This window comes from Anas acuta, chromosome Z, assembly GCF_963932015.1.
Source record: "Anas acuta chromosome Z, bAnaAcu1.1, whole genome shotgun sequence".
NCBI lineage: Eukaryota > Metazoa > Chordata > Aves > Anseriformes > Anatidae > Anas > Anas acuta.
This window is the reverse complement of record NC_089017.1, coordinates 3,969,173-4,109,155: the sequence shown is the minus strand read 5'-3', so window position 1 is coordinate 4,109,155 and position 139,983 is coordinate 3,969,173. Positions and strand designations below refer to the sequence as shown.

Below are 139,983 nucleotides of genomic sequence, written 5' to 3'. Positions count from 1 at the left end.
GAGCAGAGCTCAGGGCCTGCCCCTCTGCTCCCCTCGTGAAGGAGCCGCATGCCGGCATGAGGCCTGCTGTTGTTGGCTGAACAAAGTGAGGGACTTGATCCACTGCTCGCACGTCTTGCCCTCTGGACCTCTGCAGGTCTCCGTTTCCCTCCTTTGGAAGTTCTCCAATAGCTTTATGCCCTTGTTTTGTGGTACCCAGAAGTGCAGAGGGTGCTGGAGGTGAGGCTGCCCCAGAGCAGAGTGGGACAATCCCTTCCCTGGCTGGGCCTGGGGCCGCCTAGGAAATGGCTGGCCCTTTTGTCTGCCAGGGCATGCTGCTGGCTCCTCTTGCACTTGGTGTTGACCCAAAGGCTGAGATGTGTTTCTGTGGGGCCGCTGTCCGGCCTGTGTTCCCCCCCGTGTGTCCGTGAAGGCAGGGTTGCCCCGTCCCCGGTGCAGCCCAAGGCAGCGCTTGGTCTTGGTGCCCGTGAGGTGGTTGGCGAGTGCCCAGCCCTCTGGTTTGCCAAGAGGTGCGTGCGAGGGCTCTGTGTCCTTGCGGGAGTGCGTGCCTCCTGCGAGTGTAGTGTTGTTGGCTAAGTCACTCGTTCTGCCTTTGAGTCCTGCATCCAGGTTGTTCATGAAGGCACGTGAGAGAGCCGTCCCTGAAATGTCGGCCTAGGGCATCCCGTTAGTGACTGGCTGCCAGCCTGCTGTAAGGCCGTTTAGTGTAAGCCTCTGAGGCCGCCTTGTCTGGGGGTTGCTGTCCTCTCGTCCTGTGTACTCGTGGAGCAGTTTGCTGTCCATTTTGTCCGGAAGGCTACTGTGAGAGGAAGTATGGAAAGCTTTGCTGAAGTGAGTGACACAGTCACGGAATGTGAGGGATAGAAGGGACCTTGACCGATCATCTAGTCTGTTCCCGCTGCCGGAGCAGGAAGACTGAGATCACGTCGCACAGGAGCGCATCCAGGCAGGTTGTGAATGTCTCCAGAGAAGGGGACTCCACAACTCCCGTGGTCAGCCTGTTCCAGTGCTCCGCGAGCCTCACGGTGAAGAAGTTTTGTCTCATACTGACACGGAACGTGAGGTGTAACGTGAATATTCCAGCTTGCACCCATTGCTCCTTGTCCTATGTGTAGATAGAGCCTGGCTCCATCCTCCTGACACTCGTCCTTCCCGCATTGACAAAGATGAATAAGGTCACCCCCGAGTGTGCTCCTCTCCAAGCTGAAGAGAGCGAGCTGCCTCAGCCGTTTTTGGTAAGGGAGATGCTCCAGTCCCTTCATGGTCCTCGTGGCTCTGTGCTGGACTCTCTCAAGCAGTTGCGTGTCCTTAGTTGAAGTAAGGGTCTGAGAACCGCAGAGCATATTCCAGATGTGGTCTCAGCAGGGCAGAGTAGAGGGGGAGGAGAGCCTCTCTCAACCTGATAAGCACAGCCCTTGTAATACGCCCCAGGATGCCTTTGGCCTTGTTGGCCACAAGCACACAACCCCAAGCTGGCTGGTGGTCATCGTGCTGTCCAGCAGGACCCGCGGGTCCGTTTCCCCTTCGCTGCTCTCCAGCACGACAGTCCCCAAGTTGTGGTGGTGTGTGGAGCTGTGCTTGCCCAGCTGCAGGACTGTCCACCTGCCCGTGTTCTATTTCATTAAATTTCTCCCCAGCAAGGTGAAAAGATGAGGTTGGGTGGTGTGCCTTGGTGAGGGATGTGCGTAATGTTGTCCCGAGAGGAGAAGCTTGAGTGACAGAGGAGATTCCTGTCGTGCAGCCGTGTTGGCTGTGAGCAGTGAGTGTGTCGTGCCCGCGAGCGTGCCGTGCGCCTGGCCAGGCGCGAAGGCCACGCTGCTCCCTGGCCGTGTGGGTCGGGGTAGGAGAGCGGGCAGCAGGCTGTGGAGGGGCTTGTTGTCTGAGGAGCGGAGCGCTGGGTTTTGGGTGGTGTTGGTGAGGGCGTCAGTGGCGTGGCGGAGGGAGAGGTTTGCGGTGGCTGAAGCTGTGGAGGTTGTAGGAGAGGAGGAGAGCGAGAGCGAGCTGTGCCTGCTGTGCTGACGGAGGCTGGGAGAAGGAAAGGAGAGAGGTGCTGAGTGTGTGGGGGTGGTGGCTGCGAGGGCGTGGGGGGAGAGAGAGAGGGAGAGGGACTGTTGGCAGAGGTGTCCCGGGCTGGGCCAGGCCGGGAGAGGAGTGAGCGAGACGAGTGTGGTTGGTGGGGTTCTCCCGAGATGGTTGAGTGGAAGCGCCTGAGCACTTGAGGGCTAAGCAGAAGCGTAAGGCTGGAGCTGAGGGCATTGTCCAGATGCCCCCGGGCCAGAGAGAGGGCTGCCGTAGGACTGGGCAGGTTCTTAGAAAAGGTCTTTATTTGTTTTGCATAAATAGTTACTAATAAATAGATGAGAGGCATGGTTGAAATAAATAGTTAAATAAGGAGGGGGTGGGTGGTGTTGGCCACTGGGCTCCGGTCAGTTCTTGTCAGCGTCCCTGTGTGGTGGGCGAAGGGAGGCATGAGGGCAGAGGTGCGCGTGTGGGGCTCCTCTTAGCGCATGGTGCGGGTGAGGCGGTGGATGCGCTGGAAGCAGGCGTGAGCCTCGAGGCGGACGTGGTCCCATGCGCAGGGGCTGTAGGTGTGGTTCTGGAGGAAGTGTTGGATGCAGCCGAAGTACTTGTTGATGCTGAGGTGAAGGTTGCGGGGCCCTCGCCTGTGGAGGCGCGCGGCGTCGGCTGGGAAGCAGCGCTCGAGGTGGTGGATGTGGTGCTGAAGCTGGTTGAGGAGGTCGTGGCGTGCGGTGTGGAGCCAGTGCGCGGGGGTGCTGGGGCTGCTGAGGGTGTCGAAGAGGTGTTGGAGGAGGTGGAGGGCGGTGTGTGCGGCTTGCTGCGTGTCGTTGGTGTCCAGGAGGGTGTCCGGGAAGGAGCAAGGCGCGTGTTGCTGCGGGCAGGGCTGTGTGGGGCTGGGAGCCATGTCGCGGAGGAGCTGGAGGCTGTCCCAGGCGAAGGCGCTGTTGTGGAGGCGCAGGGGGCTGCAGGAGAAGGCGTTGGCGGGAGGCGTGAGGAGGAGCAGGAGGGCCAGGGCGCTGTAGATGGCTGGTGGTGGTGGAGCTGATGGCCCAGGCATGGTGGCTCTTGGGTTGTGCTGGGCAAGAGCCTGTTGGGGCTGGGTGGTGCTGGTGCTCGGGGTGCTGGCGTGTGTCGAGCTTTATGCAGTGCGGCATCTTCCTTTCCCTTCGTCGCTTTCGTGTCATCGAGGTGCTTTCGGCTGTGGTTTTCAGTTTGGGGTGGTTGTGGTTTGAGGGGAAGTGTGTTGTTGGGGTTGCCCCGAGCACGGTGCGCGAGCTGTAGGTCCTTGGCTCGTGTTGTGATGGATATTTTTTGGCATACTTGGAGGCGGGGGAGTGAAAGTGGTTTTGAGACAGTTTGGTGTGTAGGGAAGTGTGTTGGTGAGTTTCCCCCGAGCCTGGGACAGGTTTTGGAGGTCCTTGGCTTAGTTTTGGTGTTTTTTTTTTTTTTTTGATGAGGAGGTTGTGGTTAATCTGTCCTTAGTGTTCGTGTGGAGGATGTGAAAGTGGTGGGGAGAGGTTGATCAGGGAGCTTTGTCTGAGAACTTTTTATGGCTTCCTTTTTTTTTTTTTTTTCCTGTGTGTTATGTCTTTTTTCCGGTAAAGTTTCCCAACCATATCAAGTGTTTATTTTTTTCGTTTTTGAAATTGTGGTAGTTTTTGTGGTTTTTCTTTGAGTTTCATTTTTTGGCTCTTTTTTTGGTAGTAATTCATCATTGCGTTTTGCATTTTGCAATATTTTGAAAATGATACTGGCAGCTTGCATAGGCAGCCAGGAAGACCAATGGCATCATGGCTTGTGTCAGGAATAGGATGGCCAGCAGGACTAGGGAGGTGATCATCACCCTGTACTCGAGGTGCAGCCTCAACAGAACAGAGTACTTTGTTTAGCTTTGGGGCCCTCACTGTAAGAAAGATATCAAGGCCCTGGAGCATGCCCAGAGAAGGGCTGCGAAGCTGGTGAAGGGCCTGGACCACAAGTGTTAATGAGGAGTGACTGAGGGAACTGGGGGTGTTTCTTCTCGAGAAGAGGAGGCGCAGGGCAGAGCTTATGGCTCTCTATAGCTACCTGAAAGGAAGTTGTGGGGAGCTGCAGGTTTGCCTCGTCCCATAGACAACTAGTGTTGGAAGAGGGAATAGCCTCAAGTTGTGCCAGGAAAGGTTTAGGTTGGAAATTCTGAGACTTTTCCTCTCTGAAATAGTGGTCAGGTGTTGAACCGGGTTTCCCAGGGAGGTGGCGTCATCACTGTCCCTGGGGGTGTTTAAGGAAAGGTTGGATGTGATGCTTAGGGTCAGGGTGTAGTGGGTGACGTTGGGGACAGGGGGTTGGTTAGAGAGATGATCTTGGAGGTCTCTTCTAGCCTTAATGATTCTGTGATTCTGTGAATCTGTGGAGCTCTCGAACATGGCTTGTCCTGAAGGTAGTGGCTTTTGTTTGTAGGTTTGAATGAGTTTGACTGATGGAGTGCTTGCAGTGTTTTGTTTTGCCTTTCTTCTCTTTGAACGCTTTTAAACTTCCTGAGGAGTCTCTTTTGAGGTCTTTCATGTTCAGTGATGAAGTGTCAGACAAGAATATTTTAGTATAGTTTTGCTGCTTTTGTCAGTTGAGCAAATTTTCAGTAAAAGTGTCTCAGTGTGCTATGTGAAAGAAAGGTCTTATCATTAGCAACTGCATTTTTTCAATTTTAGGTTTTCTTGCCTGGTAAATACGTTTTCTTTGTAATCATCTTGTACTGTAGGAACTTCTCTGTTTCTTCGTTTCCGTGTTTTTTAATGACTCAGTGCATCATTTCATGTTTTGAAATTCTTGTATGATATATTTTGGAATAAGTCTTTTCAGATGCTGAGGGTAGTTTCCCTCAGTTTCCCGAGGGAGTTATTGAACGAAACTTTTGAGCATCTCTAGGGATGGACATTCTGTGACCTCTCTGATCACTTTTTTGGTGTTTTATCACATTAATGATAAAGATAATACTTACCTTTCAGTTTTGGAAGTTTGAAATTCATTTGGGAATTTCCTGCGTTTCTCTCATGTTTTGTTCTTAAGAGGAGGGTTGCTCTCTGCAGCTACCTCACAAGACAGAGTCAGTCAGGCCCCCCTTTGTGGGATCGCAGGATTAGGAGTAACATGAGGAGGATTATGGTATGACCAGGAGCTGGAGGCTGCTGTGGGAGGGCTTGTGTTGTGTGCCTGAGTACATTTGTTCCTTCACTTCTCAGTTGCAAGCGACATCTGTTTCCTTTTGCCCAGAGCAGTATCTTTGCAGTAGTGATACGTTGGAGGTGGTGTGACAGCATTGAGAACGGCCTCTTTCCCCTCTCCAGGAGGAGCTTGGAGGTACTGGGCATTGTTGTTTTCTTGCCCTAGCTTACTTGTTGGGGTAAAGCAGCTGGGGCAGTGTTTTTGGGGTGGTGGTCAAGGTAAAGGAGCAGCTGGTGGTGTGTGGGATGCTGTGCTGTTCTGTGCTGACTGGGTTGGACTGTCATGGGTGGTGGTGTTGGAGGATTCTGCTGTTTGCTTACTAAGGTTGTGTTGGGATGAAGAAGTGCAAGACCGTGGTGGCTGTAGGAGAACAATGAGTAGTTCCTGAGCATCTGGTGTTTTTTTTTGTGTGTGTCTTTTTGATATTCCTGTGTGTTGTTGGTTAGCGCTGAGGTGCAGCTTTTTGCCCAGACCTCCACAGGTCTTGCTTGGTCCCCCCTCTCCTCTGTGACGTACGCTTTGTCCCTGCCTCCCTCTTTAGCCCCAAGCAGCCCCGTGGCATCGCCAGAAGGTTGGTCATGATGGGGTGTTGGTCTTGGGGTGCACATGAAGGTGGCTTTCACACCGTGGCAGTGGCAGAGGACTGGGAAGGGAGCAGGTGGGCGGTGGCAGACAAGGAGTGTGTGATGCAGGCGCCATGTTTCCAGGGCAGGCATGCACCATTAGGTCTGGTGTTGGTGGGAGATTGCCCATGGGCTTGGTGGGTTTGGGAGAGGCACTGCTCCCCGACAGCCCTGTGGTAGCAGTTAGCAGCCCAGAGCCCTCAACCAGTGACAGAGGCTGTCAGTGGGACAGGCTGCAGGAAGCAAGGCTCTGCTGGCCTCAGGGAGCCCGACTCTGCCTGTGGCGCCTGTGAGAGATGACCACCACTTCTTGTCTTTTTTATAAAATATAAAATCTTTATTTCCAGAAAAAGAGTGAATAAATACTAAGTGCAAATAAATAAGGATGAATAAATAAAAAAGGGGGATAAATAAACAAAGGCATGATAAATAAAGTTCTGCAATAAATAGTCGTTGACATGTCCAAGTCCGCAAAAAGTGCCCATTGATGCCTTCCCCTTCCGTCAGGAGAGGCTGCAGTCCAGATAGGCAACACAGCCCCACAGGTAATAAATTCATGTATCCCCATTGCCTCACGGCCATCCCCTGGGTATGCAACATAGCTGTGTCTTCCCCCTCCCCTAGCAGTGAAGTGTCCATGGTGCACACCACATGGCTGGATACACTGTCCCGCAGCCAGGACCAGGCCTGGCATCAGCGCAGTCACGGCTGTTTCCCTCACACCGTGGGCTTGTGGCTGGAGGAGGGCTGAGCAGTGCTGAGCCGACTCCGTCTGTGCTGCAGCTGGTGCCTCTTGCTCGGCATCCACTGGCGTTGGCTGGGGGCAGTCATAAGGTGCAGATGGCTTCCGAAGTGGCTGGGAGATGCTTGGCTCTTCATCCGCCGTATCAGCGTGTCCAGACGCTGGAAGCAGGCATGAGCCTCGAGGCGGACGTGGTCCCACGCGCAGGGGCTGTAGTTGTGTTTCTGGAGGAAGTGTTGGATGCTCCTGAAGTACTTGTTGATGCTGAGGTGAAGGTTGCGGGGCCCTCGCCTGTGGAGGCGCGTGGCGTCGGCTGGGAAGCAGCGCTCGAGGTGGTAGATGTAGTGGTTGAGCTGGTTGAGGAGGTCGTGGCGTGCAGCGTCGAGCCAGTGCACAGGGATGCTTGGACTGCTGAGGATGTTGAAGAGGTGGTGGAGGAGGTGGAGAGCGGTGTGTGCGGCTTGCTCTGTGTTGTCGGTGTCCAAGAGGATGTCCGGGAAGGGAAAAAATGCGCGTTGATGCAGGCAAGGCTCTGTAGGGCTGGGAGCCATGTCGCGGAGGAGCTGGAGGCTGTCCCAGGCGAAGGCGTTGTCGTGGAGGCGCAGGGGGCTGCAGGAGAAGGCGTTGGCGGGAGGCGTGAGGAGGAGCAGGAGGGCCAGGAGGGCGCTGTAGATGGCTGGTGGTGGTGGAGCTGATGGCCCAGGCATGGTGGCTCTTGGGTTGTGCTGAGCAGGAGCCTGTAGGGGCTATGTGGTGGTGCAGGTGCTTGTAATGGTCAGGGTGCTGCCGTGCATCGAGCTTTATGCAGCACTGCATCTTTCCTTTCATCATCATCATCCAAAGAGAATTCCCCTGTTTCCGTTTTCAGTTTTGCTTTCTGTTTGCCCTTTTCCTTGTCTTCTGTGGAGCCAGGCGAGGTGTGCCCTCGTTCAGCAGGCAGGAGACAGCACACATCTTTCCCATCACTTCTCTAGGGGTGTTGGGGTGCCCTGGTTGCAGGTCAGCCTGGCTGTGGGCCAGTGTGGCTGTGTGGGAGATATGAAAGTGCTGTGGCAGAGGCCGTTGAGGCAGCCGTGCTGCAGAAGTGTTTTAGGGTTCCCTTTTGTTGTTTTCATGGACTGTTTTGCTTGGGTTTTATTTTCAGGTTTCCTTGCCTACCCAAATCAATTTTGCTTATATAATGCTCTGATACTCTTTGTATTTCTGTTTATGTACGTTTCCCTTTATTTGCATTGTGTTGTTTATGTGTTTTTTTTTTTTAAGGATTTCAAGCAGTCTTTTTTCCTGCTTTTTCTATAACATCTTTGTTGATACAGAAGCTTTGCTGGTTAAACAGGTTTTCCTTTTGCAAAAATCTTGTTGAATATCCATGCTTGTGACTACCCTATGCCCCCCAGTGTTTGTTCTCAGTGTGTCAAACTTTCTGGATAAATGCCTGAGTATCAGAAAGGTTTTGCTGTTGGTTGTTCATTTGTTCATTCCGGTTCTTCCATCTTTTTTGTATGTTGTGTTTTGAATTTGACACAGGATTTTGTACTAAGAATTTTATCAGAGTAGGTGGGAATGATGGTGTTTGAGGTGCCAGTCTGCCCACATCTAGAAAGTGAAAGTGGGCAGAAGTCCAGGAGCAGTTGTCGTCATGGTCTGGCAGCTTCTGGTAGCAAGAGGCACTGATCCTATGAGAATTGGGGTTTCCTTTTTTTTTTTTTTTTTTCTTTTTGGGCATACTTTTAAAAATTTAAGTCCATTTCTTCATGTGTATGTTGGTACTGTAAATTCTGACTTTGTGTTATTTGGGTACGTCACCTTGTCTGCTGCTGACTTGTAGCTTGCCTGTGTGGTAGCGGTCTTGAGTGGTGGTGGTGGTGGGACTTGATCCTCAGCTGCTGCCTGTGTTGCCTTGTGTGCTGCTTGGTGAAGCTTAAACCTGTAACGCCAGGTCACTTCTTATTCTTCAGTCCTTTCACACCATTTGAGTCTATTCCTGATATTTCCATTTTGATTTTGAGCGTGTTGTCCCATGCGCCTTCTGTAGGGCAGGAAATACTTATGTTTGAAGAACAGAGTATCTTTTCTGATTTTTTTTTTTGGGGGTAGGCATGAATTTCAAATGTAACCAGATTTTACTCCCATTTTTCTATGACTTCTGTGTATGTCTGCATGCATGGGTGGGATAGGCATTTGTGGCCCTGACAGGATGACTGCTGCGCTTCCCCCCATCAATGGGGCAGTGGGAATAAGTGCAACCCTTAGACGGTCGTCTTGTGTGAATTTGATTATACTTCGTGCAATTTATATAGGGAAAAATGCTAGCATGTCTGTTATTTGTGGCATTTTCCTTGGCAGGAGAAGGAAGTGCTATTGATCTGCTAAGATTTCCAACAGGGAAGTGATTGTGTTTTGTTAAGAGACTCCTGCTGGAGTTGATGAGACAAAATTAGTTGAGAAAGAAAGGGTCACACACAGAATTTCTAGGTTGGAAGAGACCTCAAGATCATCGAGTCCAACCTCTGACCTAGCACTAACAGTCCCCACTAAACCATATCCCTAAGCTCTACATCTAAACGTCTTTTAAAGACTTCCAGGGATGGTGACTCCACCACTTCCCTGGGCAGCCTGTTCCAATGCCTAACAACTCTTTCGGTAAAGAAGTTCTTCCTAAGATCCAACCTAAACCTCCCCTGGCGCAACTTTAGCCCGTTCCCCCTCGTCCTGTCACCAGGCACGTGGGAGAACAGACCAACCCCCACCTCTCTACAGCCTCCTTTAAGGTACCTGTAGAGAGCGATAAGGTCGCCCCTGAGCCTCCTCTTCTCCAGGCTGAACAAGCCCAGCTCCCTCAGCCGCTCCTCGTAGGACTTGTTCTCCAGGCCCCTCACCAGCTTCGTCGCCCTTCTCTGGACCCGCTCAAGCACCTCGATGTCCTTCTTGTAGCGAGGGGCTCAAAACTGAACACAGTACTCGAGGTGCGGCCTCACCAGAGCTGAGTACAGGGGGGTGATCACCTCCCTAGCCCTGCTGGCTACACTGCTTCTTATACAAGCCAGGATGCTGTTGGCCTTCTTGGCCACCTGAGCACACTGCTGGCTCATATTCAGCCAACTATCAACCATCACTCCCAGGTCCTTCTCTGCCTGGCAGCTCTCCATGATGAAATGATGGAGATGGATGATGAAATACGGCGCGGTTTCGAGTTACACAAAGTCCCCACAATCTTAAGTCTTTGCCAGGTTATTTCATGTTGGGTGACGGAGGATGATGTGTAAAAAAACAGGACAGTGAGATGCAGAATTGCAGCAGGGTGGAAGGTGCAATTAAATCAGAGAAAGCATTTGAGGTGTCAGGGAATTTGCAGAGATGAGTGTGGAGGAGGAGGATACTTTTCAAGTGTTGGAGCATGTATGGAAATGTAGAAAGGAGTGGTGAAGGCATTAACTAGCTCTGGATAGTGAGGAGTAAGTGAACATCAGGAGAAAAACTGCTTGGTGGAATACCAGCCCCACAGGTGGAGCTCACCCAGAGAGGGAAGGGCAACTTCTTCACCCCAACAGAAAATGAAATGTTGCTTTGTTTTTGCTGGTGTGTTCTGTTACCTCAGAGTGCAAGGCTGCCAGGGTAAGGACCATCTTTCTGTAGAAGACCTAGAAGAACATAGTCTAAGGCAGTGTTCTCCACCTCTTTTGATCATGTACCCCTATCACTTTGGGAAGGGGGTGAGGGGTTGATCACCCAGCCCCTTCATTTTTTTATTTCATGTTATTAATGGTACCAAAAAAAATCTTCATGCACCCCACTGGATTGTCTTGGGCACCACACTTTGCAGTCCACTGATCTATATGGTCTTCCGTGACATAGCTTAAATAATCTTCTCTGTCATCAGGTAGCAACTCTTTTGCCCCAGTTTTCTTTCAAGTTTGTTCCGTTTTTCTAGGTAATGTTTTTTATTTTAGAGAACAGGGCATGGTACAAGACCTTTAGACTACATCCACGTTATTTTCATGGCCCTGTCCTGACTCCAAGTCTCTGGCACCCTGCAGGGTCTGTTGTTCTTCCAGGTGCAGTCTTGCTGGAAGATGACAGCTCTAAGCTGAGGGTTGGGTGAGAAGAGCTTTTAGTCATATCCTTTGAGCAGAGGTGGATGCTCAGTGGGAACTGACCTCCTTCTACACCCTTAGATGTATCAGCAGGCGAGGCAGAAGCTGCCATTACAACATAAAGTGATTGCAGATGATATTAAGGGTCCATAAAGTAGGTTTATTTTGAAATTGAGGATCCTGGTAAATCTTGAGCTCTGTTGGAAGCTTGGGCAGAAGCTGACCTTACTAGCTTCCCTTGTTCCTTGCTTTTAAAATTCTTGTTTTTATAATTCAGGTATAAGAGCTGTTCAGCTCTGTTATGGTTACAACTGTTAATAAATGATGTCATCTCTGTTTAAGGATTACTACGGAATTACATTCCCTGCTCCTGCAACCTTGACAGGCAGAGATGGGAGCCTTGCTAACAACCCGTACTCAGGTGAGTTCTATTTAAAGACAAGGACAATAAGTGAGATGTGTTGGTTTCTAAAGGCAGGTCATCCTGCTGTTGCTGATAGAGAGAGCAGTCTTTTCTTGCCCTTCTGTAGGCAATTTAAATCCACCAATCTGAAAATAAGTAAATAAAAACAAGCTTCTCCCTATCAACTTTTACATGAATTTTTATTCATGGTTTTGATTGGGAATTTATATATGACCTCTTCTGGGATAAAGCTGGATAGTCTTTGAGAACAAGTGCAAAATTGTTCAAAATGTAAATCTTAGTGTCATCTAGTGCTTTTCCCAAGCACATACAGGTGCTTAGAAAATAGCTGATAGTTTAATCTGTCTTTTCCTTGAAATTCACCTGGCTGGCTTTCCTTTTTGGCACTGGAATAAACCTTTTTAAGATCCTTTTAGAGCCCCTTCAGCAGCAACCCATGCTTGGTTACTGCTATTTTAGCCACTTGTATGTTCCCACCAGGAGCTGCCTCTAGCAGGTTTTCCCCTGCCCTCCTCAGGTCTAATGGACTTCGCTCCCAAAAGCACGTGGTCTAAGAAACTCTTCCTCATTTTTGTTCTTCAGTTATCAATGTGCAAAGATGACAGTAATGCCATACAACATATTCAACAAAAGCTTTTCTTCCACTGCCATCTGATTACAGCTTAAAACTGTAGCCATAAATTATGATCCCTATAATGCAGTTACTGAATGTTGTCACTCCTCTTGGCAACCGACAAAGAGGAGAAGTACTGGTCAGGAATGAGATAGATGTGATGTGTTACCTCCTTTAAAATAACGAAAAAAAAATCACATATGAACAAGCTGCTCTGTAGGCTGTCAGAAAAATGCAAGTGTTTTGGAGTTTTCTGCTTCATAGTCACTTCTCTTGGGAGGCTGATTTTGGGTTAATAACCAATTTCCCTTCCTACTTCTTCAATAAGGTGGTCCACGATGCAAGCCTTGCTTTCCTGGCCTTCAGCTACTGTCTCCAGAACTTTGGTGGTGTGAGGAACCGGACATCTAACTAGTCATGCTTCACAAATAAACAGACATTGACAAAAATATGCCCATCACCGCCTGTAAATCTTAACTTGCTCTCAGCCCATGAAGCTTGGCTAATCAGTTTAACCTCCAGGAGAGTCACATTTTAACCCAACAACCATTTGCACTTTGGCTAATTACCATAGTTCTGCTTTTAGCATATTTTATTGCAATGGTTTGATAGTAATCAATCTGCTTGGTGTGCATGAGATGGGTAAGTATCGGCGTCTCCATTCTGTCAATGGATTAGCCGTGGCACAGAGCTCTGTGCCATGAGCAATATCCCTGTGGCCGTCAGGAATAGAGACCAGGAGAGTTGTCACGAAAACCCGCAGCCTTCCAAGTGTAGGGTGTGCTCTTTGTTAGTTTACGTGTACTCAGGATCTTTGTGGAGAAGCTTGGATCCCTTTCTGATCAGTCTTTTCCTTCCCAGGTGACGTCACAAAATTTGGCCGTGGGGATTCCGCCTCCCCTGCTCCTGCTACCACGCTCGCCCAACCGCAGCAGAACCAGACGCAGACTCACCACACGACTCAGCAGCCCTTCCTCAACCCGACCCTGCCGCCGGGATACAGCTACACCGGGCTCCCTTACTACGCCGGGGTGCCAGGCGTACCCAGCGCATTCCAGTACGGGCCAACCATGTTTGTAAGTGTGACAGCTTCAACTGTAACCCTTGCTTCATGCTCCTCTGATTTTGCTCTCTCCACAAAACCTGGCCTACGTCTTCCCCATCCTGCAGAGGATCTCATTGTGCAAGCCTGAGAAAATACCTCTGCTGTCCCTTCTGCAAGAGGGAAATGTGAAAGGCCAGAACTCATGGGCACAGGTTACTGTAAATGGACTGCAGCTCATGGATTTGTAGTGTTCCTGAAAGCCCTTAGGAGCTTCTGCAGAGTCAAAGGGAGACCCAAAGCTGAGTTGGCAAGGTGACCCCAAGAAGCTGTAGAGCAGCACTGGTAGTCTCAGGAGGAAGTTATTTGTGAACAGGTGATGCTCCGGGCCAGAAGGGTAGATAAGTCTGTTTTAGGGCGCTGTAGGGACTACGTTTTATGAAACAGCCTCAGGCAGGAGCTGATTTTGTTTGATTCTGGAGAGCACTGGGATTGCTTGGTTTTGGTTTAAGGCAAAGAACTTGCTTTCTGCAGTCAGTATGAAAGAAAAAGGCAGCCTGAGATGCGATTGCATTGCAGTGGAAAGAAAGGCCACATGAAAGGGCAGCTCGAGCAGGAAACCTGTGGCTTGCACAGAGCTGCTCCAGCAGTGAGTGCCACCTGCCCTGTGATCCCAGTGCTCCCAGCTCCCAGTTATTTCCCGTGTGAGCTGGAGGTGCCTTCCCCACTAGATGGCAGAGGGACCTTGCTTTTTGTGCGCTGCTCCCTGGCTAACAGTGGCTTTTGTTATCCATCCTCCTTTGTCCAGGTACCTCCGGCATCTGCTAAGCAGCACGGAGTCAATCTGAACACCGCGTCCACTCCTTTCCAGCAGGCGAGTGGCTACGGGCAGCACGGCTATGGAGCAGGTACGCTCGTCACTGTGCTTTTCACTGGAGTGCCTGCAGAGCTGCTTGCACACTGTAACACCTTGTCTTGTACACACCGGCAGGCTATGATGACTTAACGCAGGGAACGGCAGCTGGAGATTACAGCAAAGGAGGCTACAGTGGGTCATCTCAAGCACAAAACAAATCTGCTGGCACTGGACCTGGGAAAGGTAACACATGAGACTTGAGGTTTATTCCTGAGAGGGATTCAGCAGGGCAAACTCCCAGCATTGCCAGTGCTGTGCAGTCAGCACAGCAGCCAGCTGTAAACAGGGTCAAGATCCAAGCTGTTTCTCCATCTCCCGTATACAAAATGCTTTTTTTAATGGCCCAAGTGTTCCCTCTAAACCTAACAGCTGAACATCGTGTAAGGGTTTGTGTGGCTGATGTGCAGTTTTGTCCTCGATTACACGTGGGAGAAGTAGTGCGCTGTTTTCCCTGCCAGAGTTGGCTTGGGTGAAGAATAAGTGGGTCTTGAAGCAGTGGGATGCTACTGCCGAAATGGTCCTCTGCCAAACGCTGACTGGATTTTGAGTGGTAGGCCCCTGAGATAGCCGTGCATTCAGAGCGAGCAGGGCAGTTCGTGTGTCTCAGGGCTGTTGTTGCAGCTGCTGTCCCCACGCTCTGTAACTCGTGTTGGTTTGTGCCTGGAAATGTTTCCTCTGTGACTGTGAAGGCTAAGGAATGTACACGGCTCATGTGAAAGCTTTATTCTGCACATGCTGGTTAGACCTGAGAAATGTGTACCAAACTGCTTAGCACTAACTAGCTCATCCTTGGGCTTAAGCAAATACCAAGCATTTGTTGTGTGTTTGAAACGCCCCCTGGACAAGTCAGGATGTCAGTCTTCAACCAGGAGCTTATCATGCTCTCCTCTGTGGCCTGCAAAAAGGAGAGATCTCCTAGGAAGGATAAAATCGACTAGGAAGGGTACAGCCTTAGAGCAGTGCAAACCCAGTGAGTCCAGGCACCTGATTCAGTGGCCAAAGGAACCACTGCTTTTAACCTGATCCAAGTGTTCAGATCCAGTCCTTGTAAACCTACAAATGAGTGGCTAATTGAGAGTGCCTTTGCTGGTAAGTGGCTGTTCCTGGGCCTTTTGTGGCACCAGCTGATCCAGGTGGAAGCCAGCCTGAGCCAGTGATACCAATTCTGCAGGGGTGGAGGAGCAGTGCAGGCCTCACCCTGCTGCATGATGTGAAAGGACAAGGGCACAAGCATGTAGCAGCTCCTGAGGCTCATTGCTCAGCACACTACTGGAAAGCTCTTGAATGCTGTGATAGAGCCAAATGCATCCCTAATCCTGGGGGAAAGCTGGCTTTCTGCAAGCCTAAAGTGTTCAGCGCAGCCAGCTGCTGCCCAGTGAGGTGCATTTGAATCCCAGCCGTAATCTGTGCAGAGTGGACATGGGTGATTTATCCCAGTGGGCTGGTTGCCTGCTCTGCAGCAGGAATAGGGAGCTGAGCCCTTCTTCCTGCTCCTGGCTGGAGTGCTGTGGGTCTGAGAGCACCGAGCAGGAGGGCACATGGGGCAGTGGCTGCAGGTGCCTCCACTGAGGCCCCAGGAGCAAAGCAAGTGCAGGGTTCGAGCTGGGTGCTGCTTGGCTTTCTCATTGTCAGTACTTTTTTGTTTTCCAGGTGTTTCTGTGACCTCAAGTAACACAGGTGTGCCTGATATCAGTGGCTCAGTCTATAACAAGACTCAGGTGAGGAACGCTGGACCCTCCTCCCTGGTGGCTCCCTGCTTATGGGTGGCTTGGTGGGACCCTGCCAGAGCCCTGGCAGCTGGGGACAGTTCCCAGGCAGCTTGGTCTCGGGGTCGGCAGGCTTTGGCATTTCTTACGCTGGCTCTGCTTGCTGGAGAGGACTCTCGCCCTCTGTCCTGCTGCCTCTGCCATGTCCACGCCTGGCCAAAGCTGCTGGCACAGACGCAGAGCTCCCTGCAGTGTCACACGCTGCCTCACATGTGCTGTGGGTGCAAGTAAAACAGGATAGCACAGTCAAAATTGCCACCAAAGCAGACGAGTGAAGAGGATGTTAGCTTTTCTCAGAGACGTCAGCCAGCAGTGCCCACCCCTGTACCTGAGGGTCTCTCCCATGGGTGCCAGCACCACTCTGCTCCACCTATGGCTCTTGCTCTGTGTACAGGTTCCCAGGGAGGGCAGGAAGCACTCGATGAGCTGTGCAGTGGGGTGACAGCCTGTTCCTTACCCCATCCTTGTTTCCTCCCTCTGTCAGGGCAGTCAGACCCAGCGTGTGTCAGGCTGTGCCCCGTGCCCAGGAGTAGGACACCAGCCCTTGAATATGTGCGTAATATTAGGGGCAGAGCTTTGGTCAAGGGGAACAAAACCTTTTAGTGCAGCTTCTTCCTGCATTTTTGTTGGGGTGCCTGGAGTAGGTCAAACAATTCAGCCTGAACCCCTGAGAGGTCTGATGGACTGATTTCAGGCAGCTGCTGCCACCCTATGTCCCACTAAGCAAAAAGAGGTCAGAGGAAGAAAAAAAGAACACAGTAGCCACAGAAATTAAATTAAAAAGTCTCAGGCATTAGTGCAGAAACGAGGGTGAGGAGTTGAACTCAATCTGAAGTGCCCCCAGGTATTTGGTCTGACTTGGCTTGCTCACGGGGCTGATGAGAGAGGTGCAGGGATCTGTGTTCAGGCCACTCTTGTTCTTGTTTGGTCACCGTGGGGCTGCTCCTGCCAGCCTCTGACCCTGTCCCCGTTGCCTCCTGTGCAGACGTTTGACAAGCAGGGATTCCACGCTGGCACACCGCCTCCTTTCAGCCTGCCCTCTGCTCTCGGATCTACTGGGCCCCTGAACCCTGGTGCTGCCCCGGGTTATGCTCCAGCCCCTTTTCTCCACATCCTGCCTGCACATCAGCAGCCTCATTCCCAGATGCTGCATCACCATCTTCAGCAAGATGGGCAGGTGAGTCGGCCCCTGCCAAAACGTTCCCTGGAAAAGCAGCGTTCTGCTTTGGAGTCCAGAAATAGGCAATGACTGCTGCCTCTGAACGCTTGACATCCTTGGCTGCTGCAGTCTCCATTCACCTTGAGAATGCTCCTCCACTTCCCACGGCCCTGCTGTTCTCCTCGCGGCCTCCTGCCTTTGAGGTTTTACAGTGCAGAGACACTGATGCTGAGGGAGAGGAAACATTTTTTGGGGGGGCAGCTGGTGTTGTTGCTTCCCAGCTCTGTCACCTCCTCATGTTCCCACTCCAGCCCTCAGCTATCAGCCTCTGCAGTGAGGGGGTGACAGCATCGGGGTGGTGGCACCTGGCCTTTGAGGGCTGGGTGGGATGGATGGTGTGTGCCTGCGCTCCTGCTTCGTGTTGTGGTGGCTGTTGGGGTGCGAGCCATGGAGATGTTGGGGCTCGGAGTTGTTGGGGCACAGCAGAAATGGATCCACTGAGCTGTGTCTGTGGGCTCCCTTCCAGGTGATGTACCCCTGGGGGCACGCGTGCACTGCTGACTGCTGTCTCCTCCTGTTCTGATTTCTAGGGTGGATCTGGTCAGCGCAACCAGCCCAGCACCATGCAGCAAAAGTCTCAGGCTACCAAAACCGCCTATGGCACTTCTCCATACTGGACAAACTAAATCCGAAACCGGGGAGGGGGGAGAGAATGAAAGGAGAGGAGAGAAAAAAAAAAAAGAAAAAGAAATAAAGAAAAACAGAAAAGCCGAAGCCCATTCCTGGAATTATTAGGAGAAGTAACTGCTCAGCCAAACGTCTGTGCGGGGAGAACTGCAGCCAGCCAGCCATCCTCTGTGTGACTCGCCCGCTTCCTCTTTGAGTTGCTGTTGTATGTAATATATTTATGTATGTATTTGTAAATGTAATAGAGCCTAAATGTGGTTTTCTGCATCTTGCAGCCTGTTTTATTTTCTTTGTAGGAAAACTAATTATTCATTTCCCATCTGTACCCGGGCATCCTTCCTTTTTTAAGCTCTATGGGCTTTATAACTCTGTCAAAGACAAACTGCGTCATTTTTTTTCGGAGCTAGAGCCCATTTATTTAACGCAGTTCTGAATTCAGGCAAAGAAGGAGGCCTAGCCCCCCCAAAAAGAATCAAGATGTCCTGATGGTTTGATTTCTGCCCCCACCCCCAGTATAGCTGTTACTTTAAAGGAAAAAAAAAAAAAAGAAAAAATGTTTTGTGGGCCTTCCCCTTTCTTTCATCTCCCCCTCTCCCTCCTGCTGTGGAAGATGAACTCGTGGGCAGTTTGGTCAGTGTGGCCCTGAGCTGCAGCCTCACCTTTTTATTTTCCAATTTTTAAATAAATAATAAATAAAAAAAACAGACAGGGTTTTTTTGTTTTGGTTTTGTTTCTCAAGGAAGAGACTGTGGATGGCTCAGTGTGTCCTGGAACCTCCTTTTGCATCATTAGAGGCAAAAAAAATCACAACTGTGTAGCGGTTTAAATAAAAATATAAGCTGTGTCTCGTACCTCTTTTTGCCCTGAGCCACCCTGCCCAGGATCGCCAGAGCTGACGGATGGAAACTTCACCTTTCCCTCCCCCCCTTTTTTTAAAACCAAGACCAGGGCAGCAACTCCTGGTTCTTCTCGTCCTCCACCAGTGCGGTGAATGTTTTAGGAGTTTCATTTCTTTTTAGCCCTTCCTCCACGTAATAAAGGTCTGAGCATATCACTGGTGTTTGTCTGCATTTTCAAAGGCTCCAGGAGCAGTTCTGCTTTTACAGCCTGTCCTTTTCCCCCTGCAGCGAAGGGAGCAAAGCTCACAGCAGGAGGCACTGAATAAGGCAGCGAGGGTGGGTGAGAGGGATCTGCGGCATGGGGTGGGTCAGGAGGGGGCACAGCTTTGTCCCGTGCTTTGCCCGTGAGGCAGAGCTGCTGCCGTGTGCGAGCACTGCAAGGTCAGGGCTGAGGGCTCCCGAGGGACAGCTCCTGCCCCCTGCTCGTCCTTCAGCGCCTGGCACGGTTCCTGGCAGCAGCACAGGCAGTGACTGCGAGGCTGTATTTGGCCACGGAGTGTTTTTGCACTGCTGCCCTGGCGATGGTTGAAGACAAACAAGGAAAAAAAAAACAAAACACTTTTCCTATGATAACCACTTTTCCTTCCTTAGAGCCACACTTTTGCCAGCTGCCAGGCCCTGCAGCACCTGGTTATATTGGAAGCAGTCAGGTTGCACACCCAGCCCTTCACGTACTGCTAGCAGCGTGCCAAGAACGGCACGGGAAGCCTTCTGCCTGCCCTGGGCTTTACAACAGCGGCTTCCCCCTTGCCGCCTGCTGCTGCAAATGCTCCTGGGGACTGTGGCCTTGCTCTCAGCCTGGGCTCACCCCCACCACCTTCCACCAGTATCACAGCCTTGCCTCCTTCACCTTACTGCATGGGTGGCACTGGTTTTCCTGTCTGTACAGCCCTCCGTGACACTAGAGACCATCACAGAACAGCTCAGGAGCTGTTATTCGTAACTCCAAACAACCCAGGCAAATAAAACAGCTCCATTACCAGGGACATAACACTACAGGGATATTTTCATTTCACATTTTTTTTTATTAGTAGACAGATGTGCAGAAAAGACAAAATATAACTACTGAAGGGGAAGACAACACAAAAAAAATGCATCAGTTAATTCTTTCTGGTAAATTATACTGAAGAAAAAAGGAAAACATCTGGGATATTAGCTAAGAAAACTACTAAGAAATCTAGTGTACCCTGCTGGTTTCAGAATGGTTGAAAACTGCATTTGAAGGAGGCTGTAGTTGCAAATGTAAACGCTAATATTGGCTGAGAGAGTGGCGAGGGGGTTAAGAAAAACCAGAATACACAGATCAGGTAAACATTTTTTTTTTTCCTCAATCTCTTAAATAGTTTCAAAAACCTCAAACTTCAGTTTGTATCTCAGAAAAAGGAAACCAGCAAGTCAACAAGCAATGACACTGCAAGGAGCAGTGGGGAAGAGAAATTAGTCTGGTTAATGTAGGAGCTCTCAAAATAGGTCGCCTTTTTTTTTTTTCTTTTTTCTTTTTTGTCTTTAGAAAAGGGTAACAGAAGAGTCATGATAACGCATCTTACAACACCAAGCTTGAAAATACAAGTCACTGGAGAGTATACAGTGAAAACGGTCAAAAGTACACGGGAGATCCTGAAAGATGCAGTATCCTCATTTCAAACCAGGTCATCAGCAGGGCCCTGGCCGCACCGCTCCCCGTCCCGCACCGCCGGCTGCTTTCCCTGCAAGACGCAAGCAGCCGGGGCCGGGGGCAGCCCCCGGACCACCACGGTGCTGTCGGTGGGATGGGGAGGACGAGCAGTGTCCTCACTAAAGTATCCCCTAGCACGGAGCAGGAGCCACTGCCCCAGTAACACACAAGCAGGACACCCAGGGAGCACTAAGGGATGAGGAGCCACCACTGGGGCTGCATTTTGTCCCCCCAGCGGGGAGGGACGTGGAGCAGAGCCCACCCTGGAGGCACCCAGGTGCTGGTGGCCACCCTCCCCTCCCTGCTCGCTCTCAGCCTGCTCTGGGGCCACATCCCCAAATCCCACAGCCCCCAGGCCTCCATTTCCTCCCTCCTCCCCCCTCCAGCTGGTGCCGTACCATGAAAACCCCTGAGATACACGAAGTGGGGGCACTATTAAGCGCCCGAGCCAGCAGCTCTCATCAGGGTGACTTCCTCTGTACCGCCGGGAGGGGAGGGCCTCACCCCGCAGGGCCAGCAGCTCCTGGCAGCCCCAGGGCTCAGCGGGCGAAGGCAGGGCTGGCTGCTGCTCGAGATCCCATCCTAAAGGTGAATTCAGGCCACTGCACCACAGCCAAACAAGAAGAGCACATTGCAAAGGGGTCAGGGTGGCGAGGAAGAGAGTTCTGCAGAAGAGAGCATGCAGGATGCCCCTGCCCGCGAGGGAGGGCTGCGAGCTCTGCCAAGAGCTCCCAAGAACATGCAGGTGCACTGGCTGAAGCATGCTGCTGAGAAGCCTGGCAAACCCTGGAGGATTTTTGCTGCACTCCTGGGGCTCCCAGGGAGGCAGGGGGGAGAGCCGTGCATCCCCAATTCCCCTCTGCCCACTGCCACAACCACAGCAGCCTCTGCAGGCACCAGGACAGCTTACCCACACCTGACCTACACAAGCACGAGAAAAAAAGCTCAGGCCAGCACTGGACTGGGGGCACAGGAAGCACAGGCTGCTCACAAGCACTGGGGCAGGAGGCTATCAGTCTTTCCCCACACCAAAAACAAGTTTGGGATGAGCGCTGGCCACAGCAGCTGGCCACGGGGGCAGCAGGACAGACGTCCGCCCTCCCTCTGGAGAGGGGCAGCTGTCAGCAGCTCTCAGCAGCACAGCTAACCTGGACTGCTTCAACCCCAACTTAGCCTGAAAAAATAAAATAAATAGCAACCCAGGGCTCAGTTGCACAGACGTGAAGTGTTACGTGTTTATTTTAGGGTTCATATCACAAGCCTTTTTCAGAGACAAAGCTGATTGTGCCCGCTGGGGCTCCAGGGGCCAGCTATTTCCTAACTTGAGCAGGCTGAAAAGGAATACTGTACCTTTCAGTAACATCCCATCAAGCTCAACACACAGTAGCTTTACACTCTCCGCCCCACACCTTAAAAAGGAAAAGCCACCACCACAAGGCTAAACGAATGTACACACGCTATTATTGTAAATGGAGCAGCTAAACCTTGGCAATTTGCTTTGTGTGGATTTTTTTTTTTCTTCCCAGTAAATGCAGCACTTGAGCTCCCAAAAACCCAGCTTCCAATGGGTTTGTTCCAGCTTTAAATACATTAAACATCTCAATGCAAGACTGTATTGAATTCAAGAACCTAAACGCGAGCAAACCTGTTTCGCTGTGAGCGTTTCGTAGAGAAGTGAAAAGGGGAGTTTCTTTTTTAAAAAGAAATCATAATACAGTGATGAAAGGGTTAAGAATGCAAGAATTCAGACATTCTGTGGAGGGTCTCTAAGAGGTCCATAAAAAAGGAGCAAACAGATCCATACAACAGGAGACAGCAGGAGACAAAAGTTTTTTGATCCCCCCCCCACACTTTTTTTGCTGGACTGCTGCTAGGTTACCGCTGCTCCCTTCTGGCCTGAGTCGGCAGGGCAGTACAGGGGCATAGAGGGAGCAGGTCACGACTCCTCATTGCCAGAATCATCGTCATCGTAACAGTCGGCGTCCTCCTCCTCCTCGTCTTCGTCGTCAATGTCGTCATCGTACAAGTCGTCATAAAGCAAATCCGAACTGTTGTCATTGGAAGGCACTTTAGTTTTGATGCAGTACTCTGCCAGCGTAGTGGGGACCTTCACGCCATCCTTCTCTGCCTCGGCTTTGGTAGCCAAAACCTGTTTCCTGCAGGAAGACGACAGAGCAGTGTGAGTGGGGCTCTCAGCCTCCCAAACCCTGCTCTCCCGGCAACCCGGGGAGCTGTTTCAGCCACCGCCCGTGTCTGGCTGAAGCACCACAAGCAGCACCAGCAACAGATTTAGTTCCCGTAGCCCCAGGTTTGGGAGTACTCCAAGTTTGTTTGTGGCATCCATGCTGCCAGCGACATACGAAGTCAGTTATTGCCCCGGGCCCTGCCAGGGCTCAGAGCAGGGTTTGTTACGTGAACTGCACAGGGGCTGTTCAGGGATTTCCTACAGCAACCAAAGACCAGCCCGGCGTGCCCCAGGCTGGCATTGCCCCGAGCATCTGGCACTGCTCAGTGCCCCCAGGGGAGCAGGCAGAGCGGTAACCCCACTGCTGCCTGGGGCCAAAGGGACACAAGCACTCCGCAGCACCCCAGGGTGGGCTGCGAGCTGCCTCCTGCTCTGCTTTGGAGCAAGGCCAGCTCTGCTGAAGCCAGCTGAGCTGCCAGGGACAAAGATAACCTCCAGCGGGGCTCTTTGCCCAGCTCAGGTCAGCAATCACCCTGCTCAGCTCCACCCATGGCTCTGCTCCACGTGCCCAGCCAGCCGAGTCAATGCAGATGTAGTTGTTTTGTTTTTTTTGTTTTTTTGTTTTTTGACAAGCGAGTGTGACGGCAGCCACTCTGAGGTGGAAGCTGCTCATTTGTGGTTCCAAGGCACCCTGGCTCAAGTTCATATCGTCTTCCAACAGTACCTGATGAACCATGAGCTTCTGAGCAAGGGACAGTCAAAACTGAGCAGTGCTCCCAGGTAATCAGACCCCAAGCTTTGCAAACGCTTGCCAAATCCTGCTGATATTCCTTCAAATTGGAGGGACAAGATTATGATTCATGAGTGCATTAAGCACGGAATTAGTAGGATGCAGTCAGTTTGAATCACATCCCAAGCAATGCAAGCAGTGCTCAAAGGCAAGTGGGGACTTCAAGTGGGATTTACTAGCTGCCAATAGGTTTTGTGGAGCATCGTGCCAGATTAGTCTGAGAAAAGAACAATTCAAAGACAGATCAGCCCGGCCCTTCTGCTCCAGAAGTCTGCACCAATTCTGTGCTGAAAAATCTAGAGACCAGAAACCTGGACTTGGAATAAATCTGTAGGATTCATTTCTAAAGAAGCAACCAGAGTGAGAGGCTGGTTCCAGCAAGTTCTGCAAGCAGTCTGTTTTGCAGGATTCAGAGCAGGAGGCTGGTAGCACAGCCTCACACAGAACAGAACTTACCTTATGATTTCAGCATATTCCTTGTCTTTTCCTTTACTGTCCCTCCATTTCCTGAACATGACTGATGCATCCACATTGGCAGGAGAGAATGTGTTGGGCTCATTAAGCAGAGAGATTACACTCAGTAAGATAGTCCTGAAAAAGGTAACCACAACATCAGGGTTAGGGCTAAAGCATTCATGGGTCCTGGATGCTGACAGCTTTTTTTTTTTTTTTGTAATTAAGGCAAGGCATCAGAAAAGCATCAGAATGCATTGTTTAAAGTCAAAACCTAAGCTAAGCACAACTGACCAACATCTGGAGTGAAAGCAGGTATTTATGAACTTCAGTCCATGGCTGGCAGCATGGGGAAGGTGATAGAGTACAAACCTCAGGGACCTGACTACAGACAGCAACGTGCTCCAGAAAATCTAGAGGGGAGAAGCTCCCTAGCACAAAGCAAGATATTTAGGTGGTCCCAGCACCTCCCCAGGCCGGGCTGTGGGACACTTCTGGCTTGGAAGTGGTTTTGCACCGATTCAGCACAGCCCAGAGAGTGCTCCAGCTGCCTTGCCCAGGGGTTCTCACAGACTGACCTGCAGAGGCCTTTCCTTTGCTGCCTGACACGTGAGCTTGTGTTCTAGCTAGAAAAGAGAACAAGTGTGGGGAGGGAACACAGAGCCAGCAGCCCTCTGGCACCTGGCCCACCACTGCTGCTCACGTCCCCGTGGCGGCGGTGGCCGGCAGAGCTCAGCTCAGACCGACTCAGCTCATCCACACCTCCTGGGGATGGTGCAGGGTTGGAAACACGCCTGGTGAGCCTGCTCCTGCTGGCACGTGGCTCCCCAGCAGAAAGCTGGGCTCTTTGCCTGTCCCCCTGGGGAGCAAAGGGGACTGCAGCGACCCAAGGCCCTCTGATGCCCAACAAGTGCAGAGGTTGGAGCCGTGGCCAGGTGTCACCTCTCCTCAGCTACCACAACAGCTGCACCCTCCTGGGGTGCAAAATGCTGGCAAAAGCTTTCAATGGGATTGTAAGGAAAGACCAGAGGCGAGTGATAGGTCCTGGAATACAGCCGTACACAGCCACTGCCCTGCAGAACTGATTAAAGGAGCCTACAGCCCCCTCTGCACTCACATTGATTTAGAGGTGCACTCAGAGCGGTGTGTGCTGAGCACATCTGATCGCTTAACTGGGATACGGTGCCAGGAAATGCTCGGTCATTTGGATGCTTCGCTTCTTGAAAGGCTTTGAAATGAAATGCTTACGTCTGGCCAGCCTGCTCAGCACAGCTATCAGGAGAGCCTCCCACGATTTGCTTTCCAGAGGACATAATTCAGTAGGAAGAGAATGACAGCTCTGGAAAAAACTGCTTGGCCAGACTGGAATGATGGGCAGGAGAGTGCCCGTCTTCCACTTCATCTCAAGGATTTATTCAAAGGCCTTTGATTCTTCCCAGCCAGGCTGCGAAGCCAAAAAGTTAGCTCCAGCAGCGCTGCAGCGGTTTTGCTTAGAGCGAGCAAAACCTGGGGAAGGCCCAGGACAGGAATTAGTAGCCGGATTTAGCATCTGCTCTACCCATCTTACCTCAAACAAAGTGAGAAAAGGCAGATTTCTGCTGGAGCCCGGGACACTGCAAAGTTGGTAAAAAGCCACTTAAGCACACCACCAAGGCCAGCGGCCACGAGCGGTGAGGCAGCGCTGCTCATCCCCAGCTAGGGTGCTACATCAGCTCTGGGAGTTTTGGTACCCGTGGAACTGCACACTGCTTTGATTCAAACCCTGCTATTGGGGGTACACAAGGTGCACTAACAAGAAGGGATCCCAGTGCACAGGACCCAACACCACCGGCAAGTGACTCATGGGGACTGAAAGCACCCTCAGCACCAGATGCAAACTGCACCATCCTGGGTACAGACTGACCTTCTGCTATGTTCTTGGGGATCTGCTTCTCAGTCAGGCCACGCTATATTCAAGATGTTTGCATGAAGAGCAGGGATTTAAGCCTGCCTTGTGCTTTTGTGCATCCTTCCCTGCTCATTCTGGGAACAGCTACCTTGTCAGCCACTCCCTAGCAGCTGCCACGCTACTTCTTTCAGTGTTTCCAGTGCCATTGCCTTCACAAAGCAAGACCTTCCAGATCCCTTTATCATCAGAGGAGATAAGCCAACAGGGCTGATTCCTTGAGCTTCTGCTAGGTGCCTTTTTCTCTTCATGAATCAACAGAAGGTTCAGAAACAGGTGAATTGCATCTAAACCCAAGCAGACAGCACACAGACTGGTTGGGAGCCCCAACCAGTGCATCCTGTTACATACCTTATATTGAAAAGATTTTTTTTGTTCCAGCTGCTATCTACATTGTAGCTTCTCAAAGCCATTGTTAGAGGTAGGTGGAGATTTGTCCTAGCACATTTTTATTCTCTGATATCAAGGAAAAGGTTTACCATCAGTATAGCTGAAGTCAAAATGTTAGACCTGAACAGTTTCTGTCAGCCAACTCAATACACTGCCGGCAGCTGCAAGAGCCAGCAAAAGTCAGCATCCTCAGGAAGAAAAGCAGCAGTGAGGCCAGGCATCACCTCTCCTCACAAGGTATGGACGTAGCAGCACTTCAAACATCGTGCTGAGTGCACGTGCTGAATATTGCACACCCCAAAGGAGCCAGGGGAGGTACGGAGAACAGCAGCCAAAATGATCAAAGATCCTCAGCTCCTAAGACCTGCCACCAGTTGCTCAGCTTTATGGCCCTGGGGACACAAGGATAAGCAGCATTCTCTGCCACATAGATCACAGACCATTCCTCCACATCTTGCTGGACGTTTGCCATACTTACTTGTGGCTGACTCATTGTGCTCCGAGTGACAAGAAAGTCCATGTTAAAAAAAATAAAAACAAGGATGCTTGACACCTTTAGAGGTGTAAGCACAGGCACTCTCCAAGCTGAATGATATCCCACCCTGCAGACACTTCAGCCATGGTCAGCTGCAGTGAATTGCCAATACTCAGCAGGAGTTACAAAATTCAGCAGCTGAAGAGGTTACACATGCAGCTCGTTACAACCATGCTCCCCTCATGCACTGTCAGTCCTGCTGCCTCCAATCTGACAAACTCTGGAGCCTTGCAAAGCCAGATGGGACCCCAGCAGGAAGCATTTCTATGAGACACTTAGCCCGATGGGTGGTGCTGGCAGTGGGCTAACATTTAAGGACAAGGTTTGTAGCCATTTGCCAACACATCCGAGGAATGTTTTCTCCCCAGATATCACCCCTAAGCTCAAAATGTTCCAGGAAAGTAAGCACCAAAAACTGCATCGCGGTAAGGAAAAGCAGCAACCATAGTTGGCAAGATGAGTTTCACATCAAGCTTTCAGTGCTGTGTACAATGAAACAGTCAGAATGTGAATGTGATCTAAGTAATTAATGACCTAAGCTGCTTCTAAACTCTGTTTAACTTGCTTGACATGTAGTCCTAACAACTGGAGGAGATATATTGTTTTTTCATACATTTGATATGGTTAATAGCCACGTGAGCAGAAGGACAACTCAACACAGTTCAGCAGTACACAGTTTAAAATACTATTTAAGTTAATTAAAAAATTAAAAGCCAGTCTGGACTAGAACTTCAGAGAGCTTCATGCTCACTTCTGCTTGGGACAGATGGATTGGATAACATTTAGCTTAAGCTTTTAAGGTAAAACTCTCAACTCTCACCTTAACGTCACACAACTTTTATAACTTCACACAACTCGGACTGTTTCTCTTGAGCCTTTTTAACCTTGAAGTGGCATGCTCCAGGAGGGAACTTCAGTTATAATTTGCTGACTGCTACAAATCCTAGTTTGCTGCCACGTTAGTTCTAGTTCAGCACTTTGCAGTGTGTTACAATCCCATTCCAAGGGTCAAGAATCCAATAAAACCCCCTCGCTAGATCTTTGCTTTGACAAAGGCTTTTTGCAAATTAATTTCATGAAGCCAAGTTAGATAAAAGCAGAGTGAAACCATCAGACTACCCTCTTCATCTCTCTACATTCCCTCATAGGGATTGAAATCCCTGGTTGGATCCACCCTGGATCTACCAGTGGAAAAGAGATTTAAACTAAGGAACCAATATCTAATAAATCATTCTGAAAAAAATGCATATTTTTTATATAATGTGCTAGAAGTATAAGGTCAGTTATTTTAACTTTGTTTGCATAATGAATCACATTAAGTAGTTAGAACAGAAGTACCTGAGTTCAAGGTCCCTTCCCCATGTCACTCGTGCCGCACAGGTCAGTGATTTGCTATTTGATGTTTGTTTTGTGAGTTCTTTATTGGCAGCGTCTTGAAATTAAAATGAAATCCAGCTGATGTTTCAAAAATGGACATATCAGCCTTGAACGCCTCTGCTACTTAATGATCGTTTGGTTTTGGCAGCAAAAGAACTGCATAGTTAAGTGCTACACACCACACTACAGGGCAGGAGATAGGGACAAGTATTAGAAGGCAAACTGCAGGTAGCACTATGCATAACATTACTCCTATGGAACCTGAATACTCAGAGATATCCTTTTCCAATAGTTGGTATCTTTGAAAAGTTTGGATAACCAAAAGTGTGGGGTAACATGGCTTGGGAAAGATTAAAACATCTGAGATTGCTTTAAGAACATGAAAACCTGTGAACACAGCAGAAGGCTCTACATCATTAACCCAGCATCAGGACACACAGCACACCCCAGCATCTTCAGACAGCTTGGTGAGTTCAGTTCCTACCTGACTCAAGCTCTAAAACCCCCTGAGGTCTTTAATTCCCTTCCAAACCTTTTCCCAACACAGGCTTTAGTCTAGGAGAGATGACAAGCCTCTGAGGTCAGCTTTGTACACCAGTGGTTCACACTGTTACCTGACGTTTTGGGTAGGATTCCACCTCTCAGATGGCAGCTCTCCACTTTGCGGGTCATCTACAGGTGGGTGAAGAATTGAAATACATACATCTCCGTTCTGAAAGACAGAAAGCAGAGTTGAGAACAGCCCGGCTCAAGGTAAAGGTCTGAAGACTCAATTCCATCTCTGGCTATGTTTGAGCAGTTTTGCCTTGTTGGTATGAACACCCGTAAGTGCCAGTAAAAATGAACAAGAACTGGAAACAGTTCTCAGTCCTTCCTATGTCTACCATATTAATATGTTCAAAAGGTTCCCTTAGTCTGCAAATTGATATAAAACAATCTCAGGCCAAGGTATTTCAGAGAATGTAGCAAAGCAACCAACAATAATAGTAAAGTCACATAAAACTAAATCAGTCTCTAGACAGCACATACAGCCATTGTGACAGAGATGAGCTTTAGTCACACAAGACCTAAAGTAGGGTTAATTATTTTCTCCCCCAGTGGTAACTGAGTTAGCTACAAGAATCTCTAAATTCAGGGATTTAGCACTCTATTCTAGCTCAGGTATCAAAACAATGCTTCTCCTGGGATGCGCAGAGGTTGAACAGATGGTGCAAGGCAGGCTGAGGCTGCTCCCCGAAGACGTAGCTGTTTGAAATATCAGGTGAAAGAAGCAGGAGATGCTCCCTGAAGGTTTCACAGGAAGTCCCTTCCAGCATGCAAGGGAAAGAATATTTTGGCAGCATATGGAAGCCATACAGCTACATAATCCTCAAGCTGTGTTTTACTCACCAGCGTTATAGCCTGAATATAGATCCAAAGTTTCATAATGCCTACCATTTCTAAACACTGAGAATTGCTTTTACAGGTTTCTATCAGCAACAATACCCTGACACGATTACCCCATAGGGGTACTGTAGCAATGTTCACCACAGCTGATGTCCTCCAGCAAAGCAGACCCAAGGGGCTTGTGGGGTCCCAGTGCCACCACGCAGGATGGGGTGAATGACAAGGCTGTCACTCGTCACCTTGATCTAAGCTACTGGTTGCTCAGAAGAACAAGACAAACTGAGGATCAGCTTTGTAGGAAGGAGGCTGCAAACAGGCAGCTCCCCAAGCACTAGGTCTCAGCTACGTACTGAGGACCCTCCAACACTCTCTGCCCCTGGCAGCTGGAGCACAAAGCAGCGCTGCTCTCAGCCACAGCATCCGTGCCTTTGAGCCCCAGGCAGCAATCTCAGCTACAGAGAGCAGCAGCTCACCTGAGGAGCCTCCCAAACATTTCAGCTCACTTTGATTAACAATGACATTTGTTTTACAGTCAAATGAGATCCTACTTCAACGGTGGAGGCTTGTGATCGGTATCCAGAATTCGGCTATGCACTGAACCTGCCAGGTATGCTAATTTAGCAAGCCGATGTCATTTTGAAGCAGCTTTTTGTAAAGAACATAACTATGAAAAGCAAAGTAGCACCTGGAGCTGCTGAATACCCAGGCATATCTTCTGTTGCTGGAACAGTTTGTCATAACAAGGCAGTTTCTTTTTCAGGACTCCAAGAGACTTGCGCAATCCATAAATATTTTTAATATAATTTTAAGGTGAAATTAACCTTACTAGTGCTAAATTATGTCTATGGCCTATTCTGGATTTATTCACAATTTCCCCTAGCCTACACAGTTTCTCCATTACATGTCTCCCAGGAAAACCTAGTGCTGACCAAAAGAAAGCATTGTAGCACACTGGGGAAGTCCCTGGTGTCACGAAAAAAGCAGCACATAGACCAACAGATATTTTGTAATGTGAAAATGAAGAGGGAAGTGAGGATGTTAGGTTTCCTTTTTGCAACAATTAATGTTACATCATTGATAATTCCAATAGGGCAGCACTGTGTTAGTCTGGAAGAGCACAAGCATCATGGGGCTTAAGATCAGCATGAGATTTTAGGGATCGGTGCAGGCAAGGGGAGAGCTCATCCTACATACATTTTTTGAAAGATAAGAACAAGGAGGATGATGTATTTATCTGCCAGAGGAAAAAAAAGTGCAGGAACTAGCCCATACTTTATTATGACAGAACCAAAACGCCTGTTACCTCAACAATAAAAACCCCAGTACTAAATGCAGTGTTACCAAAATCCAGCCAGGTGACCCAAGCAAACTGGAGACAAGAAACACACAAGCTCCTCGAGTCTCTGCTCAGAACTGGAACGTCAGCCTCAACCTCTCCATCTGGTCTCACCAGCAGATTCTGCAAACTGCTACTTTCTTTCATCTTCATTACACTGAAAGATATTTTTTCCCTCCTGACAAACCCTCAAACCTCAAGCCCTTTGCTGATTTATTCTCAGTTTCATTTGGAGTTATCCCAGTGCCTCATCTTCAATGCTTAAGTGTTGTTTCCAAAACAGCCTGCAAGCTGCTTCAGATTCCCTCAGCTCCAAGAAATACTGCTATGAACACAAAGTACAAAGCTGAGAGCTGGAGTATTTGAACAGTAACCCCAAAATACACCCATCAGGTTTTGGGTTACTTTCTCCTCCTACCTTCAGTTGCTCCTAGAGCCAATTTTTCATCTTTCCACTGGGACTGGGCCTTTCCAAGATTTGGTTTGTACATACCACTTTGATAACCATTTCCCACTCACCTCCTGCATGAGAATTTCTGGATTCAGAAACAACCTCTACAGTGCGGATCTGCAGTAATATGCAGGTCCCGAGATTTTCTTTATTTATAGACCAAGCTCTCATGTAACTGAAAGAGAGCCTTGAAGAGAAACACCATCCTTGGCTACACGTTAGATTTGATGTCAAGTCCAAAACTCAAGCCAGGAGACTGTCAGATGGCTGATTTTAGGAAGTCCCTGGGCATAACAAGGCAATCCTCCCAAGCATCCTGTAATTAGAACAGATTACTACCCTGCTCCGCACTGAAGTTTGGACAGGCTTTTGGCCATTTCTGCCTAAAACATCAGTGCAGTTTAGTGTGACACGAAGAGTGCTCATTCTGGTTGGACACCCAGCAGAAGCAGCTTGTTAGAAAAGGGGCTGCAGAGCCCAAGGCATCAAGCGAAGCCACCACTTGTTCACAGTGAGGAAGTGACATTCCTGTTTTGAACTGGACCCAAAGGAAGCCTGCAGAAACTCAGAGACCTGTGACAAGGTGACAGAGCTGTACTAACAGGAACACTTGTGAAAAAATTTTTACCCTCTCAAACTACTCCAAGCAGCAGTCCTAGCAGGCTGACATGTGGTTAGAATATTCTGAAGTTTAACAGGAACTTGACCGGCCTCCACTAAAAGCTTAAGTCAAATTTTATTCCAAAACAGGCCTTCAACTTTCAAATACGACTCGTTGAAATTGGGTAGTTTTGAGCTGATTGCACTAAGATTAGAAGCAACATCGCACCCACAAAATGAAATGCTCCTTCTTGCTGTCTTTGCACTGTTGAAGCCTGTCTTGAGCTGCTGCTCTGTAACACGACAGCTCAGTTCAGCCATGCTGACAAGCTAAAGATCACTTGATACACGAAAGCCCAACAACAAAACACAGCCTAGCCTATTTGTGGCACACGGAGGGCCATTTTGCTATGCCCAGGCAGTGGCACAGGAGCACAGCTTGGCCCCACCAGCCCCCATGTTCACACAGTGCCAGGATGCACCAGGCATCCTCAGCACGGCACCTCCCAGTGCTCTACTCCACGCTGCCTTCACCCCGAGCCTCTCCAAGCAGCCTGTTCTCAGCATCAGAGACGATGTTTTCAAGCTAAGGAGTGCTGCTTTCTGAAGGGCATTTGTATACAAATGTTCCCCTTCAGGAGCTGCTACATACTGGTACCAGGATCCAATTACAGATGCAACAGCCCACAGGTGTTACCCTTTGAACATGACCCACACACACTGAACTAAGGGCTGCTCCAAGCTGGCCTGTGGACATTTAGCCCAGAGCTATCTGTTCAGTCTTCTCTGAAGAGCAACCAGGCTGCACAGGACTCCTGAAGCTGGACTCCAGCCCAGCTCTGGTTCTTCTGCAGTCAGAGTGCCCTGAGACCAAACCCTTTCATTTGCAGAAGATTGTTTCTTGTTTCCCTGTTATATCTTGTTGTATCACACAAAACAGTGGGATAAGCCTTGAAATGTGTACAAACAACCACCAGTTGCTTAAGTATCAGAGGAGGGTAAGACACCAAAGACCAAACCAGCTTTCATCCAAGAAGCCCTTAAAATTGCCAGCACTTGCAGTACAGTGCTTCAGCTGGGGCTGCAGGCTGCAATTGCAGGTAAGAGAAAAGCTCCATCCCTGCTTGCAAGAACAGCTTTTCCTACAGGTTTTAGGATTAACTGTTGCTGAAGCACAAACCTGACATTTAATACAAACAGCTTACCACTTTAGTTATGGCTAGAGATATTTAATACCATCTGTATTCCATAAATTTAAGGACCTAAAAAGCCTTCTCACACACCTAGGAAAACTTCTTTCAAAAGCCTTACCTCATAAATGTTGGGGTGCCACATTTTGGTCAGGAATCTGAAGGTAGGTGGTGAATATGGATAGTCAATAGGAAACTTAATGTGAGCCTGGAAAAAAAAAAAAAAATAATTAGGAGACAGCACAACAGGAGATCAGCAAGCCACCATGACAATGAAAAAGTGGAAAATGCACATTCAAGTAAGGCCATTGAGCAGAGCATTTCACATACCAGTGCCCATGTGGAGCCACAATACAACCCCATAGTTTCTTATAAGCAGAACAGTAACTAAACAAGAAAACAAAAATCTAAATACCTGAGCCTTTCCAGCCCAGGTCAGTCCTGAGAACAAGCCAAAACTTATTTTCCACATCCTGATTCATGCAGCACTATCCAGCAACTGTTGCTCAACAGGGCAAAATAGATGTGAAAAGACAAAGATATTGTTTGCTTGCTGGGTTCAGAAGGAGGCTAAAACCATTTGCCATGATGAGAAGCCCTGTTTTACGTGCACCAGTGCAAAAATTTTAATTTAATCTTTCCAGAGGGAAGATTTGTTAAACGCTTGCTTAACTGACACCCAGGGCTTTTTGCCTTTCTTGTGAGAATAAAACTGGTCCATCTACCTGGGTTCTTAACATCACACTTCTTGCCACAACAAACACGCCTGAGTGCTGTTTGTGTCTGTTTAATAAATCCATGCAACCCGATGAACCAAACACCAATGGGACAGGATGGTGAGCGCTGCCCTTTCATACACACGAGGTCGGCAGACGGCGGTGGGGCAAGACTGAGCTGAGTCAGTTGTGCAGAGGCTGCAGAGATCCCAGCGCTGGGTATGAGTGCTGGATATGACTGTCGTGCTGCCCTGACACTTGCAGCAGCTGGAAACGCCAGCCAAGTAGGGAAAAAGGGCTGAAACTGGACAGGTTAAGAAGCACCCAGCCCAGGAGGTGGTCGCTGACCTTTCTCACAGGACAAGGTATGGGAAGGTTTTGTCCCAAGTCCCAGAAACGTAAGCAGGCAGGCAAACAAATTCAATCACGAGCAATTAAGCAGCTGGCTACAGTTTTACTTACAGACTGGCATACGCCTTTGCATTGTAACCCAGCTTTTATCGGGCCAAAGTGCCGGGGAGCCAAGAACAGAAGGTTTTCTGTTCAACTTTATGAAACAAGCTGAGCAGCTCACATGGCTTTACGTGCTGCACGTCTGCTGGTGCGACTGGCGGCACGTGGGTCTGTTACGGCAGCATCAAGTCCTTCCACCACAGGAATTTGCCCCAGCATGCTCACAAGCAAACGATTCAGGATTTGCTTAAACAATCCTAGCCCTCGGTTTAAGGTCAGTTACGTGAATGGCACTGCTCCAAGAGAGCAGGCAAACGCCTGTTATCACCACACCACTGCAGAACTAAGCAGCTGCTGCAGTGAGACAATGCCTGGCTCCAAAACGTGCTGCCCAGGACTGGGAGCAGAGCAGCGATTTACCAAGGGCAGGGCAGATTTACTTCACCTCAAGAGCTGCATCTTGTAGCTGCAGACTTCTCGGGACCACTGGGGTTTTCCCAAGCCCATTCCTGTGCTTACATGCAGTTTCAGGAGATCTGAGGCTTGAAACAGCCCAAGGACTGAGATTAAAAATACAAGAAACAACAAAACTCAGGATGGGGCTAGCTACAAGATCTCTTGGCAGGAGCTACATGCGTGTCTTCTACACAGGTATAGTTACTAGGCAGCTAAAAAACCTTGCCAGCAGCTTATCAGCATCATCTTCACACCCCGTATACACAGCTGGGGGCTGAGGAAGCGGGTCCCACCCCTCCCCACACAGCCCCTCTGCTCCCACATCCCACATCCTGGGATGAAGCCCTCAGGGCTGGGTGAAGACCACTGGGAAAGCTGAGCCATCCAGCACCCATGGGCTCTCTGCATGACGGCCATGCAGACATTATACGCCCTAGGAGATGGTTTCCAACTTCTAGATACTGTTCTGCAGCCACAGCTCCGCAATAGACAAGGGCAATCTGCCCGCCTGCAACAGCAAATACTAGAGAACTAATGAAAGTTGGTGTTTTGCCATGGGAAGGATGCCTCCTGAGCTCTGGCACCGGAAAAATGCAACTGGAGAGAAATTAGAGGAGTCTTTTCTGCTCATGCAGAAGCAGCCGAGAGCCAAGCTTGCCTGTAGCCACTCGCATGTTCGGGGGACTCACAGGGGCACGCTGTCAGTGACAGTAGCTAGCCTGTGTGTTTAGCACATCGAGATGCTGTGCTGGAGCACAAAGCACACGGAGCCTCTGTACAAAGCCTCATTTCAGAGCCACAAGCCCCTGAACTCGGAAACCCCACATTACAAGCAGGAATTTTCTAAAAAGTGCCACTTTCAAGTCCCTGCACTGAGATCATTCAGAAGCTGAAAAGTGAAACCAACAGCTTTCCCAGAGCATTATAAATAGGTCCCCGAGCTTTACTCTCCGTCTCTTCTGCAACACAGGCTATCACAGGAAATTACGTAGAGCTACTCCACACTCGCTGAATGCTGTTTGAGTTTCTGGAGGGTTAAGTTAGACAAGAAATTCCAAAACAAACTGCAAAACTGCTTGCTCAGACACAACAGCCACAGTTACAAGTCAGGTTTCTTTCCCCCCCCCCAACTAAAAGCCCAATTCTAAACATATTAAGAGGCAAAAAAGGAACTGAAGTAGGCAATAACCTTTTTTTTTTTTTTCTTTTTAATAAAGCAGTAGCAGTTTCACCAATCTAAAGCAAGTTCAGCTCCGAGCTGCTTCCCACAGCTGGCAAGCTCAGCCAGGGGCTGCCACACACCCAGTGTCAGAGCTGCAGGGCAGCTCGCCCCCAGCCTGCTTATAGCCAGGCGAATTTAGGACCCCAGATTTGTTGCCATCCACACACACCTTCAAGCACCCAGCCGTGACTGCATTTACCTGTTTGACTCCTCCAGCTGAGCTTAAACTAGCCAGCAATAACCCTGATTTCAGCTGCCATCTCACCGTGGCTCTTTGACACCACAAAATGCATTTGATGTGGGGATGGTGGACTGATCACCCAACCCATTCCCCTTTCCCCAACTTATAACTGGTCACATGTATGGTCCCTAAAAAAAAATAAGTTAGAAACCATTTTCCCAAGCTACTGCAATGAGAACTGCAACCCTCAAGTTGCAGCACACCACATTTTAAGGTTACTGGGACACCACACTCATTTCAGTTGTTTTCCTATTTCACTGCCTTGCTCCTTAGCATTGCCAATGGTGATCACACTTCAAATTTCAGTTTCCTTCAGTCTCCAGCTTTGGTAAGGCACAGCCACAGTGAAATCCATATATGCTGGAAAAATAAAATCCTACTTGATATCCATGTTATCAGCCTGAAAATGGAAACCTAGTGTTTCTGCCAACCACTGGATTAAGCCCTGATAGCCATTATGAATAATTATTGCAGTGATTCTGAGTTTCCAGAGGTCTTGCCACGTACTTGAAGCAACACTTACAAATTAATACCATCTCCCTCTTGGTGGGAAACACTAACACGAGCAGGATTCCTGCCTAAATTCAGCTGTCTAGAAATTCAGTATTTATTCCAGCTTACAAAATACGACATTTTGTAGTCTGACACTGACTTATCCTACTCCTCTCATGCTGGAAAAACCCAGACGCCTTGTTTTTAAGGCAGCGATGATAGGAACACTGAATCCATCCTATCTGTCCTCTGCAGAAAGGCAACGGGAGGGGGATAAAACAGGGGGAGCACCCATTTCCTGGAAAGCCACCAGCGTCACAACAACTGACCTGATTTGGGGATATCAGGGGAACCAGCAGCTTGTTACAGCAGCCAATGGAAACTGCAGCTGCTCGATGTTTCTGACAGTGCCTGGCAAAGATAGTTTTTATTTTATAACATCGCCAGCTTAGCGCAAGCCTTATGAACACACACAGCAGCAACAGAAGCGAGCATCCTCTGAAAAAACAACAAACTGAGATATAAAGGAAGAGTTGGGTATTTTTTTTTTTTGTGCTTTTTGGTAATGTTTTTGCAATGGTCTGCTCCAGCCAGCCCAGAGCCAAGCACCTGCAGGCGGTGTGCAGCTCTCACCTCCTGCAGATCCCCTCCGTGCCCAGGCAGGAGCTGCAGCCCTTGCAGGCAGCACAAGGTCTCCGTATTGTCCCTTGCCCACAGGCAGAGCCAGGCTCCTCGCTGCACACATCACGGCTTTCCGTAGCTGCACTCCTAATGAACATCTGCTGCCAGCACAGCACTACCCACACCGTGCATTTAACACAGGAGAAAGGCAGCATGAGCAGGAACTACAGACTGCTACTGGGTTAAGTGTTAATATCTAATCCCACAAAACGCCCTTTATTGCTCCTAGCACATCGAGCGTTTATACAATTCATCTAATGGATTTGCTTCCTCCATATTAAGCCTGGATTACTGCATGCAGTATTAAATACCATGTGCCGGAGAACACGTTTAGTGGAGGTCAGCAGTAAGTCCCACCAGCCTGTTTCAAACATCAGTGAGGTTTCAAGCACCCCGCAATTGGTTCAGCTTCAGAACTGGAAAGGCAGCACTGACACCAGCTGCATTACATGCTCCGTTATTGGACCAGGGAACAGCGACCAGAGGAGCAATGCTGCTATTTCAGCTCCAGATACTGTGATTTAGGACCCAAGTAGTTCCCTGTGGTAGAGCTGGGTGCTACCCTGGTGCTTTAGTCCTTGTTGGCATGACTTCCCTGCAGTGCCATATTGCTGTGTTGACATTCATTTTGCTTTTAGAGAATTAGGACCATATCTCTGACCTAAGTTAGGAGGTCATAGACCAGGCGAATTAAGACTTTCAGTCCTGAAAGCTCCCTTGTTGCTGCAATGGCCATATGGATGTTAACAGCAGATACTTTATATTCTGTATTACCTGAACTGTTTCATAGGGAATTTAAAATGCAAAAGACCTGACTGTGAAGAGTGAGCTAGAGCTCACAAAAAGGACATTAAGCTCCTAAACAAACAAGCAAACAAAAATTAGAGCCACAAGTCAGTATACCAAAGATGAGTCGAAGTGAGGCTAACTCAGACAGGTTTGACAGGCAGAGGAGCCCATCCTTGTTTCATACAAGTTGTATCTTTTATGTAGTTCCTAAGTTATCTAAGGCATTACCAAGAGCTTTCAGTGAACGGTTGTTCAGACACAAAACAGATTTCCTTTTACCAAAACTTCTTGTAACAGTAAAATGTTACTGATAAATCTCTGTAGCTGCATCCTCATGAAGCTGAGACTGAGTCACACAACTCAGAGCAAAGCAGCCAGCCTGGCCCACGGTCCAAATAACAATCACACCTTTAAATAGGGGCTTTGAGCCACATATTGGTCTTTCACTCCTTGGACCTGAAACCAGAGGACTAACCATAGACATGACGCTGGGGTTGAGCTGAATGGCAGCGGGAGGGCTCCCCGCAGCCCTGTTCAGCTGTTTTACATCCAAGCTCCTGTGATCTCACACATCCACACTCTGCTGTCTGGGGCATCCCAAGGGACCTGAGTAAATAAAACTGCTCTAAACAATGAAGTCAGTCAGAACAAGCAGTGCCTGGAAAACAGACTTTTTTCTTCTAGCGTTACTCAAAAGACATAAAAGCTCCCCCCCCCTCTTTTTTTTTTTTTTTTAAATATTGTCTGTTTGATATCCTAGAAATTCAGCCTGGAGATTTTAGCCTCCATGGTGGTAACTCCTCCTGACAGCTGCTACTCATTCAGGGATTGAGTTAGCCTGCACAAGTCAGCTGCACTTAGGATCTCGAGCAGTTCAGAGAATATATTTCCTTCCTGCAGGAGTCAATACTGCAAGGATAGTCCATGATATTGCCCCGCTAATTGAGACAGCCACTTTGGCTCCTGCCAAAAAACACTCCTTGTCCTCCCGGACTCGGGAACATCCAGCTGCAGACAGGGCAGCTGCTAGCACTCACGTTCTGGAGAGCTTGCAGGGGGACAGAAAGGCAGGGCCGGGCTGAGAGCTGAATAATAGTTTCCCTTGGCAGCAGGCCACCTGCACGCTTGTGGAGCTGTCCCCCCGGTCACACAGCCTTGCCAGTGAGGGGACAGCAGGCCCACCACTGCCTGCATACAAGTCAGATCTGCCATGCCCCAGCTCTCAGGCAGAGAGGTTTTTCCTGCCCCAGCTCCATGCCCCAGGAAAGTAATGGCCAAGCCAGTGTCTCAGAGCAAGACAGACTTCCGATCTCCTTGGTACAAGTGCCTAAGAGTGCGTTACTTTGACAGATTTTGCCCCAAACTGCTGACCATTTTCCCCAGAGCTCAGGCGAATAAGCAGGTACCAGCAGCAGCCTAACAGCCAGGTGCCCTCCCATTACTGTTCTTGTCCTTTTGATTTCACACGGTGCTACAAAACCCACCAGGCTTTGTAGGTATCATCCAGAAGAGATGCTGAGTTGGAACGGAAGAACCATCAAAGTATTTCTCTAACCTGTCCATTTTCCACTTGGTTTTTGCATTTGTCTGCCAGCTCAGCACAGAAAAGGCAGCTACCAGCAGCTATATAGGACAAAAGCAAACAGAACAGCTCAGTCCTCTTCTGTACTGCTAGCTGCCAGCCCAACAGCTTTGCTGAACTTCCCCCACATAGCTGAGTGCTACAGCAATTTCGTATTCCCACCCGAGAAAGAGAATGCCATAATGAGGTTTCTGTATTTTCCTGGGAATTTCCATGCTGAAATATTACTTCATTCTGCCTCTAATTCAGCTTTCACGACAGGAGCAGGCCTGATTAAGAGTGACAAGACTGAAAAGATCAGAAATTCTGACGGGCCAGATGTGAAAGCTTTTGTGATTGCTGAAGTCCTCACGCTGAGACTCTGCTCCTGGGTCTGATGACTCCGCCACTTTCCCTGCAGACTGTATACAAGCTGCATGGCATGAAGTCAGGTTCACTGGGTGTGCATTATGCGGAGAGGCTGCTCTGTGTGACTATTTTCTGGGCAGAAACGGTTGACTCAGTTCTTGTTTATATCTGTACAAAAATACTGACTTCCCCATTAGGACAGGATAGGAAGAATAAATCCTAGTGTGTGAAGCTGGAGTCTCTCTCTGGTGTCTACGTCTCACTGAGGGATCTAAAGATACTCGATGCTGCTGTACCTGTAGGGTGCTTCCTGTTGTACATCTCCACCTAGGTCTCTGCTTTAAAGAGAAGCTGTCCCTTGAAGGAGTCCTGCTGTAGGTGTACCTGGTACCTGACCTGCTCAGGGCTGACACTAGCTGAGCTGTTCTAGAAATGGTTCGTGTCCACTCCAGGGAAAAAGACAAATATCACCACAATTTTGTAACTCTATTAGCAGAAGTAATAGAGTTTTGCTGGAGCAGTGGCAGGAATATTTGAGGCTGCTTATTCAAAGTATCATGCTACGGTGCTGGCATCTCCGGCAGCATGTGTGGAAGCCCTTCAGTTAAGCGTGCATGAGGTTGACATTCTGGGCATCTGCCTCCCCTGGCCAGGCCTCAGGGCCCAGCAGATTGTCTCATTATGAGCTGCACTAGCCCACAACATATTCAGCATCCCGTTCAATCTCACGTTTTGAACTTCCATGATCTGGGTAAATAACTTCCTGTAAGCAGATTTATACACAGACACTCCGTGCACCCATGGAGTGGCTGAACAGGAGGCAGTACAATGTACTTGGGACTTACCCTGGCAACTGCTACAGCTTCGTTTGTTCATATTCAGGCGATCAGGAGCAAACCAGACTGTTCTCACAGCCTTTTGCATCAGGCTTGACAGAGTTTCTATGAGCTCAACTATTTGTTCCATTTTGGCAGCTCGCACGCTCACTAAAACGCAGCAGATTGCTTTATTCTTCCGTGAGGCAGGCCATACAGTTTGCTTCTGCTGAGCAAAAAGATGATGTCCAAACTAGCTTGATACACAAACACCATTTGCTCCAGCCTGTTTAACTATTTTTAGACAGTTCTTTAAACAAACACCAGCCTAACCATTCATGAGTCAGTCAGTGACTAATTGCCTTGATTCTCTTCATATGCAATCCAGGCTGCATGCGAGAGGAGAGCATTCCTCAAGGGAAACCAATCACATGCTCTGCTAAAAACTCAGGGCAGGCCTCGATGCAGTCACCTCTTTCATAAGCAGCAAGGGGAAGGGAATATTTATAGCATTGCAAGTGTAAACCAAAGCACGGTGCTGCAGTGTTACACAACTTCGCATTTCTCATCACGGCAGGCAGGCAGTTCTTCAAGAGGCTTCTCGAGCTGGCACACCAGCTTTTATTTAAACAAGAGAGATGTTTGTAACAACTGAACTAAGGAAATGCAGTCCTCTAAGAAACTTACCTATGCTGGCTGCCACACAGAAGCCAGCTAAGCACTCATGCAGCCGTGCCTCTTGCCTTTCAGGTGCTGCACTGCCAGCTGTGAACCCTCCTGCTGGGAGCTGGTGCCAGGCAGCAAGTCCAGGCAGAGGCAGCTCGCACTTACTCAGCAGCAGCAAGCACGTCTGCTGGGCTCTGCCACTTCCAACCCAGAGCGCTAAGTACAGCAGCACCGTCTCCTAAAAAGGAGACACGGCCAGGATTGCATTAATGTAGATTTATAAGCCTGTATAAATGTAACTGTAAGATGCACCTGCCTGTCAAGCATCCGCAATCTCCTCTGAGCCAGCAAGGTTTGATGCACCCCTGCAAACTGCCCCCTGCCCAGCGCCTCCCAGCTCCCTGCAGGAACTAGCGCCGTGTCAGGAGGCGTTCACCAGTGGGAAGCCTGTGTCCGAGATACAAAGGGGTATTTTCACATTATTGCATAATGATGTGCCTGTCACCTCCATTACCACAGGCTGCTTCAAGCAGATCAAGTTTAAGTTTAAGCTAAAATAAGTGCATTAGCTGATACATACCCGACCTTGCTTCCAGGCTATTGTCTCTAGGGTAACAGCGTGTCTTTTTTGTTAGTGAAGAGTCAAATTCAAGAAGCATTCAGTTTTGTGCCATTCTCTACCTCTTTTCACCCCTGCCTCATGTTTTCAGTGATTCGGAGCTCACAGCATAACAATCAGCGTGGCTTAACTCATTAGCAGCGATGACTTGGGCTTCCAGCAAACAGCACGGCAAGGGATGAGAATTAATGAGATGAACCCTCACATTTAGTCTTTTTTTTTTTTCTTTTAAATAATAAAGAAACAAAACTCAAGTCCCAGAACGTTAAAGTCCATGCATCTTGATTTGAGCTTCAGCCTGCTAAGGAAAGGGAGAGTGGCTGGAATCATATTTAATTCATTTCATGATTTCAAAGCAGACACCCACCTTACGTCAATACCAAAACATGACTTGGCAGCTCACCCTGGCCTCACGGCAGAAAGCTGCTACTCCTCACTCTGAGCAGCAGTCCTGTCCCCAGCCCAAAGCACGGGCTGGACAGAAACCACCACGGCACCAGCTCCTGCAAGCCTACATGCAACAACTGCCTTAGAGCAGGCAGAGGACCCCCTTCCCCTCTTACACTGAACAAAAGCAGGTGCTGTGCTCACAACAAATCACTGCTGCTGTAGTCACAAGGACGAGGCATTCACCTGCTCTGGTGGCTCTGAAGTACTACTGTTATCTGAACCACATCTTGAGTGCTTTCTGCTCGGCACCATGCAGACCTCACACTTGCAGCGTGGGCCTAAGGAAATGGTTACCGAAGAGAAATCAGCTCACATGCAGTCCTCACCTTCTGCAGAGCACTGCAAGTCACCTCCCTGTTGTAATGATCACGCCTCATTTAAAATCTAATTACAAGTGGCTAGACAAAAAGGCATCTACAAAATGGTTGTTTTTATTAATAGATGAATGCTTGAAAAGACATCTTTCAGGCCAGATGGATATACAAGAGAACACACAATGAAGTGAGAGCTAGCATTGATACTCATACCTATGTTCCAACAAGTTACTGTGTAAATGACTAATATGACATCTAGATAGAGCCAGAATCCTCACTTCCCTGAAATAACTCCCAAAAGAGCCAGCAAAAAGGTGCAAAGCAGGTTGTTTCCTCTGCAGTGCAGTACAGACACTTAAGATACCCTTTACGCTTCTGACAAAAACAGAACTAGTACAAAGGAGTTGAGTTTGCAGACAGCCTTGAAATTCAGCTTGCATGTAATCGTAAACATTCACATTAAACTGGAAGGCATACCTGGTAAGAGTAGCAGCCAGGAAGAACCACTTCAGACTACTGCAGGTCAAGAGGTGCTCAAGGTCACAACAGAGAAATGGAGGGGGATAAGCAAGATGAGAACACGGCAGGAGATCCGATCGTTTGGGCAGAGAAAGCTGGACTGCAGCAACAGAGCAAACTTTGTTACTTGCAGTAATGCAAGTAACAATGACTCTTAAATAGCTCTAGTAACACTACTGTCTACCAGTGCAGAGAAAGGAACTGGGGTGAAATTAAAAGTTAAACAATTTTTACATATCTAAGCATACGTCGTAGATATGATGCTTGATTTAAAGTGGCAGATTGAATTAACTTTGAAAGATGCTTGAGTGACAGATAAGCAATCATCCAGAAGTGTCATACCAGCATAGGGAAGGGAAGCTCTATCATAGATTGACAGTCTGCACTTGCACTTAGGAGTTTGGATGAAGAAAAGCCTTCAAATACTACCATGGAAAAAAAGAAAGAAAAAAAAACAACAACAAAAAAACAACCAAACAAAACAGAACAATCCAAGTTGAGCAGCAAGATTAAATGGCAGAGGTAGATTCACAGGAAGAGAGTTCTTGCAAGGGATGCTACAACTATGGCTATGGACATTTGTAGGAACAGCTGATGCCTGAAGAAAAAGATTTTTAGAAAACTTAGAGCAAGTTCTCTATTGTGAAATACTGCTTTATGTTTAGAGCCTTCCGGTGAAATCTCCAAGACTTTTTTCAGGTTCACCCTTCCTTTAAGGTTTTAAAGTTTAAGGACACTAACTAAATGCCAGAAGGACAGATGATAAAACCCGGCCTTCCCAGAAGGGAAGCCTCCCCAGAAACAAGTCACACTGCTTTCCTGCAAAGACTCCTCTGAACACTCTTCCATTGATTAAACGCCATGACCAGCACACATAAATACCTGTGACTACATAGACCTCTGCAGCTTACTCCACAAGCATGTACTCTGTCTTCAACAGCTCCAGCAGAGTGCTCCAGCACACTGCCACACTCAAAAGCTGTGGCGTCCACGTGGACTGTTTGGGAATTTCAACACCTCTTCATTCAGAGGAAAGTTACACCTGCACATCTACAAAACCCGAGACCTGAGTGCAGGACTTGCTGGTTTGTACATGGAATAAACTGGGGATGTCAAAAACCAACTAAAGACAGTACAGAAAATTCACCCTTATTTATATGTTAGCCTTGAGTCCATGAGGATATTCTTCTCCAGCTTACAAGAGTATTTTTGGAAAACTTAGTCCCAATGTTGAACCTCAGCTATGTGGCACCTGAGTTGAGATGCCTGCATCCCAAATTACAATGCAGTGACAATCACTTTGCAGCAGAAGCTTAGTGTTTTTAAGAACACAAGTATAAATGCAGCCCTGTCACGGGAAACCTACCACAGACGTGCATGGAAGTGTCTGAATCCTACAGTTACCCGTGTGGGTAATAACAGCCTCATCTATACTGGAATAAAATACGTTGATGTTAAATGAAAATTACTTACCCACACTCACATTACATATACTGTCACACTAGTTTCTAGTTAATAGTAAGCACTGCTCCAAGATTCTACTCAACATCACTTTAAAGTTCATGAGCAGTTAATGGTCTGTAAATATTTCAGATTGATGAGTCAGGTTCAGCTATACCATCAGAGTGAATGATTATTTTGATTAAAAATCAATTCATTGCTTGTGAAGAGGTGTTAAGCTGACAGATTCAGACATCCGCATCCTACTTAAAGGATGAGGTGCTCCGTCACACAAACAAGTCCAAAGCAAGTCTTGGAGGAGCCTCTAGTGGTGATAAAGCAGATGTGATTATGAATTAACAGATACTCGACTGTACGGGAACAACATCGCTGACATCTGTGCTGGCCCACTGATGCGTTGCTTCTAGTCAGATTACCAGTAATCAGTGTCTGAAAGCCACAAAAACACGTGGTACCGAGCAAGTTGATTTAAATCTTGCTCTGTCTACTGATTTTACATTACCTTGATTACAGTAAGGAGGATTCTTGTCCTCCTTAGGCTGCAGATAGCATTTAGTATACAAACTGAATAAAGAATTCCAAAAGCTTTCTAGAACGCGGAGCGGTGTTCATACCTGATTTATGCAGTCCCACACTGACAGGCCAACTACTGTTTTTAATTAAATTGTGTCTATGCACAGAGAAAGTAAGGATATTTAAAATCCGCACTGCAGAAACAAATCCTTTGAGTGATTTTACACCAACTTTAGGGCAGTATGTTCCTTATGTGCCGAGACCATTCAACGCTTCACTTTAGAAGACAACTTTTCCAGAGAATGCACGCTGTTGACAGGATCAACTGCAAGCTCTCCTGTTTGCACTCCATTTGGCAAGCCTGTGAACAGATCTCAGCGGCTACACAGCTTCTCAAGTCACAGAATAAGGTTGGAAAAGACCTCCAGGATCACCTGCTCCAACCATTCCTCCCTCCCCAGTATCCCCCACTAGACCCTGTCCCTATGCACCAAGTCCAACCTTTCCTTAGACACCCCCAGGGACGGTGATGCCACCACCTGCCTGGGCACCCCTTCCAATGCCTGACCACTCTTCTGCTCTTCCTGAGAAGAAACGTCTCCTCATTTCCAACCTGAATCTCTCCTGTCACAACTTGAGGCCATTCCCTCTTGTCCTGTCGCTAGTTATCTGCCAGAAGAGGCTGCCCGCCAGCTCCCCATGACTCCTGCAGCCCAAGTGCGAAGGCATACTGATGTGCTGTATTGCAAAAAGTGGAGAGCTAGTTTCACTCCCTCGGGAAGTTTGGAAATGTTACACTTTTTGGTAATCACCAATACTGACATAATGTTTTCTTCAGCCTAGCACAAGAAGCCAAGTCCAAAATAATTTGGAGATCTGCTTGCATCCACCCACATGCCATGTAGTTTCCAGTAAGAGCCCTTAAAGAACTGGAGGACGTGCAGCATCAGCTGGCATCAGGCACTGAGCAAAGCAGCCAGCTTCTGCTAAAAGGTTCAGATGTCGAAAAGGTTAATGCTGTTTCAGCACTTTGCAATGGTAGCTACAAGCTGGGTGCTGTTAAAGTACTTCAGAGAGGTTTGGCTTTCAGCAGCTGAAAGATTTGTTTCACAAGAAGCTATAGATCTCCGTTTCATGACTGCGCTTGATATGCAAACTAAAATTTCTCTAAAAAATCATTAACGGAACTGAAGTTGAATTATTTTTCAGATAGTACCAGAAATTACACAGCTGCACGCAGACCAACTGAAAGCCCACATGATCAGCATGCTTACAGCAATTGCCACTTGACAGGGCTTGCTTTGGAAGACCTGGATATACTAAAACAGAAACTATGGGCCTCAAGGCATTCCCTGCATAATAAATAATATATAAAAAAACCAAGCATCATCATATATTATTTAAATTATAAATATAATAAACCCTGCTGCTGTGTTAGATTTCTGGATGAGAATTACACTGCAAATTGACTGGAAGTCAAATACAATTTTTTTCCCCTTAAGTAGTCTGCAAAGCTATAGTTTCAGCTAGTTATAATTATGTTCCTGTAAGAAATCTATTTCCTGAAAAAAAAAAAAAAAAACACAACAGAATAACTGAGTTGCTACCATGGAGCACGCATGCAACAGCGTGCATTTACAGCTCTGTATGTCTTGGCAAAGTCAGGAGATCAGCACGCTATTTACTGGGATGGGAGAACCATGCAAAGTGACCAACAGTTGTGAACTCCTTTCCTCCAGCTGCTTTATTCTGTGTCTTCCTCAGTTGTGCTTTTGTACAGGAGCAGCCATGTGCTGGAAATTTTGGGCTAGGAAAAGCCTCGTGCTATACATATGGTTTTAGTTTAAGCAGCATCTAGCCATGCAAGGGCAGTCATGGAACACAGTCAGCTCACAAAACCACCTCTGACTATGCACTGCCGTATTGCAAAGAGTTTTGAGGAACAAGTGGTGGAAATACCTGCACTATAACAGCAGTAGCATGGGGGGCAGCTGCAGGAACTGCTTCCAAGCACTTTCCCCATTAGAAAAGCCACACACAATCAGCCTTGCGCCCTTTCTTGACAACTCAGCATTATTGACGATAACCACTGCCCAGTCTCTCCTACCCCACCTCGTCCCAGTTTTCGTGGCCTCTACAGAAAAGCATTTTGAGCCATGCAAAATGACTTCCATCACAGTAACCTTGGCTGGCACTGAAGGCAGCCTGGGAAGCTGAGGATGAGATCCGAGAGCGCCTGTTCCTGCACCAAAAGGCGTAGCATTTCACAGATCAGCAGTCTGCCTCCACATCCCTCCTGCCCCGAATGGCCCTGTGAAATAAAGATGATGCATGTCCTAGGAACAGCCCCAGCAATACCCAAAGGGTATGCCAAGACCGGATTTTGGGTGACCGGTGCAAAAGATATTTGTGTATACTGCAGAGAAGGATCAAGTGCCAGGGAACCCGGCCATGCCAGCCTTCTCATTGTGCATCAGGCACACAAACAGCCCAACCAAGCATTACTCTGCCCCTAAGAACTGCCGCGTAGCTGATCCTTACAATTATTCTCCATCCATGCGTTGTACTGATTCACATCCAGCAATGCTAGCTTTAATGCAATACAGCACATCACACAGTACCTCCAGAACCTGGCCTTTGATTGTCTCACTGGAAACAAGTTTACACCAACAATCAAAACTTGAAAACACTTTTTTTTTTTTTAATTATGCCAAACAAATTGAACTCAACAACTCTCAGACTTTAAAGGACAAAGTGCTTCAACAAAATGGCACGTAGTAAGTCACCTCTTCCCCTGTGCACCAGGCTTATCGACAAGGATAGTCACAGAACTGTTAAGGTTGAAAAAGCCCTCCAAGACCATCTGGTCCAAACATCCCGCTACCACCAATGTCACCCACTAAACCACGTCCCTAAGCACCATGTCCACCCGTTCCTTAAGCATAAGAAAGTAAGGTCACTTGCATTGGTTTTAACATTCACACAAGCAATACTATCTTGAACTTGTTAATTTCAGAGACATTGGCACACTGCTGCTATCAATAGATACATTCAGTTACCAAAAAAAAAAAAAAGTAATTTCTTGGAAGCACAAAAGTAAAAACGCTATCTTCTTTTTTGTTTTTTAAACACCACATTTTGGTGCACCTGAACACACCCAGAGGCAATGCTTATACTTGAATATGAGCATCTCCTTACTACAAGATGCTTTGCAGTAACAGATGAGCTCTCCTCCCCTGCATGGCAATAGCTAAGCAATCACACAGAGATAAGAGAATCCCTTTTAACTCCCACTTTTCACCCACCTATTAGTACAGTCATGAATACTTACTCTAATAGGACTGCCTTCAGAGCTTTTTAGAAAGCTTAATTATCACCTTTGGCATCAATTAGGTCAGCAGAAGCTGGTGCTTTCTGAAAGCTGCTGGAGAGCAAGACAGCTCACTTACCACTGGTATGTGAATTTACGAGGGAATCAAAGCCATTACTATCACAGGAAGCAGTAGAAGTCACATACAGTATTGACAACATCCATTATATATGCTTTTGTTTCAAGTCAAATTTAGAACCTGCCAAAACGAAAAAAGATTTCTCAACAAGGACTTCCCCCTCCCAAACAGGGCACCTGCCTTCTCAGCTACAGATTTCTTGATGCTCAGTCTCCACATCTTGGCCACACTGCTGCTGATACGGACTTTAAAGTTAACAACAGACAGGAGTTAATACACATCACCAACATTCAATATACGTTCAAATCAAGCTAGGTTTTAGCAGTGGGGTAAGGATTAGTCTTTTTTTTTTTTTTTTTAAAAGAGTCTAATTCAAGACACATCCAGTTTCAGATTAGCATGCTATGCTTTGAAGTTTGGAAAAGTTGTCACTCCCCTCCCCAGCCACCACAAATGGCAAGAGATTTCCCTACACATTCCTGCCTAGTTGCTTACAGCAAGTATCCCAGGTTCACTCTGAAGGTTATTGTGCAGTATCCACTATGTGAGAGGCTAAAAAAAAAAAAAAAAAAGGTCACTTTTCTTCAAGGGACCTTTTGATATTCCCAACATTTGGGGAAGTCAGGTCAAAGCTTGCTAGAAATCAGGTGTCAGTATTGAAGTAACAACAGCACACAACTCATTTGGATATCAAAAAAAAAAAATCAGAATCCTTGGGTAGTTAGTTACCCTATGTCATGCTAAGAGGGACATTTGCACTAATATCAGGAATTCTTAACCTTCCTCACAGGATACTTGGGAGTTACACAAGCCATAACCCACATCTACCACAGGAAATACAACAAGGGGTAGAGATATCTGCCATCACCACATTTTAACCTCAGGTGCTAACAAAGTAAGTGGCACCTTATTGATTTGCCAGTTCTTTCCAAATACTGCACATTTCAAACAGCCCTGCAATGTAAGTTGATTAGACAATAGTCGATGTGTCCAGCAGCACAAGGGGAACAACATTTCATCTGCTCACGGCTCCTGCTCCAGTATCCCAGGAAACCAGCTGCAGCTGCTTGGTTCGAGTTGTGTACTATGGCAAAAATGCCCGCAATTCAGCTCTAATAACCAGCATTTCTTCAACTGCTAAGCGGTGTTTATAAGGCAGAGCAGCAGCTCCTCCATAGAATCTGGAGCATGAGCTGTGCTGCAAACGCCCGGTATGTCTGTGAAGTCAGGGCACTCCCATCGCAGAAATATTTCAGCTAGGTCATCAGCTGAGTTGCACCAGACACTTATATGGCATTTGCAGGGGCATCGGTACAAAGCCTGATGAAGCATAGGAAGTGTAGGAGCTCGGGATGCCAGGCTGTCAGAAGCTAAACAGCCACCCAGCCTGCTTGCTTGGAATGGCCCCCTGTGACCCCTAACCTCAAGGAAATTTCCTTAACCTCACTGAACACCTTTAGCCCTCCTGCAACACGTAAGCAAAAAGCTCCCACTGGAAGGTTTTCTACCTGACAATACTTAATCTGAAATTTCTGTGTACTAACAGCTCTGATCTCTTCCCACTGAAGTGCTAGGTCATTCGGTTCTGAAGTATTTTGAATACTCCATAATAGCCTAAAAATTAAAGTGATTCAAAAGTAGGATATGTGCCATTTTGGTCTGCCTCTTTCCAGCCTGTGTTTGCCTTGGATCTGCCCAGTACAGACAGGTAAATACCAGACGATGCACTCCAGAAGTCAGCATTTAGACTTTAAAATCCTTCTTAGAAGATGCTTTCAGAAAGCCATTTTTAGTCCAGTATTATTTTCAGTGCATTACACAGTTCAAGTAGTGCTTACCAAACAGTTATAATGTGAAGTTAAAAAGCAGGTACACGGAAAAATTTCAGATTTACAAGGTTAACAGAGATATTCAATGAATTATCCTTCCACTAACTTGAAGGAGCAGGACTGGGTTGCGCTGTGCCATTCTCAATCAAAACACTTTGCAGAGAGCCCAAGTGAGCCTCAGGTGTCCATCTCTGGGGGAGAGGCTGCTATTCTACATATAAGCAGCAGATGCAGATGGGACATTTAAAGTAGCTGCATACACAAATGCCTATAACCATTTACAAAAGGTGACCAAGCTGTACTTAAAGCTATTTTTCCCCCCCATAAAAAAAAAGTCTCTTTTGTTGCTCTGTTCCTCTTCACCAAAATATGCAACTAAATGCAAGCTTAGCTGCATTACATTTTAATAAACAGATGAGGCAATATCAGCAACAAGACAGCGGACTGAGCAGACATAAGCAATTTTGATTTATTGCATAAATCAGTATCTGGAAGGACAAAAATTAAAATGACGGCTTGATTCTAGTGTCAACTGTTTAGAAGAAACTGCATATTAGTGCCAAAAACAGATCGGGAGATTCTTTCAAGCTTACTTTCCATGCAGTCAGCTTCACTGTTCTGTAGCATGAAGAGCCTGTCAACAGCAAGGAGGCATTTTAAAATAACAGAAAGTGTTACAGTGAACTCATTAAAGCTCTCAGGAAACTCAAGGGGTAGTGGATGGTGAACGCAGATGGAAACTAGTTTTAGAAGGAGATAAATTCACATCTTTAATCTTTTCAGTTAAAGAGATCCCAGTTCTAAGAACGTATAGGAAAGAGAAACCAGTGTGCTTTTATTGTTAAAGCTGTCCAGAAGAAGTGGTGGCAGGAAGTCTACACACTACTATCTGATAATTACCTACTGAAATAAGGTCAAATTTTCTTTAGATGCCTGAACTTCTGTATATGTTTTCCCCATTAGCAACGACAGGTCCTCCTTCCCCGTCTATCTTTGGGGAACATCACTACCATCTTGGTACCAAGCTTGCTCATATACCTTCTTTCCACCATGGTGGATGTTTAAAGCAGCTGTATGTGTAAACGTCGTAGTAGCTGCTGTGCTGGTGCACAAACAGCATGCACACTGCTAGGGGTAAGGGCAGAGCACTGAAGCTACAATACCAAAACAGTCCTCGAGCTTGTTTATCTTTACAGCTTTCAAATGAGTGAGGACTAACAGGTACCACAAGAGCAGCTGACCAGCTGGATGCTGAGCAGGACAGCTCAGGATCCCAGTCCAGCAACCGAGCAGCACGTTGTGTGTGGTTTGTCACACCAGGACACAAGCAGCAATCAGAATTACTACACCAAAACAGATTATTAGAAGCTGGATGGATAATGACATAGCATGGGTGGCATTAATTGGTACAGGCATGTGAACCCCCACCCATCCCAAACAGAAAGGCATAAACTGTTGTTTCCTGCTCCTCACACTGAGCTATGTGTTCTTGTAAATCCTCAGTAATATATCTTTAAAAAAAATTGTTGTGTCCCAACACTGAGCCCTGAGCAAGAGTACAGTAAGTCAGCACAGGTCACAGCAGAGGTCCTTCCCCCCACCAGCACTGGCACTACTGTTTGTGCAGCCAGGTAACAAACCAGAAAGTCCCTCATTTTAATCTAATTGGTTTCTTTTGGAAAAAAATGACCACTTACGGCTTTATTTCTCTAGTTAGGTGTCAAGACTTTAGGCAAGAGGACCAAGTGGACATTTTTTCTTTCCAGCAAATGTGGAACTGCACACACAGGAAGAGTCCAGCCTGGACTCTACCTACTATTGAAATCCTGCACAAATATTTGTTCTTTTCCCTGCTAGGAAACTCATGACATGGGACAGTTTTGTAAGCTGTCTTTTAAAAAAAAAAAAAAGTATTTTAGGCGTTACCAACACTCTGCAAGTTGCATTTGTACATGTATATTCTCTCTATTAGTACTTTTTTGCTCTGGGAAGAACAGGCATAGCCACGGACTTCCTTCTTCCATCCCAATGTACTACACCTACCGTGTACACCTACCTACAGGGGGGTGGCAGCAGGAAGAAGTAATTTACATCAGTGACCAGCTTGCTTATGTAATGCTAGATAGCTGGGCCAGCAATTTCGACCAGCTTCAGTGATCACCTCATTTACAATGTAGATTTTAAAATTATGGCTTCAGCAGCACATGTACCTCTATACAGCATGTCATTAACTTGCCACGTTTAACTTTTTGGAGGAGATGAAGTATTTGCCAGAAGCCAGCTCTTACATCGCCTAGTTATAGCAGAAAAATCACTTGTCACCACCCTTCAGAATAGGCTGGCTTTCAAAGAGCTCTAATTTAATTGTATTTGCATGCCACAAGCTGTGCAGCAACCATCATTTTTGCAGTTCATTACTAGCCACAAAGCCCTTACTGCATTGTGGGCTGGGATATTTAACGTCAGAGATTTGGGAGCACGCTGGACGAGACACAAACAGCAAAGCACATCTCACCCCTAAGATACACCAACTGCAACCACTGCCTCCTGTAACGGGAACAAATTTCAAAACACGCTTTGTTATGCAGAGAAGAGCCTTAGTAGCATGTAGTTTTCTGCTGACTGAAGTGCCAGAGTTACTCTGCAGTATTTTCAATTCAAATAATCCTATTGGGAAGAGGCTAAGCGAGCATCAATAGGTGAAAGCAAAATAAGAAGAATGATGCTGAAACTAACACAGGATCACTAGTTAAAGTCAGCTCCATACTTCTTAAAAAGAATGAAAAACAAAGCCCACCAAACCAACAAAAACAGAGTTAATTTGGGCTTTGTTCCTGAAAAAAATATCACTGGAATAGGACAAAGAGGCAGGAGTGTCAGCACTAACCTCATCGGATTTCTGTTGCACTTTCAGGCTGCAAAAAGAATAGTGCCTCTGGCACACTATCCCTGTTTCTGCAATATACCTGTAGCCATGGCACGGTGGTAGCAGTAAGCTGCATGGCTCTTGGTGATAACCCCTGAACTGCGAGGCGTGATGCAATTTTTTCCTCGTAGGAAACTGCTGGCAAGATAGCTCGTGCTAAAGGCAAGTGTACTGGCAGCTTTGCTGCAGATCCAGAGTATTTTATGGCTTCAAAGTGTTTATCTCAAAACAAGTATCTGGAAGACATCTACATAATTAACTATTGTTTAGAGTAGCTCAGTGAAGGCACGTCATCTTCTCACGATAAAAGCCTGCAGAGATACAAAGGGTGAGCACAGTGGCTGTTTACAGCCCACAGTAACAGCAAGTGAAACGGCATTTTCAGGCACCAACAGTCCAGATCTTCCTCAAAGGGAAAACCGAGGGGTCAGATGTTGGGGAAGTGACCTCAGGACTATCCAAGCAGTAGCATATGCACAACAAACTCCTTCGTGTTTGCTAGAACACTGCCCAGCCTTTGAGTAGCACATGTGTGGACAGCAGATTGTGGTTTGTGTAGGACCATGTTACTGGGCACAGCCAGCAGGATTAAAATGCTGTCACTCTGCTATCAGCAGAGGACAAAAAAAAAATATCAGCAAATCCAAAGCAGGGTAACCCACACTGTTACCTAAGCTGTATGTGCTGTAGAGGTTGTATCCATTGTACATTCACTTCTTTTTGCACTGGACATTGCAGGCTGTATCCTAGGGTTTTTTTGTGCTGCTGTTATAATCTCCAAAATAAACATACAAGGCAGGATATCTAATTATACCTAAGGTAACACATAGCTCATTTGTTTTTTCACTGCAAACAGCTAGCTTTAAACACAGCTAGCACAACATCAGATTAATGATCATGGAAGTCTGCATCACTAGTTCATTGTCCTTACAGTTCAGTTGTTTAACACAGACACAACAACACGATTTTTAATGTGCAAATTAAACACTGACTGATCTGACATTCTTGTACATGTTATCACAGGACATTAAAGTTACTTCCAGTGAGAAAAGATTTCTTTTAAAGTTAGAACTTCATCCAACAGACAACCGACTACAGCAAGCCAATGAGAAAATTTCATTGAAAAAACTAATGTGCAAAGTAGTCAGCCACAGGGAACATTCATAAGAGATAACAATAAAATTAGAAAAAAAAAATCAATGTGTTTGTAAGGATATTTTTAAAGTCATCTTCCTTTTTTACCAAAGATTTTTCCCCCGTGAATACATGACTAGGCACTGAGCACAGAACAGGAACTGGCTGAGGCTACTGCCTTACTCCATATGTAAGAAGTGCCCTGCAAAAAGATAAACACGGATATTTAAAGAGATAAAAAGGATCCTGTACTCTCCAAAAGAGACTATTAGTTAATAGCTGTTTACAAGTAGTTCATCCTTTGATTTTCTCAGTGTCAGAACAGGAGAGACACAACAAACATTGCAAAGATGAGCACTATGAGTCTGGAGCTTGTGAAGTGCATCTGAGGAGCAAGCACTGACCATACCAGGAAACTTCCTGCCTAAAATCAGGATTCTCTGCATATCCCTCCTCGGTAATGCTCAGTGAACTGCCCAATATCTGCAACAGAAAGGGAAATGCCTTAAAGCATCCTGAAGGCTGAACTCAGTGAACTTAATGCTGAACTCAAGGTTACCAGCAGGTATTTGTGCCGGGCTGACTCAGAGCCTGAAGTCCCGTACATGGCCAGCCTTACCACACATTCGGTTCAGATGATTGGCCTATTTCCTCAAAAAGAAAAAAGCTGCTAAATTGGGACACCTTATTCAGCCAGCTAGCACTGGGGCACCGGCCCAAATGTACTTTAACTTGCATCCTCCACCTTCTGGGTGGATGCCCTGCCCTGGAGGGCACCAAGCACAGTGCTCGCCAGCCTTCCCCTTGGCATCAGGCCACTGGCCAGGCCGGAACGTAGAAGTCCAAGCCAGAAGACAAGAGGAGTCTGCCTGCTCGGAGCACAGAGCTTGGAAAATGCTGTCAGGATTATAAATATTTCACACTGGAAAGTGAGCTGATGAACAGGAGCAATCCCTCCTTCCAGCTGAGCACCTTTGGCTGCAGAGGCACATCTCCTCCATGCTGGCTTGGCTTCGGTCGCACCCCACTGTGAGCCAGGGCACAGAAGGTGAAGTTTCAACAAGGGGAAAGGGAACGAAGGATTTCATTCCTGCATCAACTAACAGCCTGATGGCTACATTACACATGCAGAAAACAAGAATGGGCTTAGTCTCTTCAAGATGAGGACAAAACTGAACCTCTCCCTAAGCAATAGCCCACTACTTTTGGTGGAAAGACACTTATTAAATTCCTTGTGCAAACCAAAACCATGAGGAGAGCAGGGTTGTCCCCAGACAAGTGATGACAAAACCCTTTCAAGTCCCACTGCAAAGCTGAACACTTAAAAAAGTGGGCTGGCCTTTACCATCATGTTCCAGTACTGAACTTGTTCACACTCCATGCACCTCTGTACAATTTTAGGTCTTTATCCTACTTACCAGAGATTGCTCTAAAAAGTGTGATAGAGTTGCAAGGAATAAAAATATTGCAACAAGCATAGCAGGGATTATGTAAAAGTTATTCCTTATCTTTAAGTAGGACTTTGACCCTGAACAACCCAACTTGCCTAGCAGCAAAAGCATTCATTTGAGAAAGGAAGAAGCAGGAATCAAGAACACAAAATGAAGACCAGTTCAATATCCTAGCAAAACCAAAGATCCTCCAGGTCAGACATACAGAGTGTGCAAATGCCAGCTACTATTCCTTCTTTGTCACAGCCATGAGTAAAAAGCATCCTTTGGCTTAACCTCAAAGTCAAACTGGAAGTAGCAGAACAGGATCCAGCTAGGCAGCTCACAAGTTTGCACAAAAATGGACGCAGATGCTTTGTGTTTCGTGCATCTGAAGCTTCTGCAAAACACTTCCTAGTTTAGGAAGGATGCTATCAAGCACTCCCGTGTCAAGTGGGAACACAACACAACAGCTTTGAAGACAAGCTTAAAGGATCCAAGCACAGGGCTGGCAATCAGGCTGATGTGAGCATCAGTCTGAACGTGTTACCCCTCATTGTTCAGCAGAGATAGTGAAATATTACCAACATAGGTGTAACAGGTCAGAACAAAAAAATTCGAAGCTTTGATCAACTGTTAAACACCACAAAGCACCTGTATTTTGCTAATTATTGCTAAGCAACATTAAGGCCAACAGTTTAGCAGAATTCAAAAGAGATTAGACATTATATGGGCAATAAGAACATCCACAATTACATTAGCTAGGATAAAACAGTTTATAGAAGGATTAAAGGAATACCAAGCTTTGTGGCATGAGTCAGCCACTATATCACTGTTAAATTGTTCTTTCTGATTGTTTTGCTTAGTGTAGAGCAGTAGAGACAGTGTTCATTGTTCTAGGAACTGTTTGTTAATCACACCAAGGATCAGCACACAAAAAACAGAAGCAAACTAGATGTCACTTGCTCAGGTTCAAACTTCTTTAGCGAGCTTTTTCAACTGCTTATCACTTTTGTCTTGGAATAAAAGCAATTCAGGCTAAACTTAACCTGATTTACATTCATGAATACTCGCAACAGAGCAAACTAGAGTTGAGACAGGCATTTAACTCACACAGGCTGATGGACTGACTCAAAGTCAGATCATCAGAAAACACCCAGACCATCACAATGAAACACTCAAGGAAGCAATTCTATGCTCATTTTGGTAACCAGATAATACTTGAATCTAGATGGGGGAAAAAACAAAAGATCTCTAAAAATGTTTGCCTTGTCCTGCCTTAAAACATCAGCTCCAGAATAGATGATCCTTCTCCATTCAGAAGGAAGCTTATCACCAGCAGAACTACTCATTTCAGAAGAGTTCAAACACTTTGAACCCATACCTCAGGCTCCCAGCTTTCAGCCCAGTACAAGTCTGATGGAGCAACTGAAGACATGCAGAAACCAAATATTTTTAGCAGCATGCCTCCCCTTGCATATACAAAGAGCAGCTTAATTTGCTGTTAGCCCCATGAAATGGCAAAGGAATTCTGACAAAGGAGCTATAATTACCAAGTCATCTCCAGCTGAAGTGTCAGCTACCATATGCTCTTTTCAGAAAACCCAGACTACTCATGTGCATAGTTTATCAAGCTCCCTATATCAAGCTTCGTTTTGACAAGAGGGTGGTTTTGATTGTACCAGGCCTTTTTGGAACCTTCAGCTGTTAAAATAGTCAAAGTAGACACAAAAAAGAATAGCGGATCCAAACAGCTGAGCAGCTCACTATTAGCGCAGAATTCAAAGAGTTCACATCAGGTTACCCAGATTTCATCCTGTACTCTGACAGTGATTTTATCCCTTAAATTATTCTTTGCCCACAATAGGGAATTTTTGGCAAATGCAGCACTATTTTCAGGGGTGATTTCTGAACCTTAATCATAGTGCAAGATGAAGTTTCAGACGCCTCAAGTCCTGTATCTGTTATTAGCACTTCTCCAGCGTAAGAACACCTTGAAGGGTCAGAGGGACATGTGAGAGAGGTTAAAAACTAATAAGCCAAAACGAGGCGGGGGGGAGGAAATAAGTATTTTTGCCATTGCTCCTCAGCAAAAGTTACTCACAATTAAAAATCCTGCCATAATTATTTGCATTATGCCAGGGACTGGAATTTTTACTTTAAAATTTCAGTACTGCAGAAGCTGATGTCACTTGCCAAGGAAAACTTCCCTCTAATTTGGCAAGGATACAGAAGTCCAATCAACTATAAATTGTAACAGTGGCTTACATTGCTAGTAGAGAAAGTTAGAAGAGACTTGGCTACATTTTTAGCACAGTCAAAGCAGCAATAGCTGGTCAAATGCTGGAAGCTTTGACTGAATTAACTGAAACACCAAGTGGGTGTGCATTACAGGAACCTGCCTAGTATCCTGAGCACAAATCGGTAGAGACAGGTAGCTTTTAGACATATAGATAAAAAATGCATATAGATGTGACTGTTCTTATTACTGCAAGCTAGGATTTTTCCCAGTAAAGAAAAAGAAAGGAAAAAAGGTGATAAGGAATTGATCTTACCACTAGTTTCCACCCCTTAGTACCCTTAGCTGTAAGTGTCAACTTCTGAGTTTCCATTTGCATTTGAAAGAATTTTTTAACCATGACTTTTCACAAGTTACTACACCAAGAAGCTCAGAAACCAGCTATTAGATGAGAGGCAGAAAATGTATACTTAGTCTTCTGTAACTTTTCCTAACACCTGGTGTTCTGCTTAAGTTTCAGTGCCTGTAGAAATACCTGTCATAGTTGGCAGTTACAAATACGCTTGTGGCAGCAGGAAACAATTGGCTCAAACCCTCCTCGTTTTATTCAGTCAGCCTTTCTCTGGGGTTTGTTTTTTGTGCCAATATAAAAGAGAATTAAGTGCTCCATAAGGAAAGGAAAAGATTAAAACTCACCAGTTCTACCTACAGAACCACAAAACAGCATGTGCAATCACGATTAACAAAACATACATAAGATGTCTCAATTTCTCAAGACGATAAGCATTATGAAACCCTAAAACAATCCCTAACAGTTACAGCTTCTGCAATTTAACTCTGATAATAAAATACAATTCATGTCTTTTTTTTTTTCCCCACACAGAGTTTGTCTTGCACCAGTTCTTGCTGCAGTATTTGTTCAACTATGTTGAACAGCGGGACTACAGAATGAAGCACTCCAGTAGCAGCATAATTCCCACCACATCCATCTCCCATTATTATATGGGCATGAACGTATCTAGAGAAGTCTGTGTTCTTCCCCAAGGATCTTGCTTCACGCAGCAAGAGAGTAGCCAGACACACCATGGTTATACAGCAACCATCAGCATGGCATTGCTGTATGATCCCACTACTGAAAACAGCGACTTGCTATTGTAGTCAAGTTTATTCCTTCTGTAAATCTCAAGTTGCTCGTTGCTCTGGGTGCTTCCATCAACCATTGCCATTTCCCAATCTTAAATTTTGCTGGTTATTTTCCTAGAGATATTTAAGTGACTGCAGTTGCCAAGACAACTGCTTTATCAACACCAGCACCTCAGCTCATCTATCTTGGGCTTCCCTTCAGTTCACCATGACTTCTAGGAAATCAGCTGCCAGAAGCAGTTGTTTTGAAGTTTGTCTTTTTCTTTTTTAAGCTTTTATTAGCTTTTAAGATCTTCTGTCCTAAGAAACTCAACTTCCTTTAATAGGAACTTTTCCTCTTCTGTAGAAAGAGATTTGTTTCAATTACACCCTCAGAAGAAAGGCTTCCTTTAAAGCTCGAAGTCTGATACCTTAAATTCCAGGGCACTGAGGTGATGAAGGAGAAGATATGATCACAGAGGTACACATCCAAACCAAGTTTATGCATGCCTGTGCTGTCACTTCCAATAATTTACTTAAGTCTCATTCTATTTTGTTTTCTGTTACCATGAGAAGCAGAGAGTGACTCAATATTTGTTAGAATACTTATCAAACTCACCTAGGCCTTTGAATCCACACACCCATATATGTATATTTATACTTAAACATCACAGAACTTCCACCGTGAAACTAATAAGGGAGTTACAGGCACATTTTAACGAGGAAAGGCCTACACAGTCACTGCCGGCCTCTGGTCCCCAGGTAACCACAGAAGACTTTGGCCAGGTCTGCTGAGCTCAGCCTGCAGCCAAGGCCTCAGGAGACACCGCTCACTTCCTAAAAGCTTCACAAAAGTAAAAGTAGGGAAATAAGACCCTGAAGTGCTCCGCTTCCCCCAGTTCATCTGTGTTAGACATGGGAAAGAAAGTATCACTGGGTCACTTGCAGTATCTTATATCAGAATGCGCATCTTGTAACTCCAAAAGGAGCAGCAGGAGCAGGTTAAGTTCTCCTGCCAACAAACCCACCAGCACGTTGGTACCACCACCACTCAGAGCAATACTAGGCAGCCTCTCGGCTCTACAAGGCCATCGTTGCTGCAATTCACGTACAGATTTACAGCTGCAACTGAACGAGCCTCCCACCAGCGAGCCCGGACACCGGTGGCTGTTTAGCCATGGCAACGTGGGATTAGGCACGGGCTGCAAAACCAACTCATAAGCTGGGTCACTTCACAACTGGTATTAAATATCGAGCTGTCGCTACCAGACCACTGCGGTGCTTGAGACGGGTTGAATATGCCGTTGCTGCAATGCAGACGTACTTAAACGCTATAAAATGATCTCAACGGTTTAATACTGCAAGCCTTGGTTATTTGCCATGGTTGAAACAGTGTTAATGGAGAAAGCACCACGCTTTTCCTTTCACCTATTAATATAAAATTAACAAAATTAGAACAGGAAAGTACTTTATACTCTGCCCGAACCTCAAGCTCCACTGCAATCACATTAAGCTACAGTCAAACATTATTTTGGTGAATACGTGTAATAAGACAGCACTTATCAATACATTCAAAATTAAAGTGAAGAAGCCTTTAGCAGTTAGAAACACCAGCTTTCTTTATAAAAGGAAAGGTACCTACAGGTCAGTTGTGCTGTAGTTTTCTATTTAAAGTGCTTACTAAGTGTAGAATTTGGCTTTCTGCCCATGTGTTTTAAGCTCAGTGTTGTGGCATAGCCTGGGTAATTGCACTTTGGGTGACAAGCATAACAGAACTCAGAGGCATGTCAATAATACACTTTAAACCTTGTCTTAACTTACTAGAACCGAATCTTGCTCTGCAAACACACCAGGTCCACAAAGCAAAGCACCAGGCTGCTCCCCTGCCTGTGCTACAGAGCCGTGAGCTGCTTCACACTTCCACACTTGACACAAATCCTGCGTGCCGGTTTCACTATGCTGAGAGGCTTTATTTTGAACCTAATCTTCAAAGCACAGGAGAGAAGACCTGGGGTGGTTGTAGTAGAAGAGCACAGGAGCTGGAACAATTAAGACAGTACAAGACAGAAATCCCAGAGGTGGGAAATGAAAAAGCTGGGTAGCTCTGAAATCAGTGCAGATCCCTCTGACATTTGAAGCGACGAGGCAGCCAAGGCATAGCTGTGTCTCCTCCAACATTCAGAAGTTTACCCAGATTATCTCCCGATACACTGTTTCTGAGAATTATTTGCGAAGCCTGCATAGCATAAGTCTCCCCCAGCAAGCCTACATGCCCAGGCCTTGACGGCTTTCTCTTCAACACCAGGAATGTCCCCCTCCTCCCCCAGGTTAAGTTACACAACCCCAGCTTTATTTTTGCTCTTAGAGAATTGCTACAGCTGCCTCATGGACAAAGTCTGTGCAGAGGAGTGTGACTTGTCAGTACATCAGGATCTGTGCTGGGGCGCTTCAGAAAACTGCTCAGTTTTTTTTTTTTTTTAATTCTTTTTTTAAACCAGGAATAAGTAGAAGTTCTTATTCCAAAAATCCCTTTGCTTTTGTGCTTAAGTAGCCTGAAAGCTATTTACTTGACAATTTCTTCAGCTATTCCAAATTTAAATACTGTACTTGTAAACATACAAGTTGAATTTGTTTTGGAAGAAAGCTTTCCCATGTGCTATTTATAAAAAGCAAAACGCTTTCTACCTACAGATTTAGTCAACTATGCTATTATAAGATATAACCATTTTATATAAAAATGCTAATTTACCCAGGATCATGCATACAAACCCATTACAGATAAGAGACTTGGTCCATATTCTATTCACTAAATTATACTGCCTCTTACTGTTGTCAAGGAACACTTTGGCCCTACCTTACAAAGCTATACAGAACCCCAACACTTCTACATAACTCTTCCAGTCCTAGCCCCACAGCCTTCAGAAGAGCACTCCTTACAGTCCTCAACAGATCTAAACTAAGCATTGTATCGGCTCTTTCATCCTGTTTGTGCAGTACCCACAGACTGTTCTCGACAAGTGCCATGCTTCACCCACACAAAAGGCCTAACAGAGGATGAATTCTGGACTGTGCATCTCTTTCACCCAGTCCGACACCAGATTGTTGCCATTCACATTCAGAGTTAAGTGTGACACAGCAGTATTTAATAGCTGTACTAAAAAAAGGCTCCACACGACAGGTACTGAAGAAGGCCTGCTGGCTGCTACCTAGCAGAAGACAATGCTTGGATGGCCATAAGAGCATCTAGTAACAGACACAAAGCCTTCCCAAAAGGAAGCAGCTCATCTCCCACAACCTTTTTATTTCAAGTTGGCATCTAGTCATTAATATACCGAATTATGATCTAACCATGGATTAACAGTAGGCTTTAGGCTCCGCCTAAATTTTCTCATCCTCAGTTTGACTGCATTACCACAGCTGCACAAGCAAGGTATTGCAACCAAGTAGTTTAACATAACTGAAGTCCTTTCCAATCATAGGGATTCTTCTTCCCAGTGCCATATTTATGCCCTTCATATATATATATATGATTTGTTTATATATATATATACATACATACGTGTATATTTGTATTGAGAGGTAAGTTAAAATTACAAAAATAGACAAAAATGCTATCTACTCCGAGTTTGATCCAAGAAAGACACAGTTAACTATTGTTCTTTCTAGAGTACAGAAGGCATTGATTTATACTCAAGTAAAGGAAAGGAAGAAAAACTAAAACTTATCAATACTCCCACCTATAAAATAACTCCTGCTGAACAATACAGCTAGATCACAAATAAACCTGTGCATGCAGGAGTCTGAGATATAATCGATGCAGATTCTAACACCTGAAGAGTTTTGTCCTGTCCACCAACCTCCACTCAGAACTCTGCTAGACTTGCTGAAGTATTGCACACAGGTTCCCCCTAACATCACCAGCAAACTTGTTTTTGTTTTAATAGCAGAAATTAGCCACCTTTGAAGTCTTGATTAGAGTAGGCAGGTCAAAAATACTTCACTGCTCTCTTGGAAATAGGTGAAAGTCATCCACGTTCTTAAAGCTGATAGCTGCAGAGGGAAAGATGAAACAGAACAAGGCTAGGACACCAGGAGCTCTAATCAGGTCACACGTGGTGGCCTTATGTCAGCTCTCAGTCATGCCCCGAAGTTCAGCCAGCCCAGTACAGGGAATGAAATGAAGGAGGAGGGAGACACTTGGGATAGGCCTGGATCCCCAAATACCTCAAGACAGATAAAAACCAGCCTGACAGCATCATAGTGGTAGGTCTTTTGTAGCCAAGCACACCCAGATGCCTTTGCCATTGAGCAGATCTGACATATTAACACAGCATTTCCTACCTGGACAGCAAGGAAGACTTCAAGCATATACCAAAAACTGTTGAGAAAATTATGTGATGTTTCATTGCATCCCTGTCAGGCCTAAGAACAGGCAATGCCATGTTCTGGGATGGTTACAAACAGCCCTGAGCCCAACCTGGCCTGCCCCACCGCTCAGCAACATGCCTGCACCAGCCTGCTTAGCTGCAGCCTCTCCATGGATGTTCCTATTAAGCAGCACAGCTTTGCTGACTGCCAGCATGCTACTGATTTATCCCTTGAAGGCCAAATATGGTCCCCAGTTGAAAAGCCCCAGCAGAAGCATATTGCTCACAACACAGAAATGAACTGAACATCTACATACTTAGTAGGCACCAGATAATTTTACAACTTGGACGAGAAGTTCAGTTTGAACAAGCTGAACATTAAGCAGGCTGCTTCAAATCAGTGAAATCCGAATATTACCTCTAACAGCACTAGAAGCCAGACTTATTCCATAACATCCAGGAGAAAGTGGCCAAGACCAGCAACCTATTGATCTCATCTCTCATCAGCAGTAGCCAATACAACTACAACCTCTTTCCAGCTGGAAAATAGCCATAAGTATACAGGTCCAAGACGCAAACTGTGCTGTTATTGACACTCGAAATGGAGCTCCAGAGTGACTTTCTGCAATGACCCCGAATAGGCTGGTGTTTAGCTCCTGACGAGCTTACCCATAATCCTCTGACAATCAAAACAAACTTTATTAATGAATTTTGAAAAATAATCCAGCCCATTTCATGGTGTAAAAGCCAGATGTTTGGTCTGAAGTCTATCTTACCTATCCAGTTTCCCCTAGTAGTGCCACTATCACCATAATTCAGGCCAAAGGCAGACAAGCTTCTTCCACAGAAATGGAAGGCTGCTCCCAGCAGGAAAAAAAAAATAAAAATCAGTTAAACTTCACAGAAAGCATATTAGTCAAATTTTGAAGCACATAAGCCTTCAGGTTTCTGGCAGTCATTGAAAAATGGAAATCATTCCATATGTTGGTCTCCAAGCTTTCATTTTTATATGCTTCATACAGCAATATAAAATGCCTAATTTCATTTAGAAGTTCACTAGTCTTTCATAAGGGAAGTGACAACAGGTCCTCTATAGAGGATTGTTTAAACATGACTGGGGTTGACTCAAGAAACAGCTACTTGACACTTACAGAATTATATAGGAGAAGAAATGTTACTGTCATTCACAGAATTTTAACACGTAAGCTTTCAAGAAGAGTTGAGCCTCAATGCCTTTTTTGCTTAGCATTTTGAATAACTTATGGCCACAATATGCATTACTGCCAGAAAGCCATAAAAAGGCAGATCCAACAAAAGTGGTAGAATCACAAAGAACAGACAAGACTTCCTAACTTCACTAAGCACCACCACGCATCTGAAACATTTGGGCATTTTGTTACTGCATGAATGAAAAATTAGAAGGGATTTAGATAATAGCTACAAGACACCTCAAAGGTCCAGAAGAGATGTTAACCTCTCAAGTTATCCTGCTTAATGCCCTACTGAAAGGCATTCAGCTACTAAGTGGGGGTACAGTTACTATTCTGCAAGAGAAATAATCAGGAGCACCAGGATGAAATTCAGTTTCCTTCAATACACTCTGAGAAGCTTTTTCTTTTAATAAAAGGTGAGTGCTTTTAGAGATAGTTATTCTAGCCAAGATAAGCAAGCACTCACACACCAGTGTAGTTTACATCCATGAATTAGAAGCATAGGCCAGCGGACTTGACACAAGAACAAATGCATCTGCTCTGAACATGCTACGAGCGGCAGCTATGCCACTGCACGGCTCTGTTTTGACAAGGCCAAAGAGTGTGCTGCAGAAGAGAATCTCACTTCAGCCTCTGCCAGTTCTGATGGCGAAAGGCCTCCAGTTGTAGAAGAATATAAGAATAATTTAAAACCAAGAATCTTTGCATAGTGAGCATCTATCACAACAGAATTGACCCAACAGCCAGCTAAACACCGGTCTTTCCACTATTCCAATACCCTGCTGGCAAAGAGTTTTTCAGCTTAACCTTTCCAAAAATTTTGCTACAGTTACCATGAAAATGCACATTTTAAATTCTTTAACCAGGATATGTATCTTAGCTAGGATAAGAGTCACATGGTATCTCTCCACTGCTATGATTTCAAAGTTGCATCTCTACAGTAAGAGCCCTTCAGTTGAAGCTCTAAATGACCTGCATGATTTTAAGAGAACAAAATAAACCAGTGGGAATATCATGTCATGCTTTCAGTACTAACACCTTAAGGAGTAAGGCAGCCTGCCTGCCAGCTCTCTTTGTTAATCACAATGATATCTGAAAGCATGATTCACTTACAATAGCCCCTCATGATCCCCTTGTTCCCTGTGTGATATCCTCAACTAAAAAAAAAAAAAAAAGAAGTAAGTTTCAGAAAGTCCTGGTTACATTACAACTCAAGCAGAGATCCCAAAGTATCCTACTCATAACCTAATTCAGTAGCTTTACCATTTTCCTCCATTTTGGTCAAATTCAAATGCATTTCAATTATTTCAGAAAAATCATGCTTGTTATTGCTGCTACTGCTGCTTCAGGGGAAGGCACACAAGGCCACTGTTAGTACCACTGAACTGGTCTGGTTGGACTGGTCATTCCCAGTAAGCAGCTACTGCTAAAGCTTAGTGAGATTAACAGCAATTCCTCTGACTGATATTGCTGGACAAAAATGAAGTACTAGAACTGTGGAAGCAACAACCTAATTTTGTGAATACTCTTATGTCTGTGCATGTGTATCTGATCACACACAGCCCAAATTATACATAACAAAGCCTTTAGTCCATCCACAACGCCCTCCATCTGTAACTTGGTTATATTTCCAAGTGTAAGTCAGTCACATTCAAGTTCATCAGCAAGCCTCCACCATTTAGCCCACACCATTCATTATCATGACTACCTGAGGACAGCCAAAAACCACAGAGCCAAACTGCATGTCAAAAACGCCTGAGTTAGGGTTCAACAAACAGTTTTTTCTGGCATTTCCTACTTTCCAGATAGGAAATGAGCATCATGCAGTAGACTTAAAATGCTACTAAAAAGGAGATAGTGCGAATCTATCTCCCTGTAAGATAGTGGGCAGTGTAAGCGTGACTTAGAAACAGCAAGGTAAGAACATGATTGAGCTTTGGAGAGTTACAGAAGTTGTCTCACACTCAGACACCCATCACACAGTGCCACTGCATACTGGAGAACTTAAGAGGGTGTTCTTAATTTTTTGTTCAGCTATTAAACCCTTAACACTAAAAAAATCAAGAACTTCCACTAATTCCCAGAATATTAACCAAACCTAGAAGTACCTATATGCTTTTAATTACTCCCTTGAACAGACTGGCAAGAACTTTTCAGAGGCAGTTCTTTGAACTGCTATCCAAGAAAAAGATCATGTTGTATTTTACCTTGTCTGAGGATCACTCTGTGCAAACTCATGGAAATAGAGCCAAACAATGGAAAAAAATTGCAAGCCAACAGTACTCAATCTTTCCAAGTGGAAAGCTTTCCATTTTCAGTCTAATGGCAGAGGTGGGCTGTGCCACAGCTTTTCCTCTTGCCATACAGCAGTGCCTAATTGCACGTATGCCTGTATTTTCAGGTAGCAACAGATTGGCAAATCATTATCTGCCTTCAGAGCATACACAAGAATCCCACCTGGCTGAGAGAAGCCCTAGGGGAAGAACTAGGAGCTGGCTGCCATCATTACCTTGCCTGCTGCCTCCTGAGGAGAGGCAGCTGCCCTGAAGAAAGTGGTCTGGAGGGGTCTGTGCAGCCCACAGGTGTAGCCTGCCAAAAATCTACATGCAACAGCACAGCAAGAGTCAGTCAGGCATTTCTTAGGCCTTTGAGCCAGAGATCATAACTGTGCTTAGTGTCAGTGAACCAGCATCAGGAGCAGCATCTTCCCTCCCTGTTTGCAGATGGCTTAGCTGTTCTTCCACTTCGGGGACCGCCAGCTCCACATGGGAGCTCTTGAGACCTGCAGCAGCAGTTCCACGTTCTGTTTGTAAGCAGTTCCTTGCCCCTTAGTTGCAAACCTCTGCTTATTAGCATCAATGATACCTAAAGGCAACAAAAATTGAAAATTAAGTACATGGCGAGAAATTCTCTAGGATCTTGCGATTCAGAGGCTTGTCGAAGTCAGCTTTTGTGCAGACAGTACCACACATTTTTTTCTTGGCATCAAGGAGTATTTTTGTGAAGTTAGAATTATGTAACTGGTAGAACATTTAAATGCTCAAGAAATTTCTATTTGCTTAATTCCAAGCTTTCTGGGCACTGGCCTACAGTACCAAATTTTTAAACATGGCACTCATTCTTGCTATCAGACAAGTGGGAGAAAGTTCTGTATTGATCTCCTGCTCTGAAAAAAAATATTTCCACATATTGCAAATTGCTTTGAATTCAAGCAAATCCCTTGGAAGAAGCTGAGATACAACAATACAGAACTCAGCGCATGGTGAAAGACTTACAAAAACCATGGAAAACAATGCCTCAGCCCCCAAATTACTTGCGAAAACTGAGCATAATGCTTGCTTTCCCCCCACACCAGCTTATGTGTCAAGACTTGCTCATTCAAGTAGCAAAAATACCTTTTGAAATAAATTGCCTTAAGAAAAGAACTATCAAACAGCAACTCTAACAATACAGCTAATTTTGCTTGTTTCCTTTCATGTGAGGTATACTCATTTTCATCTACCCAGCCCAAATCACCTCTGAAGGAGCTTTTAATATTGACTCTTGCTCTACATTAAACATGCCTCTCGACACAGCATACTTGGTCAAACTGTGCTTTTAGGCAGTGCTACGTGATTAATAGGAAATTTTACAAACAGAAACTTTGTTACCTACACATTCACTGAGGGGTTTGCTCACGGCCTAAGCAGAACGCTATTCAACTATGAAATGAGAAAACTTGCATTTCTAAAAGACAAAAGTTGTGCTGCACAGGTACAACTGCAGCAAATGTACAAAGCTTTAAGTAAGCCACCAGGAAGCATGTCCTAATAGTCCTGCTACTGTCCTGAGAGCATCACTTTATTAAAACACTCAGCAGTTTATCAGTCCCCAGGCTTTGAAGGCTCAAGCATTAAAGTATGACATTGATTTCAAAGCAGACTGAGGGACACACTACCCAGAGACCTACTGGCAATTGATATGGCAAAAGTTTCACCATACAAAAGCCTCAGCCACTGATATCTATCACAACTAGCACCTATCACCACCAGACTGCAGCTTAATAGCCTCTGTTGTACTGCTTAAATGCAGCAGATGTGGAAAAAAGTGACTTGAGGTGGCACAAACAAACTGTTTACACTCAGTTCTGCGGACTACAGTGCAATCTGCTCCTCCACTACACAGTTATTGTCTGCAAAGCCAGAGGAACATATTCTCATAATTTCAAGAGCAATTCACATCTAGTGCATAGCTCAAGAGCCTGATACAGAGATCTGTTCCATCACACCACGTTCTCCCCAGCTGAAGAAACAACTCCATCTATGACCTGGCAGGAAACATTTTATTCTGAGAAGTCTTCCCTTTGTCATTCAAAAAAAAAAATCAACAGCTGAGTCAGCTGTGAGGAAATCATACCTTAAATACCCTAGGTCTACCCACCTCTCTCCTTTAAGCAAGTTCTGAATAAGTCAGGGACCAAAAATTAAGTTCACCTACTGCGATCAAATACCTGTAGCCCAATACAATCGACTTAGGCCAGAATGCTGGCAGAAACTTTGGTCAGACAACTGACAGGAACTGCTGGACAGACATTTGCTCTCATCCTGGGACCTCTTTGCAGGACTTAACATCACTATGTGCTACTGTTGTCTCCCCAGCAGGGAACGAGAGGTAACCGGTGCACGAGACAGCTCAACTCCTTCCTCGAGGGTGGTCATCTGGAATTCAAGCAAAGGGTTGCCCAAAATGTTATTCCCAGTCAGTAGCCACAGAAAGTCACTAAATAAGCCAGAGAGTGATGAGGAGAAGATAGCCATGTAGACATGCCTGGATTCATGACAGCCTCTGCTGCAGATGTGCGCCTTCAGCTAACTGCATAATGGGGACAAGAGGTTCAGGACTGCTCTGTCCCACCCCAAGCTCCATCTGAAACAGTCGTTTCCAAAAGCTCCTGCCCTATTCCTCCAGCTGAGAGGTCCTGAACTACAAAGATCTGCAGCAGAACCAAGCAGGATAGAGTAGTTGATGATATAAGCTTAGCAAAGATCAGTTGTTAAAGTTTTCAGAAGTCACTGGTTTTATTATGGCCTGCACTAAGGTACTGGTATTTTAAAAGCACTAAGCAGGGCATGTTTTCTGCTCAAATTTATCAAATGATACAGCTGCTGGATTAACAGCTGAAACCAGAGTCGGTTGAAATGTTAGACCAGCTTTGAACAGCAGTGGCTCCTCTCAAAGAGGTGCAGAGAGAACACTTCGCTCATTTCAGTGTATTCAGCTAGTCCAACAATCCATCGAGAAAGGTCGTATTTCTCCAAGAATAAATGAGGTGCCAAAAGCTGATGTTACCAGTTCTGAAAGCTTCATGACCATGAATCAAGCATTTGTATTCCCAATCAAGCATCGCTAACACTTCCTTTATTAAAGTCACTTTAAATGCAGGTGTTCCTCAAAATATCTGCACTTAACCAAAATATTTTGTACTTTTCTTCCAGCCCCTGGCCTCGAACTACACTTCAAGCAAGTGGAAGAAAATTGTCAAACCCTCATTGCCATGGAATTCTGCACAATTACACAATGTAAGTTTTTATTTTTGCTATTATTTCAAATTCTACTTACCTAATCTTAGAAAACTAAAAATGTAGAACAGGATAAAGTAAGATATTTAATTTATCAAGCCAAGAAGCCTTAAAGATAGATCAGATACTGATTTGAAGTAGCATTCACCTCAAATCTATGAGTATGTCATGAAGTTAACCCTACCAAACAAAGTTTCAGTCTTACCAGTCTTATCTCTAAAATGTTCACTAAGCCAAGCCTAACATACCCTAAGGTTTGCCTTAAAGGCTCAATACCAAGAAAAGTCAGGAACTTCACAATCAGGACAACAGGAGTCCTTCTGTCTTGGGAGAAAATTTGGGTCTAAGACTGCTTTTTGAGGAACTGAGAATTTAGGATGTTACCAAAACAAAACAACCAGGCATGGTTCCTCATAGAGAAGACATCAGGAACTGCATAGGACAGGCTCTGGTCACACTGCCTGAAGGGAATTCTCTGCTGCAGAGGGGATGGAAGCGTCATGAGACCTCCCACTCTCAAGTAGGAGAATAATTTAGAGGAAGGGCCCTACATACAGATCAGGGACACCAAACAGCAAAAGAGCCATCGCTGTCACAGTTCTGGGGTAAGATAACACCGGCACTCATGCCAAGATCTGCACTTGCTAGAGGCACATCCTCAAGACATTTCACTGGCTGCTTCAGCTTTCTTTCCAAGAACAATTACAAACGCATGGACCAGGCGACTCCTAAACTAAATATTTTGACCCCTTCGTGATGTCTCTGAAAAAAATGATGACTAATCCCAGTGCAGGAAGAGGTGGCCAGTCCATTCCGATGTAGAAATGGCCCAGTTACCAGTCCAGGACTGCAGGGACTTCCTGACAAAGTAATAATGGAGGTGAGTCTAAGAATATACATATCACACCTACACGAGTAAGCCAGCCAACTCATTACAAAAGGAAAGCCTCGTGCCAAAACCTTCCCTTCCTTCCAAACAATGAGGCCGAACTGAACGTGACTCAAATCCATTATTCCCCCAGCTACAGGTTATTTTGGTTTTGTGGGACAGAGTGCTTAAACCCTGGTCCAGAGAGGCCAAGAGGCACCGAAGATGCGCGTTAGCCAAGCAAAGAGATCCCCCGAGCTTTTGTTTGGTTTGACAGAAGCCAAAGGGCTGGCGGGCAGGACAGGGAAGATATTAAAGGTACTGCTAAATCCTGGGAGATAGGACCTGAAGGTGACATGGTTTTGCCAGAGCCCAAGTGGCCACGAAGTGCAGAGGGATGCCCAGCACAACACATCCTCCGCTTCACCAAAGGCTTTTGTTTCTTTTAAGGAAAACGTGCCGGCCTCCTTTAACTCCTGCTCCTCTCGGGCGAGGAGGTGCCAGATTTCTCGCCTTCTGCATTTACAAGAGGGGAAATAACAACCACCAAAGTTTTTTTGGGCTAACAGGAAGGTCGAGAGGAATTGAAAGCGGTTATCTACCTTCACCCACGGAGCGCTGCCGTGGCCCTCCGAGGGCCGGCCTCTGAAGTTTGGGGAGGGAAGGGACAAAACCAGAGGGGACAAAACCTCCCCAAAACCCCAAGGCAGAGCGCTGCAGCCCCACCAAACCCCGACAACAACACCACAGCCCGGCACCCCCAGCCGACCGTGGTGACCATGGTGGTGGTGGTGGTGGGGTGGGGGGGGGGCTTTAAGTAAAAACACAGCGAGTGGGTTAAAAACATGGGGGTGAAAAAAAAAAGCAGAAAATAAAGCAAAACAAGGCCGGGAGCTGCGGCTTCGCCCCAAAACCCCCCCCGGGGGCGAGGCCCCGGGCCCGGAGGGCTCCCAGCGACCGCCGGGGGGCGCGGCCCGGCGGGGGGAGGCCGGGACCCGCCGGCGGCGACAAAGAGGCCGGGGAGGGGTGGGGAGGGAGGGGAGGGACGGGGACAGGGGAGGGGGGCGGCGGTGCCCGAGGTGCCGGGGTCCGTCCGGGCGGCGTACCTTGAAGTACCCCCCCTCGTAGAGGGTGTTGGGCGGCCCGAAGATCGCCACCTCCCAGTTGTAGAGGTCGGACTCGTCCACCAGGGTGATGCGGAAGCCCTCGACCGGCTCCTCCTGCAGCGACTTCAGCTCCAGCATCAGCGCCTTCTGCGAGCTGCTCATCTGCTGCTGGGCCATGGCGCGGCCCCCGCCGCCTCCTCCTCCTCCTCCTCCTCCTCTTCCTCCTCCTGCTGCTGCTGTTGCTGTTGCTGCTGCTCTGCCTCCTGCTGCTGCTGCTGCTCCTTCTCCTCCTGCTCCTGCTGCTGCCGCCCCTGCCCCCGCCGCCCCAGCCCCTGCCCCCGCTGCTCCTGCCCCGCCGCTGCCGCCCCGCTGCCCCCCGCCCCGCCCCGCGCTGCCGGCCCCCGCCGCCGCCACTTCCTTTTGTGACGGCGCCCGCTCGGCGCTGACCTCAGCGCGCCGGGACACGCCCCCTGCCCCGCGTGGCCACGCCCCCTCCCCCTGTGGCCACGCCCCCTCCTCCCTTACAGCCGCGCCGCGCTCCCCTCTAGCCACGCCCACCCCCCCTCGCGTGACCACGCCCACATCGGTTTGACCACGCCCACTCCCCCACCGTGTGGCCACGCCCACCCAAGTGAGGCCACGCCCCCTCTCCTTATAGCCGCCCCTTCCCGCGGCGCTCACGCCCGCTCCCCGCGTAGCCCCGCCCCGCTCCTTTAACCACGCCCCCGAACTCGTTCTTAAAGGGACAGCACCACCCCCCGCTCCTCTCGCCCCTGCCCCCCCCTTCCCCCCCAGCGTGGCCGCCATGTTCTCGGTGGTGGCTGCTGGAGGGGGAGGGAGGAGCAGGAGCTGGGGAGGGGAGGGGAGGTGTTTACCCACAGAGGCTGTTGGGCACAGAGGTTGTTTTGAGAAGTAGCCAAGTCTGACCCAGCACCCCACAGCGATCCCCAAACACCCAACAGTGACATCAAAGCCGTGCTCCCATAGACATCAGTGCTGTTTACACAAAACTCCACAGGTGCACGAGGTGCCACGGCCAAAAAGTAGCTGGGTTCCTTCCCCCCATCCTCCCGAGGGGCAAAGACACCCCCAGGGCCACAGCGGTGCCCACCACAGCTCCACACACGGTGCTGTGAACTCAAAATCAAGGCGAAGACCTCAGAGAGTGCCTGCAAGCTCGTGTTCCTCAGCAAACCTTTATGGAATCAGAGAACAAAGCGATGATCCTGAAGGAGGACAAGCAGCACAGCACAACTGCAGATGGCACGAGTCTGGGTCTCGCTTTTGGAAGCGTTAATGCACGCACCTGCCTGTCAGCATATGGGGCCACTCAGCTGCTTGCAGCGTGCCTGGCACGGGCGCACGTGTGAGCTGGAAGTCTTTCCCCGGCCAAGATGGGAGAAATAATGAGGAGGTAACACGGCACCGACAGGGAAAAGTTGATGTGTATTACCTGATACGGAATTAAAGTGGTTCTAACGAGGATAATTTTAATAGTCAAATGCTATAATGAGTTCTGAATTACTTGTAATGTCCCCCAAAACATCAGAGTTACTAGAAGGCTATTTCTGCTCTCTGTGTATTTGTGGTTAAATAAAAACTGTGGATGAAGGAATGTAAAAATCATATAATGCCTTGATGTAAAACTGTGGCATTGGATTACGTGGAGTCTAGGGATTAAATGGTAAAGGACCTTGAGATGCTGCAATACAGAGAGAGATTGAGGAATGTTTACTTTAGAGATGAGATTAATTAAAAAGATCAAAGCAGTCACAGGAACCAAGAACAACAGGGCACTCAACAGGGACTGTCCAGAAAGTGGGAACTGATAACAGGGAATAGTTAACTTCACTGGACTGTGGGACTCTGTGCTGCAGTACGTTACTCTGCCCAGGACTCAGTCCTTAATCCATTTCTGCTAGGCATTGCTTTCATCATTCCGCACATGGCAGAGTTTCTTCACCTTGTGGTGGCCAAAGCTCCTTGGACAAACAGCCTGGAGAAGGTGTGCCTGACCACCCCTCCACCCCTGTGTAGCTTCACCCCCTCTGCCTTTCCTCCACCACCACACGCTGCTTTCCCACCCTGCGGACAGCCCTAGGGGTAACCATTAGACCTGTAGTCCACCTTTTCCAGACCCATGGACTTTCCTGAATGTGTGGGATAGCTGTCACAGATCTGGTGGTGATCTGGGGCAGCCTGTGCTGCAGGTGGACTCTAAAGGCCCCTCCTGGCACTGGCAGCCATGTCTCACTCCCCAGACTGTGGCCCTGGGAGGAGGCAGCGTGCTTGCCCCGTACACCAGCTGTTACCAGGACAAATTTGCCATTGTCCCTGTGGCAAGCACAGCTTGCTCCCTTCCCTCCTCCTGCCACTGCTCTCCTTGTACTCCACCACCTCTTCCAGCTCTCCCCAAGGAGGCCCCCATCACCTTCTCCAGAGATGCTCTGTAGCCAGCACCAGTGCCTGGTCCTGAGCCTGTGGCTGTAAAACACTGGCACAGGTTTGCAGAAAGCTGTTTAATTCTGTTCTCACGCCTTCAGCCTGTGGGCTGGACGTCTGGATCACGAACACTTCCACATTGCTTGCGTGGCTGAGAAGCTGTTTGTTGGAGGAACTCTGCAGAGGTCAGGCTGTGTCATGCTGGGAATATTTTTTGCCAGGAGCTCAGTCCCATATTATTTACATCTTGGGTTGATGGAGTTAATGTCTTGACGATACGGGATCAGGCTGACTGGCAGGACATGTGGGCCAGGAGCTGAGTGCTCCCTTGGTGGCAGGTGCTTCCATCACTGCTGGCTTTGGCCACCCTTCTTAGTGCCTCAACATCTGGGCCACATCTGGAAGGGCTGCAGGCACGGTGCTCTCAGCAGTGAGAGAAAGCATTTCAGCTCTGCCTGTCACGTCCCATCCATCTGCAACGAGTCTCTGGCTTCATCCCACTTCTTTCCAACCCAACAGCCCCCTCCCAGCTGCCTCATTACTGTTCCCTGCTCCTCAAACCCTATCAGCCCCATTTATGCCTCCATCCCCACCTCCCAAATGTCCAGGTTTAATGTTATGGACAATATCGTTCCCAAACGACTCAGCACCCATTTCCAGCCACCCCTCCACATGCTCTGCTCTCATTGTGGATGAGTCCAGGGAAGCACCCAACCCGGAGAGCCACACCGTGCCATTTCCCACTGATGTGACAGTGCAAGGATTTTCCTGCACTGCTTCGTTAACACCATGTCCCAGCTTCTGAAGAAATGTGGCTTTGCCCAGAGGACAATATAGGCATGATCTGAACAGCTGGAGCCAAACCCTTTTGGGATAGTGCTTGCCCCTATTTCTGTGGTAATTGAAAGAGATTTCCTTGCAGCCAGCCTCCAATGCAGGCTGAACCAGCCCAATGGTGGGAAGGATGGGAGAAGCAGAGTTTGTCACCATTCAGGACTTATCTCCACCTGCTGCCTGTCTCGAATGTTAACGAAAGAGGTAATCATGCAAGGCAGAAAGTAAAGAAAACCCTGGTGTATTCAATAGGGCAGGCTGAAAAATTTCCATCAGGCCTGCTTTTAGAGAGAATACTGATTTTTTCTCCTTTTTTTTTTTTTTTTTCTCTTTTACAAAAACATCCACTTATCACAGAAAATAGAACCGATTGAAGAAACGGAGTGTTGGGAAGCCTGGGCACTGCTCTCCCACAGACAGGCACTGCATGCCAGCACATGGGGTTCTCTGTGTGGTATGCTCTGCCTCAAACTTGTTCTCTCTCCATTTTTTATTTTTATTTTTTTTTTTGAAGGAGCAGCTTTGCTTTTTGGCCTCAGAAAAGGTGAAATAGGGTTTGGTATAGGGATGTGTGGCTCCAGGAAGGAAGCCTCAGCAGCAGAGGAGAAGGCTACACGTGCCATTAATCCAGCTCTCAGACGAAGAGCTGGTCTCTGTAAACTGGACCTCGGATGCCACTGGTGCCTTAAGTAAATCTGAGATGAAAACTTCTCTTCAAGCCCTTTCTGCTTTGTTCTCATCATCTATATTTAATATCTCTCTTCCTCTTCTCTTTCCTCCTTCCTGAGCGCCGCATTTATGAACAACGACAAACTGAGAGTTAACTCCTCTGCTTAGCAACAGCAGAAGTCTGCCACGGGAGCTTTGGGAAGGTGAATGCTGCCTCGGTGTCACACTGGGGGTTACTGCCCTGTGAGCTGGCAGAGAGAGGGCACAAGAGGTGGGAAAAGAGGGCAGGCCCCACCTACGCTGCTCAGATCCCAGGGCTCAATCAATTTGCATGATTTTCTACAGAGCTTTATCCAGTTTATTTCCTGAGTGGCTCTGAGGATGAGACATCTGCGTCTTCCTCCGGGGAACAGGACCAGACTACGCTAAAACACGAAGCCATCTCCTCTCCTGCTGCCTTCTCCCTGCTCTGCTCCTCTGCTCTGGCGAGGCACTGGCAGGGACCCAACTTGGGCTTGAACACTATCAGATGGATGCTATTGTGATAGAAAAGGTCAGGCAGGGGTAGGAGCTCTGCTCAGCTGCCCTAAGAACCACTTGTAGCCCCTTGGTACCTCAAAACAAGGACTTGAGGACTGTGGGACTTGGAAACAGTGCAGGATGCGTGGAGGTCCACCTTGTTGCCTTCCTGCACCATGGCAGTATCCGCTTGTCCTAAGCGGGCCCAGACCAGTGCTTCCAACCAGTGCTTCCTATTTGCTCAACCTGCTCCTTCAAACTCCACAAATTGGGGATCAGCTTGCTTCTAGGCTTGCCTCACCTCCCAGTTAGCTTTCTTGCTTTCTTTCTTGTTGTTTTTAGGTCCCCCCTACCCCAACTCATACCTTGGTTCTTCCAGGCCACTGTGAGTACAAAGAAGACAGTGTGGGGACTAGATTATTTCTTCCATCTCTTTCCTGAAGTGTTGTCAGCTGGTGCAGGTCTCCAGCCGTGCTTTGCAGGCTAGTTTCTCTGTCAAGGAGAAATCAGTGATGGGGGAACATGGGCATTTCTTCTGTTGTTTGCACCTGAAACCTTGGTCCCAGCCCAGAGGGCAGTCCAGCACCATGGTACGGAGCTCAGGCCAGGCAGCAAAGCCCCATTGCCAAGAAAATTTTTCCGCATTAACTCCCCAAGCATCTTGTGAGAGGAATCAATGTGCAATCCTCACCTACATGTGGCCTGGATTCAGAGAACAGGCCCAAGTGCTCAGGGGAAGCGACTGTGAATCTCTGAGGATAAAAGTCTGTCCACAATTCACCTTTTAGCTCTGTTTCACCTAAAAATGGGGCAAACGCATCCTCAGGCAGAACTCATCACAGAGATGAAGAGATGTTTTCAATAGGCAGTCAGCGGCATCTGGGTTAACAGGAGCCTCATGCATCAAAGTAGCCACCAGCAGAGAAGTGCAAAGTTTGAAAGATTCAGAACAAAGCAAAGGAAAAATGAAGTGAAGAGAAGGTCTTCAGTATTTTTTTTTTATCCTATTTGATTTGCCCTTTCTCCTGCTTGTTTAAATTTGAATGGAATAAAGTTGTCTTTTTTTTTTTTTTTCCCCTTTCAGGTCTAGTTTGTTCTTTTAAAATGGATGAAGTCCATCACAGGGGTTTGATAAAAGAGTGCCATGAAAATGCCTGCTGCTGCTCTCATTCAGCTGATGAATAAATTATAAGCACATTACAATGCTATTTCAGCTGTGATTCCCGGGCCCGGGGGTGGGTGCGTGTGTGACGGCTGTGACCTTATGCCTGTCAGACAGTGGTTTGCATTTCCAAAGAGTTTGTGTAACCCACTGTTCGGGTCATCTTACACCTCCTGTTCTGGGCTCGGTGTGCAGAAATAACTGAGTCTGCTGGACCTGCTGGCTGTGGGGACAGTCCTCCAGCTGTGCTGGCAAGTGTTGTGGTCCACAGAGTTCCCTGATATGGTTTCTGCTCTCCCAAGCAGCCATGTGAGGGGTGTGACACTTTGTTGATGGGAATGTAACTGAGGTGTCCATGCGGTTCAGTTTCTGTGCTGGGAGCTGGACTTTTAGGTTCCCTGAGGAAGGACTGACCTTTCCTCCAAGGTAGGTAGCCATCAGACCTGGCTATCCCTGGTCCTGGGGATAGCAATAGCAGCATAGCAATGCACCCAGTACCCCACAAGTTACAGAAAGGTGTGGGCAGGATCAGATCTCTGAGCAGAACAGCAGGTGCTGGACTTCCCTGCAGTTAATGACCTCTGGTTTTCTTTGCATATATTGTAGCTTTTACTTGGCCATCCACACTTTGTCAGACGGAGAGCTTGAAGCAAATGGCAGCTGCAGAAGCAGGAGGTGAGAGGGGTGGGTGTGAAGGCACAGAGGGGAAGATGGGGTCATCTTCTGCCAATAGCTCCATGAAAATGCAATGCTAGTCAGGCTTAGCTGAGGATGCACAGCTCAGGTCCTGCCCAGGACCTTTTGGCCTTTTTGTGACCGTTGTCACAATAAATATGAACAGATTCAGAAGAAGGAAAGCAAACTGCAGCATAAGCAAGAAGCCCCAGGCACAAGCAGCAGTCTTGGGTGGCCAAATGTCTGAGAGACTCCCTTGAGCAAGAAGGTCCAGAGACCGGTCAGGAGGTGTTCCCTTAGAGACTCCACCTCCTAATTCCTAAAATGAGAGGTTTCTCTAAAAAGTGTTTGCAGGGCTCATATGGCAGATGCAATATCTCACTGGTCTGCACCCATGAGCACACTGTGAGCTCTGGAAAACACTGTGGGGGGTATGAAGTCCTGCTCAGAAGCATTGGGCTGGACATAGAGGAAGATCATTGCAATGGCCCTGCACGCTGCTCCATGCATCCATGCGTGGCTGGGAGGAGGCTGAACATTCCCGCAAGAGCCTGAATCACCACCAAGGTAATTAATGCAAATTTCCCAAACAAGCGAACAAGTCTGGAGAAGCCTGGCCTGAACACGCTGAACGGTGCAGTCATCTTCACCCCAGGGCCTGCAGTCCCTTGCAAATCTGGGAAGAGCTTCTAAGGGGTCTGGAAAATAAATCAGCCAGAAAACCACTGGTCTGATCTCACGTGGCCTAAACCCTCCAGTGCTGTCCACTTGGGAGAGCAGTGCTCATGCAGCCTGATGAGAAGGCCACGAACAGACAGGGGCCTGATCACAAGCTTGCAAGGACAAAGGCTCAGGAGGCAACAGCTGGAGGTTGAACCCCTGGCCTCACCATCTCCCTTGCACCCCATGTGCCCTACAACCACCTGTCACTGGTGGCTGGGATATGAGGTATCTGCCCAACTTTCTCCACCAGCACCTTGGGCTCTTGCAGACCTTGGTGACACCCCTGTGATGTCCCTGCCCTGTTTGTCTGGATGTGGCTGGGATGCTGAGTCCTACTAAGGACTGAGGACCCTCCCTAAGAGGGTCCTTGGGGGAACAGTGTGCGGAGCAGAAGGTGGCTGTGCCCTGTAAGTGCATTGCTACCTCACTCTCCATCTACAGCTACCCCCAGGGGCAGGTAAATCTCCTCCAGACTTTTTTTTCCTGCCAGGACATTTCCATGAATTACCACCATGGTTCTCCATCCTGCAGGAAACTCTTTGGCTGCACCAACTCCAAGCTCTGGGTGCAGAGTGGGTTTTGCACATCCCATGTCCTTGGCCCACCTAGCACCTCTCAGCATCCTCAGGGTCCCCTGCCTGGCCTGCAGGATGAGTTCTTCTCCGTCTCTGAACCTCTGCTGTGGATTCAAGGGCTGGCAGAGTGTGGAAGGAACCAGTGCCAGGATGCATGCCCAATCTGGGTGCTCACCAGGGCCGGTTCCCTCCACGGAAGGCAGAGAAGGCTCCGGTGCTGCCAAAACTATCAGGCTGAGGATTTTATCTCAGACAGCTTTGCTTTTATCTTTGCATGGGTGTCCCAAGGGTGCGGAGGAGGGAGCCAACCCAAGCCTTTGCATCCAGACCCTCATTTCCACAGCCCAGCTGCTGCAAGCCCCAGTGCCCTTGTTCTTGCCTCTGACGGAGGCTGGGAAGCAGGTGAGAGAGGCCGATGTGTTCCCTCACGCCGCAGGGGAGGCGTTCAGCTGGCTGAGCTGGCTGCAGCCCAGCCCTGGCTGGTCCGCGCTGTCCTTGTCTCCGAGAGCATCGAGGGGCCTCTCCTTGCTCTCGCCCTGGGGAAAATAAAACACCTCTGAATGTACTTGCTGGCTGGCGGGAGGGACCCAAAAAAAGGCAAGCAAACCGAGCCAGGGGGGAAACTGCATCAAGCAGGGGCTGCAAAGAGGGAACCGCGCGGAGCAACGAGCATCCTGCAGGGACCGAATCCCTCCTGTTGAAAAGAAGCAGCAAAAACACTGCAAAGGGCACACAACTCGGATAAAAGCCTTTCTCCTTCTCAAATGTGCTCTTCTCTTGGCATCCATTTTTAATAGAGCTCCCTCTCTCTCTCTTTTTTTTTTTTTTTCTTCTTCTTTCTAAGTGCAATGCTGGTGAGCATTGCCAGGGCACTCAGTTCCTTCCCTTGGCAGCACAACACGTGCTCAGCTTCAGAAAAGCAGAGATTTCCCTAGAGTGAGGCATATTTTAATTTACCTGATCAATTATGAGCAACAGAAATTAGAAGGGAGAGTTTGGTAACATCATGCCTCACTTGTCCTTTAATGGGATAAAGCTGTTTCTTCCAGAGCCACCCCCAGCTGGGCTTGACGTGGTTATAAGGCATTTTGCTCTTTTTGTCTTCATATATGTGAAAATATTGTCCCATTCATTCTCCTGTTTGCTTCTGCTGCCTACCCTCCATTTCATTTACCCTCATCAACATCACGTCTTTCCTATAGTATAAAATATGTATACGTACATGCTTCCCTCATATCCACTTGCTGGCTGAAAATTTGTGGTAGCTGTCAAAGCGTCTGATACAAAGGCACAATGAAAATACCTTCCTATTACTCTTAATATTCTAATGATTAATAAATAATAGTAGTAAGAGGCATTTGGATTATACCCTCGTCTCCAGGCTTCGACTTTTGCTTAGCCCTCAAGTGCTTGGGCACCTGCACTCAGCTGCTTTGGTAGGTCCCTGCCAACCGAGCTATTTGATTCGTTTCGATTCATTTCGATTCATTTCGATTCATTTCGATTCATTTCGATGTGATTCTATCTTGTTCTGCAGCAGAGGAATGAGAGGGGAGATTTGGAAATTCCCACTGCCAGATCTCGGGCAGGTCTCCTTTTGCTCTCGCCTTATCTCACAGCCTTCAGGCTCGGTGTATCAGCAGCTGGTGCTCTATCAAGGTCCTGCACCGTGTGAGTTCCCCCCCTTCCCCTATCTCCAGAGCCTGCCCAAGTGGCTCCCACTGGCGCTATCTCCTCTCCCCACCCTTCGGGAGATGCTTGCAGACCTCTGCAGCCAGATCATGTCCTGGGCCACCCTATGGTCCTAGCCCTACTGCTGGGGCTTTGCTGGTGCATGAGAGAGTCCTTCATCCCTTAGCATCACTTTGGTCTTCCAGCTCTTCACCCCTTACAGAGCATCTCTCTGTCCGTGTGCTCTGTCTATTTGGAAAGGCTTCCCTTGGTCATCCCCATGGGCTCTGTGCCCCATCCAGCCATGCTGGGCTAGGCTCCAGGGCCAGATTCATGCAAGTGGATAACAAACTTATCAGGACCGACGTGGTGTTTCAGTATTGGGCAACTGGGACCGCTTCACTGCCTGCAGTTACCTGATCCCAGCTCCTCTTACAGTACAAGGAGGCATTTGCAATGGCAAGTGGGGAGAGAAGAGAATCACAACCAGCCCCGAAAAAAATCACCTTCATTTTCTTGGCTATAGAAATGATCCATCAAAACCAGTACCTCTCATCGTGTTCACCTTTGGACAACCATGGAAGGATGTCAGAAGGTGCGATACTTCCCCAGAATAGTTCCCTGACCTCCGACAATTTTTGGTGACTCAGAGTCCCTGAGTCAGTGGTGTCTTTGTATGTAATAGTCTTCAGCAGATTTTTCTCCTGTGAATTTATTTGGTTATTTTTGAAGTTGAGTGAATTTTAAGCATTTGCAACATCCTGTGGCACACAGCTTCCCAGTCTAATGGACTGTTTGGGTGCAAAGTCATTTCCTTTGGCTTGCTTTGATCCTGCCTCCTACTAGGTTTTTTGATGCCCTTATCCTCATGTTGGAGGAGGTGATGAGCAATTCTTTCCTACCCAAGTGCTTTCTGCCTTTCATTATTTTGCAGGCTCTACCATAACGTTTCCCATGCACATTTCTGGGGGACAGGAGAGTCTCATCCTGCACAGCCGTCCCTTCAATGGATGCTGAGACCTTAAGCTATTAGGATCACCTGAAGACGGCTTCCCTTTGGTCTCCATCCCTTTCATGACAAGCACCATGAGTCTCAGGTGCACCTCCACAGATTGTCTAAAAGACAAATCAAAAGAAAATGACCCAAAATGAGATGTCACTACCAAGGTGACTTCAAATTGTCCCCTGTCTGTGCTTTATCCCTTGGGTGCTAGTGCTGTCCTAAACTAGACTGCAGGACTGGGGGAACCCATCTCTGTGTGTTTGCTCACACACACAGGGGGCACAAAAAACCCTTGAGTGATAGCAGAGCACACAGAACAGTGGCACTTGCTGTTCCGGGGGCTTTAGAGTTTCTGTGGGGAACAAGAACCCATGACAAGAGCCTCCACACCCGCAGGACTGCTGCCAGATGTTTCTGCAGAGGCAGAGCTTTCACGCCTGCTGTCTGCTAGCACCTCCTTGTGTGGACCCTCCAGTGGCTAGTAATGAGTTTGGTCCAACTTAGGTCCTTCTCCCAGCTGAGCTGCCTGATCCCACAGAGCACCTCTGAAAGGCCAGCATCTGGGGGTGAAGCTGTCTCCGTGGGTTCAAAGGAACAAGGAGGGATCTGGCAGGGACAGGCAGCGTGGTTGCATCATCTCTGTTTCCGTGGGAAGCGAGAGCAGAATGGGAACTGCGAGGGAGCTGCCTGACTGCCCGTGGCAGCCCTGGCTCAGCTCTCCTGCGCCCTGGCAAACCCTGCCACTGCTCTGCCTCAGTTTCCCCATGGGGTGAGTGAGGAGGATGGGGCACAGTGGTCTTGAAGGGCCATTGGGAGCTGGGACAAAGACAAAAAGAAATAGACTGGTTCAGTCTGAGCTAGTCACCATCATCATCATCACCCTCACCCTGCCAATGTTTTCCCTTCTTGCCCAGGTGGTCCCTTTGCCCTGGCACTGTTCACTCCAGCTCAGCTCTGTTTGCACTTCCCAGCCCCATGACAGCCAGTGCCACTTGAAATGAGGGAAGGATGGAGGGACGGAGGGGGCACCGGGTGCCTTGGCACTGGGAGGTTTAAGCCATGGGTAAATAAATGCCACATTTGCATGTTCCTGGCTCTCTCCACTACATCCAGTCTCAGGAGCTGCCTTGGAGATTGATTTTTTTTTTTTTTTTAATGGAGCAATATTCTGCTGAAGGGAGATTGCTAAGGTCTGTTTTTGTGGGATCGTGGCAAAAAAACACATCACTGACAACGCATTGCACTAATGTGAGAGGTCTGAGCTTCATGGGTCCTTCCCCTCCCTTGGTGTTCCTGGTGTGATTTTTGGAGGCTGCAGGTTGTTTCTTGGAATCAGAAAAAAAAAAAAAAAAAAAAAAAAAAAAAGGAAAAAAGGAAAAAAAAAAAAAGGAAAGGTTTCTCCTCCCTGTTGCTATGTGTAAAGCCCACAGCAACAGCAGGGAAATCAGGCAGACTTGCTCTCTAGCCTGTCACAGAAAGCAAGCCAAAAGCAAGCAGAAAATAAAAACAAGGACGCAAAACCATCTATGCAAAAAGCAAACAGGCAATTTAAAAGGAGGCAGATGCTGCTAGTGTGCTATGAAACATGTGAGCTTGCCATCAGCTCTCTTTGTGCAATTCAGGTCACCCAAGTTTTGCGATAAAGCTGTCGGAGCTGCTGGCTTCGGGCAGTCACCACCAGTACATATGGATTATTTAAGTCACAACCAGTATGTATGGATTATTTAAGTCCTCTCTAATTTTATGACCTTTTGGGTATTTTTTTTTCTGTTTGTAAGTGGAGCATGTAAAACACTCTCTGAGAGCACAACTCACTTGGGAGGGCTCTGGATGTTGTGGGGTCCTGAACCCCGGTGCTGGGGACCTCGCACAGCTCCTGCACTGCTGTTGCTGAGATTTGCAAAGTGCGTGCTCCAGCAGAGCGGGCAGGTGAGGCTTCCCGAAGCAGGTCACCATCCTGCCATGTCATGTGTGACAGGGGTGCTGGTGAGACGCAGCAGCGGACCAGCAGCCTGTCCTCCCTATAGAGACCTGAGCCCTTCAGCTTGTCACTGTAGGGGGACTCAGGGCTGGGCAATTGAAATGACTTTAGAAAGGCACTAGAAATTACTATAGAAAGAACAGAGGCCTGTTTAATCCCACAGTGAACTGCAGCTTCTGTAGGGAGAAAACAGTCCCCACCTCTCCCAGCAGAGGAAGCAAGGTCCTTGGGTGGCCAGACCATGGCTTTCTGTGGCCATGGTGTGGCCAAAGGGGTCAGGGGCTGGATGCAAAGTTCTGGTAGGGAGTGCTCCGGGCAGGAGATGGCTTTGCCTGTGGGAAGTGTGGGACATCTGTGGGTGATGCTGCGGGACACCCATGTCCCAGCCCATCTGGTTTTGGTTGGGGGCCCTGTCCCCTTCCTCAGTGTCACCTCTATGTACGTGCATGCTGGTGGCACAAAAAGGTGGGCACATCGGTCCCCTTAAAAATCCAAAACCAAAACCAAAACTAAAACCAAAAGCATAAACAACCTTAGGAATGATGGCCACAAATGAGCACCAGGCTTTTTGTTTTGCAAAACTTAATGGTATGGTGGGCAACACCAGCCCCCTTTAATCTCCTGCAAATCCCAATTTTTGGACACCAGAGATCCCTGTTGTGGTTTGGTGCTGCCACTGCCCTCTTCACACCCCAGGGGAAAAGACACCTTGAGAGGACAGCCCTGCTCCACCAGCATGGGTGAACCCAGCAAGAAACAGGCACAAACAGAAATAACCCAAATAGGCAGGGGAGGAAACTCAGCCCTAGTTATTGGCCCCACCAGCACTGTTATTTCACGGGAGATATTTCTGGTACCTCCTGCTTATCCTGGCGTGTGGCAGGAGGCTGTGTGCCCCTGTGCAGTTTCTATCTGGGTGGAACAAAGAGATGGGCTGTGGTTGCCCTGGGAAGGGCTGGTGGCCACAGACCTCCTGGGATTTGGGGTAGGACACAGCGTCAGGTATTTGGGTGACTTGGCCGAGAACAGCTGATGATAGCCAGGGGCTGTGTCATGGCTTCTTTAGTGCAATTTAGCTGTTTTTAAGGAAGTATGCATGTTGTTTGGGGGAGTTCTGTCATTTGTAAGATGCCATGCTGACTGCGGTGTCCGGACAGCTGCTGGTGATGAAGGATTTCCCCAGGGGCATGATGATGCCGGCTCTCCCTCCACCTGCACCTCCTAGGAAAGGATCAGCTCAGGGACACCACACCAAGGAAACTGCTAGGCTCCAGGGGATGGAGCCAGGGGACAGATCCCTCCCATTCCCGGGTGTGGGGCCAGGGCACGGCCAGACAGAAGATCCTGTGGCTTTTTGGGCAAGTGGGAGGTGGTGGTGGAAGGCGAGCAGCGCCTGTGAGGGCGGGCACAGGGAGTGGCATGCTGTGAAGTAATTTTTGATGATGATTATTAGTATTAGCATTTAAGAATGGGGCGTAATTAATGACTCGCCAGGTGCTGAAATACCTTGTTAAATAGCCTCTTGCAGGAAAGGCGTCACCTGCACTGCTGCAGGGCTGGCCGGGCCGCCCCGGGACAGCACGTGTGTACGTATACGTAAGTGTATATGCTCTGTGTGTACGTGTGTGCTACCAAAGGGAGTTTGTTTTGGGGTGGGGGTTACAAGGGAATGCCGTGGCACTTCCACTGGTGACACCAGTGGGCATCCCAGCCACCCACCCAGAGCTGCAGCTCGCTCCCTGGTGGCACAGTCCATCGTCCCCTGTCACTCTCAAGCAGCACAGGGACATGACCTTGTGGGCAATGATGATTAAACGAGTTTTACCAGCCCTCCTAAAAATGCCAAGCAGGGCTGTAATTACCCCCACCCTGAATCAGAGGGGGCCCGACCCCACAGGTATGCCCACAGCAGCCAGAGGTGTCAGGCAGTGAATCGTGGGGTCAGGACACAGGGAAATGGAAATCTGGGAGAGGAGCGGAGCTGAACCATGGGATCCTGGCACATCAGTGATGGGAGGGAAGGGGAGGAAGGAGCACTCCTCCAGATCTGTTTCTTTCAGAAGCGCAGAGGATGAATTCCTGCTGAGGTAGGAGCTGACACCGTAATTCATGCTCAGCAGAGTCACGGGGCCAGTCCACAAGAATTACTTGCAAAACTGGCTGGGAGTTAGGCATCCGTGTTAGCTGGAAGTCATTCTTTGCAGGTGATGTCGGGATCCGAGGGAGTGCGGGGGAGCACGTGCACATGGATGCACAAACAATGTTTGTGTACCCACCAGCGGGGCAAACCCAGGGGACCTGACCTGGGCTGATGAGATGGAGGAAGAAGTGATTTGGTGTAATAATAAACAAAAAATGTCTCTGACAATGGGTATGTGAGGGATGCAGCCCTTTTACTAAAAGGAAATGATGCCCTGCTCCAGGCATGGACTCAGCACTGGGGTTTGCTGGGCAGAGATGCCATGTGGTGGTGGCAGGAGGAAGCAGGGCTCAGCAAGGCAAAAAACAGGCACTGGAGGATGCCTGATTCCCAAATCTGTGACCTCCCACTAGGGGACGCATATGGGATGGGCCTTCAAATACCCTGACAACCCAAATCTAGCTGGACCCGAGGTTTAGAGCTGTTTCTGCAAAGGCACCATCTTAAAGGGAATATTTCTCCTGCTCCAGTAACCCACTTGTAGGCTGCAGCCAGCCCAGCCTCGCTGCCCTTGCTTGCCTAGCCTTGCAGGAGTTTCCCCATGCAAGCTGGGCTCTGCAGTTTTGCCTTGTGCTCTCTGCAGATTACATGTGCGATGCCCACCCTGACAAACTGTGAAGTAGTGCACCCCTGGCTGCTCTGAGCTCATCCTTCCCAAGAGTATACTGGCAATGCTGCCTGTGGCCTGACTCCTTTGGGAAACAAAGCTATTTTCTGTGTGTGTGGAAAACTTCAGGTGTAGTATTTTTGCAGTAACTGTTTGGTCAGAAATCCTCGCACCAGAAGCCACGCTCAGCTCCTGCTGAACTACCTGAGGCACCACTTGGTAGGACAGGGCTGTTACACCCAGCCTGTCCATGCGGACAGAGCAAAACCACCTCTGCTGTCTGCCAGGCAGATCAGAGCGGGACCTGGGTCACCCCTCGTCCTTGATTTTGGGGCTGTTTGGGGACCAAGCTGCTCAGGTGCAAATGTTACAGTGCCTCCTGCTCCAGGCTGGGTTGAAAATCGCTGTGGGATGACTTTTGTGAGGAAGGGTTGGCTGTTTTGCCTGGAAATTAGGAACCAGCAGAGAGCTGCAAACACCAGCCTGAGCACTTCAACAGGATGACCTAGGAGCAACACACTAATTATGTGAGAAAAACACCCAAAACCCTGTGCTGGGAGAACTTTAGAGATGGACAAAGCTGAAAGAGACAAACGGAGAGCTGGAGCCAACCTGAGGGTGCCCCATGGTGCTGGGACTGTGGCAGTGATGCGGCTGGGTGGGGGTGGTTTGTTGCAAACTTTATGTAAGTTCATGAAAACTTTAGGGTGCGTAGGGCATTAAAGGTTTTTATTTAAAGGCTGGACGTGGTGCTTGGGGACCAGTCGGTGACACTGGGGGTCGGGCGATGGTTGGAGGACACCATCCTGGGGTCAGCCTTGGTCTTGGGGAACACCTTTAGTGACTCTGTGCCTGTATGGTTTGACGTCTGAGGGGCCAGACCAGACCACAACATCCCCACAGCGCTGCCCTCAGCCCCATCAAACCCCCCAAAAACCCAAAAAACCCCAAACTGCCCCATTTTGCCCCCCCCGCGCCCCACAGCACGACCCGCCGCAAAGCGACGACGAGCCGCCCCTCCCCTCTCACACAAACTTACCGGGGGGGCGGGACGGGAGGAGGAGCCGACCAATCAGAAGCCCGAAGCGGTGCGCACGGACCAATGGGAGGGCGGCGGGCGGGCGCTAGCGGGGTGCGCTGCGCCACGCGGGGCGCTGAGGGGAAGGAGGCGGCGGCCATGATGGCGGTGAGGGGGCGGCCTGAGGGGGCTGGGGGCGGCATGAGGGGGGATGAGGGGGCCGAGGGTACCCGGCGGGGCCGGGATCAGCGCCCCGAGCCCCGGAGCCATGCTGAGTTCTCCCCGCAGGGCTTCAAGGAGCCGGCAGAAGCAGCGGAGGCGGAGCAGGGCTCGCAGCCCCCCGGGAGAGGCGCTGCCCGCGGTAGGAAGAGGCCGGCCCCGGCCCCGGCCCCGGCCCCGGCCCCGTCAGGGCGGCTGAGCAGGGCCGAGCTGTACGAGCCGCCCAGCAGCGAGGAGCTGAACCGCCTGAAGGAGACGGAGGATCTGTTCCACTCCAGCCTGCTGCGCCTGCAGGTGAGATCTGCCTCTCCTGAGGGCTCCGGGGGGGTTTTGAGGGGTTTTGGGGGGATTTTGGAGGGTTTTGGGGGCAGTGCCAGGCTGTGAGCAGTCTGTGGAGCCCGCCTGGCCTGTCCCCTGCAGGAGCTGGGCTGGGGGACAGCGGGCATGGGGCAGGGACAAAGCCCAAGCTTTATGAGACTTCCAAGGTATTCTTGGGATCTCAGTTCTTGTTGCCACCCCACCCTCGGCTTTTTGCTTCATTTATTGCTTTAAAGCCGAACGTTTCCAGCAGGTGGTTGCAGTGTGTTGGGAGCATGAGTTCCACATCTTGCAGTGCGGTGATTTATGACTTGTCAGGGAGTAACACTGCCACGTGCGCCCGTCTGCTGCAAGACTTTTGAATGGGACAGGAGGGTTTTTTGTGTTCCAGGAAAACAAGCAGCTTGTGTGAGGAGGGGGTGTTACATAAATAGTGCCTGGTGGCCCTCACACCTTTGGTTTTTATAAGGGGCACCCCCTATTTCATGAGTGCTTGTTAATTTTGGTAGCAGGATCTCTAGGACCTCATTCACGATGTGAACTTGTAGGGTTGCTTCTTGGAGCTGGCACTTTGTCATGCAAAAACTTTTCTGAGAGTAAAGCCCGTGACTGTCATTCCAGCTTTTCATGGCAGGGCCTCACATAGAAGTAGGTGGAATGGAGCTGACTTCCATTTGGCACTTCTCAGGAGAGGGCAGGAGCTCCTGCCTGTGAGCTGACTGTTCTCCCAGCTCTGAGATGAGTTTTTGCAGAGACCCAGGCGTTGTCCAGCACAACTTGCTACCTTCTTTGCCTTTTTACCATCAGTGGTGCAGTTCTAGTGTTGCAGCTGCTTTTCACAGTCCCCTTTCCCCTGCAGATTGAAGAACTTCTGAAGGAGGTTACACTGAAGGAGACGAAGAAGAAGAAGATTGATGCTTTCCTCCATGAAATTAACGGCCTGCTGAGTGCCATCCCGGAGACCTCGGAAAGTGATGTAGGTCCCAAGGGGGCTGGGGGAGGCAGCGAGGCCCCTGTGTGGAGCAGGCTCTGCTGAGGACAGAGCCAGTTCCCCATGGGAAGTTTAGGGACAGAAAAAATACTGCCTTGCTTTATGTTGGCGGGGTCTTCAAGTTCTGGGTGCTGGTGCCTGCCAGCTCAGGGCAGCGCTGTGTGGGAGGAGGGGTCTTGCTCTGTGCCCATCTGCTTTTGGTGATGCTTACAGCCTTTATTTCTCCTGCCTGTCCCCAGCTCACCGACCAGTCGTGGCTCCCCGGGGACGTGAAGGTGCCGTTCCTGCAGGTGCCTTTCGATGTGAAGGGCAAGTTCCGCTTCCTGCCCCCAGCCCAGCTGAGTGTGGTGGGCAGCTACCTGCTGGGCACCTGCATCAAGCCCGAGATCAACGTGGACGTGGCCGTCACCATGCCACGGGTGAGTCTGGCTGTGCCTGAGCTGAGCCCCATCTCCTCCTGTCCCCTGTGGTCCTGTCCTTGTGATTCCTGACATGGACACACAGCTTGGCAGCTTCTGTGAGGAGCTGGGGAGTGAGGCTTCAATGCTCACGCTGTTCAGAGTTTCAGTGGCTTTGGATTTAGCTCCTCATGATGATCTTCATGCCCTCTGCCTGGGCTGAACTTCTCTCATGTTGCTGGGGAAGTAGGATATTCTCTGGCTTTCAGTGCCATTGCACTTCTGCCCCTGCTGCCAAGTCTGTGTTAGAGGGAGCCTCTTGTTTGCAGGCTCTTACCGGTCTAGAGCTGCCTCCTCTTGCTGTCCAGCGTGGCTCTGAGATGCAAAACCCTGTTAGGCTGCACAGCTCCTCTCTGTGATCCTACAGCCTGATGAACCAGCAAGAAGGCAGCGTTCCTCACTGACCTGGAGCTCTCTCAGGCCGTAGCTCTGTGTCAGAGATGGGGGGAGGTGTGGATGTGGTACCTCGGGCTTAATCGGGCTCTGTGTGCAGGAGGGCTGAGATTTTCCTGTCCCTCCCCTTGCAGGAAGTCTTCCAGGACAAAGACAACCTGAACCAGCGCTACCACCGCAAGAGAGCTCTGTACCTGGCCCACATTGCCCACCACTTCTCCAAGGAGAAGCTCTTTGGCAGCGTGAAGTTTGCCTACATGAACAGCAGCCATCTCAAGCCCATCCTGCTCCTGAGGCCCCAAGGTAGAGCCTTCACCTTCCTCCAGCAGAGGGATCCTTGCAGTTGGTGATACATTTCTCAGCTTTGCTCCCAGTTCTCCCTCCTCTCATCCCTCACCCATCCTCATCCTTTGAGGTCTCTTCCCTTCTGTGGTTCCTGAGCCTCCTCTCCAGCCTTGCTGGCTTGCCCACCCTCAGAGAGCAAAGCAGACCCTACATAAACACAGCTCTGTCTGGCACTGTCCTTCCTGTCCAGTTTCCTCACCCCTGCTCCCTGTTACCTTTGCCCTCCTTCGGTGCTTACAGGCAAGGACGAGAAGCTGGTTACTGTCCGACTTCATGCCTGTCCTGCCCCGGGTTTCTTCAAGCTGAGCCGCTTCCACCCTAGCAAGAACAACGTCCGGACAGCCTGGTTCATGGAGCAGAGCGCCCCCAAAGAAGGTAGGGCCTGGGCTGGGGGAGCACGAGGCTGCTCGTTGCACCTGGAGCTGGGCTTGCTGCAGCCCTTCTCTGCGAGTAGGAGGCTTTTGGTTGGATCCAACACGTTACCATCTCCTTGCACAGGAGCCCCTGAGCCACCCACCCCACACTACAACAACTCCATCCTCTGCGACACGGTGCTGCTGTCCCACCTGCAGTTCTTGTCCTCCGCCGCCACTGACTTCCCGGGCATGAAGGATGGCATCGCCCTTCTCAAAGTGTGGCTGAACCAGAGGCAGCTCAGCAAGGTGAGGGCTGGGCTGGGCTCTGTTCATGTGGCCAACGTGCCCTTGGCCTCTTCTCCCTTTCTGGGGTGGAAGGGGGATGGTTTGGCCCCACAGGGTGGTTTGCTTGGCTTTTAGTGCCTCACTGAGCTCTTGTTGACTTGTTTCCACAGGGCTTGGGGTGCTTCAGTGGCTTCCTCGTCTCCATGCTGGTTGGGTACCTGCTGATGAAACGCAAGATCGTCAGGGTGATGAGCGGGTACCAGGTGCTGAGAAACGTCCTGCAGTTCCTGGGTGAGTTTCCAGGGGCCGCTCAGGGCAGGGAGAGCTCGGTGTCAGCAGAGTCTCTGCACAAAGCCTGAGCAGTGGAGGAGGGGAGGGGGTTAGGGCTCTTCTCCCTCTGCTGAGCCCCTGTGGGTGGGATGGACAGGAGGGGATGTGACAGGAGGGGATGCAGATGGCAGCGTGACTTGTTCCTTCCTCTTTGCCCACAGCCACCACTGACCTGAGCGCGACAGGGATCAGCCTCGCAAAGGACACAGATGACTCCCTGGTGAGCAACTGGCTGTGCTGCTGGCGCTGCTGGGCAGGGACATGCCCTATGTGGGGCTGTGGGATGGCAGTGAGGTGGTGGTTGGTGCTCTGGTGTCTGTGCTGTGGCTCTGAAGGCTTTCTCTGCTCTTCCAGCCTGCCCTGGCTGACTTCCACCAGGCGTTTGAAGTGGTCTTTGTGGATCCCTCCGGGCTGGTGAACCTCTGCGCGGATATGACTGCTAGCAAATACCACCAGGTACCAGCAGGTCATCAGGGCATCTTAGGAGAGAGCTGAGGCACACAGAGTGGTTGGGTGTCTCAGAGAGGGCCGTTGGATGCGGGGAGGGCGTTCAGATCTGCATTTCTAGCTTTTAACACCTCTCCTTGGCTCTGAAGCTTAGGAGTGAATTTTAAGATCTGGATTTATTGCTTTTAAGGTCTGGATTTATTGCTCCATGTGTGGGCACCTTCAGATGAAGCCAAACAACTGTTCAGCAGGGAAAAATTGTTTTGGAGCAGAAAAACCCACTTTTATGGCAGGGACATCAAGGAGGGGTGTCTAGCCAGCAGCATAGTGTGCAGTCAGGTGAACAGCAGATAAGGATGGAGGCCGTCTAGCCTTGGGGTCTGCTGGGGACCACAGAGCTGGGGAGGCTGTGGCTTACTGGGGGGCACTGGTCACAGCTGTTGGAGGGATTTGGTTTCCTCTTCCCCTCCTATTCACTCCTGCTTTGTCTCCTTGCTCAGGTTCAGCTGGAAGCCAAGCGCTCCATGGAAATTCTGGATGACAGGATGGTGGATGGCTTCCAGGCGCTGCTCATGACCCCAAAGCCCATGCTCAGAACCTTTGACCACGTCTTCCAGTGAGTCTCCTCGTGCTGCTGGGGTGGTGCTGAGGGAGCCTCTTCGGGGAGGAGTGGGCTGCTTCTAGTTTCTGACCAGGGTGTGGATTTGGACCTGTCAGGTGGGAGATGGCCCTGGTCGCTCTGGGATAGATGTTGGTGCCTCTTCTGTTTGTTCTTTCCACTTTTATTGCCTAGGTAGCTTCCCAGGAGGAGGGTGGGAATGCTTTGGCCTGAGATGCCAAAGCACAGTGCTTCTTGTAGCCCCTGTCCTGTTCTGGGACCCTCTGCTCCTTCACTTTACCCATCCTTTAGCATCTCTCTCTCACAGAAGGGATTTGGTGGAGGAGGCAGAGGTGTGTGACTGGCTTTTCTCTTTCTGTAGCCTGAAGCACGTCTCCAAGCTGCAAAGTGCCTGCAAGAAGATGGAGCTGCTGAATGAGCTGATGGATCGTGGTGGGAACTACGTGGCTGCAGCCCTTCCCTTCGTCGTCTCGCTGCTGGCCCGTGGGCTGGCTGGAAGAGCTCTGCTCGTGGCGCACTCCTTGCCACAGACCCCTGAGGTAACACAGTGGGCAGTGACACTCGACCCTTTGCTGCTCGTGGGGTCTTGTACATCCCTCGTGGTGCTGCTGGGTGCAGGGAGAGGCTTTTTACTCACAGGGGAGGAGGTGGGCCTGTCCCCTTTGTGTGGGAACGTAGGACCTGGGGCATGAGGTGCTGCTGGGACGTTTGGTCTAGGCAGAAGTTGTAGCCCAGCAGTAGGGCAAGGTGAAGGCAGCCGGCTTTCTCACGGGGAAACCTGTTAAGACCTTCCCTGTCTGTGCCCATCTGGGCACCTGAGAGCATGTCCTGTGTGGCAGGGGGTTTATCTACCCTGGCAGACACTGCTCCAGCAAGGCCATCTCTCCACGTGCTTCATGTTCCCTTTTTCCTCTCAGTGGCCGATCGATGCTGAACCCCCAAAGCACAAGGATGTTGGGCCCCTGACATTTGGGCTCCTGTTTCTTCCGGAGTTTGCTACCAGCACACTGGAGAAGGGACCGCAAGCTGATCGCCCTGAGGTGAGGGGAGTTCTCCCTGTGTGGGGTAGTGGTGGGTGGGGGGCATTAGTGGTTTTGGGGATGCCATGTGTGATGCTGGGTGCCTGCTATGGACAAACCATTGTGGGTCAAGGATGAGAGCACTGCTGAGCTGCTGGTGCTGGCTGTGAGATGTCAGTGACGTGACATGACGGCCTCTTGGTGTGTGAAGGGTAATGGTCGAGCAGGGATGAGTGGGAAGGGAGTGCGGGATGTTGAAGAAGCAGTGGGAGACCCAAGCTTGTTCCACCCATCCTGGGGTTTCCATTTGGTTAAGGGAACTGAGGAGTGGAGCAGAGCTGGCGCCCTGCTGTGGCTGCAGGTGGTGCTGGCAGTCACGGCACCACTTGGACCAGTCCCAGCAGTGGCCCATACCCGTGGCCTGCCTTGGCCAATGTCTCCCTTCAGGCCATGGACTTCCGGACCTTCTGGGGGGAGAAGTCTGAGCTGCGGCGGTTCCAGGATGGCACCATATGCGAGGCAGTGGTGTGGGAGGCCAGCACTGTCTGTCAGAAACGCCTCATCGCTGAGCAGATCGTCAGGCACCTGCTGAAGCTGTAAGTAGCACCGAGTGGTAGCAGGGGCTGGGTGAAGTGTGGCTGTGCGGGGGGCTGCTGCTGTTCTCCCTGTTCTCTGCCGTGTCTGTGGTAATCCTGCTGTCAGACTTGTGCTTTGGGGAGGCCGTGGGTCACCTCAGCTCAGTGAAATGTGGAAGTCATTTCAGCATTGTGGTCTGGATACTGCTGGCTGCTTCCTAGGAGAAGATGCAAGGAGACATTGATGTCCTGCCTTCGTGTCCCAGCATCCCCCTGACTATTTATTGTTGGCAGAGCTGCGAGGTCTCAATGGCTTCTCCTTCCAGGATATTTCATGGAATTGGCTGACACCTTGTGGTAGTTAATGAGGTTTGCTCTTCCAAGAGCACATGCAGTAGATTTTCAGACCTGCTAAAAACAATACCCTCTTGCATAGGGGGGAAAAAAAGGGGTTGCCTGGGCTTCTTATTCTGACTCAAGGAGGGAATGTAGGAAAGGCTGCGTTAGCAGCATTAGCTTTGAATCCTGTGAGGCCACGCATGTTGCTGTGCTGCTTTGAGTTGCTAATTTGGGCACAGGAGGAGCACAAAGATACAGGTCTCTTCACTGTGACCTTTCTGTGCGGAGGGATTGGACTGACCCTTACCTGCACAGCCAGGGTGGATGGGGTGAGGAGCCCCGGCTCTAATGCTCTGTTGTCCCTCTTTATGCAGGCATGCTGATATTCCTGAGTCGTCTATCTGCTACACAGGAGCGCTGCTGGACTCTGTGATCAAGATTGGGAAAGAGGTACAGTTGCTCCCTAAATGCAGGGAGCGTTTCCTTCTCTCAGGAAAGGGAGGTATGGGAAGAGCTGTAGGGAGGTCATCTCTGCTGCGTGAACCTGAGGTACCTGGGTGCTTCCCAGGGTGCTTGTGTGCACTACACCTGCATCATCTAAGGATACACTGTGGTCCTACTGTGCTCTGGCTGCACCTTTTCACCTCCCGCATCCTTCAGGGCACTGGCCAGGCTCTCCTTTGCCTTCATCCTGCAGATCCACCTGGGAAACCCAGGAGAAAGATCTTTCCTGTCTTGGTGCAAAGTCCTGATCATGCACACCTAGCGCTCCCTAGTGCTGCAGCTGATTGTGCACTTAAAACAAAGAATGTCACTTTGAGACAGAAAAAGATGGGTCATGTAGGCTGGGAAATGTCTCCACCTGTGCGTCTTTCCAGCTTCTGGAAACTTAAAGCCTGGAGATGAGCTGTGGGCAATTTGGCACCACTTTGCTGGTGTTTGGTAAAACCAGGGACTTTTACCTGGTTCTTAAATGGGGGAGGAAACTTTTCTTTCTCCTTAAGAGTTAAGGGGAACAGACATTACCAAAAGAGTTTCTTGCATGGGGACCATTCTGAAGTCCAGCTTGGCCATGTGAATTTAGCCTCAGCTGCAGTCTGGGCAGAGCCACTTGTCAGATTTTGGACAAAATGCTAATTTGTACAGCTTGCTGTGTGGTGAGGCAGCAAAATCTCTGCACCATGTCCCTGCAGGCTAGCCTGGGTTGAGCAGGGGCGATAAATCCATTGGTGAGAGGATGCACTTTTCAGGTCCTGAGGGCCTTTTAGGAGTCTGATTGTAACCAGTCCTTGTGGAATGAAGTAGAAATCCGCTCTTGCATGCAGGGCTCTGGGCAGGGGCATCTCTGCTCTTCCAGCTGCTCATGTGCAGGCATCCTGGGGTTCTGGGGTGGTGGAGGGATGTGGTGGATGAGGGGAGATGGGTGGTGCAGCTAGCTCTAGGGATAGGCAGCCTCCCCTGGGCCAGGGTTTGTCATTTGTGGTGTGCCCTGCAGAGGGTGCTGCTGCTCTGCTGTAAAGCTTGGGCAGGCCAAATGCACACAACTTGATTCGTCTGTCTGAACTGAGCTGTTCAGCATCAGTGATGTCTCTTCCTCATTTCAAGCTTTTCTCGTGTGATTCAGGGTGGTGGAAGCTGCAAGGGCAGCAGCAGTTCTTCTTTTAGTGCTCCTTAAACGTGCTCCCCAGGGTTCCTGAGATGATCTGGATATTTTCTGCCCTTGCTTTTGCCATGCTTTGCATCTCTGCCTTGGCTAAGAGCGTAGTCAGAGCAGCTTTTTGTTAATTGTTGCCTCTGCTGACGCTCCAATAACTAGATGAGAGGCAGCAGCAGAGCTCTTGCCTTGTCAGTTTGTGATCTCTTAACCCCCAAATCACTCCCAGCTTCTCCTTTTCTAGGCAGAAAGTTGGCAGTAGAGCTCTTGTGCAAGACACTAAGGCAGTAACAGGAAATCATTTCACTTCTGTCTTGAAATGCATCTAGGATGCCTGCAGCTGCTGGGGAGCTGCAGACAGATTTGTTTTGGTCTTCCCTCTCTCATTTACCTTCCTGTCTTTCTGAGCACCTCTGTCAGGTGCTGTTCTCGGACAAAAGTCCCAGCTCCTTGACCTCAATGCTAGCTGCAGGTGAGGCAGGGTGGGCACCTGTGCTACAGAATTGGGAGAGGCAACTGCAGAGGTGCTCTCTGTGTGTCCGCAGGATTCGGGGACCGGCGAGGAGGCCATGGTCAGCATCGTCTGCTCCTACGATGACCTGAGCCGCAAGCTGTGGAACCTGGAGGGGCTGCCGCTGACGGTGACGGCTGTGCAGGGCGTCCACCCGGCCCTCCGCTACACTGACGTGAGTGTCCCTGGGCACAGCCCCCGTGGGGGTGGTTTTTAAAGGGTTTGGGGTAGCCTCTGGCCCTGTTTGGGTTTTGGGAAAGAATCAGTGGTTCTTCCGTAGCCACTGAGAGCCCTCGGGGTGGTGCAGTGTCTCCTCTCTGCTGTCCCACCCCTAGGGCTGAGTACACAACTTTCTAAGCTCTTTGTGTTGGGGGCAGGAGGTTTGGGGGCTGGGGTGTGCAGTGCTGTGGGGTTTCTGCTCCCTGTTCTCAGTGCCCTGGTGGCTGCTGTCTCGCAGGTCTTCCCTCCTATTCCCATGAAGCCGATTTATTCCTTCCATAAGCAAATCAGGACCAAGCGCTTGCTGCTTCCTTCGGAGGAGAAGCCCTGCCCAGCCTACATCGCCCCTATGAAAAGTAAGTGGGGAGAGATGTGAGCAGGAGAAGATTTGGGGGGGGGGGAAGCGGAGGGAAGCAACGATGCTGACACCGTCACTGCTGCATTTGTGTCCTGTAGGCGGGACCAGAGCTCCAGCTCCTCTTGCTCCCCCGCCATAACCTCTAAGTCCCAGCCACCCCCAGCGAGCACCCTGTCCCTGCGTGGGGCTCACTGGCCTCCTGTTGTCCCTTTGCATCCAGTCATCTGCCACATGGAAGGCAGCGGCCGCTGGCCGCAGGACAAGGAAGCCATCAAGCGCATCAAGGCAGCTTTCCACCTCCAGCTGGCCGAGCTCCTCCAGCAGCAGCACCAGCTGATCTGCAGGCCTGCGGTCACCCACACGGACGTGTACAAGGTAGGGGCACGTGGGAGCTTCCTCCAGAGCTGTGGGCTGAGGGTGTTGTGGTACCGGGGGACATGCAGGGGGTTATGGAGGTGATCACAACCAGGATTCAGGTGCAAGGCCCACCAGGAAGAATGGGAAGACTGGACTGATGTGTTCACGGAGCACAGCAGCCTGGTTGTATTGCCACCAAGCCTGACCTGTGCTTCCCTCCCCATCCCAGGATGGCTATGTTTTCCGTCTCCAAGTTGCCTACCACCGAGAGCCCCTGATTCTGAAGGAAGTGGTTACCCCAGAAGGGATGGTGAAGTACGAGGACACAGAGGAGTCTCAGCAGCTGGAGCTGGAGACGTTGCATCGGCCCTATCTAACCAGCTCCCTGCATGGGTACGTGAGGCAGAAGGCATGGGGCAGGCAGAAAGGGGCCAGGAGCCCCTGTGGAGATGCCCTTCGATGATGGAGGGTGGTGGTGTGGTGAGGAGCTTGCTGTGGGAAGTAGTTTTTCAGCTCGCTTTGTGAGCTGGTGAGGGAGGAGAGAGGAGAGCTGGTTGTCCCTGTTGTCACATCAAAGGTCACCAACATGGGGAGACAAACACCAAAGAGCAGTATGATTAGAGGGGAACGTGTAGCAGCATTTCCACTTTGTTACCTCTAAAATCTCAGCACCCACAGTATGCTCTGTGCTTGTGGTGCTGGACACGTGTTTCCAGCAGGTGTTTATCCTTCTGTTCTCTCCTGCTGAATGCAGGAAGGGTGTTTTGGGTCCTGGGATGTGTCTGTTGAACACTCACAGGTATTTGTCTGTCTTCTTGCAGGCTCCAGCAGCAGCACCCCGTCTTCGGCAGCTCCTGCCGGCTGGCCAAGCGGTGGGTCAGCGCCCAGCTGCTGAGCGACAGCATCTCTGAGGAGTGTGTGGACCTTCTCGTGGCCTCTCTCTTCCTCCATCCAGCCCCTTTCACACCGCCCAGGTGAGGATGAGGAGCATGAGCTGGCCTGGTGGGAACTTGGAGCCTTTTTCTTTACCTGGGATGAAGGAGGCATGGGGTGGCCTCTGGGTGCTGGTGGTACAGCTGCTGTGTTTAATTTTTCTTGAGGATTGGTAGGGCTCTTTATCCCAGGGCTGACAGTGGGGGAATTGGGGTGAGGGCCAGCACGCTGGCCCTCCTGGGTTCCCTGGGAGGGATGTTACAGCAGTGCTGGTGGCTGCAGCTCGTGTTTGTCCTGGAAGGAACTCCCGAGGGAAGGGCAGAAGGTCAGCTACTGAAAGCTGAACGGAGCTGTGTGTTGGTAAATAATCCCTGGGGATCAATTGCTTACTGGCCTCTGGCAGGTGGGCTGGATACAGCTCGGAGGGAGTGAAATGAAGTTAAAGGCTGTCTTTGTGCTCCGTGTGGAGCCAAAAGGTTACGCTAACCTGTGCTCAGGATCCGGCTTCCTTCCCCAAAACAGGAGGAGTAATTGCCTGATGCCTGGAAAGCTTTACTTGTCTCCTAAAATAGCCTGCTAGCAAGAGCCCTACCTTCCCAGATGTCTAGTTTTGCGAGCACGTTGTGCTGCAGCGAGGCAGGCACAGTGCAAGCTTGGCCAGCATCGTACAGAGCTGCCCTGGAGATGGGAGCAGCCCTGCCTCTGGTTCACCCTTGCTCCATTCCCACCTGTCCATGTTTTGGGAGATGCAGGGACAGTGTCTCAACTTCTGATGGTTTCTTCTGTGTGGAGAGGGAGGAACAAAGGGGAAAGACTTTCCTCAGGGCCCTGGAGAAGGGGAAGCACCTCATACTCTCACCTTGAGCATCCCTTCCGGGGCTGCGTATGGCCTGGGCACCACTAAATCACTCCCAAACCCTGTTCCTGCCAAGCTGCCAGGCCGGGGGAGCAAATGCCAGTGTTGAACTGTTTTTTGTCTTGTCTGCAGCTCTCCCCAGGTCGGGTTCCTGCGCTTCCTCAACCTGCTGGTGACCTTTGACTGGAACAACAACCCCCTCATCGTCAACCTGAATGCCGGCCTCACAGGTGAGCAGGCAGCACATGGGCCGGGGCTGTGGGAGAGCTGTGGTGTGAGGGTGCTGAGCCCTCCTTTGAGCAGCCCCTGGGTTTTTGGATATGTGAGGACTCCCAGGTTTCTGCATGGAACATGGAGATTTTCTATCCATTTCCTCTTCTGCTATGTTTAACCTGCCTTTGGAGTTGGGTTGTGGCTTTGAGAGCCCCACTGAGCAGCCTGCATCACAGGGGCTATCTGCTGGTTCCCATCTGTGAGACACACAGGGAAAAAGGGCTGCAGTCCTCTACTGTTCGTTATCTCTTGAGCTTTGAGGATTTCCTGGTAAATGTCTCTGGTTTCCAAAGGAACATTCTGGCACATCCAAGTGGACCTATGCCCTATGCTCTTATTATTTTGTCTGTTGATCATCTTTTAGGTACCAGCTGTCTCTTCCTGCGAGCCAGAAGAGACCATGGGATTGCCTTAGCTTTGTTGGGGTGCCAGGGTGGGTGGATAGCAACAGTTAGTGTTTAAAGCTGATTTATAAGAGAAGGAAAAGCTGCTTGGGAGTGTGGGCAGGCTCATGGAGGGAGCAGCTGTTTCTGTGGGTTTCAGCACTCCTCCAGTTTTCTCTTTTTTGGGAGAATGGGTTTTCAAAACTGATATTTTTCTGCACTCCGGCTTCTTTTAATGAACAAAATGGGAAGTGTTTTTGGCCAAAGAGCTGTTTCTTCCATTTAGAAACAAAGCAGAAGACTCTTCAGGTGCAAACTCTCTCATTAGCTTACAACGTGAGCTCCAGTGACTGCAACTTGAGCTGTGTCTGGGCCCACGTGAGAGCGCCTGGATGAATTCAGAGCTAAGGTCCACCCAGCCATGCATCCTGTCTCCAAAATTCCTTGTTGGCAGATGCAAAGGGAAGCACAAGATCAGAGCAAGTGCAGAGCTGATGCTCCCCTTGCTTCTCTCCCAGCCGCTGTCAGTGTTTGTTGGTGCTTGTTTCTCTGCTGCGGAGGTCTGTCCTCTGTCCTGGAGGGCTTGGTGAGAGCCACCCGCTGCTTTCCATGCAGAACCACTGGTGGGGCTCAGCCCCAGGATCATCTGGCTCTATATGGCAGCAGAGCAGGGCTGAGGCATGGTGGGAAGGGGCAGAAGACAGCTTCACTGCTGGGCTCGCCACCTCCAAACCTTCCTGGGCTGCAGCCACCCTCATAGCACGCCCTGGTTTTACATGTGGAGGGATTGAGTGTCCCACAGCCTCTGGCCAGCAGCATGCTGAGAGCTGGGGAGATGCACCCAGTTGGGTGTCGGCACACTTTCTGTTTAGCTGATGAGAAAAAAGAGGAAATATCCTGCCCCTAGATTAAAATGTTCTGGGAAGTACCCAGGCTGGGCTTGCAAGGAAAAACAGGCTCATTGAAAACTATAAAATCTGTCTGGTAGTGGGGCTGTGGGGGAAGAAAGGTGACCTAGAGAATTCCTCTCTTCAGTGGCCTCCTGTCTCTATGTAAATGGCTTTAATTTTTCCCTCGTGCTTCTACACACTCTCCACGGTCAGCAGCACGTCCCTCTGCAGCTCGTTTTGCAAGGTCTGCAGGGCGCTGAGGTCTGGAGTTGGGATCAGAGGGCAGGAAAAGTTAAAAGCAAGTTGCACCACCCTTTTCTGGACTGTGACACATGGGCACAGAGGCTGGTGGAGGGCTGTGGGTGCAGCAGAGCATCTCACCCAGCTGCCTGCCCTCTGCAGATGCTGACTGCACAGAGATCAGGAACAAGTTCACGGCCGCTCGCTCTCGCCTCCCCGTCATGTTCATCGCCACCCCCAAAGACCAGTGGAGCTCGGTGTGGACACGAGAGCAACCCTCAGCACAGGTGAGCTGGGGCTCCAGATCTGTGCCTCGTGGTGTCTGGGGCATTTCCCTGCTCCCGGTGTTGGGGGGAGCTCTGCCAGCCCTGTGGGTGGCTGGGGTTCCCCCTCCATCCAGGAGTTTCACCCTAAAGCTCTTTTTCCTCCCCAGATCCTGCAGCGCCTTCTCGTGCTGGCTGCAGAGTCTCTCCGGACCCTGGAGGAACAGCTCATGGACCCACTCGGCAGCCAGGACGTGAAGGTAATCCTTTGGAGCCCCACACGAGGGTTTTTGGGTTCTGGCAAAGCAGATGGGAGAGGAGCTTGACATGGAGAAGCTCCAGCCAACATCATGTGGGCTGGAGGCTGCCCCCTCCAGTCCTGCCCCTGTGTGCAGGCATGTGTGCATAACCTGAGCTCCCAACCTCTCCCCAACTCCTGCAGTGGGGGAACGGCTCATCCTGGCTCCTATCATGCCCTGGGGCTTTGCAAAACATCATTTGCTTCTTCCCAGCCTTGACCCTTCTGGTTTAACATTAGCAGAGCTCGGCAGCAGGCACTGTTGCAGGACTTCTTCTGATGGCATTTAGGTTTGGGTGAGCTTGCTGGTGTCTTGACAATGGGAGAGGAATTGGAATCAAGCTGGTCTGAGCTGTTGGGGTGAAGAATAGGAAGTGGTGGGAGGGAAGAGCTCTGGGAAAATCCACCTAGCAGCATTTCACACTGTCTCAGTGTGGGGTTTTACTGCCATTTGGAAAAGATTAGGGAGCAAAGGGGAGGAAAAGTCAGGCTCCTCTGTGTACCTGGACTGTGGTCCTTCAGCAGCAATGAAATCCAAGTCATTGCATCTTCTCTGCGTAGGGAGCAAGCTGAGATGTGGAAATCGTGTTTTCTTCTACTCCTTTCAGGTGTATTAGTGCCCTCATCTATAAAACAGGAGCCCTTGATTTTTGCCTGTAAAGCTGCAGAGGAGCACAGCTGAGGTGTGAAGGGCTGCTGGGCCAAGTGCTGCTGATTTTGGCAGCACTGTGCCGTGTTTAAGGGTGGCAGGTGCTGGCCAAGAACCATGAATGGCTTCGCTTGTTTTACCTCCTCCTCTGGCTGCCCGTGCTGTTGCAGTTGGGCCCTTCCCCGTGGTGATGGCAGTGACACGAGGAGGCGGCTGGTCGGAGGAGACCCTTGTGTGGCAGTTAGGGGCAGGGCTCAGAGCTGCATCCTGCTCCTTTCCACATCCTTTTTTGCTGCTGACCCTGCTGGGCATTTGGGATGTTCTGGGAGCCCTTATCATTGAACCCAACAGGTCAGGAGAGATGATGGCATAAAGGGACAAGGGCAGAAGAGCAGAGGCTTGCCTCAGGGTACAGTTACGTTCCTTGCATCCAAGGGATGCGCTGCTTTCTAGTGATGAGCTGCGCAGAGCCTTTCCACACTCCCTGAGCCACGTAACTGCACCATCTGCTCCTTTTGGGAGCCCATTGTGGGACGGAGGAAGAGGAAGATGATAACAGGCAGAACAGCCGGTAACTACTCTTCCTTTCCGTGTCAGGGCCAGGCCAAATCCAGCTTGAAAAGGATCCAGGATGTTGTGTGATATGGTGATTATTGCCTGTCCTCAGCGTGAATCCGCAGCTGCCTGCCACTTCGCTCCCGGGTGGGATGGGTGGGACCTCCTGCTCCTGCACAGCAGGGACAGGGACCTCGGGATGCTGTCTGTCTGTCTGTCCCGGGGGAGACAGCCTGTACCTGAGCTGGAGGCTGAGAAGGGTCAGGGCTGAGGCTGCGGGGTTGGGGTGCAGCCTTAGTGGGGACGTCTCCCGTAGTGATTGAGAGGGGAAGCTGCAGGGCTGGTTTATTTCAGGCTTGTGTTCATCCTTATGCTGCTTTCCACCTAGATTTGCCTGGACTGTCTTGTTGTTCCTCTGTGTTCCCTCTCTGGAATTAGCATTATGGCCAGCTGTGATATTTTGGCAGCCTTTGTGTATCTTTATGGGATCTAACATCCATTTTGGTCACGTTCCCAGGACAGGGGTGGGTGTCTCTGAGCAGCCCCTTGGGGGGAAGCCCGTGCTAGTAGCTTCTTGTTCCTTGCGTTATTATTTATTACTGAAGGAAACAAACCTGCTGGCTCCCAGTGCCTTTGAAAAGATGGGTTTATCTGCAGCACTCCCTGTACTATGGAAAACGTGGTGTGTGAGTGATGTTAAATGAGGGAAGAAAAGAGGTTTTGTCCTGTCTGGGAAGTGGACATGTCCAGTGTACTGTTTCCAGTTCAACAGTGAGTATGATGCCACTGATGATGCTGTGGCCCTTCTCCAGCCACAAGAGTGACACTTTATTTTCTTGCATGTAGGATGTCAGCAGGGTGTCCTGAACCCCCATGTATGTAGGCACTTGCTTTGGGCCCAGGTTGGGTTACCAGCTCCTGAGGAGAGCAGAGGGGCTTGAGGGAAAAGGTTTTTATGGGGGCTGAGAGCTGGAGTGGCTTAGAGTCAGTCCCTGGCTCTGCCACTGGCTTGTGCTTTCACTGTGGCCACATCACTTAATCCCACTGTGAGGGGAGGCTGCTCACTCTCTTCTTGAGCTGCAAACTGTCTGTTTGATGTGAATTGAATGACAAACCCCACAAAGCTTCCTCTCTCCTTCACCTGCCAGCTTGGCTGTACGGGAGTGTTCTGGGAAGCACAGGCACATTTATTCCATCTTCCTCCCCCTCCTAGCTGCAGCCCCTGCGTATAGAGTTCCTTATTCCAAACACTGGGCTTTTAACATCAGGCTTTGTGCCTGGTTGAGCTGCTCAGGGTAAAATACGCAGCTTCTCTGAGAGTCAAGTGCTGTTGGGGATGGAGGGAGCTGCAGCCCTTCCAGCTTCCTCTGCAGATCCTCTGTAGCTGCTGGGCCCTCTGTGCCAGGGAAGGGGGCTGGCCTGTGGTGAGCAGAGCTTCAGCCATAGCCTGTGAAGAAGGAAATAAACTTGCTATTTAAAAAAAAAAAGGCAGAAATTCCTGGTCTTCCAGTGACATCCAGCAGCACCTTTAGGAGGCTTTGGCTTCTACACTTGAGTCTGACTGACCCCAGGGTGTTGGAGGTTTTGGTAGGACATCAGCAGCTGCTTCAGGAAGGCTTTGTTTTAATTTGAGTGGAGGAGAAAGGCCATACACTTCCTATCCTGCTTCATTTTCCGTGTTTTTGCTTGTTAGGTTAAAACATCATTTACTTAAATGGATGAGGGGGAATCCAGGCACACTTACCTGCCCGTTTAAGGGAGGTATGTCGGCCTCCGAGGGGAGCTTGTTTTGGCGTGCCAAGTCCTAGCTTAGGCAGCTGAAGCTGAGAGGACTTGAAAAGCCAAGCCGTGGTTAGTTATGACAGAGTCACATTCTGGAGGGGCTTTTTTTTTCATGTTCAGGCGGTGAAAAAGACTTTTTGACGTGGCTTTCACTTCTGCTGTGTTTTTTGCTGGAAGTATTACAGAGGTGAGATCTGCTTGCATGGGGACAGTGCCCGCCACAGGGCTGTAAAATGATTTTGTCTTTGCTCATCTCACTGCTTTGTTGTGTGAATGCTCCCAGGCCAGCTGAAAACAGTGGGTGTGTTCAGGCAGCCCTTACTTGGGGAGCCGTGTGTGGTGAAACGAAGCAGTGCTGCCATTTGGATGGCATCATTTGCTTGGAGGCTGGGAAGTGGACTTGGGAGAAGTCTCAGGGGAATGCTGCTTCCCTGGCTCAGACTCACCCCAGCCGCTTGCTGCTTGTCAGTTGTCCTGGGGTGAAGCAAGTTGAGAAATAGAAACAACACAGAGGTAAGGAGAGGTGTCCCTGCAGCCTCTGGTCAGGCCCAAAGCCTTATTTTGGGTGGCAGCTTGGCCAAGTTTACCTTAGGCTGGGGTTAGGCTTTGCTGGGGTGGGTCTGAGCTGCCCTGGGGCTGGGCTTTGCTTGGGGCTGGATGTCTGAGCCCTGGTGTGATGGGGTGAGGAGGAGGAGGAGGAGGCTGTATGGGTGAGAAGTGGCTGGTGTGCTGCAGTTGCAATAGGGACCTGTGATCAAAACTGCAGGTTTGAGGTGAGCCAGAGGGCTGTAGCTCCCCAAAGAAGCTGTTGCATGTCCATAGCATCCTCCTAACCCTTCAGCTCGACCTCCCTGGTCCTCCTTCCCACCCAGTTCCTCTTGTTTGTTGCAGCAAAATTATTTCTCCTCCCTCTGGCCTGTACAGCTGTCCTTCATTTTCCTTAGGGATAAATTTGTGACAGTGTTTCCAGAGCTGCTAACCTTTTTGTAAACAAAATGTGGGGCTGGGAGGAGGGGAGAAAACTTGCTGAGGCAACTTGGAGTTGCTTCTCACATGTCTACCAGTGGGCTTTTTTTTTTAAATTGCTTTTATATTTGGGTCACTTGGGGATGTGCCTCTTCTCCTGTGGATGCAGAGATGGGTTTGTGAGCTCTGTGTCTGTGCTCTCACAGGGATACAATAAGCCACAGGCGTCATCTGGGTGGAAAGGCAGCTCTGAGTGGATTAGGGCTGGGATTTGATGCTGGTCACTGGTGTTGTTCGTGTGTGTTCCTTGGCCTGGCTATAAGCCAGCCTGAAGCAGTGGGTTTTCTGACAGCGCTGTGCTGAGCAGTGTCCAGTGGCTCTGTTTGTGTCCCCATGTCACTTACTCCACAAAAATGTACAGGCAGGTTTAAGTTTTCCATTTGAATACAATTGCATCCAGAGTGCCTGATGCCTCCTGCCCAAATATTTGTGTCTGGGATTGTTCTCTTCCATTAATGGGGTCTGTTCTCATCCTCTGCTCGTTGGAAGATGCTGCTGCCCTTTGGGACAACCTCCTGGACAGACGGGACTGTCCTGCTGTCCTGCAGCTCCTTGTGTCCCCTGTTTTTTTTTTTTGACTCACTCCTTCCCAGGGTCTGTGATTGTATCTGGAGGGAACCACCTTGCCCCCTGGAAAGCTCTTCTCTAGGGACTGTCCCTTAGTCACAGGGACACCAGTTAGCTTTTTCTGCAGACCTGGGAACCCAGTGGGGTAGAAAAGGCAGCCCTGCAGGCTGGACATCTGCTGTGGGTAGGGAGCAGCTCCCTTGGCAGGGGGCTTAGCTCGCTGGACACTTGGGCTGCAGCAGTCAGGTGCATCCTTCCTGCTGCAGGGAGCACGTAGCCTGTCCACCAGGAGATGGCCACAGGTGCTGCCACCTTGCTCGTGACAACATCCTGGTTACAGCTTTGATTTTGCTGCTTTAAGGAGAAGGGGATGAAATACAAATGTTGACTTGGGAAATCTTTTACATCTCCTGCTTGCCTGTGCCCTACGTTTGGTATTTTTTTCTTCCATGCAGATCGCCTTCCGCCCTCCCTTGGATCTCTACGATGTCCTCATCCACCTGAACTCCAACCAGATCCCTCGGCACCTGGAGGGCGTGGACCGGCCGGTGAAGTCGTTCTCCCGGGGGGTGGTGAAGAACAGCGCGGGAGTGAATGTCCTCTTTCCTGTGGTGGATTACGACCCTGTACAGTGCTACCTCCAGGAGCTGAGGGTAAGCATGGTCCTTTGGGGAGCTGCAGGGGGTTGTCTGTCATTAATTCAGGTCATTAAGTGCCTGCTGTTGCAGGTGAGGGTAGATTTAGATTTTTAGGAAGAAATTCTTTACTCAGGGGTTGGTGAGGCACTGGCACTGGCTGCCCAGTGAAGCTGCTGCCAACAGCTGCATGCAACATTGAGGGCAAATGCCGGTCACGGATTTGTTTCTCTGGGGCTGGTCCTCATGTGATGGCTGGGAAAGTTTAGTAAAGTGGGTAAACAGAGAACCCGGGTATCCAAAAGTCACCAGCCCAGTGCTCTTCCACCATCTGGTTGTGCCAAAGTCTCAGCAAGCTGGGGTGAAACACCAGGAGCTGGGTGGCAGTGGGATCCATGTGACATCTGGGCAGCAGATGTGCAGCCTCTGCCTTTCTGGGGCTTTCTGGCTGTGCTTGCAGTAGCTGAATAAATTAATGTGTGTAGATGAGGGGCAGAGATGCCCTTTCATCAAAAACTGGCTTGAGTCTCAAGTGATGTCCTGCCTGCAGAGGTGTTGTGAGCAGTGCTAGAAAGCAGTATTAGAACACAGGAACCATGAACTTGCTTTGTAAAGAAGGTGCTGTGCAGATCTCTGGTCCTGTTTCCCCCTCAGAGCTGATGCAGCTTGGACATTAGAGAAGGCTGTGCAGAGCCCAGTCCTGTTGAATGCTGATATCTCCAGGGATGGAGATTTTCTACATCCTTGTGCTTTTGTCTCAATGTTTGATCATTGCTATAGTGAAAGTTTATTTCCTAATACCTGAATGGCATTTACCCTGTTGCAATGTGTGTTGATTCCTTGGTCCACCATGGCAACTGTGCTAGGGGCAGCTTGCTGGAAGGCAGGTCCTAGAGTAAGATATCAAAATCCCCCCCCAGTTCTCCTGTAAGTGGCACTGCTTGTTTGCCTGGAAGGATGGGGAGGAGAGCGAAAGGAAGTGCCCAGTGCAGGGTGGGGGGGTCTCCTGCTTCTGGGAAGGAAAGTGGTTGAGAAGCTGCAAGTCCCCCAGGCAGATTGCAGAGACCATTGGGAGACTTCTTGGTGTCCAGGATGTGCAAGACAGAGGGGGAGGAATACCCTGCACAAGAAAGCCCAATGACTGGGAACAACTTCGTATTTCAGTCTCTGCTGGTGTCTGGATCTGAGATGGAATCTCAAGGCAGGCTATTCTTTGTTCTCTAAACGACTAGGGTTTGACCTGCCACTATGAAAGCTGGAAACAAGGCATATCCCTGGGTAGGAAACTGAGTTTAAGCCTGAAATCTTTCTCCAGCCCATGCTGGAAGGGAGGATTAGAGCTGAATGGAGTCTTTTCAGCAGCTGCCAAGATGCTGGAGATGCCTGTGTGCATGGGGCCAGAGCTGCTGCATCTCCAGAGAGGTCAGGTCTAAGTGACTCTTGTGGACACCTGGCAAGAGGCTGACTTCTTACTTGAAGGGGAGTTGGAGACCCCTGGAAGAGCCAGTGGGGAAAGCAGGTTCCCTGGGGAGGCTGTCAACAGACCTGCAGCAAATCTGGCAGTGTAATGAGGCACTTGTCAGGAAACTCATCAGGGTGTGTTGCAGTAAAAGCACTTTCTTGTGCTTCTGCTCAAGTTGCTGTCTTCAAAGAGATGACAGCAATGACTTTAGAAGAGAAGAGTGCAGATCTTTCCTGGAAAGCAGTTTTAATTATCCTAAGGAATTGACCTAATTGATCCACTCAATTACGACATCCAAACTGTCTGAATTTCTACTGCCTGTTTTCTCTACTACAGATAGCAATAGACTTGGAATAAGGTTTGGTTTGGGTTACAAATTACAGCCAGCCCTAAATCCAGTATACCAACACTCCAGTGAAGAAATGTGTGTGCATGCAAAGGTCACCTTGCCTTGTTGGAAGCAGTGTAATGCTCCCAAAGAGGGGCATGCAGTCAGTATCTCTTTCTTTTTTTGGCCTGAGGGTGCCTGGGAGGGAGCAGAGCAGGAGCTGGTCACAGGTTTCTCAAAAGAGCAAGCTTGGGAGTAGAGAGCCTGGAATCTGCCTTGGCAGCCTTTTCCGGGGGACATTTCCTGCTGTTGAAGGCTCTGAGGTAGGTATGGCTGTGTTTCCCCTGTGGGCATCATGTGGGAGGTGTCCTGCAGTACCAGCACACTTGGCTCTTGTAGCTTCCAGGTCAGTAACAGGCAGATCTGAAAGGGCTGATGAATATCTCTGGGTAAACAAGTATTTTTCCTGGAAAAATCAGAGGTAACAGCTGCATGTGAAGGAGTTGCTTCTGGGCACCTCTGCTCACGGATTGCTCAGCCATGTCAGAAGGCCTCAAAAGCAGACTTTGCACCTCATGGACACCACCAAGCAGGTGATGCAGAGCTGTCGCTAAAATTTGCCCCACCAGTAACCATCCAGCCCCATGTCTTGGGGTCCTGATGCAAGGCCTTTGCTGTGCTTTCACCTGGTTGCAGTTGGTAGCCTCTCCAGCATCCTTGTGTTCTCCCTCCCCTGTTTTGTACTGCTCAAAGCAGCATTCAGCTACTTGTCCTGCAGGCTGGGAGCCCTGGGGCAGATCCAAATGCAGTAAGATGTTGGTACTGGAAGGGAGTGTGGCAGCAGCTCAGTGGCAGCAGCAAATCCTTACAGAAGATTTTTGGATGAGAATGCCTTTGGACACAGAAGTGGCTGGCTTTGACTCAGAGTAATTTGCTCTGCCTTAATAGCATAAACCACAGAATTGAGCAACAGGGTTGTAGCCGTGGTGGTTTTACAGCAACAGAGGGAGACATCTGCCATGCAGCGATGCTGTGGGATTTTGTTTTCTTTTTATGGGCGGAAAAGAAATACCTTTTAATGTGGCAAGCTCCGAAAAGGTCAGATTTTTAAGCGTCTGGGCATGCTATTGAGCTGAGAGGGACAGGGAGTATCCAGTGACCTTGGCTCAGTAACCAGGGCACCCACTTCTGTCCTGCCCAACCTGTTTGCACGGAGAGATGCCCTGTTGTTCTCAAATCAAAGGGGTGGGCAAGGCAGGAGTGCTCTGGAGCTGGAGGATTGCTGCACGCCTTCCCCCAGTAGGAGAAAATAAAAGAATAAAAGGAGGGGAGGTGCTAAGTCCTGACTGCTTTAATTTTTCCTCCTTCAAGGAGATGTGCTACAGGAACTGGTCTGATTGAGTTGATCTGGTGCCTGAGAGGCTCTGGGTAAAGATGAAAGGCTGGTCATGGCATTCAGACAGTGAATCCTTAAATTCCAGGACAGATCTGATGGAAAAGGCTTGTTCTGGGAGTTGGTCCAGATGAAAAAGCTTTGCAGACAGATGCTTTTGAAGGAAAGCAGGTGCCAGACATTCCACAAAGAGGGCTTCCCTTGCGCCTCAGCTTGGAACCAGACTCCCCAGTGCCAACTGTCCCAAGCACCTCGGTGAACAATCCCTGGGTCAGGTCCTCGGGGATTCTCCAGCAAGACTAAATCAACTTGAAGTGACTCAGCCGAGGTTCCCCATCACGACTGCAGGTTTGGGTCGTGGCTGCCATCAAGCAGTGGGTGCAGTTATGCTCCCTTTGCTGGGAATGTGGCGTAGCTGTGTCACTCCAGGGTGGCTTGGGTCTCTGTTCCTCAAGGGAAGGTCTTCCTGCCTGCATCCAGTGAACCCAGTGGCGATGCTTATGTCCATCTGCATCCATTCTGCAGCTCATGAAGCCTGAAGATCTCTCGTGTCCTGAAGCCACAAAGCTCTGATTGGCTTGCAAAGGTCTAGAGATGTTCTTTCATGGAAGGGAAAGTTGAAGGAGCCTGCCTGAGCCCTGTCAGTCTGTGTGTCTGTAATGGCTATTAAGACTTTTTTACAAGGTCTTTGGTCTCACTGGATATGAACCACTCTCTCTTTGAGATTTAGCTTTCTCTGGTTGCATATACCTGTTAAAGAGCTCATTTCATCTTGTACAGAGGAGATCTTTCCTGTTTGGACAAGCACGGGTCTGTTTCCTGCTTTCCAAAAAAAAAAATACCTTCCTCTAAAGCAGGTACTTCCTCTAAATGTTTTGTACTGCACCTTTGGACAAGACCTACCTGGAAGACTTACAGCCCTTTCCTTCCTTTTGTCCTGCAGTGTAGGAATGTGTGTCTTGCTAGTGCATGCTGAGAAGGAATTAACGATACTGAAAGTTCTTGTCTCTTACAGCATGCAAGTTGTGGTTATGGGATGTAGCTGGAACTGGGGAAATGTTTTCAGGTCAGACGGCTCCCTTCCTGCTTTGACTGACTGACCTAACTCCTCCTGCAGCATCTTTCAGAAGACAAAATGGAAAAGCTTTGTTTTTTTGTGGCACAGAGGAAGCATTCCTGTCTGGATCTCTGCAGAAGTGGCAGGAAATTCTCTGCCTTTACACCTGCAGAGCAGCTTTGTGACCCTTACCACAGTGCCCAGAGTCAGGGTGCGTGTGTGCACACCGCTGTGTATCAAAGCATCTGTTCCTTGTGCTGCTTGGCTGAGCTCAGAGGCTGCCTTTGGTTGGATTTCTTCTGTGTTGGGAATGCTTTCCTCCTCCCATAGGAAGGGACTTTTGCTTGGTGGACCAGTGGGTGAGGCAAGTTTACTAATACAGCCAGGAGACTGTGGGTGTAGGGTTTTGGTGACAGTATGTTTTTTGTTTTTTTTTCCCCCTCCCCACTTGCCATACGTACTTGCCACTAACCTGAACCCCCAGGAGGGCGATGCTCACGTGGCTCTGGTGAGGTGCTAGGAGGTGGAACAGTGCGGATGGGCTAAAAAACGTTTTACTGTGTGGAAATCCCAAACCTAACACTCAAGTTTCTTTTCTCTTTTAAAACTCCTCTGATACAGAAACAACCCCATCCTGTGTGTTTTTTTTTTTTTTCTTTTCACAGTACTCCTTGCCTTGTTTGTGTGTGGGGGCTGGCTCCATCTGTATCATATACTGTGGGTATTGGGGCCGGGTTGTGTCAGCATGACAAAGGCTTTAAAGCATTAACCACACCTGTAGTTTGTTGGAAGTAAGTAGCTTTTAATAGAGTTTTATACTGTCAGGTCCCTCACTGAGAGCACTGAAATACTTCTAACCACTGAGTAAATGTTCAAATGGCAAATGCATTCATCATCTGCATTGTACCAGGAAAAGCTGCCAGGCCTATTTCAGAGACCTCCCCAAATTTTGTTGCAGAAGTGGTGCAATGGGAGCCCGATCTCCAGGTGTAAGCAAGCACAGTGGAAAAGTGGGTGGATAAATGATTAGGCAAAAAACCCACCCCTAAACAACAATAAAGTAGTTGCTTAACTAGCAAGTGCTTACCTCATAGCGAAATCCGTGCTTCAGCCCCAGCTGCTTAATCCAGTAATCCCATTTCAGAGGAGGGTATTGTTTTACTTGCTGCCTTTCTGCATCCCTTTGGTTCTCCTACCCAGGTGGCTCCCTACAGACCTTGGGGTGATCTTCTCCCAGGCACTTTGCCCAAGTAACGAGGCCCCTCTTGGTCACAAAATACAGATCCCTGGTACAAACTGGGAACCAGGTGCAAGGTTTGCTGGTGGTCAGGATCCTTCTGATCAGGGAAAGCTTTCCTTGGGCCTTTAAAGCTGACTTGTGACCAAAGATATGGCAGCTTGGGAAGGGAGCAGGGGTTCAGATGTGGTCCCCACCTTTATCCATTTTCTCACAAACTTTCCCTTGCGGGAGGTGTTGGCAAGCTGAGGCAAGCCCAGTGGCACTGGGCATAAAGTATGGGATGTGGAAAGGGAGGTGAACTCTGTTTGCTTTTACTTCCCAAGCCTCTGTACAAACAGAATCGCGGTGACTAATGGACCAGACCCTTTTAATGCTGCAGTTTCCCAAGAGCTGGACGTGCATCTCTGCAGCTTGGGGAATCCGGCCTGAAGCACTGTCACGTGGGCCTTGCTGGGAGCAGCACAGGAGCAGAAGCTCGCCCTTCGCTGGGGTTTTGAATTGGATGCTGTGGTTTTCATCTCAGCCCTCTGCTCCCTCCTGGGTGTATAAAAGGTGCTGGGTATCAGTCAGAGCAGTGGTTTTATGGGGAAATGAGCTGAGCCTGGGGGGATTCCTTTCCTGCAAATGCTCCTGGTTCCTGTCCGAAGTAAAAATACCTTTCTCCTAGGGAGCATCACGTGGCACTCAGGACCTCCCCCTGCAGACTAACAGGGCTTTTTCAGGTTGTAACACACTCTTGTCCCCTTTGATTCAGAGAGCTGTGCATCGTCAGTCATCGTGCCATGTGCTTTGCCCTTTGCTGAGCTTTCCTTCCCTCCTGCCGTTTGCCTTCTGGCACAACTGGGAGTCTTCCTTGGTGACAGGGCTCTGAGCATTGCCCATCGCTCTCAGCTGAGAAGCACCTGGGCAGGTTGCCTCTTCCTCAGTGTATTTTTAGAAAGTGGCCAAACCATCTTGAAAAAACAGGTAATGCCATGACCAGCCTTGCTCCCTTGAAGGTCCGGTGCAGTGGGGTGAGCTGGCAGGTCCCTGGACCTTCCCTGCTTGCTGGCCTAATCGTGTCGCCCTCTGTTTGTGCTGCTTCAAGTCCGAACTCATAAATCTGGTTGTGAAGGTTGCAGACAACACTGCCCCTCCCTGCTTATCGGCTCCTTACACTTAGAGTGCCACCCCACCCTCTGGGATCAGTGCTAATACCAACTCAATCCACCTTTTCCCTCCTCCTACTGCAATCCTGCCATGTCCATAGATGGTGCCTTCCAAACTTGCCTTTGATGTTTTTTTTTTTTTTCCCCCATGCGTATCATCATAAAAACCTCATGATACAATGATGCCAGAGGAGACCTTTCTTTGTAAGAGCGTGACAGAGATGAAGCTGGGGAAACTAGGGAAATGCAGTTGCCGTGGTCCTGTTGACCATCAGAAGAAAGAAGAGGGAGCAGAGGGACTGCATTTCTTGCAGTAGGTTGCTCCAAAACGAGCAAGGCTATATGCAGAAACTTGCCATGCACTAGTTTTGCAGGGGTGTCTTTGCTCAGCCCCTTAAGCACATGCATTGCCTGGTACAAGTCTCTACCGTGATGAGCAGGTATCAGGGAGAAGCTTCTTGGCTGCTTGCTCAGCTGCCCTTGGGATGTGTATCTCTAGGTACCAGCGTGTTGGGTGCTGAGCTCTTGGGACAGACCTTTGGGTTTGGAGCTGCTTGCATGCAGTGTTGTTTACTCCTGCAGTGCTCATCCCCTGCCTCCCTGCAGCGCTGGGAATCCAGCTCAGGTGGGCTTGGGGGAAGCCAGGCTGTGGGCTTCAGTCAGTTCTTGCAAGCTCCTTTTGAGCTCTCCTGCCCAACACCATCAAAAGAGGTTACTCATTGACACAGCTGCTGAAACGTAGCGGCAAGGAGAGCAAATTCCTTCAGTGCCTCCATCAGACATTTATTTGCACCAATCAAGGCTTTGTGTAACTTAAGATTTTTGCTAAGTGTCCTTTTGGGATGCTGGGTGTTGACAGCTCATGTGGTGTTTGTCCTGGGGAGAGGAGCTTTGATGCTCTGGTTGCACAAGATTGCAGAGCTCTAGATGCTGACCTTTAGGAAGGCCTTTGACTGGGATTTGTCTTTGCTGTCTTGTAGTGAAACTTTCTGTGGCAGGATTGCCTGCTGGGCAGGACCAGCAGGTCCTTGACATCTGATGCACTGTGAGGTATGGAATGTGCTGGGCCCTGGGCTTGAAGGTGCCAGGTCCATCCAGCTGCTAAGGTGACCATGGTGAAGAACACCCTTGGTGGGTTTCCACCCAAGGCATCCAACTTCCTAGAGCTGGTTGTATTCTCTGGGTGCTCTTGCAGGCCTGTGGGAGGTGATGATTTATTTTTCTCCTCTCTGGGACAGCCAGAGGTAGCTAGCAATCAGATCTGCGTGCAGAACTGAGGCTCTGCACATCGAGGCAGCAGGAGGCACTCAGGACTTGTCCTTTTGCTGCTTTCCTTCTTGGAAATGCACTGGACGTGTTGCAGGTTTGGTCCGTGCTTGTGCAGAGCTACTGTGTGTCACTGGGAGGGATGGGCTCTGGTGCTGCCTCTGGGCTGTCTGGCACAACCTCTTTGTTTTCTCCCCAGGATGCCTTCGGTGATCTCGCCTTGTTCTTCTATGACAAGCATGGTGGGGAAGTGATTGCAGTGTTGTGGAAACCTTTGAGCTTTCAGCCTCAGCCTTTTAAGGTGAGTTTTTGACTCTGCTAAAGGCGTGTTGACTTTATAACCTGAAAGCTTGGAGGGCTTTTTCCTGTAATTGTTGTGTCTAACTCTCATCTGCCCAAAGCCCTTTGAGAAGTGGAACTAATACTTCTGTCCCAGTCTTAGAAGGGTGAAACCAGGACAGGGATGTGGCTACAGTCCTGCCCCCCTCCAAGTCATCAGCAGAGCTGAGAAGGGAATGTGCTGTTGGACAAACCTAGCACCATGCTCGCTAGGTCAAAACAAAGCAAAACAAAACAAAACAAACAAAAAAAAACCCCTCCACCTCAGGTTCTGTTACCTGGTCCCCTCCTGGGAGATGGGCAGTACATTTCTGCTGGAGATGTTTGGTATGTGCAGCAGGCTGTCCAATTCCTCTGGGTGTCTCTTAACAGAAACACCTGGTCTGCTAGGAGCTGGGGTGGCAAGCCCAGGTTTGAGGTGCTCAAGTCCCGTTGTTGTACAGGGAAGTACTCCAGCTACAGTGTGTGGGTTGGCGAACTCTAGAGGGTGGTTAAACGAAGTGTGAGGCACACTGGAGTGATTCATGCTGCTTTCTATGAAGGAAAGACGCAGAGAAACTGGTGACTCACAGCTCAGAGTTGGCAGCCCAGGCTTTTCTGCTGTCAGTCTCTGAGTGATTTATCTCCCCTCTCTTCATGGCCAGGGGGCATTGGCCATTCAGCCTAGCTGCAGTTGTGAAACCCAGTTATTCATGGTGGTGAAACGAGAGGAGGAGATGCTGGCATCTGAGTTGAGCGTGGCTTGATTAAACATGAGGTGTATTTCTTCTTTTTTTTCCCATCCTGGTGGAGCCAAAGATCTTTTCTGTCTCGAGGTCCTGACACTCTGCAACAGAGCAGAGCACAGCCAGCTCTTAATCCAGGGTCATGCTGTGGTGCCTGGTGTTTTTGCATACTGTCTGCTCTGTTTGCACCGGCTCCATGTGTCTATGTGCTCTTTTCCCATCTCCACCATACACTGGCAGTTATTTCTTGTCCTCCCTTACAGTCTTTGGACTGTGGCTACAGAATATACCCTAAAAGGGACAGGAAGGGCCGCTTGTGCACTTCATTATTGCTAATAATAAGAGGTGGTGGTGGCAAGAAGCAGTGTAGTGGTGTGACAGGGGTTGCATGTGATGGCAGGAGGGAGATTTACATCTCTTACTTGGGGCTTACAAAGGTTGCAAAGCAGCTCCAAGCAGGTGCTGCCATTTGTACAATGTTTGTGTCCTGCAGGTCTCCAACATGAAAGGAAGGATGGTGTCAACCATGAACAACGAGCTGGTCTGCGTTCCCAACGTGGAGGCAATTCTAGAGGACTTTGAGGTTTTGGGAGAAGGCCTGGTCAAAAGAGTGGAAGCTCGAACAGAGAAATGGACTATCTGAGACCACTGCGAGGTGTAAGAAGGACCTGTCCTGAAGCAGTTTGTTCACTCCAGGACCGTTCCACTTTATAAATTGGCCCTTTTAGGAAAGGGCTTAGGCTTTTTACATTTCAGAACTGTGCATCTGACTCTATTTATCTTTGTATGGCTTGTTCAGAAAAGTGATGGGACCTATTGTTTTTAAGAATGCAGATGTCTTTTTATTTTGAAAAAAATATAAAAATGGGTTAAATTTTTTTAAGTGTTCCTGTTCATTATAGGAAACAAAGTAGTGTTCACGTGAAAACTTCAAGGCCTGAAAAATCTGTCTGGAGCGTGTGTTAGGAAGGCAGTTTCCTGGTTCGTAGCAGCTTCTTTTACACTCATGGCTGGGAAAACCAACACACTGAGCCGTCTAAAAATGAGCGGATACTCCCTTTCTACTTGGCTTTGGTGAGACACATCTGGAGCCTATGTCCAGTGCTGGGCTTCCCAGTAAAAGAGATGGGGACACTGGAGTGAGTTCAGGGAAGGACAATGAGGATAACAAAGGGGTTGAAGCATCTCCTCTAGGAGGAAAGGCTGCAGGAGCTGGGACTAATAAGCCTGGAGAAGAGAAGGCTCAGGAGGCTCTTACCAGTGTGTACAAATACCTGATGAGGGAGGAAAGAAGCAGGGGCCAGTCAGTGGTGCCCTGTGACAGAATGAGAGGCATGAGCTGAAATGCAGGTAATTCTATTTAAAACTTGTTGAAACCATGAGGGTGATGGAACACTGGAACACGTTGCCCAGAGAGGTGGTGAAGATTCCATCCCTGGAAATAACTCAAAACCCAACTGGATGTGGTCCTGGGCAGCCTGCTCTGGGTGACCCTACTCTGAGAAGCAGGAGTTGTTGGATTCAATGTCCAGAGGTGCCTTCCAGCCTCTTGTCTGAAAAGTTCTCTTTTTGAGAAGTAAGAGAATGCACTAGCTCCATTCCCCTCTTCCGACCAAGGCAGTGCACATCCTGGCAGCAAACTGCAAGGAAATCGTGTGTGGGGTGAAAGAAATCAACCTGCTGACAGCAGATATTGCTGAAACCAAAAATAGATCAAGCTTGGAAAGACAAATGGATGTCTAGGCAGTCTGATAACTGTAGACAGTTGTTGCTTGATAAAGGAGCGTTTTGGATGGGTTGCCAAATCTATTGCTTCAAGACCTATCAGCCTCTCCAGCTATGAGAAGTGAGGATTTGTGGAGGAGAGCCTTTTTTCTTTTTTTTTTTCTTTCACAAATGCTTTCTCTGAAGTATTTGAAAGCAGGCTATGGCAGAGACAGGGCACTGGGCTGGTGTTACATAGCCAGTGTCCATTTATCTGTGTGTGGAGGCACGATGTGTCATACAGGACATAGACACCTCTGTCTAGCATCCTCAGTTTCGGGGTGTGGGTATATATGCTCCATTAAAATCACAAAAAGCAGTTTTTGCTCTTCTCTGTGCCAGTGGTTGAGGGAGGCTGTACATCATGACCTTTGCCCATCTATTGCTTGCAAGGTCTTTTTTTTTTTTTTTTTTTTTGAGAACACCTAAACTAAAAACTTCTAAAGCACTTAGCAAGCATCAAACCCGAGAACAAAGCAGCACTTTCTATTGCTGCTGTGACCCCTGAAGATGCTGACAAGTCCATTAGTAAACATGATGCAGGCAGTGATTTCAACAGCTTGCAGAAAGTAGTTAATTAGGGATTATTGTTTAAAGCTGCTTTTTGCTTTATCATCCTCTAGATATTTGAATTGCCTGATCTGCCTTCAGCGATGGCTGTAATCTTCCTGGGTACCCAGATTATTTCTGCTTTTTGCCCCTATCTGCCTTCATTCCGAACGTGCAGCCTGACATGGATCCTGTAAATCTGCCAACAAAACTGTTGGAGAACCCTGGAGTGGCTGCACTGGTTGTGTGTTCGCTTCCTCTGCTGATCTCTCCACACCCCATCCTGCCCTTGCTTTCCCCCTTGCTGTGTGCTTCAGATGTGCATGGTTTGGGCTGGGGCACCTTTGCTGCATCTCTCTCCATGCTTTTCCCCAAGGCCAGGGGTGTGCACCGAAACTGATGCTCACTTGCAGAGGAGCAGAGCTCCTCCAAACCCGCTGCTCTGCCAGGTGGCTGGAAGCTCCTGCTCCCCACTTCCCTGGGGCAGTCAGAGGATGGGGCACGAGGGAGTGCTGCCCCTCGCTGGCTCATTCCCTGGCCAGGAATATTTACGGAGAGTGGTCTTTTGCTTTTACAGCTGCTAGTGGTCTTCCCTGCCCTGTCCTCCCCAGTAGGGCAACTCAAGGGACTTGTGAAGGATGTAACCTGCAGGGGAAGCCCTGCAGCACTGCTGCTTTTATCTGCTTCTCTCCCCACATCACACATTGCACTGCTATTTCCTTTCTCTTAGAAAGATGTAAAGCTATGTGTATAGGACTACATGCACCAGGTATTGGATTCCCTCTCTGCTCCTCCATCCTTTGGCAGCACTGCCATGTGCTTTCTCCTCTCTGTTTTTGGGGAGAACACTGCTGTTTGCAAAGGGCCAGGAAGTGCCCAGGCTGGCCTCCTATGAAAATAACGATGCCAAGTTACCTGATGAGAAATCAACTCACTTGTAACCAATCCCTCGTGCAAGTACCAACCTGCTGGTGTTTCACAAGCTTATGCCAGGGCTCAGCAGCCAGCTGTGAGCTTAGGTCAGGCCTGTGCTGATGGATTTTCACCACCACCAAAGCTTTGTAGGTACAGCCCTGGTGCAAAAGACGTGTGCTGCATCCCCCTCAGCTGGAGGGATGGAGTTGAGGACATTTTGGGGACAAGGGGAGAATGAGGGACTGCTTGCAAGGGCAGCAGCCTTTCTTGCTTGCTTGAAGTGATGAATAAGGCTTAAACTTGACAAAACCAGCTCTGAAGTTTTGGAAAACCTCATTGTTATCTATAGGAGCTGCCCTGACAGGGACCCAGTGAAGCGAAATGGTCTTGCTGCCATGGCAGTGCTTTTAGGGACTGGATGTTGGTGCGCTCTCATTTTTTTGGGCAACAGGTAAATAACAGAGGACAAATGAGGTCTCTCCTGCAAACTTTATCTCCTGTTGCCTGACTAACAGGAGTCCTGTTGACTCCTGGTGTACCGTGACAAATTTCCATTGTGAAAGCTTGGGGCAGGGCACGGATTATTCAGAGCAGGCTTATTTAACAAACTGTTCTTGGTTTCCGCTTCCAGGGAAGTGAGTGGGCACTTGGTTGCTTGCAGGATTGCTTCTTTGCTTAGCTGTGGTCCATCCACAAACAAGAGCTGCACAAACACGGGGCTGCCCTGGGGAGCCTTGGGGTGTTGCAAGAGGCAGGATGGGGGGAGCTCGGGGCGATACCAGTGGGTTTTGACGTGTTGCCACCATGGGATGCGTAGGCGTTGCTGCCACGGTGATTTTGCAGAGCGATAGGAGGCCTTTGAAGCTCTTTATGGAGGGCCTGTTGTGCGTGAAGGGTGAGCACAAAAGGGGAGGTGTTCCCAAATATGAGGTTGGGCTGTGACGGGGATGCACTTAGGGAGTGGGTGGGTCAGCTGAGACAGGACTCAGTGGTATCTGCTTTCCCGCAGACCATCCCCAAACCTGCTGCGTCTTCCTGGGCCTTTATCTGAGCCACCCGGTGGGCAGCTTTCTCTTGAAAAGAGAAAAACTTGTACAAGGGAAGTGGTTGTTGGGAGGCGGCTTGTGTTGGCTCTGCAGAGAGGACGATGGACGGAGCCTTCCTCCTCACACCAGACCCCAGTTTGCCAGGTGTCCATTGTAGCTCTGGGCAGCAATCAGGGTTTTTTTGGGACGGAGCTGGGGAAACAAGTTGGTGAGACACAGCTGGGAGGGGGGTGGGTGATTTGAGAGGTGATGGGATGATCAGAGCAATTTGAAAGCTTCGGGATTTGCCAGCCTGCTGAGTGTGGGCAGCTGAGATATTGAAGGTGTTTTGGATTGCTGTGGCTCTCAGACTTCGGGATGACCTCCTGAAAGGGAGAGACCTGTGTTTTCTTGAAATAAAGGCACACTCAAAGAACATCCTGCTTGGGCACCCAAAAATCACTGGTTGTTTTTGAAAACCTTTAGCCTAAATTTCCATGGCTACCTGAAGAAGGAGCAGATGTCTCGTTTTCAGCACAGAAAGGAAATAACCTCCTTTAGGTTGCTGCACATCTCCCAGACCTGTTCCTACAGCAGCCGTGCTGTTTGGGTCAGGGCTGGCTTGTTTATCAGGGTTTAATTTCTCAGGAAAACGCTCTGAACCTGAAGCATTTTTCCTGGCCAAGGCTGCTCCTTTCTGGAAGTGCTGCTGCTGACAAAGCAGCTCTGGCATAACACGGCTTTGGAAGCGTGTGGGTCTGCACGGGAAGGCAGCGTGATGCTGTGCAAGGGGTGAGAAGCACTTTGAGCAAGTGTTGGGTGCTCCCCGGGGAAGGAAAAATCAAAGGGTTGTTGGTAGTGGGGATTGAAAAATGGGAGAAATGTGGTCCGGAAAGGAAAATAACTGATTTTGGCTTTCATTTAAAAAGTTTTGCTGAAAAAGTAGGAAAATGTTTTCTGTAGCTCTCCAATTAGCTTTCCAAAAGGCTCAGCCAGGTGGAATAATGGGCAACCCTACCCCTGCTCCCTCCCACCCCAACGTGGGGCTCCAGCAGGGCAGCCTCCTCCCCAGCCTTGCAGGTGGTGGCATTGGGCTTGGTGCCATCATCCATGGACCTTTCCTTCCCCAGAGCACGGGGGCTGCTGCTCTCCTGCCCTGCACCTCCTGCCTTTGTCCCGGCCAAAAACAATCCTCCCCGTGAGTAATGCTTGCAGCTCCTGCCCGGGATGGTGTTGCTTTTCACCAGTTGTTGAGATTTGTTTAGCAGCAGTGCAACTGGATATGTTCCTGCCCTGAAGTGCAGGTGGGTGGAGGTGAGATGTGATGGGGCATCCAGGGAGGGACAGGGTGGCACGTCACAGCTGTGGTGGGAAGCCCTGGAATGACCCCAAAGTGGGGGAGAGCTGTGGAGATGGATTTTACTTTGTGCAAGTGTGCAAACATGTATTTTCCCAGCTTACCCCGCTGCTGAGTTGTCCATCCTGTGGGCTTGTGGCACTGACACCGTGCTGGGGAGGGAGAAGCCTTTTCCCAGCCTGTGCTCCTTGCCAGGGTTGCACTGGGGCAAACCCAGCAGCTTCCCTGCACAGCTGTGCTCTTTGCCACCTGTGTGTGACAAACACCATAAAAACACCGTGCAACGGGGAGCTGGCAGTGCAGGGACACGGCTGCCTTTATCTTCCCCTCTCAGGCGGTGCTGCGAGGCTGGGGGACGCAGACACAGGGCGAGTCCCTGCGAGGGACGTCCCAGCAGGGACACGGCTCACACCACTTTCACCCCCTCTTGAAAAGGTCCTGGAGCTGCCTACAGGGTTTGGGAAAAGCAGCATGGCATCTCAAAAGCAGCCTGCTCCATGGCATGGCAATATTTTACGTAGTATCACTGCTGCTGTACCTGCAGCATGCTGCTTGCAGCTGCCCAGAGGGTTATGTTCTGGGCGTGCAGATTGCTGCTGCTCTGGAGCTCCCTGAGATAAACTATCAGCTGCTAACACGTGGGGCCCTCCTGCCCCTCCGTGCGCTGTCCTGTCCTTGCTGGGGCAGATCCATGCAAATAAATGGGGCTTCACACTACCCCACTACCACCTGCAGTACCCCACGCCACCCTTCCCAGTGCTGGGGAATGGCTGTGCTGTGGGACGGGGCTGAGAAGACAAATTAGGAAGGTGTAAAACCCTAAAGGGCAAAACGCAGGGAGTCAGTGGGTTTGTGGAGGGGACACCCCAGGGCGCCACGGGGACTCACTGGTGGTGCTTGGCCAGCACAGGATTTTTGGGCCCTTTTTCAAGGTGGTGAGCGTGCTAGCGCCCAGCTGAGGAGCTCCTGGCTATCTTTTCTCTGCTTGCGTTGGCCAATAAATAATTGCTTTATGCTTTCAAGGCCAAGCCCATTTTCTGCTCTTGGCAGGTGTGATTCTCCCAGCCCCCTTCTAAGCCAGCTGAAGTCACAGCGTCTCAATGCTCCTTTGCTCTTCGCTGTCCCTGAGCATCTTGTGCATGCTGGGGACCCTGCTGGGGGTATGGGAGCCTGTGTGGGGTGGAGAGGAGGTACCCCAGCACGTGCTGGACCCCCGTGTTAGCTGGCTGCTCATGTCACAGCAACCCTGCCCAGCGCTGCTGTGGGTGGCACAGCCTTTCTGGCAAGAGCTGGTGGTGGTCTGACACCAAGACCCTCTCCGCCAAGCAGGAAGGACAGGCTCGGCGTGGGGAATGCTGGGCGTGGAGCTCTTTGGTCTGGGTGATGCTGGAGGTCAGCCTGGATGGTTATGGTCCATCTGCCTCACAGATCTTCAGATGACAGCATTTGCCCCACAGGGGTCAATGGCAATAATGCCAGGAATGGGACTTCACCGAGGCCTGGATAAGGAATCTGACCCTAGAGCAGGTTTTCCTGCTCACGTCTTGTGCTGCCCACATCATTGCTTCATCTGGCTGCCTCATTGCCTCACTGCTTCTCCCTGAATGATCCTAAAGATGTCCTTTTCTTCAGCAATGCACTGGAAGTGAGGCATGAGACCTCCAACTTCACTCAGCACCTTCTCCATCTTGGTTCTTCCTATGGGGGCTTCAGGTGGCTCCCCGTGGCTCAGCTTCCCCAGGGTAAAAAAATAAAATAAAGAGTAGGTGGAACTGGTTGTGAACAGAGTTATGGTGCTTTGAGAGCCCTGAAACCCTACAGAGGTTATTCCCCCGCCATTGTACTTGTGTTTAAGGAACAGAGCCCTTTCGTGATGTGAACCCCAAGAGATGTTCCCAAGGTGATGTTTGGGTCAGCTGTAGGATGAAATCCATGAACTGGTCCTGCACAGGACTGAATCCCTGGCTTGCTCACAGGGATCCAGCTCTCCCCTTCCATATGCAGGAATGTGACAAGATAAAAATGCACGTTCCTCCCTGTTTCTCCCTGAAGTGCTCCCTGACGTGCTGCTGTTCTCCCTAATTTGAGGGTTTCCCACGGCCCATGGGAGATCTGGGCTGTGCACGATGAGGCAGTAGATAGCAGTGCTCACACCCAGGTGTGCAGGGGGTGGTTTTGGCCAGGGCAATCTGCTGGGTATGAGTAGGCTCAGCCCTTGGAAGAGGATCTCTGTCGGCTCCTGCTTGCAGGCTACAAGACGCTCCCTGGATGACTAGGTGGTGTTTGGACTTGGTCTGACAAGCTGATCTTTCTCAAGTTACTTGATTTATCCCTGCATTTATCCCTGCCAACGTGAGAAGGAGCCAGCCCCACATGAGGAGAGAGGAGGGTGCACAGCAAGATGAATGTGCAAGGAGTGCCTGGTTGACCTGAAGAAGGGGAGGTGAGTGCTCCCACGTTACATCCATGATTTGTCTGCTCTGTCCATGGCTGCCTCTGTCTGATGCCTCCAAGAAGAAGTCAGCTTCCCTTGCCTCATAACACTTCATTGACTTTGGCCAAAGAAGCTGTAAAGAGGAAGATATGGAGGTGGCTGGGCCGTAAATGATGTCCGAAAGCTCTAGCAGATGATGAGACATAGATTAAAAAAAAATGTAAAAGGTTGAAAAAGAAGACAAAGAAGAGACCTTCTGTTCTCGGAAGAATTTCCATGCCTGGCTCACGTCTCATGGCTGGGCACTGAGGGGCTTGCTGAGCAGTGCTCCTTGCCTGGGCTCGGTGGTGGCTGCTGCTGCTTTGGTCAGACCCAGACACACTACTTCTTTTTGCTTAGAGTGTCTGCCAGGCAGTGGATCCCTAAAAAAACATGATTTCTGAGCACCAGGAGTGGATGTAAAACCAGATGTCTGTTGGATGAATTGGCCCAGGCAGCCAAACTCTTGCCTGGTGTGGATCCCATGGCAGGAATCTCTCCCTTTGCATGGTGAGGACCATTTCCACAATGGCTTTACAGGGTGTGTGAGGTAGTGCATGTAGATCAGAGCTCCCAAAGTGCTTTAACATTTGTGGTAACTAATAAAGACAATAGAAAAATGCTGGCACGTAGTGTGGCAAGCAGTACACAATGATGTCCATATAATTACTTTAATTGGTAACCATTAGAGTGCACGTCCCTGTTATGTCTCCCAAAGCATATACATGTGTCACTGTTCATTGCCATGCCTTGGCTAGACAGTGGATCCCAGAAACACGGGGAGGAAAAAACAATTTATTCTGGTAGGGGCTTCTAGTGGGGGCAGGTGGTCCCATGCAGAGTGAGATTTTGGACTCTCAGCACAAGTCCAAGACCTCCCCATAGCTCTCCCTGGCTCTCCCTGGCTCACAAACAGCTTGAGCCAGAGCTGTTTGTGCAGGGCCGTGGGTGATTCCAGTGCTGCCATTCCTGTGCCTTGCAGCTGTGTGAGACCCCTGCACACCCCGTGGCACTGCAGTGCCATCCTGGACATGTCCTCAGAGTCTTGGAGAGCCTGTGCCAGGCTCCCATGGGACACCTGGGGAAAGGGCCCGCTGTGGGACAGGGCCTTCTCCAACCCCGCTGGCCTCCTCCATCCAGGATACATGGCATTAACTGCCCCAGCCTGTGTACAGCACACAGCAAATCCCTCCCCACCTGCACAGACCCAAACCCAAGTCCCTCAGGAAAGCTTAGGTGGACCTGAGAGGGTGCCAAGCTGAAGGGCTGCCCCCAGCTGTCCTGCTGAAGGCCCTGTGCCACATCCTTGCTGGTGGAGGTGACCTGAGCTTTCTCTTTCAGCCACTGAACTATTTCATGCAAAGTGTGAAATGAGAACATCTCACCTGGGGCTCTGACACTCAGGGTGGCTGTTAGCATTGGGGCTGATCTTTTCACTTTGGAGCCTGATTTCTTCAGGGAGAGAAGGGGTTTGAGTCTGGATCCCCCTGACCACCAGGTGAGGACCACTGTGTGGCACAGGTCAGTGCTGGCTCTCCCTCTGAGAGCTCCTCTGTGATTGTGTGCTGCCCATGGTGACAAAAAGCCCCGCAAGGCATCAGCTTGTGTTTCAGGCAGGGAATCTGGATTACTAAACGCTCACTAAGGCTTGCCAGGACCAGCTTTGAGACCATTTTGCCAAAATCTGCCTTCTTATGTTTGACTTTGATGGGAGCTTTGTGGTAGCAAGAGCTTCAATGACTGATTTTAGGGAAGGACACTTTATCAGGGAATGTAGTGATAGGAGAAGCGGTAACGGCTTTAAGCTGAAAGAGGGGAGATTTAGATTAGATATAAAGAAGAAATTCTTCCCTCAGAAGGTGGTGAGGCCCTGGCCCAGGCTGCCCAGAGGAGCTGTGGCTGCCCCATCCCTGGCAGTGCTCAAGGCCAGGCTGGATGGGGCCTTGGGCAGCCTGGGCTGGGGGAAGGTGTCCCTGCCCATGGCAGGGGGGTGGAATTAGGTGGTCTTTGAGGCCCCTTCCAACCCAAACCTTTCTGTGTTTCCATAATTCTGTGATCTTAATGAGAATAGCATGACCTCCTCTTCTGCAGGTCCCAGAGCACAGTCTGCACTGCTAATAAGTAAAGCTCTCTCGAATGCAGAATGTGTGGCTGGTAAAACTGACATTTTGGGGAAAGCATGAGTGGAAGTGACTGTTCAATACCATTTCACACAAAGGGAGGATTTGGTTCAAGCACTGCGGCAGCCAGGTTTCCATGGTCCCACCTCAGAGCCAGTTTGCTAGACAGAGGAGCAGGAGGATGCCAACAAGAGCATCCCGTGAGCTGGCATCTCATCTCTCCCTGGGGAATTTCACTTCGAGTACAAAACCCGTCAGCTTTCTGCCAGTCATCGTCGGGAAGCGAGCGCCTTGTGCAAGTTGTGCAAGAGCTCACAGCTCCCTCCTTATCTCCTTGTGGCACAGGTTTGCTTTCCATCCAATGAGTCAGCGAACTAACCTTGGCCCAGAAAACCCTTTGTGTGCTGAATAACCCCTAGATAATACCCTTCTGGGAAGAAAGGAAAGATGGAGGGGGTGGAAACCCAATCGCAATTCCAGCAGGCACCGAGTTCAGGCAGGCAGCAAGTGCTGGGGTTTTGCCTGGTGCCACAGCCAGGCTTTGGCAGGTGGACGTGTCCGTGGTACCTCCACTCCTGGGGCCCTGCTTGGCCCAGCCCAAGAAGACTTGCTGTAAAAAGGCTGAGTTATTCTCACTGTTCCCATGGCCCAAGGAGGAAAGCCATCTCCTTGCCCGCGCACATCTGCATGCCGTGTCATGCCTGTGGCAACCCCTTGACTCATTCACTCCTTCAGGAGACACCAGTGGGAACTCCCTCCCCAGGATGGGCAGGATTGGCTGCAGGGAATGGGGAAAACATGCCAGCTTGTGCTGTGAGTCCCTTTCCAGCTCTCACAATTTCCCTTTTACAGTGCTGGGCAGGGTTTTTTTTTTTTTTTTTTTTTTTTTTTTTTTCACCCCAGATCTGTTGCCAGCTGTGTTGGGAGGTACCACAAGAGGTACAACTTCCCTCCAGATGGTTTTGGCCATCTTGGTGTTCCCATGTTGAAATCTGGTGTTTCTGGGACCAAAGGGAAATGTGGCAGTGCATGAAATCCCAGCCTCCCTAATGGTCTTTCTCCTGGAAAGAACTATTAGAAATCATCTGCCTTCAAGGCTTAGGAATCCTCTGCATAACCCTTGGTATTTCCTACAATTCTATCTCTTTCCAGAACACCACCTTCTGTTTAAAAGCTGAGCCCAGCATCAAAACCAGTCCTTAGAGAGGGCATTTCTTATCTCCTTGCAGCTTTCAGTCTCCCCATTGGCACAAGGAGCTTCTCCTCTGCAGATCTGACACAATGGACCAAGCAGTTCCCAGCTTTTCTTTGCCTCTGGGCCTTTCCATCATACTTCAAAGCACAGCTGAAACCTCACTGTTTATTTTCAGTGTACCATCTCCCCTATAGATTTATTGCTTTTCCTTTGTAATGTACTGTATTATCACTAAAAACAACAGCAACAAATTAACTTCACTGAGATCCCTACTGATTCAGTCTGGTCCTGCTGGGCACGATGGAAGCTTTTGCAGGCATTTCCTGCGTTGAAGTGCTTGCAAAGTCCCATCCAAGACCTGTCAAACCTGACTGAAAGAGTAGTGCTAAAACCACAGGCAGTTTTGGGGATCTCCATGAGTGAAGTTTTCCAAGAGATGGAGAGAGTTCCTCCTGCCATCCCTGTAGTGGATTGACTGGAAATTCCAGGTCCTATTTAATGAAGTTATTTGGCTTTAAAATCTGTGGATCCCAAATACATTTTTTTTCTGGAAAAAAATAATAATAAAAAAAAAATGGGGCACAGAAAGGTTATTTGGCCTTTGTTACACATCTTGGGTACACCTCTTGCACCAGACTGAGTAGAGCATTGCCACATGGTTTTGGTTTCCACCTGCTTGTACAAAATTTGCTCTATTGCTCTCAAAATTCACATGTTCCCCATGGTTATTTCCTTCTGATTTGAAATCAGGAATTTTCAGAAAAGCAAACTGGGCCTTTCTGAACAAAGCATTCCTGAGAAGTTTCTCATGTCTCCCCTCCAAGACATGTTACAGCAGTGGATGGACACCCTCTGCCTCTGGGCTACCTGGTCAATGAGGCTGACGGCGAGGTAGCAGTGACTGTGGGTCTGTGTTTTGCAGGACACACATCCCTCCCTCCATTTTCTGGCATTCTTTGGGCAGGCTCAGAGCCAAAAGGTAAGGGTTTGGCTGAGAAGTGCTCTTCTAGGGCACTTGGTGGGCCTATTTGCCATGCATATGCCAAACGCCTGCTTTGTAGGAGGAGCATCCTCCTCCTCCTCCATTTCCCTTCCTTGCTGCTCCTCAAATTACTTTTTCTTAATGTAATGGAGCTGGCTGATTGGGACATGACCTGAGCTTTATATAACACATTGTGCAATGCACTTTATGTAATCAGGGTTTTCTTATGTAATTTATTTGCAGGGCATTTGCCGAATCAAAGACCAGGCCTGACTGGTCATATATGGGAGAGGGCTAAGTGGCAGGCCAAACACAGGTTTACCATTTCTGGTCTGCTCACTGCCCAAGAGAATACAGACGTACAGGACTAGGAAAGCATGCAGCTGTGGGTGTGGTGGCTTTGGTCCACATCCATCTCCAGAAAGTTCTCCCTGGGATGCAGCAAACCTCTTTTCAAGGATGTGGAGCAGGGTGCCAGGCCAGGAGGTGTAACCCATGCTGCCACTGCTGCTGGTGTGCCCTCCCTTCTCCTTAAGAAGAAAGACAGCAGGCCTTGGGTTCACCCTTCTGAGGGCCAGGTCTAGAGGAGGCTCAGCTGCCCCCATTTTGTGCTGATTACAGTGGGAGCCCCAGGCACGGCTTTCCTCTTGCATAACACTGTGAGGCCTTTGGAGTTAGCCCTCACCGTTCCCCCTCTGAGAGGGCTGCTTTGTGCTAGAAGCAGGTCAGGAATGTGAGGTGGGTGAAGGAGGATGTGATTCAGGCCGTGAGCTGAGGGTATGACCCCCTGTGGAATGAGATTAAACCCTGGTTCCTCCTGGCAGCTGTAGCCTGAGCACACAAATCATGTCTGCTGTTCATGTTGCCCACTGAGGTGGTTAATCCATGAATGGGGCCTCATCCTAGCCTGAGGAGGGGAAGAATCCACACCCATACCGTGGCAGAACAACTAATGGGCTGGAAAGAGCAAATACAGATGCCAAATGGAAAAAAAAATAACTATGGGGCCCTTGAGCTCCTCTCACAAAACATGCTCTGGCTCCCCATACAGATGTGTGTGAGTTGTCCTGGGGCCGAAGAAGGGGTCGGATGGGGCAATGCAGCATCTCAGAGCTTCCCCTTCACCATTTTTAGTGCTCTTCAGCCTTCCTCCCCTCTGGTGAAAGAGGTCAGGTCCCTGGTGAGACCACTGGAGAAGTGTTGAGAGCATGGCCTTGGGGTGGTATAGCTCACACAGCCCAGTGAGGTTGGGCTGCCTTGTCCCTGGTGTGGGGTGCCAGGGCCTTTGTAACACCCTTTGCTGTTGCAGAAGCTGCATGTGGAGGAAAACTGAGCGTTTTATGTTCTTTTGTAGTTCTCTAAGTTAGAAGTATTTCACAATGGCATAGAAGGTGAACCTGATACCTGGCCGTACATGAGCTGGGAGGCTGATGGGATCGTCAGGCATGAGAACAATGTCCTGCATGAGAAACTGCAGTGTGGAGGGCTGCAGGGCTTCTGAGTGCTAAAGAACTTGTCCCACAGTCAGCTGAAGTCTAATTAGTAAGGGACATTCTGGTTATTATGGGAAGCTGAGAGAGCAAAGAATATAGGCAATTTGATGCACCTTTGCTTTGCCTTAATCTGTGACCTGAACTAGCTGAGAAACTTGATGAAAGCTAAAATGTTCTTCAGCATGAAGAGAAATAAAAGAGGGAAATTTATTGAAATGGGCATTACCAGATCCTCCATGGATCTTCCTGGCCTGTCCTCACTGCCTCTGCGGTGCTCTGGTCTCACCACGGGGCGTATTGTGTGCAGGACACCCCACTTGAGACACCCCACATAACTTTTGTCTACAGGCATTTCAGAGTAAAGATGCTCAACCAGAAGTCTCCGGACTTAATTCGTTTGATAAAGCTGAGAAATATCCTGAGATTTCCCCTTCATCTATCCTCTTTTTCTTGAGAATCTTTTGTTTGGAATTTCAGCTTTTGCAGAAGTGTGTGTGAAGTACCAGGATGACCCTGTGTGGTTCTCCTGGTCACTCTTCCTGAGGCACCATCACTTGTTTTGCCCACTTATGAAGCAGCCGAGGTATAGAGCCTCAGGATGGTTGTTAAGGCTCCACCCTACCTGGAGCTCACAGGGTCACTACCCTTTTATGGGTGACACGTTAGGTGAAAATGAAAGTTGTGTCTAGATCAGATTTTTGCAGTGAGTTCTGCCATGATGCAGGTTGTGCTGGGTAATGGCTCAGGCATTAGGAAAGCTATTTGTTTATTTTCTGCTTCTGGGAATGTCTGTGTGAACTTGAGTTCCCTGAAGATAACCTGAGCGGTGTGGTGCCAGCATTGCAAACACACACTTGTTTGTACAGGTTGTTGTGAAACATGGGCACTTTGGGCTTCATCTTCCAAAGATGAAGGAGTCAGGAGGTGTTGAGAGAATTTCCCACTTGGAAGTAAAAATGTAAAGAAAAAAGAAATGATGTGACTCACTGCAGATGGAATAGAGGTTGTCAGCGAGCCGCCTGCTGTGGTGGTCAGGTCTCTCTGTGGAGTAGTGTAAGTAAGCAATATTTTAAATAATTCCAATGCATTTTTTTTGCCTCATAGATGTCATTATGGATTTCTAGCTGCCTTTCTAAGAGAAGTGACCATTGTACAGCTGCCATACCTAGCCTTGTCAGCTCTTGGCTCACCATTTCCATTTGCTCTGACTGGAGAGAAGGAATACAATTTGAGGAGGATGGTGCAGGGTTCAGTACGGATGCAAGAACCATTTTCTGAATAAACAAGGGAGAGGCAGACAAACAATTGGGAAGACTGCAGCTGTATAGAGAAGGCTTTGCAGGTGGCTACGGCAATTATCAGCTGACCATAAGTCAACAGAGTCATGGTGTTGCAGAAAAGAAAGGAAAAGTTAAACATCCCTGGGATATATAAACAGCAGCATTGTTTGTAGGACACCTGAAATAGTTCCAACAATCTGTTCTTGTAGACAATGCCTACGCTGTAGTAATGTGACCAGCTCTGGGCACTGCCCTGCAGGAAAGTTATGTACCAGTGGGAGAGTGTCCAGGGGAATGCAACTGAAGTGACTGGAGGGTAGGAAACATGATGCATGGAGAAGAACTGAAGAAACAGGTTGTTTAGTCTAGAGCAGAGATTTTTTGATCTCTGTTCTGTTGTCTTCTGGTCTGTTTTTAAAGGGTCTGGGAGAGGTGACTAAGAAAAGCACATTGCTATGTGCTATACAGCTGCCTGCCGATATAACGTCTCCAAAAAGGTCTGCACTTGCAGAAGAACTTACCTAGGGTCCAACTCTGAAGTGATAGACAGCAGAGAAGACTGAAAGGGTACCAGTGCCAGTTTTTGAATGCATGAATTATGATTGAAGGAAGAAGTTCTCTCAGTTGGAGGTGCAGAAAGTTAGGAGAGTGCACTATAGCAATGGAGATGCAGAGAGCAAAATCTTAAAGACAGTAGGATTGCGAAGTGCTGGAATGCATTATCTGGTCAGGCTGGAGATTCCCAGTATGGGAATCTCAAATAACAGGATAGATAAACATCGGTCTGTAGTCACAAGAATAGGGCTGACCCCTCTTGGCTCCCTCAAGGTCACCTTGCACCCCTGTCCTCTATGTTTTATAAGTAGTGGTAATTTATGGTCTCTGTTATTCAATATACTCATAAACACTCTTGAGAAGGAAGTGAGCAATGATCCAGTTGTCACCTAACTGCTTACTTCCTTTTCTGGATTAGCAAAAATATGTTGAGCAACACTAATCCACTAATCCAACCCCTAGTATCAACAAATTGCTAGGCAGATCTCCCCATGTCTATTTTTTTTTTAATTTTATTTTTTATAATTTTCTTTTTTAAAATTTTGTATCACAAGACTGACATGTTAGTTATGAGAAAATCTGGCTTCAGAAAATATTTTTTATAGTCTCAGATCCAAGGCTAACTTTTCACAGTGCTGACAAACAAACATTTTGAACATCATCCACCTCTCCTCTGATCCATGCTGTCTTGAATTTTACCTGGTAGACATCAGACAAAATGTGATTCCAAAAAGGGCAGGCAGAAACCTTGGCTGTGATGCTTCTGCTGTTGTTTGCCAAAGACCCAGTTCCCTGAAAAATACACCTGCCATGGCTTGAAGAAAGCAAAAGATGCAGTTATTAACATTATCTCTATTTGCTAGTGAGGAGAGCAATTTGAAAGCCAGTAAAAGCCTTTTTGCACATGTAGCTATGTTACAGAGGCAACAGCTCTTGCAACTGACTTTACCAAGAGGCAGGAGAAAGAGAGGAAAAGCTGATGGATCTGAAAGGTGGCTTGAGGACAAGAGTATTGAATGGGGACGAGACAGGTGAGGTGAGACACTTGCACTTCACAAGGGCAGATTCAAGACCTCTGTACTTGCAGTGCAAGGGCGGGAGCTTGTTTTCTTTGCTCTTTTGATTCTATTCCAGTACCATTCACTGCAGTTCATTCGTGGCTTTAAAAGCTTCTTGTCTCTCCAGTCCTTGACTGCTGTGTCTGAAAGGCTTTGAGAAGCTGAAGCACAATTTAGAAATGGGGTGGTCATTATGTCACCAGCATGTGATAACTTATTGCCCTCCATTAACTTCACAGCACTGGTGCAAGTGGATCTCACCTCAATGTGGACACCACCTGAGGCACTTCCACGTGCAGACTGTTTTTTCTTAACAGACTCTCTTTTCTGATTCGTGGAGATGGGATTTCCACTCCAAAGAGTTTCGTGACTATCATTGCCCAAGACTTATGGGGCACATGATCAAAGGTAAAGTTATTTTGTAGGGTGATTTATTGTTAAAGTAGACAGAAAGCAAACAGTGTTTCCTGCTAGCTGCAATCTCTTTGGAGTGGCTCTCTGCAGAAAGGCTCTGCAGGGATTAAAGCTCTGAGCAGGCTCACCTTTTTGCCCAAATTAGTAGAAGAGCTGCTGCATGGTGTCATCTATAAGGGTTCACAAACAGCAGTAACATTTCCTTGTCAGAGAATCCTTGTGGGCATGTCAAGGATAACAAACTCTTAGGTTCAGTGAACAAGCACAAGTGCTATAAATCAACCCTATGAAATCAAAGAAGTTCTCTTATCCTATTATTGAGAAAAAGTTATCTAAAGTCTTGTCTTGTGATAATAAATCTCAGTAACAAGCCAAAGCAGTCAAATCCTACTAGTTTTCTTTCTCATTGAAATTCTGTTTATGTTTCACGTCCAGGAAAACATGTCCCAAACAATCAGGAACTTAACAAGAATATACTGAATTAACTGGAATGTCTAAAAATCACATTATCATATAGAAAGGTGTCAGTGTGATTCTTGGGCAGTGGCTTAAAAGCTTTGCCCCACCTATACTGCAGAAGTCTCTGATATGTCATTTTGCTGAAACTTTGCTGAGTCTGACAATTGTGCTACGAGATAAACTCTTTTATTTCTGTTGTTTCTCCTGCCAGGGTTGTTTGCAGAGGGTGTGATGAGTGCTGAGGGATGAGGATGAGGTTAGAAGACACATTTCTATGCTCAGTTCAGAGTGTTTTTTTTTTTTTGTTTGTTTGTTTTTTTGTTTTTACGATCACTTCTTTCCAAAGACTCATAGAAGAAAGAAAATACAATTCTTTTATAGCTGTCTGGATTTGAAGCAAGCTGGTATGTTCCCTCGGTGTCTCCACAAGGATCCAGTGTTCCCATGGTTGAAAAACTTGTTGAAATTTTCTAATTGTGGCTTTGCAGACTCTTTCATTTACAGAAACAATCTTTGTTTCTATTTCTTCTTAAGTAGAGAAATTACTTGAATGGATTTCAATTTGGTGACACGTCATTCTAGTCTTTTTAGGGTCATACAGGGGTGGATATTTTACACCAGATAAATTGGTTGAATATTATTATTTGTGTAGAATTTCTCCAGCAAGCATATCATCTTTTTAATGTCATTAATTCTTGAATTAAATATCGACAATAAATTCCTTCTTAAAAATTTCACCATCTTTCCTTCCTAACATCCTTCAGATCTTTCTGAAATTTCTAAGGAAGATGTCTACGTGCTGCCAGACAAATAATTTCCCGATTCACACAAATACTTTGTATTCTGGCAGTGATCATGCTAACAATTGTTTTTGTAGGGAGTTTGCCATATGCAACATAAACACTCCCAGGTTTAGATAACCTAGCAATGAAAGGCTAATTACATTAAGGTATTTGTATCAGGTGAAAAAAAAAATCCACACTAAAGTTCTTCAAAGAGTTTTGTTGTCACAATCAGTTAAGGAATAACCAAAGCTAGTTAGAGTATTGAATCAGAAAGATAATCAACATCTATAGAGAATTTTCCAGTCACTTATATGTTGAGATATTTGGGTGCTATAAAGCGCCTCTAGAGGAACATAGTTTTCATACAAAATCACAGTGCCTTTTTCCTTAGTTAAATTAGTGTCTTTATCCAACTAGTGTCTTTCTCAAGGAGAACGTGGGCTTGTGTTTTTCTGACACAGCTAATGGCTCTAATAACAACCTCCCACATCTTTGCTCCCAGCCAACAAGCCATATAATATTTCTTGCACAATAGGATCTCATTGAAAAACATAAATATCTTACAAAGCTTGCTTTCCTTATGTAGATGTTGTGTCTATATTAAATCTGATGTCTTGTATGTGTAGGTGTTGCCTTCCCATAAGTAGACATTAATAGTTTCCTTGTCTTTTGGACCAAAGGGTCCCTGGTTTTAAAACCTGCTATGAAAAGTAGCTTTATACGTTGCATGTAAAGATAATTTTTTTTGGCTTGTGACCAAATACAGGTGAGTGTCTTGATCTTTCTTTGCTTTCGCATGCAAATTAATACACGCTCCAGCTCCACGTCTCAGCTAGGAGGTGGCAGTTAATTGAGTGAGAGTTTCCTAAACCACATCGCAAGCCACCTGTGGTCATTTGGATTTCTTTCTCCACCCTGGCACAAAGTAGCTTGAATTTCTCATGATTTCCAAAATACCCCACCAATACAAAAGCAGTAGGATTTTAAGCCTCTCCCAGATGTACCCTGGTTTGCACACACCTCTGAGCTGTGTTTAAGACTGGTCTCAGGAGGCTCAGCACCAGAGAACCAGCGAGTGTCAGGTCCTGGTGGACCCAATGCTATGGAGCTGGGAGGTCTCAGGTCTCAGGGAACCTCACTGAGCCATGCGTGGTTGGATGGAGCTGGAGACAAGGCTGCCCCAGGAGGCAGGAACAGTGGCAGATACTCCCTGTTGGAGGAACTGAGATCAGCTTTTCTTTAAGTAGCTTGCTGGCGGTCACTGGGACTGGCAGCTCTAAGTCCTGCCACTATGTGGGACAAGGAGAAGGAGGTTGAACTGAGCATGAAGATCTACTACGACAAAGGTGGAAGTGGCCCAGGTCAGCTTGTTACTTGGCAGAAATTCCAGCAGCCCAGCTAGCTGGGTAGGTAAGGATGAAGTTTCTCTTCCAGCTAAAGACCAAAAGCATCTACTTTTGGAAGAAGAGAGAGGAAGAAGTATCCAAATCCAAGAACAAGGAGCTGTGGAGCTGATGTGAAGGATGTCCTACATATTCTACATGCAAATTTAGGGAAATCTGGGGGTAATTGTGTAAACAGAGATACAGCAAGCCATGCAGCTTTGTGCTGAGAGGCCTGTTGTGGCCGAGGGGCTTTGTCTGAAAGATGGGCCCATCCCAAAGAACACTGCTCCAGCAAAGCTGTTCCTTTGCTCCATGAACCTATTCCTTGGGACCATGCCCATCTGTTGGATAGGTCTCCTTCCTGAGCCCCTTCAGACTATTACAGGAGCAGCCTGACATGACTGCTCAGCAGTCCCAGCCTGGGGAGACGTTCTTCAGCCCTACAAGGACCCCTATCTTCCCCGAGTGTCCTGGCTTATCCAACCCAATGTCAACTGCGGAGACACCCCCTGAAGGAGGCGACAGCACTAAAAAACATTAATTGTGAAAGTAAAACCCAACTTCCCTTTCTCCCAGCTGCTGATGAATAACACTCTTGCATCATGAGCTGGCAGGGGCCTTTTTACGTGAGGTGGCTGAGGAGAAGGAAAGATGGAGCAGTGTTGGTGAGGGAATGGTGGTGTGAAGGCCAGGTCTGGCAGGGACGAGGGGGATGTGGGCCCTGTGGGGGTCCCAAGCAGAGGGGTGATGCTTCCAGCCTGCAAGAGCAGCCCCGTCCTCCTCGCTGAATCACCTGTGTTGTGTCACCCGGGCATTAGTCAGGAACAGGACTGACAGGGTGGTGGTGACTCCTTGCTCCTTCCTACAACGTGATTCCCTCTCTCTTGCAGGCTTTGTCAGCCCCCTGCATGGCCTCTGCTGGACGCAGGCTGCTGAACGTGTGCAGCTCTCTGGTTCCTCATGCCCTTGGTTTTATACAGGGAGAAAGGTCTGTGTTTTAACAGAGTGGTGGAAACCACTGTGTCTGTGTCTGAGCAAAGGTAACACCTCTCCCATACAAAGCACTTGAATGCACAGTGCTCTTTACCCCTAAATCTGCAGCAACTTGCAAATCCCTTGCTTGCAAAAGTGATGCCAGCACGTGCTGGAGCTGGGAGACCACAAATGCTGGCACCAGCACCTTAGTGGTAACTTCAGATCCTCACTTGCCCCCTCTCGTGTGGGTGCCCCAGCCCTGCCTGCACATCCACTGCTGTGATCCTCCTGCTGGGCTCTGGGCAGCTGGAAGCTGGGCCCCAGGCAGGCTGCACATCCCACCAAACCTCTCCCTTTGAAACCTTCAGCCCTTCTTGTTGATCTGTCCTCGACTCCTCCAGGCTTGTCTGCGCATTTTTGGAGCTGTAGCCATGCTGTTGGACACCACACTCCAACCCCAGCTTCATCAGCCCAGGGTATAGCAAAATTATTACTCCCTGTGTGATCTGTCTCTCCTGACCACATCATCTGCACAATAGTTACCCGTTTTTATCTGGGAACCATAGCCTTTAAGTTTGTGAGCAAGCCCACCCTGTCTCCAGACCCTCCTTTTGTTGTTTTGCATCTGAGTCCTCCTCTCTGACAGTAGAAATTTGATTTTCCTGAATTTCATTTGGTTTCCTAAAGTCATTTATATTTTACCTGAACCTTTTCTCCAAAGCTCTCCCAGACTCTGTTGTTAGCATCCTATTTTTCTGCCTGTAAATTAAAACAAAACAAAACAAAACAAACAAACAAATAAACAAAAAAAACGAAACAAACAAACAAACAAACAACAACAACAACAAAAGGCTAGCCCCTCTGGGCCAGTCATTGCATTCTTTAGAGATGCTCCCAGATTTGAGAGTGTGTTGCACAACAATATTTCTGAGTGCATATTTATTTGTTTTTTAACCAGAACTTCAGCTGTGGTCTGTTGATTTTATATTAGGATTTCATGCAGGACAGTGCCAAGAGTGGTATCTCATCTCCTGATTCCTCACAGAGCATGGGGTAATCTGCCAGGAAACAGGTTTGATTTGACGTGGTTTCTTCTCAACAAACCCATCTTGATGCAGCTGTCACCTCACTGCATTCCCAGCACTTACAAATGGAGCGGTGAACAGAGCAGCTTCCCGGGTACAGAAGGTGGCTCGATGGAGCTGGGGCTCCTGATGTCCTCCCGGGCCTGTTTTTTAAAGATAGATATTGTGTTTACCTTGCAGCAGTCCTATGGGAACAACAAGAGATCTCAGAGATAATTACTAATGGGTCCGAACTGTCTCCAGCTGCTTCCTTAAGTACCCCTGGTTTATTAGACTCTGCACACTGGCTGACCTGTGTTTTTCCTATTCTGGACCTTTCTCCCACCCCTTATTAACAATTTCTGTAGCTGGTGGCTTGTCTCAGTTAACCTTTTCCTAGGTCTGGAGCACAGCATGGGCTATACCAGCTTTCACTTAGTTACTTGTTATTAGCTGTTTTGTTGTTGTTGTTGTTGCTGTTGTTGTTGTTTGCTTGTTTGTTTTTGGTAAATAGTAGGTCTTCAGCATTTATTCGTCTTCTGCTTATTCCAGTGTAATTTTATAACCCTGTATATCTCAGTAGTTTATAGCTCTTTTCATGTACTTTAACCTATCTGAGTTAATCCTTGCCCGCCTGGGCTTTTCCTTCATGTTCATCATTACTTGTATGACAGCATTTCCACTTGTACAACTCCTTTCTGACTCCCAGATCACCGAATGGCATCTGACGCAGTCACTGTAATCTCTTACTGTACTTCCTCTCCTCTCTGCATCAGGACACTTTGCCTTTGTGCTTAACTAAAGGCATGCTCATGTGATTGCAAGAGAATTAAGCCAACACATCAGAAGAAATTATTACCTGTCAGCTGAAATATAGTAAGTGACTCTCTCCTTGTGTTGAAGCCTGTTCTGGTTGTGAAATTACACAGAGTAGTTCAAGCACCTCCATGTCTGGCTTAAGCAAACCCATTTAATTTAATTTGCAATTGTCTAGTCTTTTGCATATAGTCAATTGTCACATCAGCTTATTGGCAGTAATGACTTCTGATGAACTAATTGATCACTTGTGATGATGTAAAACCATCCGTAATGTCTTTATGTTAGCACATAACATAACAGTGCTCTCTTGCACTTGTGTTATTGACTTAGGGTTTTTTCTTTTTCTTTCCTCCCTCGTCCCCCTAAGGTAAATTCCCAAAGTTTGCTCATTGCTCCTTTTAAAAAAGCTATTATCCATATGTAAATCCTCTCTTTGGAGCTGTCTGTCCTTATTCCGCTACCGGCACACAAGCTCCAACAGTACAAGTGATACAGGAAGGTTGGCAGAGGACAGTTTAATTTGAATTGACATATGCATGGAGAAAAACAAAGACCACGTTGTCTTTTCTGCCATTGCAACCTCCAGCCTGCAGAACTTGCAGAGGACTCTCTACCTGACACCCCTGGCTGTCCGTCCTGTCTGTTTTGACAGAGGCATCTTCCAGTGTGAAGTCACTGGTCACAGCCAGAAGAAATCTCACAGAGGAGGAAGTTGTGGGATCTGATAGATGGTGGAAGATGAGGATTCAGTGGCCTCATCTTAACAAGGCAGTGTTGGTACTTTCTTCTTTCCTCCACTTGGCATGCATTTACTTCCTAACTTTCACCATGTCAAGAAACCCAGCTAGAGCAGAGATACGTGCTGTGAGTAGTTCAGCTATGTGCATGCTCCCAAGGGTCTAGGACAATTTGTAGGTGTCATTTGTTAAAATAAGGCACGGTCTGGCCTTCCCTCATAAGCAGATCTGGGTCAGGGAGCCCAGAAATTCTAAAAGGAGGTCCACTGCTATGACTGAAGCACTGCTGAGACCTTGTTTCTGGTGGGATCCCTGTACTAGGGGT

At 48.7% G+C, this 139,983-nt stretch overlaps 5 protein-coding genes across 9 annotated transcripts in view; 2 read left to right on the top strand and 3 right to left on the bottom strand.

Moving 5' to 3' along the window:
• LOC137847965 (ubiquitin-associated protein 2-like) overlaps window positions 1-18,337 on the top strand; it is a 113,780-nt gene extending 95,443 nt beyond the window's left edge. For 2 of the 5 annotated variants that reach the window (XM_068666707.1, XM_068666706.1), the window contains exons 13-19: window positions 11,022-11,100; window positions 12,578-12,792; window positions 13,567-13,666; window positions 13,750-13,857; window positions 15,325-15,392; window positions 16,426-16,617; window positions 17,190-18,337. In XM_068666707.1, the coding sequence (XP_068522808.1) occupies window positions 11,022-11,100; window positions 12,578-12,792; window positions 13,567-13,666; window positions 13,750-13,857; window positions 15,325-15,392; window positions 16,426-16,617; window positions 17,190-17,285 (858 nt within the window). In that variant the 3' untranslated portion in view covers window positions 17,286-18,337. The remainder of the gene's footprint in view (window positions 1-11,021; window positions 11,101-12,577; window positions 12,793-13,566; window positions 13,667-13,749; window positions 13,858-15,324; window positions 15,393-16,425; window positions 16,618-17,189) is intronic. The other 3 variants (XM_068666708.1, XM_068666709.1, XM_068666710.1) reach the window with 3 other exon arrangements.
• On the bottom strand, window positions 2,501-3,933 carry LOC137847974 (interferon). The gene has a single exon (XM_068666725.1). It carries the CDS (start codon window positions 3,074-3,076, stop codon window positions 2,501-2,503), a length of 576 nt encoding a protein of 191 aa, XP_068522826.1. The 5' UTR covers window positions 3,077-3,933.
• On the bottom strand, window positions 5,985-7,453 carry LOC137847970 (interferon-like). Its single transcript, XM_068666717.1, has one exon. It carries the CDS (start codon window positions 7,290-7,292, stop codon window positions 6,561-6,563), a length of 732 nt encoding a protein of 243 aa, XP_068522818.1. The 5' UTR covers window positions 7,293-7,453; the 3' UTR covers window positions 5,985-6,560.
• A 2,729-nt stretch (window positions 18,338-21,066) lies between the features above and the next one.
• LOC137847971 (ubiquitin-conjugating enzyme E2 R2) lies at window positions 21,067-72,442 on the bottom strand. The gene is made up of 5 exons (XM_068666718.1): window positions 72,075-72,442; window positions 32,620-32,706; window positions 28,150-28,247; window positions 23,292-23,426; window positions 21,067-22,016 (listed from the first exon to the last, which is right to left on the bottom strand). Exons 1-5 carry the CDS (start codon window positions 72,249-72,251, stop codon window positions 21,797-21,799), a joined length of 717 nt encoding a protein of 238 aa, XP_068522819.1. The 5' UTR covers window positions 72,252-72,442; the 3' UTR covers window positions 21,067-21,796.
• A 15,803-nt stretch (window positions 72,443-88,245) lies between these two features.
• NOL6 (nucleolar protein 6) lies at window positions 88,246-117,133 on the top strand. Its single transcript, XM_068666705.1, has 26 exons — window positions 88,246-88,321; window positions 88,442-88,666; window positions 89,550-89,666; window positions 89,921-90,100; window positions 90,667-90,835; window positions 91,118-91,252; window positions 91,376-91,539; window positions 91,689-91,809; window positions 92,010-92,068; window positions 92,203-92,304; window positions 92,796-92,911; window positions 93,276-93,453; window positions 93,832-93,954; window positions 94,381-94,529; window positions 95,222-95,297; window positions 97,047-97,187; window positions 97,470-97,587; window positions 97,810-97,964; window positions 98,176-98,339; window positions 98,768-98,920; window positions 99,868-99,965; window positions 101,684-101,808; window positions 101,955-102,044; window positions 107,117-107,314; window positions 115,390-115,491; window positions 116,748-117,133. The coding sequence occupies exons 1-26, from the start codon at window positions 88,313-88,315 to the stop codon at window positions 116,895-116,897; spliced, it is 3,417 nt and encodes a 1,138-aa protein (XP_068522806.1). The 5' UTR covers window positions 88,246-88,312; the 3' UTR covers window positions 116,898-117,133.
• The last annotated feature ends 22,850 nt before the right edge of the window (window positions 117,134-139,983 follow it).

Excerpts from the sequence above, each read along its gene's own strand:
- LOC137847974 (XM_068666725.1), bottom strand. The coding sequence starts at position 3,076 with ATGCCTGGGCCATCAGCTCCACCACCACCAGCCATCTACAGCGCCCTG.
- LOC137847970 (XM_068666717.1), bottom strand. The coding sequence starts at position 7,292 with ATGCCTGGGCCATCAGCTCCACCACCACCAGCCATCTACAGCGCCCTC.
- LOC137847971 (XM_068666718.1), bottom strand. The coding sequence starts at position 72,251 with ATGGCCCAGCAGCAGATGAGCAGCTCGCAGAAGGCGCTGATGCTGGAG. Across the intron at positions 32,707-72,074 it reads ACGAGGGGGGGTACTTCAAG|GCTCACATTAAGTTTCCTAT; the intron begins GTACGCCGCCCG and ends TTTTTTTTCCAG. Across the intron at positions 28,248-32,619 it reads GGCACCCCAACATTTATGAG|AACGGAGATGTATGTATTTC; the intron begins GTAAGGCTTTTG and ends TCTGTCTTTCAG.
- NOL6 (XM_068666705.1), top strand. Across the intron at positions 91,810-92,009 it reads AAACGTCCTGCAGTTCCTGG|CCACCACTGACCTGAGCGCG; the intron begins GTGAGTTTCCAG and ends CTTTGCCCACAG. Across the intron at positions 92,912-93,275 it reads ACCTTTGACCACGTCTTCCA|CCTGAAGCACGTCTCCAAGC; the intron begins GTGAGTCTCCTC and ends CTCTTTCTGTAG.